Source organism: Taudactylus pleione, unplaced genomic scaffold (assembly GCF_031769625.1).
Source record: "Taudactylus pleione unplaced genomic scaffold, aTauple2 ptg000136l, whole genome shotgun sequence".
Classification (NCBI taxonomy): Eukaryota; Metazoa; Chordata; class Amphibia; order Anura; family Myobatrachidae; genus Taudactylus; species Taudactylus pleione.
Window position 1 is genome coordinate 156,820 of NW_028284538.1, and position 144,179 is coordinate 300,998.

At 45.3% G+C, this 144,179-nt stretch overlaps 1 protein-coding gene across 1 annotated transcript; it reads left to right on the forward strand.

Moving 5' to 3' along the window:
* Positions 1-14,431: 14,431 nt before the first annotated feature.
* Positions 14,432-83,254, forward strand: P2RX3 (purinergic receptor P2X 3). The gene is made up of 12 exons (XM_088473545.1): positions 14,432-15,024; positions 22,577-22,712; positions 31,944-32,015; positions 32,106-32,169; positions 32,725-32,803; positions 61,802-61,879; positions 65,935-66,058; positions 68,344-68,480; positions 68,697-68,790; positions 70,667-70,732; positions 73,207-73,284; positions 82,288-83,254. Exons 1-12 carry the CDS (start codon positions 14,906-14,908, stop codon positions 82,402-82,404), a joined length of 1,164 nt encoding a protein of 387 aa, XP_088329671.1. The 5' UTR covers positions 14,432-14,905; the 3' UTR covers positions 82,405-83,254.
* Positions 83,255-144,179: the final 60,925 nt, after the last annotated feature.

The window sequence follows — 144,179 nt, forward strand, 5'->3', positions numbered from 1 at the left end:
TGCGGTGCTGCAGGGTGGTCTCTCGCCTATTTAATATATAATTGGTGAGAGGGGTCACATACTTGGTGCCATCATGTCTGAAAGTGATTTTCCTCTCCGGCTACAGTGTACTACGTGTAAAGTACCGTTAGCGGAAGGGGAGGGTAGCGCGGAGGGCCTCTGCCGGCAGTGTTTGTCAATGACGCGGCCTATTACGGTTACAGCACCGGTACAGTAGCCGCCCTGGGCTTGTTTCGCTCAGGCGCTTACGACCTTAGTGGGCCAGTTAGCTCCGCAGCCCGCGTTTACGCAGATGGGTTTGTCCCAGCAGTCAGTGGTGTCGTCACCCATGCAGGGTTTCCCACGACAATTGGTGGTACCCCACAGTCTCCCTATTTCCCCGCTCCCGGTTTCTCAGGAGCCGGCGTGGGTTAACTCCCTGATGAGTTCTGTACAGCACTTGTCGGATGTGTTGCAAGGGGAGTCTGTGATGCGGCCACATAAACGGCCGGTGGCGTCTCTGTCAGCTCCTTATGAGGATGACGAAGGGACGTCTGATGATGGGGAGATTCTGGATCCTTACGATCAGGAACCTCTCCATACTAAGGACGCTGACGCTAAGTCCAAAGTATATATTCCTGGACTTATTCGGGCAGTCCGCACAGCCTTGGTGATTGAGGACGAAGTTCCCCCAGCGGCTAAATCCAAGTATGCCTTTTTTAAAGATGTGAAGGGCGATGCCACAGTCTTTCCTCTTTCGGGTCAGTTAGTGGACCATTTAGAGGAGGCGTGGAAACAGCCTGGCAAACGTTACCAGCCGCAAAGGCGCCTGGCGGTGGCTTACCCGTTCGCGGGTAATTATTTTGCAAAGTGGGAATCCCCTCCACAGGTGGATTCTCACGTGACCCGTCTTGTCCGTAGTGCCACATTGCCGATGTCATCCATGTCTTCCCTTAAGGATGCTACGGACCGCAAGGTGGAGATCTGCCTGAAGTCCGCTTATTCCGTTGCGGGGGGGCAGCACGGCCGGCTATGGCCATTTGCTGGGTTGCCAGAGCGATGGAGCGCTGGGCGGATTCATTAGAGGCGTCTTTTGATTCCGACTGTCCGGCCGATCAGGCGGAGTTGATTGGTAATCTCCGTGATTCGGCCACTTATATCAACGAGGCGGCCTTAGACATTAGTACCCTGGTGTCTCGAATTTCTTCAGCAGCGGTGGCTGCTCGTCGCACCTTGTGGTTGCGATCCTGGAAGGCGGACGCTGATTCCAAAAAGGGTTTGGAGGCGTTGCCATTTACCGGAGAAGTTCTCTTCGGTCCGGATCTGGACAAGATTGTGGCCACGCTGGCGGCAGCCAAATCGGCATGTCTCCCGTCGGCCGCTGCTCCTTCTGGTTCTGGACCATCGTCCTTTCGGTCTTATAGGGCCCAGGGCAGGCCCAAACCACAGTCTTTTCCTCGACAGGCTGGTCCTAAGAAATCGGCCAAGCCCCGGAAGCAGGCACGGTTACCACGACAGACACTTGGGTTCTCGAGGTGGTACGCCCTCTCTTTCCGGCACAGACCCCCGGCTCGATTCTTCACCACGGGTCTACCATCAGACCGGAACAATGCCACGGAGCTGCGGAAGGTCTTGCACACTATGCTCCAGGCTGGAGTTATAGTGCCTGTTCCATTCTCCCAGAGGGGCCAGGGTTTCTATTCAAATCTTTTTTTGGTGCAGAAACCCAATGGGTCGTATCGTCCGATTCTAAACCTCAAAGCTCTCAACAAGTCTTTGCGGGTGCCGAAGTTTCGGATGGAGACCCTACGGTCCATCATTCTGGCGCTGGAACCTGGGGACTACATGGTGTCATTGGACATACAGGACGCTTACCTGCATGTCCCTATTCTTTTGCGCCATCAACCGTTCCTCAGGTTTGCAATCCGCAGCGACCACTTCCAGTTTCGGGCGTTACCTTTTGGCCTGGCGACAGCACCATGTGTGTTCACCAAGGTGATGGCGGTCATGGCGGCTTCTCTGCGGCTGCAGGGAGTCCGTATGTTGCCGTACTTGGACGACCTTTTATTAGTGGCAGGATCTCCCGAGCTCCTTCTACGGCACTTGGACCTGACCATTGCACTAGTGCAACGGCACGGCTGGTTAATCAACTGGCAGAAGTCCACTCTAATCCCGTCTCGGCGGATTCTGCACCTCGGAGCCTTATTGGACTCAGGACAGCAAAGGATCTTTGTGACGGGGGAAAAGATCTCTGCTTTACAGTCGAGGGTGCGCAGTTGTCTGCACAGCCGCCGTGTGTCTCTACACTCGGCAATGAGGTTACTGGGCTCCATGGTGTCGGTGTTCGACATGGTGGAATATGCCCAGTTTCACTCCAGACCTCTGCAGCACCTGATCCTGTCCAAGTGGAACGGGCTGCCTCAGTCTATGAAATCCCAAACGATTGTGCTCACCCCGGAGGTTCGCCTGTCCCTTGCCTGGTGGTTACAGACGACCCATCTCAGCAAGGGACGTCCGTTCTGGGTTCCAAATTGGGTCCTGTTGACAACGGACGCCAGTCTTCGGGGCTGGGGAGCAGTTTCGGGTCCACACTTGTTCCAGGGCAGGTGGATGCCGACAGAAGCGGAGCTTCCAATCAATATCTTGGAACTCTGTGCGGTCTTCAGTGTTCTCCGGCAGGCACATCGGGTTCTCCAGGGTCGTCCGGTACAGGTCCAGTCAGACAATGCTACCACCGTGGCCTACATAAACAGGCAAGGAGGAACCCGAAGTCGGGCGGCTCTCGTGGAGGTCTCTCGGATCCTGGTTTGGTCGGAGCGCAATCTTCCGGCCATATCAGCGGTCTTCATCCCGGGAGTGCTAAATTGGGAGGCGGACTTTCTAAGTCGCCAGGACGTTCATCCGGGGGAATGGTCCCTGCACCCGGACGTTTTTCAACTGCTGGTGGACAGATGGGGTCTTCCAGAGATCGACCTCATGGCGTCCCGGCACAACAACAAGTTGCCGGTGTACGGGTCTCGCACAAGAGACGAAGGGGCGTCTGGTGGATGCTCTGTCCATCCGGTGGACGTTCCGGTTCGCATACCTGTTTCCTCCGATTTCCCTTCTTCCACGGGTAATCCGGAAATTCAAACAGGAAGGAGGGACGCTCCTGTTGATAGCTCCCGCGTGGCCCAGACGGCACTGGTTCTCAGACTTTCAAGGTCTGTCCGTGGACAGTCCTCTGCGGTTGCCGCTACGACCGGACCTTCTGTCACAGGGTCCCTGTCTTCACCCGGACCTGACTCGGCTGTCTTTGACGGCGTGGCTGTTGAGACAGCCATGCTGAGGTCCAGGGGGTTTTCCAGCTCTGTGGTGCGTACCATGTTACGAGCTCGGAAGCCGTCTTCCGCGAGGATATACCATCGCGTGTGGCATACGTTCTTCCAGTGGTGTCGACCGAGAGGTTATGCACCACGGGAATTTCGTCTGTCTCGGATACTCGCCTTCCTACAAGCGGAACTAGATCATGGGCTTCGCCTTGCTTCTTTGAAGGTACAGGTTTCGGCCCTGTCTGTCTGGTTTCACCGTAGGATTGCTACAATCCCGGATGTGCGCACCTTTATGCAAGTTGTTCTCCGCATTCAGCCGCCCTTTGTTCCACCTGTGGCGCCTTGGGATTTGGCTGTGGTCCTGAGGGCTCTCCAGGGACCGCCGTTTGAACCACTGGGCGCAGTGGATCTTAAATGGCTAACAGCTAAGACTGTTTTCCTTCTGGCCATAGCTTCGGCCAGACGTGTTTCTGATTTAGGGGCTCTCTCTTGTAGACCCCCTTTCTTGATTTTTCATGGAACAGGGCAGTGCTCCGCACTCGACCTGAATTTCTTCCCAAAGTTGTTTCCCAGTTTCATGTTAACGAGGAAATAGTTGTTCCGGCCTTTAACTCACCTGGTCTTTCAGTGGGTGAGGCCACTTTGGATGTTGTGCGGGCCTTAAGGACTTATGTTGACCGCACTTCTTCCTTTAGGAAGTCGGACGCCTTGTTTGTCCTCTATGGCTTCCATAAAAAGGGTTGGCCTGCTTCAAAGCAAACTTTGGCAGCCTGGATCCGTATGGCTATTTCTGAAGCTTATCTTCATGAAGGCCTGCCGGTTCCTCCTTCTGTGAAGGCTCATTCCACTAGGTCTGTGGCTCCTTCGTGGGCAGCTCGACGTGGTGCCTCTGCAGTCCAGATCTGCAAGGCTGCTACGTGGTCTTCTGTCCATACCTTCGTGAGGTATTACAGGTTTGACACCTTCGCCTCTCAGGATGCTTCCTTCGGGTGGCGGATTCTCCTTTCAGCACAGGAGCGTCCCCACCCTTAAAGGATACTGCTTTGGGACATCCCCAAGGTATCCTGTGGATACCCTATGGACCCTGAAGTAGAAAATATGAGATATGGTAAGAACTTACCTTTGTTATCTCTATTTCTACGAAGTCCATAGGGTTCCACAGGACTCCCGCTCTGTCGCATCTGTGCTGCAGATGGGCTTTGCTCTGGTCACCGGTTTTTCCGTCTCCCTCTGGTGAGAATGTAATTCTTGTGTGTGTCCAGATCTTTTTTCTCTCTCTTCCTTCTCCTCCTCCGGCCTATGGCTTGGTAACTAACTGAGGTGCCTTGGTTCGGGGGCGGGGTATAGGAGTGCATCCTGGGACGCTGAAAGCTTAACTCTATGGTGCCCGATGACTGACGTCACACCTATACCCCAAGGTATCCTGTGGAACCCTATGGACTTTGTAGAAATAGAGATAACAAAGGTAAGTTCTTACCATATCTCATATTTTTAAACCTAATAATAGGTGCTTCCAAGCTGAGGAGTGTAGTACAATGCTGTGGACAAAGAACACTGGTGCACACACTGAGTACTAAGAACAATGATAGTCAAAATAATCCTAATAAACTACAATTAAAATGGAGTATAAGTGAGGTTCTTAGTCCAAAATTGCTTGCCCATCCACCATGTCAAGGTGAACCCCATAATTAGTATCTCAGTCAATTTGATTACCCACCTGTACTCAACCATAGATATCTCTAAAACCTGGACTGTTGGGGAGCATTGAGGATCACGTTTGGGAACCTCTGCTATAATGTGTGAAGGGCATTACTACTGCATGGCTTAATGTGTTATTTGGGGCACTATTATGTGGCATGTGTATAAGGGGTACTACGGTGTAGTACACTACACTGATGAAAAAGGGGTGTGTCTTAAGGACATCCCTTTTGAGTGGCCATGTCCTCTCTTTCTGTCCATAAGTACAACCTTCCATACTCCCACTTCGATCACTGGCCAAAACTTTAACGTTGCAGGTAAAGTTGGAATTAGCACAAAGTGGAGCTACTCATTACGGTTTTGATTATTGATTTTTAAAGTGCTTTGAAGGTGAAACGCACTACAGCCTCCCGGAAAAAAAAAAAAGTTGTGATTCTGGATTCTAAACGCTGGCATCATGACTGACTGTATTGTGACCGCATCCCCTTCATTGGGTGTAGGTTACAGGTCCATGCTTAACATTTGTTATATGGTTTGGAGTAGCTTATAAAAAAAATAAATACTTCTGTGTAGCGGTTGTGCACATACCCTTATCGCTAACCAGTTCAGCTCTTAAGAAACGTTAACAACTTTTTGCAGTGTCACTTTGCAACTGTGGAATTTGTCAAGTTGCAAAAAGCAGATAGGGTATGAAAATCTGTCCAATGTTCCATCTGTGAGATATACAATATGTGCTATTGTGACAAACTTCTTTTGAGTAACAGTTAAAATATTTTACTGGCCTCCATTATACCCACCTCTGTGTGAGGAGCCTACATGCAAGCTGTTTTACACCTCATTTGTGTAGGAAGTAAACTACTAGGAGATGAGTTCATGGGCTGTTGGATACTGGATACCTTGTAGTAGGAATGTCCTGACATCTACTCAGAAAATGATTTAGAAGTTGCTCACTACTACCATTTTTCTGACTTTTTTAATTTCTACTTCATCCACTAGGGGAAACTGGAGCTTTATGACAGTGGGGTATAGACGTTGGGTTGAGTAGAGCCTGGCACTTTAAGAATCTAAAAGTGTGACTGGCTCCTCCCCCTCTATGCTCCATTAGCCCCAGTTTTTAGAATGTGCCCGAGAGAGCTGGTGCACATGGGGCTGTCTCCAGCCCTGTTTTTTTTATATATTTTTAGTATAATTACTTCTGATCACTTTGAGGACAGGCAGACTGGTGCTGTGACAGTCTGCCTGCACCGTGGGAGCTGCCAAGGAGGGTACTGCAGCCTGTCTCTGGTTACCCTATGGAGGGGGCTTCTACCAGAGAGAGTCCACAGACTCACCGGGGCCCGCCACATTTGAAACCAGTGTGTGTCCGGGTTCCCGGTTTCCCCCCTTCACTGCCCACCACTCTGGCCGCAGCAGCACGTAAGTAACACACCTCTCCTGTTTAGCAGGAGAAGTGTTATTCTAGCTGGGCTAGGGACAGGCAGCTTGCTGCACTGCCTCTAATGGGCAGCTCCCTGATATCATCAGCCGCTTAACAGCGCTGCTGTTAGTCGCTGGTGCTTGCGAGTAGAAGTACCGGTGCCAGTTTCCACGGAGCTCCTGACAAGCCGCTTCAGTATGCTGCACCCGTGTTTGATTATAGAAGCATTGGCGCCGGCTTATAGGGCAGCCGCCGTACGCTCTCCTAACGAGAGGCTCCGGCTAGTTCTTAGGTGGGGGGTGGAGCTTCATGGCGGTGGCCATAGTCTCTCCCAGAGAGCTATTCGCCGCCTCCCCATCTACCTAGGCGGAATTGGCACGCTTTTCACAACAGAGTGGCACCATCTTAGGCTATAGGAAACAAGCTGTCCCAGCTCTCCTAGCCCCTGGAGGTCTCAGCAAGAGCTACGTATGCCTTCATACTGCTAAGGAGGTTTGTGAGTTATTCAGTGGGGTACATTTATTTGTAGTCTCATTACCTGTGACTCTGACTAATTGATTATGCCTCAGTCATATTCAGTAGCATTATTATTGAAATTCTGCTCCTCCCCATCTGTTGCTCTGTCTGCCTCAGTTAGCTTGTCTGTGTCAGGCTATTTGCAACTGCATGTGATAGGTTTGTTGTGTGTCTGGGTTATGTTTTCCAAAGCGACAGACAAAACTGCTTCACAGAAACTGTTTGCCTGCACTAGTTGCAAAAATAAATTTACACATGCTCGCTCTGAAGTTTCACCCCTGTGCGGTGCTTGGGAAACACAGCACAGACTGTCACACCCTCATTTAAGAATAGTTTGGCAGGGGTCATGGCAGATCTTACATCTGAATTGACTGCTTCCCGTAGGGAACAGGAGGCTGCCAAGGATAGACCTAGCACCTCTCAACCTTCCTTTCTTGCTACAGAACCAGTGTGGGCTCAAGACCTAGCCCGCTTAGTCAATAGCCTTGCATAGGTCATGGGTTCTGCACCTAAGCCTCCCGAGGCTGTGGTAAGTTGGCCATCTAAGAAGAGGGCACTTCTGGCTGTTCTCCAGTCCAATGAGGAGTCTGAAGCAGATCACTCGTCTCAGGATGTGGAAGGGGAGATGCAAGACAAATCCGATATAGAGACTTCTTCACAGGAACCTAAAGCAACACGGTATTGAAGCACTTATCCTAGCTGTGAAGGATGTACTTCATGTTTCTGAGCCTGAGGCTCCAGAATTGTTAGATGACTCCTTGTTTGCTAAGAAACAGAAGTCTTCTGTTACCTTTCTGGTTACCGGCAAGTTAGATGAACAGATGGCGGCAGCCTGGCAAAATCCGGACCACAAGTTCCAGATCCCTAGGCGTCTTTTCTCCCTTTACCCCTTTCCTGTAGGAAATAGAAGTACAGCCGTGGCCAAAAGTTTTGGGAATGACACAAGTGTTGGTTTTCACAAAGTCTGCTGCTTCAGTTTTTATGATGGCAATTTGCATATACTCCAGAATGTCATGAAGAGTGAGCAAACTAATTGCAAAGTCCCTCTTTGCCATGACAATGAACTTAGGGCTCGATTCAGACTCGCTCGCTAGATGCCTATGCAAATTCGTCTAAGTGACTGCAAGGCAGGTGATCACACGACAAGGTATAAGCACGCCCACTATGTCTTGGTGTGCAATTGCTTTGTGTATGCAGACGCCCACCAGCCTGCCTTAAGACGGCCACTTGCGCACGTCATCTCCAGGAAGTGTATTCAACCATCGGAAGCTAACGCAGTGATTGTGGTTGACCAAACCATACCACAAGCACTGCGAGCACTTCAGTGTACTATCCAGCCAGGTGACGTGTACTATGACGCTGCCTCTTAATTATGCACGCCTCTGAAAAGGCATTAAGACACTCAGGCACGCCTATGTTCGCACCTCCACTCCCCTGTTTTTAATGGCCAGCCCCTGTTACCACCCACAAACGGCTTCTCCTGTCACTCACTCGACTGAACAGTCTATGCGCAGCGAGCGTACGCTTCCCGATCGCTCAGACTGGTTCGCGCACTGTGATGAGTACGCATGTACACAATTCAAATATCGGCAGCCTGTGTGCGAACGCTTCCTAGCGAGCGGGTCTGAATCGGGCCCTTAATCCCAAAAACAACATTTCCACTGCAATTCAGCCCTGCCACAAAAGGACCAGCTGACATCATGTCAGTGATTCTCTCGTTAACACAGGTGAGAGTGTTGACAAGGACAAGGCTGGAGATCAATCACTCTGTCATACTAATTGAGTTAGAATAACAGACTGGAAGCTTTAAAAGAAGGGTAGTGCTTGAAATCATTGTTCTTCCTCTGTTAACCATGGTCATCATTGCTTTGCACAAAAAGGGCTTCACAGGCAAGGATATTGCTGCTAGTAAGATTGCACATAAATCAAAGAGATTTAAAAAAAAAAAAAAAAAAAAAAACACATCAGGGACAGACTGATATTCTACCAAAGGTACAGGGATTGGACAGCTGAGGACTGGGGTTAAGTTATTTTCTCTGATAAATCCCCTTTCAGATTGTTTAGGGCATCTGGAAAAACGCTTGTCCGGAGAAGAAAAGGGGAGCGCTACCATCAGTCCTATGTCATGCCAACAGTAAAGCATCCTGAGACCATTCATGTGTGGGGTTGCTTTTCAGCCAAGGGAGTGGGCTCATTCACAATTTTGCCTAAGAACACAGTCATGAATAAGGAATGGTACCAAAACATCCTCTAAGAGCATCTTCTCCCAACCATCCAAGAACAGTTTGGTGACGAACAATGCCTTTTCCAGCATGATGGAGCACCTTGCCATAAGGCAAAAGTGCTAACTAAGTAGCTCGGCGAACAAAACATTGAAATTTTGGGTACATGGCCAGGAAACTGCCCAGACCTAATCCCATTGAGAACTTGTGGTCAATCCTCAAGAGGCAGGTGGACAAACAAAACCCCACAAATTCTGACAAACTCCAAGCATTGATTAGGCAAGAATGGGCGGCCATCAGTATGTGGCCCAGAAGTTGATTGACAACATGTCAGGTCGAATTGCAGAGGTCTTGAAAAAGAAGGGTCAACACTGCAAATATTGACTCTTTGCATAAACTTAATGTCATTGTCAATAAAAGCCTTTGCCACTTATGAAATGCTTGTAATTTTAGTATACCATAGTAATATCTGACAAAAAGTTCTAAAAACACTGAAGCAGCAAACTTTGAAAACCAATACTTGTGTCATTATCAAAACTTGTGGCCACGGCTGTAGATGGGAGACTCCGACAACTGTGGATTCTTCAGTTTCTTGTCTGTCAAAGAAAACCACGCTTCCAGCTCCAGGAGCTAATACGGAAAGCTCAGAGCGTAAATTTTAAACTATGTTAAAATCCATTTATACTGCTGCTAGCACACTTCTCAGACTGGCTTTGGTTGGCCCTTGTGTCAACAAGGCAGTGGAGAAGTGTGCGGAACAATTGAAAGGTCTAAAGTCGAACACTCCGCGGGCGGATCTGATTATCTTGGCGGAGCATATTCAGGAGACCGCAGTATACTTGGGAGATGCCTCCAAAGATATTGGCCAGATAGGCGCTAGGATCTCTGCTTCGGCTGTCACTGCTCGCCGGACACTTTGACTTTGTGCTTGTCAAGTGGATGCTGAGTCTAAAAGAGCGATTGAAGCTCTTTCTTTCATAGGTGATATTTTATTTTGTCCAGAGTTGGACAAGTGGATCTCTTTTGCCACTGAGGGTAAGAGTACTTTTCTACCTTCGTCAGCACCTACTCCACGTCGATCGTTTAAAGGACCATCCTTTCGCTCCTTTCAAACTCCAGTGAGATTTCAGGGTCAACCTCGAGGTTCGTCTTCAGTACGTCGTGGAGGCCAGTGCCTGCAGTCCGGATCCCAAGCCAGCAGACAAGCCTGTGGCATGACAGGCTCCCATCTCACCTCGGGGATCCCAAGGTGGGTGCTTGTCTCCAGCACTTCTCAGAGGCTTGGAAGCAGACTTGTCCCGACACTTGGGTTCGGAATCTGGTATCTCATGGACACAAGACTGAGTTCGCCTTCACTCCTCCAGTGCGATTTTTCACAACAGGGTTTCCTGTCAATCCTTTGAAACAACTAGTTTTGCGTCAGGTGATCGACAAACTTCTGCTGGCTGAAGTTCCGGTTCCGACTGCACAAAGAAACCAGGGGTTTTACTCAAACCTTTTTGTGGTTCCGAAGCTGGATGGGTCAGTCAGACCCATTCTAAATCTCAAGCCCTTGAACTAGTATCTCTCTTTTAATAGGTTCAAGATGGAGTCCCTTCATTCTGTGATTGCAGGATTAGAAGCAGGAGAGTTTTTGGTGTCATTAAACATCAAAGATGCCTTTCTGCATCTTCCTATTTGGGAGCCTCACAAGGCTTTCCTCAGATTTGCCATCAGGGAGCCTCATTACCAATTACAGGCCATGCTGTTCGGTCTCTCGTCAGCCTACCAGAGTATTCACCAAGGTGATGGCCCTAATGGTTCATCTTCACTCTCGAGGGGTGACTATTGTCCCGTACCCGAACGACTTACTCATCAATGCTGTCAGCAGAATTCCTTCTGCGCCAAGTGCCCCTTACACATCAGATACTCATACAACACAGCTGGACTGTCAACTTCCAGAAGTCTCAGTTGATGTTGTTGCAGAGACTTCAGTTCCTGGGTATGATTCTGGACACAATCCTGCTTCGGATCTTCTTGCCAATGGACAAGGCCATAGCCATCCAGGAGCTGGTTTGCGTGGTGCTCAGGCCCAGAAAAGTGTCTGTGCATCTTTGCATTTGTCTCCTAGGGAAGATGGTCGCCTCCTTCGAGGCCATCCAATTCAGCAGATTTCACTCCAGAACGTTTCAATTAGATCTTCTGTCTCAATGGTTGGGGTCCCATCTACAGATGCATCGGCTGCTGCGTCTGTCTTCTCAGACCTGCATACCCTTGCTCTGGTGGCTCCGGACAGACCATCTTTTAGCATGTCGACGCTTCGGAATTTGGAATTGGACCCTGGTCACTACGGACGCCAGCCTCCGCGGTTGGGGAGCGGTGGTCTTGGACAATCACTTCCAGGTGCGTTGGTCATGGCAACGTTCTCGAACTGCGGACAGTCTACAGGGCTTTGATACAGGCTTCTCCTCTGCTACAAGGCCTTCTGGTTCGGATATAAACTGACAATGCCACAGCTATGGCGTACATAAATCGGCAAGGGGTAACCCACAGTCGTCTGTCAATGAGAGAGGCCAGCCGCATTCTTCTGTGGGCAGAAAGACATGTTGAGACCATCGCCGCAGTCTTTATTTTCCGGGTGTCGACAACTGGGAAGTGGACTACTTCAGTCGTCAGGATCTCCACTCCGGGGAGTGGCCCCTTCATCTTGAGGTCTTCCTTCAACTAGTTCAACTATGGGGGAGGCCACAGATAGATATCATGGCCTCCCGGACAAATCAACAGCTAACCTCTACTGCTCCGGGACCAGGGATCCAGCAGCAGTTTACTGATTCCTTGGCCGTACAGCTTTGTATACCTGTTCCCACCTTTTCCACTTCTTCCTCGGGTTCTCAAGCAGAACAATCGTGAGTAGTCCACAGTCATCCTGTAATGGCCTCGTCGGGCTTGGTATTCTGATTTCTTACTCCTTCTAATAGACGAACCTTGGGCCCTTCCACTGTGGTTGGATCTTCTGCAGCAGGGTCCGTTCGTGTACCCGGATTTACGTTGGTTTTGTTTGATGGCGTGGCTGTTGAGACCGCCATCCTAAGAAGTCATGGTGTTCCACGGGCGGTCATTCCCACAATGCTTTGAGCTAGGAACCAGTGACATCAGCACATTATCATCGCATTTGGAAGGCTTGTATCTCCTGGTATCATCCTTTCATTTGCAACATCTTCTTTTCTTCAAAAATGGCTTGACGCGGGTCTACATTTAGGATCGTTTAAAGTGCAGATTTCTGCTCTTTTTAAATTTTTTTCTGGCGTTGCCTAGCTCTGATTTCGGAGGTACAGACCTATTTTCAAGGGGTGCTTAGAGTTCAGCCTACCTTTTTGCCACTCACAGCTCCTTGGGACTTTAACCTCGTCTTATACTTCCTTCAGTCGTCCGTGTTTGAGTCTTTGGAGGACGTGGATTGGAAATATGTAACTTGGAAGATGGTCCATTTATTGGCCCTGGCTTCGGCTAGGAGAGTGTCAGAACTTGGAACTTTGTCATGCCGTTTCCCTTATTTAATTACCCGACCTTCTTTTTTTACCTATGGTTGTCTCGGCCTTTCACCTGAATCAGAAGATTGTGGTGCCGGCCTTGTTGAACTCATCTGGGGGTTTTCAATCCCTGGATGTTGTATGGGCGCTTCGAATTTATGTGGCCCGTACTGAAGAACTATGTAAGTCGCAAGCTCTGTTCGTCCTTTATGACGCCACTCGGTGTGGCTGGCCTGCGTCTGAACAGACTTTGGCCAGGTGGATTCCTCTGACCATTAGTTAGGCATATGTTGATTCTGCTCGACCTCCACCTGTATCTATCTCCGTGCATTCTACGCGCTCCGTCGGTACTTCTTGGGTGGCACGTAGAGGTGCCTCGGCTTCGCAACTTTGTAGAGCAGCTAGGTGGTCTTCGGTATGTTTCCACAGATTTGACACTTTTGCGGCGTCGGCTTTGAGTTTTGGTCGCAGAGTATTGCAGGTTGTTCAGCACTCTCCCCCCCAGGAGGGAAGCTTTAGGAGATGTCCCCACTGGCATAAAGCTCCATTGTCCCCTAGTGGATGAAAGAGAAAACAGGATTTTGGTACTTACCGTTAAATCCATTTCTCCGATTCCACAGGGGACACTGGACGCCTGCCCAGTGCTTCTTACCTGTTTCCCAGTTCATTGTTCTGCTTCATTTCTGTTGCAGTTTGGTCTGTTCTAGTTGTGTGATGTTATATTCCTGCAGAATGTTGTGTTCCTGCAGTGAATTGGTATGTTTATACTAAGTGTTTCCTATTCTCCTTCTCTGTCGTTCAGGCTCAGTTCTTAAAACTAGGGCTGATGGGGCATAGAGGGGGATGAGCCAGTCACACTTTTAGATTCTTAAAGTGCCAGGCTCTACTCAACCCACTGTATATACCCCACTGTCATGAAGCTACAGTGTCCCCTGTGGAATTTGCTAAATAGATTTAACTAATAGATCTCAAAGGACACAAAAACATTACCCTTTTATGTCTGTTTTTGCTACACAGCAGCACTTTATCTGTGTGATCAATCTTACTAAGTACCTTCCTGCCCTAGCTGGGTCCCCAGTGGCTGCACCCTTTAGCCATTTTCCTCCTCTGGGCTCCTGTGGTTGTTCAAGCTTCGGCCAAAATCAAGGGGGCCAGGAAGAACAATCTCACATTGAAGTCCCCCCCCCCCCACACCTTAAGTAGGGTTTTAGGTGTTTATTATATGGTACACTCTATTCATTGTGGGTAATTGAACCTTTTGCACTTGATTCATATTTCCTCAAGAAATATAATGAAATATTCTGACCATTCTTGGAAGCAGCTCTGGTTTTCTATGCAAAATATGAATAGGGTGTAAAACTACATTAGACCAGTAAAGCATCAGTGAGTGAAGGGTTATTCTCACCCTAATCCTGTGAACTGATGGTGCTGCTGTAAATACCACATTCCTTAAAATACACTCTGATTCCATTAAGGAATAATCACTTTACCACCGCTCTCCACCGATCATTGTAATTAATGTATTACAAAGTTATCTTCCTTTGTGTTACTGATTCTTTTTTCTTATTGTTTAGTGTGTAATATCCTCCCAGCAGTCTCACTAGCAGGGAGAGGTCTTTTTCTTGATGTTATTATCTTCATTCTGGCTTCGTCTGCAGTAATTGAGTTTTGCAAATTGAAACATTTTAAAGGTCCATAGAGGATTTCAGCCCAAACCTTGACTGCATCAGCTTGAGCAGTGAGGAAACATCACTTAAAGATCAGATAGTAGACATGCGGAGAGGACCATAAAGGACGAGAGGACCACTTGTTACAAGCTTGCCAGGAGGACTGACATTGATGTACCTGACCACAAGGATACTATAGTGATAGAAAGAGATGCCAAGGAACCTTGACAAAGCGTAGCACTCTTGTAAATATAACAAACTACAACTATACAAAATCACAAAGGAAGAGATATTTTATTTGTGTGACGTCTGCCAGACTGGATACATCCATTACAGCATTTTAACTAAATTGGACTTGCGAGTTAAAGCTTTAATAATGTATGACTGACTACTTGGAGAGTTCTCTTATGCATTTAAAGCACCAAACCATTTTAAGACGCTTTCAAGAATAAGACACCTACAGAGGCGCTATAATAATAATTGATCTTGGCATAAAAAAAAAAAAAAAAGCTAGCTGCAGATAACCGACCTGTCTGAAACCATCTGATCTCCATAAGACGTTCGCTTGTAAGGCTATTCCAAAGTCATGGGTTGTGTCACCGACTTCTTTACCTATGAAACAACCAAGTCCGTGGTGGTTAAAAGCTGGACGATTGGAGTTATCAACAGAGCCGTGCAGCTCCTGATTATTACCTATTTTGTATGGTGAGTGCAACTTGGACTATTTTATTATTTTGACTAAGATCCTCATTGTTTTGTTAATGTGTAATTGTTGTTACTTTAGTGCATATGTTGGGATAATATATAGACTTTGGTTTTAATGTGATTGTATTTACAGTAACACATGAGGTCTGCAAGGTGCCAGGCGCATAGTCATGCATGTGCGACTTTCAAGCATAGTCTAGCTCATGACAAACTTTTTGGATTGCATTGTAATTATTTAAAATTTTCCCCATTGGCACCTGTGCAAAGAAAGCACACCCACGTTATGTTGTCCATTTTACCATAGTACATTATTTATTGATCAGGTCCAGCGTGTATTTAAACCACAGCATCATAATATAAGATCACAAGTAAAATGTACCAAACAATATATTATCATATATAAAATGTGTTTAGAAAAGGGTGTTATTCATATGCGTTGGTTTTAATTATTAAGTACAAGCAGGAAAGCTCTGGCTGTGCAGGGAATCGTGTCTGGAGGGGATTGATGTGTGCGGTGAGTGTGTATGAGTGTGAGCTGAGAAAACATAGAAGACCGGAGTACATGTTGATGGGAATTCAGATAGGGTGCAGTGTACATGATTACATTTAGGGCAGGCTTACATTCGGTATGGATAATTGTGGGACTTGCGTAATATAAGGCCAGTAAGCTGGTGGTTGCAATGTTAGTATAAACTATTAACTAGTGTACAAAATGTGACTTACAAAGCATGGATCATCATAATGTGAAAAACCTGGCCGTACGGTAAAAAAATAAAAAGATATGCTTATTACTTCTTGAGGAGTTCATAGTGTGAGGAAATACAACATGCGTTTCTTACGAGGTAGTGGAGGGGAAAATGTTCCTATTGTTATTGGAAGGCTCATGTCTCGCAGCCTTTTACCAGCATCGCAGCTTAATGCCCACCATTAATTGTCCAACGCCCCTTACATACAGGCAGGCATAACTCTAATTCATGTCACAGTCTTATGCCCACAATTATATCCCTATAAACAGCTTGAAAGTTTCAAGCCTACCATAATCTATTGGTTTTAAATACAGTTCTGTTCCCTGCATAATAACTTAATGCCCACCATTTATAGACTCATGCCCCTTTTATACAGACATATGTAATTCAGATTTTAATAATCCCTTAATGCAGAGGACCGAAAAGAAAAACCTATAGGGGTTGATGCTGGGTCGGATGTTCGTCAAACACTCATATCAATAATATATTTACGCCCATATGCTGAGTTGGATGCTGAGTTTTAAGATGCATCCAGTCCTGCACCAGTAGTCTATGCATCAGGTGTATGTCAGGCATACATCAAATAAACTTACTACCAACAATGCTATAAGCGCAAGAAAGATCTAAGGGATGCCGAACGGGGATAGCCGTGGGGGGGGGAGGGTTAGGTTAGGCACCCCCGGGGGGGACTTAGGGTTAGGCACCCCCCCGGGGCGGGTAAGGGGGGGTTAGGTTTAGGCACTTAGAGGGGGGATTAGGGTTAGGCACTGGGGGAGAAGGTTAGGGTTAGGCACCCCTAAGGGAGGGTTAGGGGGTAGAAATAGGTTAGTCAATACTTACCTTAGGTCGCTCGGGATTTCCTCCTCTGCCGGGATGCCGCTGTCGGGATTCCAACTGCTGGGCATGGGTCCGGCGGTAAATCATACCGATTCAACCCTATCAATGGTTTTCCCCATTGAATGGTATCCTTACTGTGGTTTACCAGTGAAAGAAGGAGGCGGGGGCACCAGGAGTGGATCAAAGCTCCGTTTCCCTGCGACGACAAGAAAAAAACTTTGCCTCCTTCTATGCCATCAATGCCAGAGAACCATCAGGTCCCCGCCATCAATGGCAAAATCATTGATCATTGGTTGGCAAACCATCAGTGGTCGATGGCAATCCCTACAATCTGTATTATGCAGCACTCTATTATAGCACCAGAACCCTTTTCTCATGAGTCTCTCAGAGGTCAGGAAGGAACTTGGGGATCTCCCAGGGCCATTAGGAATGGCACATCAATGTCGCTATTCATGAGAATGTTTATATTCAAGATGGTACAAGGTTGCAACTAAAGTCTATTTTATTTATATGCACACAAAAACAATGTTGCAGAATTTATGCAGTAGTAGTCACAACATCCCTCCATATTTATTGAAGCTGTCCTAATATTCCTTAAATTGGGATTAATGCCATAGATCTGATTGAACAAGTCACTGGCATTCATATTCCTTTAGACCAGTGGTTGGGGAACAGGGGTAAATTACCCCACATGGGGTAAAAATGAAATTCCTGGGGCTAATGGACGGACAGCCGGGCATGCATATGAATCATTCTATAATATAGAATGATTCATATGCATGCCCGGCTGTGCCGCAGGGAGCCTCGAAGCCGGACACCCGCTGAGATGTTATTACGAGCGGGCGCCCGACTCCTTCCCTGCAGTGCCGCGTTAGCCAGAGGCTGGTGTTCTCTTCTGAACTCCAGCTTCCGGCTCTCTCCATGCGTACTATGGGAGAGACATCATGACGTCTCTCCCATAGTTCCGAGGAGCAGCCGGGCGGACAGGACGGTGGTGGATGCAGGAGTGGGGATTAAGGTAAGTGTTTTTTTTTTGTACAAGCGGCACTACAGAGGCATTATATGGGGGCACTACTACAGCGGCATCATATGGGGGCACTACAACAGGGGCATTATATGGGGCACTACTACAGGGGCATAACTATGGGGGCATTACTACAGGGGCATTACTACAGGGGCACTACTATATGATTTCCTTCCTTTCAAATCAAGGGGGTAACGTCAGCTTATCTAAATATATTTTGGGGTGAAAGGTACAAAAGTTCCCTGACCCCTGCTTTAGACCCATTAGTAATCCTCCTAAACAGATTTATGAAATCTCTAAAGGCCCCTACACACTAGACGATATCTTGAGCGATTTGGCCGATTCCGACACATCTCGGAAGGACAAATCATTCATATGTGCGCTACTGTGGGTCGTCCATCGCAATCTCAGATCTTTTGTACATGCAGAAAGATCTGAGGATGCAGCTAGCGATGCCATGCTGCCGAATGCAGCATGGCCTCTGCTGTCACTCCATCGCTGCCCACATTGGCACGTGTCTATGCACTTGCTGATGCCAGCACCCCCACCAGGTCCGCCGTGCACGATAGATCAGCTGGGTAGACATCATCTAATGTGTACCCAGCTTAAGCAAATCAAAGCATTGGGTCATTATTCATATATGTAGGGCACCAAAATACCTAATACAGAGGTTTCCAAACGCGGTCCTCAAGGCTCCACAACAGTTCAGGTTTTAGAGATATCCATGGTTGAGCACAGGAGTTAAATTAAATTGACCGAGGTACTAATTAAGTCACCTGTGCTCAACCATGGATAGCTCTAAAACCTGAACTGATGGGAAGCCTTGAGGACCGCATTTGGGAACCTCTGACCTAATATGATGAGATGAAATTCATTGGTCATTGCATAAGAAAAAAAAATAAAACAAGTTATAGCCTAGCAATGTCTGTTATAAGACAAATGTTCCCAAACTTGGTCCTCAAGGCACCCTGTCACAGTTTTAAGGACATCCATGGTTAAGCACAGTTGGTTAAATCTAATTGACTATGGTACTAAATAAGTAAACCGTACCCAGCATAACAGCCTCATGGCTACCATTTCTTCCACGAGCCTAGATGTATACACACCAGTCCTTTGCTTATAATATGCCCAAAATTTCAGAATAATGTCCACCACATACAGCCCCCCTTGTCCCAAGAAGAACAGCCATCATCCTATACTCACAGAACACTAATCCATCTCTTTCCATACTCCATGGTTGAAAATGCTCCACTTATATAGAGAGCAGTTTCCCAAACTCCACCATTACAGTCCAGGTTTTAAGAATATCCATGCTTGAGTCCAGATGGTGAAATCAAATTGTATTAATTAAGTCACCTGTGCTCAAGCATGGAAATCCTTAAAATCTGGACTGTAATGGCAGAGTTCGGGAAACTGGAATAGGGAGAGGGATAATTCAGGCGCCCTGCACCTGTCACAACCTGTGTAGTTCCTCTTTCCTATCTGGGGTGTCACTCTCTGGTGCTTCTAGCACACTCTGGTCTGTATCTCAACAGTTTGTTGCATCAGCTACGTGTGCTAGAAGCACCAGAGCCAAGAGCGACTCCCCAGGCAGAAAAGAGGAACTGCACTAGTTGTGACAGGTGCAGGGTGCTAGAATGAACACTAGACAAACCATCAGACTTTCATTCTGTATAATCTCTGTGAATTCATATAGTGACACCACTAATGTGACAACAATAATGCTTACAACTAATGAAATGGGTTTATTGCTGTGAAAGAAGAATACAAGCTTAAAGTGGTCAGTATGCCTCTTAGTGGGCTGCAAGTTGGCAGTGCTAGTGTAAGAAAGGTAGCGCAGTGTGTAGTGATAGCACCTTGTCACTTGGGTTTAAATTGGACAGTATTTATATATGTCTCCCACTGGCTTCTGCCTGCTCATCATGGAGAGGAATCTTTGTTCTACCATAAACAGATCTCTAAAAGTCACATTCCCACATAGGTTTTATATTTTGTAATCACTTAATTTATAAAAGCAATGTGCACAATTGGACAAACAACAAATATGATGTGCATCCTATTGCTGGTAAACAGGCAACAGAAATATAAACTACACATAACAAAGAGGCATCTGGTTCCAACAAATGTAGTACATACAAAACTCCATAACAATGTCAAACAAAATGTGAGGCCGACATCATATGTACAAACTCCTGTGGAATGGGTTTTTTTTGAGTTTATATGGGCGAGTTGTTGCCGGCTCCATCGTGCGCATGCGCGAGACCCGGATAGCGACGGGCACTCCTTCGCTCCGGGTCTCGTACCAAAGGGGGCGTGCTGTCGATGTTGAGTGACAGCACACCCCCTTTGGTGGGTGGGCCGGGGGAGTGGCTGCCCAAACGGAGGCGTTCCCATGTGAACGCCTCCGTTTGGGGCCGGCCCCACTGACATCACGAGTGATGCCAGTGGGAGAGATTTCGGCTCTGTTAGAGCCGAAATCTCTCTGGGGCTTGCGGCAACGAGACCCTACCACAAGGGTCTCGTCGCAAGCCCGATGGTCGCGATGGTCTTGACCATCTCGACCATCTCCCTGGCCGCTCGCTACAGCTGTGCGTGGTCACCCACAGCTATGCGAGCGGCCAGGAGGCCGTTCTAAAAAGTAAATAGCCCGGCCCAGACCCAGAGCTCAAAGGGGCATTCCAAAACCTCTCTGCCATATGACTGCGGTTGCCATGGTAGTCAGCTGACACTGTAGAGTTAGAAATCATTAATAGCCATGGCTGTGGAATCTGTAAGCAAAAGCTTTGACTACAACTACTTTATTTTACTAATAGAGGTTTGCTTTACTGACTCCACAGCCCTGCCTATAGCAGTCAGAGGAAACAGAACAAAGAAATGATCCAGACCAGAGGTAGGCAACATGTGGCACTCCAGCTGCTGTGGAGCTACACATCCCAACATGCCCTGCAACAGTTTTGCTGATAGATCCTTCTAAAATTGTAGCAGGGCATGCTGGGATGTGTAGTTTTATAGCAGTTGGAGTGCCACAAGTTTCCTACTCCTGACCAAGATTCTACTTATAGCCTGCTACAATGATTTCTAATAATTGAAATTAAATTGTAGGCTCTTCTTGCCACACTTCCAGCATTACAGGGAGGAAAACTCCTGACTGTCAGTGAAAGTTCTTCCCATTGACATTGCTAAACTACACTTAAAGGGGTCTATTTACTAAGCAGTGTTAGGAGACAGAGTGAAAAGTGTTAAGGTACCAGCCAATCAGCTCCCACTACAAATGTGTCCTCATACCACTACAAATGTGTCCTTGCGCAGTAACCTGCCCTTCTAGTCACGCCATGCTGTGGCGTGACTCGGTAGCGCCAAGCGTCTTTTCGTTCAACTTTTTACCTTCAAATGTGTCTTATTTTCACAATGATGTGAATAGTTAGCACAAGCAGCTTCTGCTGATTAAAATTATATGTCTATATTCTGTGTGCGACTGCGGGTGTATCTGCATGAGAAATGCTATGTTACAGTGTCAGCGACTGTAACACTGTAATGTAGCGATTCGCATGCAGATACACCCACAGTCACACACAGAATATAGGCATGCTGCATAGAATTTTAATCAGCAGAAGCTGCTTGTGCTAACTATTCACATGTGTGAATAAAACACATTTGAAGCTAAAAAGTTGCATGAAAAGACGCTCAGCACTACCAAGTCATACGGAGCTCCCGCGTTATGTGTAGCGCACGGAGGATAGATGTATTTGGACACATCTGTATATGATGTGTGACCCAGCTACGGTGCAATATGATGTAACAATACATCGCGCACGCCGTACACACTGCACAATCCCGTTGTATGATGGCATGATTCATTACATTGTCCCATCTGCTGTGCAGAAGAGCAAATGGGACGATGCGATGAATGACCCTTGTGTTTGTCGGATCAGGTGTACACAGTATACAATGTGTACGATATACTGTATCGTTCCAATCCGCGCTGGAACAATCTATCGTATAGTGTGTACCCAGCTTAAGGCCTGTCTGTGTACATATTGTTTGAGAATGTTATGCCTTAACGCTGTGTCCAATCTATACTCCCTGTCTACAACCCTAAACACTGCTCATAACTAATACCAGTCCTAATCTCTAACATACAGTAATCCCCATCGCTTACACAACCTTACTCCAGTTCCTAACACTACTAAGGCCTACTCAAAAATTATTGCATCCTATATGTCAATGCCTAAATGATAGGGTAGTCAGTATGGCTACTCAATAGCTAGGATAATTAGGGGGAGATTCAATTCAGTGCAATGTTGAATAACACCGGGAAGGAGTTCATGGAGCTATTCAATTGACCGTACTGAAGACTCTCAACTAGAAGATTTCTGCTTGCACCCTCCTGAGGTGCGAGCAGAAATCCGGCTAAACTAGGACCACAATGCTGTTTTCCAGCTTAGCTCGTGCGCTAACAGCATCACGACCGGCACGTAAGTTGAAGAATGCTACTAAATAACCGACTTAAGGAGCGGTAGCCGGCATCTGCTAAGTGGAGGGTGCGATGGGGACAACTGAATAGCCCCGGGAAATCCTTCCCGGCACTATTTCGCCCCCATAGTGACCAAGCAGGCAGCAGCTGCTATGACACTGTTCAATAACACCTACCAGTGGTACCAAGTGACTTTAAACGTTACTCCTAAGCTTTATTATTGGCTGCAAAGTATAACACACATGCATTGCCCCCTTTATAAATTAGTATTACGTATCTCTAAACTGTAGGTGCCCTTTTTTTTACTCTGTCAATTAATAATTTTTTATAACCTACCACATGTACTGTAGTTTTCAGCAGCCAATGAAATGTGTTTTCAATAGTCTGTATTGCTAATCAAACCTGCTTAGTTTATGTTCCAGGTATTGTCCTTCACAGTGTTCACTAGCAATGTCCATATCTTTCCCTCAGCTGGGTTTTCCTTCATGAGAAAGCTTACCAGATTCGGGACTCTTCCATTGAATCTTCCGTTATGACAAAGGTGAAGGGTGTTGGACATTACAGCAAAAGAGTAATGGATGTTGCAGACTATGTTACCCCGCCACAGGTAACTACACTCACTATTTCTGTAAGAGAGTTTGAAACCTATTTCCATGACAAAATACAATCTGAAAAGAGGATAAATAATCTTGTTGGTTCTTTAGAGTTAAAGATTCAAATACTGGCATTAGCGTACTCACTTTGTTCCTGAGAAACCTTTATGTGACATGTTCAAACTGTAGAAAGTACCATAGGCTCGGATTATATAAAAAATTTGCCTAGGGATCGTTGGCCCACAGGACAGCCCTCTTAGACAGCTGTATTTATAGTAAGTTTAGCTGGCACACAGACTTCTACTGGGGGCAGTAATATTAATGTCCTTAAGACTTTTCAAAACTACATTAAAAATACACTTTAACATATCCTTAGTTTTCAACCAACAGGCAGAAGATAAGTTAGTAAGTAATATAAGTAAATTATTAAACTATAAAGGTAATTTTATAAGTATGCCTTTAACCTTGAGGGGGTATTTAATTAGTCAAGAGGTTTGCCCCTCGTTTAATTTCAGCGCCAATGCTATTCAATTAGCGAAGATTTCCCCGTGTCTAATTGCCACGCCGGAGCTATTCAATTAGCTAATTGAATACCCCCCCTAATTGTTTATTTAACTGAAATGTTTTTAGGTTTTTTTTCATGAAAAATGCTTGTGTTTAAATTAAATACCACATTGTTAAAATAATGGAAAGCATTTTTTTATTATGTTAATATAATGAATCCATTGCTTTGTAAAAGCAAGCTATAATATTCCCCCACTACCAAGAATAACTGGCTAAAGCTTTCTTTTTCTTGAAGCAGATCCAAGTCTATGGTGCTTATGTAATAGCCTGTGAGCAGCAGGCTCTGAAACGATAGCGGTGGGTCTGCCCAAATTTTTAAAGCTGCAATCATTTAAAAAGCAACATTAATTAACCTGGTGTTGTCTTTTGCGTTTAAATGATTACAGCTTTAAAAATTTGGGCAGACCCGCCAGAATCTTGCCAGAACTCTCAGGCTATTACATAAGTCCTCATATCTTAATTTATGTATTGACAGTAATTGAAAAGTGTCAACTAAAGTACATGTTCTTGGTCAAGATCTTAAGTTGCATTTTGTTTTTCTTTTGAAGTGGAAGTAAGCTGTATGTCAGAACAGTCCGGTTAAAATCTTTAAGAAAACCATTCAGAAGTGCTCACTGATGCTGCCATATTTCTCTGACAGTCCATCCTACATCCACAGCACAATAATGCCCCTTTTCCACAAAATTTTTAACCTGGGTCGAAGTTTGGTGTGAAAGGGCTTAGAAAAATTATCCGGGTCGAGTTACCCAACACGGACCTGGTGTTAATGGTGCGGTTTGAAAAATGCGACCTGGGTAATTTTACCCGAGTCAAGTCTAAAATTAGATGATTGGTGGCTGTGGAGTAGTCACCACCCACTTTTTATGATGTCATCTTTGTGAGCCTGAAAAACTTTAATTTTTAATGACACACACAAGTTTTGCAGGGCAGCACAGGTTCAGTGTGAAGGGCCAACCCAGGAATAACCCGGGTCCAGTGTGCAGTGTGATAGGGGTGTGACCTGGCATTTTGGTGGAAAAGGGGTATAAATCAACTGCCATATAATGGGCAGCAAATGGCTCTTTATGTTACTTTGAACGGAGAAATGCAAATTTAAAAGCGAACACTTGGAAATATACAGGGAAACTGAAAAAAGAAAAATAATATATGTAAATTTTCTTATGGTAACAAAACAATCTGAATGTTCATATATTTCTTTATTTGAAGTTGGCCTGCAGATACAGTTCTTTATAGTAAATGTCCCTGTAAACACACTGATGTTCACTGCTGTCACCCATTGTTAATGTACTTACAGGAAAGCTGATATATTTCTTATTATATGTAAATTCTGGTGCTCAATGCTGTAAGGATTCCTCCTAATCCAGAAGATTCTAGTACCATCAAGGTCAGCGCAGTAACTCCATGATGTGTGGGTTACATAATGATGGAAGGACGTCAATCTTACATAACATATCTGAAAAGCGAGCTGGCACAGTGTGTGGAATATATATACATATGCCCTTAGATTTAAAAGAATGATTGATTTTTAACATGTTACTGAGGGTTTTCAAATATATGGCGAAGTGCACTGCTCCAAATGTAAATGGTGGTGCAAGTGGGGATTTAGAAGTGGCATCATGGTAAATACTACTGATTGGCTGAGGGTTGCCTATCCCTCTCAGCTGCGAGGTATTTGATTGGTTTACATTTATTTTAGTCCAATTTTAGAAGCTTTTTAGCACTATTTAATAAAATACAAATACAAGATGATGGCACTTAATGAGGCATATTCAATTCAGTGTAAGATTTATTTATTTTTTTCCGCGGTGTGAGAAATTTCTGACAGGCGCAAGGTTTTTTTGTATTCAATTAGGCAAAATAATTTTTAGCTATGGTAATTTCCATAGGAATGAATGCAGCTTTTTTCTCACAGCTTCAGAGCAGGTGCAAACTTGGGGAAAATCATTTAGGGAAAAAATGTCAGAACTCCTGGGACATAATGATCAATTAGTCAATTAGATGTTTTCAATAAGATTAATTGGGCCAAAAATTACATGTCATTATTGGGGTGAAATTCTACAAAGTGCAGAATAGTTAGTTAAAAGCTGTGAGACAGATATATTGGGGTGTTGTATTTATGGGACAGGGGTTTTTTTACCGTATAGGTGGGAGTTACAGGTGTTTTTTTAATTATTATTTTAAAGTGGTTCAGATTACTCAAATATCATCATACTGGCATTTTTATGCACCCCAGATTTAACTACAGCATTTATATTAATGAATAAAAAATAACTTTCTGTAATTTTAAAAATGCTCAAATCAGCCATTTGAAACATTTTAAAAGCTCAAATTATTTTTCTTTGGGACAGTACTAGACATCTATACTGTTTTGCAATATTTATTTAATATTTTTTTAGGGTAAAACTTATTTCTCAATTTATTTATTTTTTTAAATATGTGAGGGAAAAAAATTATCATGGCCAGTTTCAGTTTGATAACCCGAAAATCGTGAACATGCATTACATAGCCACATCAATAAAACATTGGTTGCAGTAGCCAAGTTCGGCTGCAAAAATCTCGTGCCCTATTGAATACGCTTCAAAGAATTTTTGTATTTATTTAAATAGTTTTAAAAAGCATCTATAGTGATGTCTCTGTGTTCTCAACCTCTTCCAATTCAATAACACAAAGGAGATACACACACACACACACATAATTCCAACCAGTATGCAGAAAGCTGTCTCAATGTAAAGAAACTGCCAGTGGCATATTAATAGAACGCAAGCTTTGTTCATTCTGCTAAGGGGTGGTTGCTAAATAATATTTTGACACAACATTTATTTAGTTTCCACCTTAAAGTGGTAAGTTAGGGCTCTATTCAGCAATTCATTTTTTACTTAATTTTTTTTTTAAAGTATTTTCACTATTCAGCAATGGGTTAATGAGGCAATTATCTTCTCTGTTAATTCCCATCTTGCAGAGTGTCGCACTGTAGGGAGCAAACCATTGCACTCTATGGTGCTGTAATATTTTTTTGCTATTCAGCAAGCAATAAAATGTTAAAATACTCGATAAATCTTCACTTTGTGTAACGCCATCTCATAATAGCATTATATGAAGCAAATCCTTAAATATCCCGAAAACTGCAGGGAGAGAAGGAAATTTGCTAAAGATATGTTAAAGCGAAGAACACCATTGTTTTTCTCATGAAATTCTGCATCTGTTTGATATGTCACATGACTACCTTCCCATTTAAAAATTATAGTTGCATCCTAGATGGCCAACTTAAAAGGGCAGACTGGAGGACCAAGTGGTTATTATCTGTTGTCAAATTCTATGTTTTCTGGATTAATATTTCCTTATGGAGCACCCTGTACATGTATGTATATATAGGTGTGTGTGTGTGTGTGTATATATATATTATATATATATATATATATATATATATATATACAGTCAGGTGCATAAATATTGGGACATTGACAGAATTTTCATATTTTGGCCTCTATTCACCACCACAATGGCTTTGAAATGAAACAAACAAGATGTGCTTTAACTCAGGGCCGTAGCTAGGGTAGTGTGGATGGTGCCATCACACAGGGCACCAGAGGTCAGGGGGCACTGTTTGGGCCTGTCAAATTTCTATTTATTATCATTCTCACTTGCAGTTTCCTCTAATTTCATCCCCAGCATCTCCTGGCCTCCCCTTTCTCTTCACTGGCCCTTCCCTATGAGTCCATTTCCCTTTTTTGGGTGCATTATGTCCCTTTGAAAAATAAGGGGGCGCCAATGCTTTTTCTGGCACAGGGCACCAAAAAGTCTAGTTACGGCTCAGCTTTAACTGCAGACTTTCAGATTTAATTTGAGGGTAATTACATCCAAATCAGGTGAACGGTGTAGGAATTACAACGGTTTCTATATGCTGCTTACATATACACAGCGCAGCATACTATTATCTACCTCAGAACTATTATAAGCTTAATATTAAACACGGGGAACAGCAGTGAATATTGATTGGCACTCACACATCGTCATTATGGCAGCTCCCTACAAAGACTATTACCAAACTGATATGACTGGCACCAATTTATCACTTGTTAATATAGAAAAATAAACTGTGTACGGCAGGGCCGAAACTAGGATTTTTGTCACCAGGGGCAAGACAGTAATTTGGCGCCCCCCATGTAATTCCCCCTGCAGTAGTGCCCATATTGTAATGCCCCCATAGTAATGCCCATATGTTAATACCCCCATAGTAATGCCCCTGTAGTGCCCACCATACAGTAATGCCCCTGTAGTGCCCATGCTCCCATATTAATGCCCCTGTAGTGCCCATGCTTTCATAGTAATGCCCCTGTAGTGCCCATGCTCTCATAGTAATGCCCCTGTATTACCCATGCCCCCATAGTAATATCCCTGTAGTGCCCTTACAGTAATGCCCCTGTAGTGCTCATGCCCCCACAGTGATGCCCCTGTGGTAATGCCCCTGTAGTGCCCATGCCCCAATAGTAATGCCCCTGTAGTGCTCATGCCCCATTAGTAATGCCCCTTATTGCCTATGCCCCCATAGTAATGCCCCTGTGGTAATGCCCCTGCCCCCATAATAATGCCCCTGTAGTGCAGCTTATTAAAAAAAAAATACTTACCTTGAACCCCGCTCCTGCATCCAGCGTCGCGGCTGCTCCTTGGAACTATGGGGGAGATGTCATGACGTCTCCCCCATAGTGCCCGTGGGGAGAGCCGGAAGCTGGAGTTCGGGAGAGAACTCCAGCCTCCGGCTCCGGCTACACCGCGTCGCTGCAGAGAAGGAGCCGGGCGCCCGCTGGTAATAAATATTACCAGCGGACGTCCGGCTTGGAGCCTCTCTGCAGCGCCGGGCTGGAGGTCACTGGCACCAGGTACAGCGGCTCACCCGGTGCACGTGCACCTCCAGCCCCCCCCTAGTTGCGGCCCTGGTGTATGGTGAGCTTTATATTTATCTCTTTATTGGCAGTAACAAGGAGCAATAATAGTGCATGATAAAGTAATAAGAGGTACAACAGCAATCACTGTAAAACAAATATTGTACTTACATTTAATGTTTCAGCAATGTTCAATCTATTTTTAATCGATTTGTTTTCTATATCTCTTTGTGCCTTAGTATTGTTATTTCCAATTGTCCACTTGCAGTGGGTCAGTAATTGCAGTGGGTCATTTACTAGTCATACCATTTACACAGTGCAAGTCTCTGTGAATTGTGCCTAGAATAAGCCAGCACGTATAGGTATTCAACATGTGCCCCCCCAGCTGCTGTGGAACTATACATCCTTGCATGTCCTGCCACAGTTTTGCAATTAGGGCATGCTGGGATATGTAGTTCACCAGCAGCTGCATAGCTGCGTGTTCAGTACACCTGCTTGACATTTGCTGTGTTTTTCTACCAAAATAGAAAGGAGGATACAATATATTCTAATCTGTATTAGACCAAAAAGATAAATAATCAGATTCCCAACCACTCACCTTAATTAGTTTATTTTCAAGCCTTTCAAACATCTATTTGTTATTTACTTCAACTACCTCACAGATCCACCAAAGCACTCAAATCAGCTGGTAGCTTGGTACAGCGATTTAAAATCCCTTTAGAGTCTTCATTTAGTTTAATTGCCTTTAGTTGATCTAAACAGAAGTACTTAAAATAGTTTGACATTGCAACAGTTAAAATACAATTATAAAAAGCCAAAGGGTGCACTCACAAGATAGAATGGAATATCAAGCTTTTCATGTTAAAGTCTTTATCTGATCTGCAGTATCAGAGGTAGCAGGAAGACAGTACTGCCATTAAATCCTGAGGTCTTCTCTTACAAGTAAAGCCACTTGTAACGCGTTTCGCAAAAGATGTTCACTTTGTCAGACAAGTGGCAAACTCAGTCTCAACAGGGGATTTTATAAGGGCTGTTGTTGTTTGATTAATTCTACTTTCAGGGTCAAATGTATCTGTTAAATGTAGACAAAAAGATACATATATACAGTATAGTCTCATCAGGGCAACATTTGGAATACGGGGTTGTATCATTTTCTGTAAATCTGAAAAAGACATGGGAGTCAATATATCATAGCCACCATGACTGCTGTTGTACCCCTGCAATTTATTAAAATAGATACCCCCCCCCCCCACACATTGTGTTGCGAAATTGGAGGCTATATGCAAAGCCATTTATTTATCTCCGCTGGTAGCATAATGCTGCTTTGTATACATACGTTGAGTACAGTAGTACACATGCAGGGATCAGAGAGCCTCCATATGCCCATTAACATTCACCCTTATCTCCATGCTGGTCCAATAAAGTGCAGTACTTCTTCCAAGGCTCGCACACACCGACAGGTACATAAGGAAGGGTAATGCCATTCTGTGATGCCATTATCTTTTTATCTCAAGCTGCAAAAAGATTCACTTTTACTCAGTTTGATAAATTACAGTGCTGGTGGAAATTGACAAATTTAGAGGCACTGCTGAAAAAATTGGTATTGCCATGATATGGCTCTTAAACCAGGAGAAACAGTGATATCCCCTTTTTCCGCTGAAAAATACAAAAAAAGTAGTTATCACTGCTTGATAACATGGTCTGTTATGGTCATGCAGTGCTTTTTATGTAACATATGTCATGAAGACAAACTTATCGTACGCATCCCCGCTATTCGCCGTACAAACCACGTGAAAAGGGCAAGCGGCAAATTCAGAACTGGGGGAAAGTGCTGTCAGAATGGAGGAAATCAGCCTGAATCCCCCAAAAAGATGCACTAACATTGGGGATCAATGTAGATGTGTCCACATAGCCCTAATAAAACTCTTTGGGGTACTTAAGTTGTTTCAGTACCTTTTTATTAGCGTCTTTGCGCAAGTGGTGAAGAATGGCATTAAGCAGTATTTTTTGTGTGAAAATAAGTAGTCCTGGCAAATTTGGGGTACTTGAAAATGGGTGCTAGTATATTTTTATGTCTCAAAAGTGCACTTTTAAAATTTTTTAAAAACCACTCTCATACATTCACCTACAATCCCGAAAACACCTGGCCCCTCCTTACAGCACCTCAAGAACCCTATTTCTCTAGTTTTTCTTCTTGTCCCCCCACTTTGTACTTTTTCGCCCCCAGAGTGATAGTATTTCTTGGGGTGTTGTTATGTATTTTTCCCCAGGGATTTTTTGACACAGTTGTACTTTGGGGGCTGTCCCAAGGGTTCTGAGTGGTTTCCCCACATTTGCACCCTAAATGAAAAATGTTGCACTTCTTTTCTCCTGCTATCCTTAGGTGAATCTTTTTCACCTATTACATTGCATTGACTTTCCGCGTAGGCGAAAATCAGCTTTAATTGAATTTGGAGATAAGTTTCGACCACGAGAAAAACCCCGATCCGTGATATTTTTCTGCGGAAAACAGCTTTTCGCTTCTAACTGAATACGGCCCTTAATATCTAACTCCATAAAATAAAATCGGTACTTCTGTATCTTTGCGGCCCCTGGTTACGCTACTTGCATATCTTCGCTATTCAGTGAAGAAACGTAAGTAGCGTAAACTTCAGGAAATACTATTCTGACCCTTGCGGGCTCGCTGCGCTCGCCACGCTGCAGGCACGGTGGCTCGCTTTGCTCGCCACATGGATTTATTCCCCCTCCATGCCCACTTGGATGGTAGGGAATGACGTTGGATGGTAGGGAATGACGTTGGACACTGGCTTATAAGCTTGTATCAAACGTCATTCCCTACCATCCAACATCATTCCCTACCATCCGAGCGAAGCGAGCCACCGTGCCCGCAGCGTGGCGAGCGCAGCGAGCACGCAAGGGTCTAAATAGTATTTCCTGAAGTTCACGCTACTTTCGTATCTTCAACACACATCCAGCAGGGGGCCGCAAAGATACGGAAGTACCATAAAATCATATTCTTACAGATATATCTTAAGGAATGTCTGTTGCTGATCCTGCAAATTTCTGCCCATCAACTAGTGCTAGATCGGGATGCAGTCAGGAAGCTGACGGTCGAAATGCCGACCGCCGGCTTCCCGACTGTCTAATCCCAGCAAGGTACTAATGACAGGCTTTGGAATCCTGATGCCTGTCATTAGACCTACACTGGGAGCCTGACGCCCGGCATACCGAACGAAGGTAAGCCGGGCACCGGGCGCGGACAGCCGTGGGGGCGGAGGTTTAGGTTTTAGGGCTCCTGGGGGGACTTTGGGTTACGCACCCCCCAGGAGACTTAGGTTTAGGCTGCGGAAAAGGGGGGGTTAGGTTTAGGCACTTAAAGGGGGGGTTAGATTTAGGCACTTGGGAGGAAAGTTACAGTTAGGCACCCCTAAAGGAGGGTTAGGGTAGGGAGTAGGGTTAGCGATACTACAAATTAACGATCAGGATCTTCACCCCTGCTGGGCTTCTACTGTTGGGATTAGAACTGCGGTATTACATACTGATTCCGCTAGATCTGCCAGTTCCGTAACATCAGCCATATTAAAGTGCAAAAACCTGCAGGGCTCCTTTACATATATGTACTGTATGTGTGTGTAAATATGTATAGAGATGCCAGGTTGTCATATTACTTTGCCATTTGCCACTTGGATGTCCATCATGTCTGCTGCATTAATTACCTTCTCGGTTTCTGTTTTAGCAATAATTATTCAAATGCATAGTTCTTACCTCTAATCACTTGTATTTATGTTTTTAACCTCTCAGGGGTCCTCTGTGTTTGTGATCCTCACAAAACTTATAACAACTCCAAATCAAGTGCAGGACCATTGCCCAGAGGTGAGCTGCACCCCAGTATTGTGTGGAAGTGCTATGCAAATTTTTGCTTTTATTTGACAATGTTTCTTATCTATCGGTTTCCATTTTCAGAGCGATGAGAAGCATAAATGCATCGCTGACAGCAATTGTACAAGAAACAAGCCCACGGCAAATGGTAAGAATATATTCATCTAATATTTGTCTATTAAATATAATCCATAAATTATTAAACAAGAAAAGTATATATTAAGTTATTGTTTTGCAATAATCAGATTTCGGTTACTAGTGTGCTCAGGGCTGGCAGAAGTAGTATGGGTGTCCACTTTCCACCAGATGTGCCGCCTTCACATACCTGGCAGGAGGCAAGTGGCTGCCTTTCCACCATTATCTCAAATACATGCCATTGCATATGCAACAGCGATATCTGCGTACATTCAGTGGTACATGTGCGCCATAGGGACTTTCTGCGCATGCACAGTAGCAAATAATCACTCAATTGCGCAAATATTTACACTTCTGAATCAGGGTCTATATTCGGTTAGATATATAACTTGTCCTTAATATTTATGGAGAGGAAGTGATTTCACTTTTAAACTGCTAATACTATGCAGAGAGAGAGCTACATCCCTGAAATATGTAATAGCATATTGAGCTGAACAGATGTTAGACTGGGAAGAGAAACAATATATCTATTGTAAACTTTTGTGACTTCTCTGTTTTTGTATTACAGGTTTTCTCACTGGTCGGTGTGTTAGTTCATTTTGTCAGATTCAAGGTTGGTGCCCGACAGAGAATGACTCAGTTCGTATGTAAGTAACTAGAACAAGGCTTTCGGAGTGAGACGATGAAACGGCAAATGGCCCATTTACATTTCTATTGGGGTCTGTAATGTCACTTATCCCCCTTATACCCCCCTATTGAATGTGAACGCGCAGCAACCCGGGTTACTGTGCAGTGTGAAAGGGCCTGGTTGAAATAAGCCGAGTAACAGCATTTCAGCCATGGTCACGAGAAGGGTTGAACATGTGTTCAACACGGCTCGTGATGCAGTGTGAACGGGTAACCTGGGTTGATGCGACCCGGGTCCTGTTCACTGCAAAGGAAGAGCCAGCGCTTGGAGATGAGATCATCTCCAAGTGCCGGCTCATCACGTGATGCCGATGACAGTGTTGGGTTGGGCCGACAGTCTTAAAGGGGTCTCAGCCGGGTCACACCCAGGATGGGCATGTGAACATAATCCTGGGTGCGAGCCGGCATTCAGATGTAAAAGAGGTATTAGTTAAGTATTAGTGAATGTGTAGTATGTGTTTAGTTCAAAGATTCCCAAACGTGGTCCTCAAGGCTCCCCAACAGTTCAGGTTTTAGAGATTTCCATGCTTGAGCACAGGTGACTTAATTAGTACCTCAGTCAATTTGATTTAACCACCTGTGCTCAACCATGGATCTCTAAAACCTGAACTGTTGGGGAGCCTTGATGACCGCGTTTGAGAACCTCTAGTTTAGTTTATTAAAACAATTATCAGAGACATGACTAACAACTGGTATAATTTACCTTCAGTGTCATTGCTCACAAATACTGAATTTTAAAATACATTTTCCAATGATATGCGAAATCACAATCTTATATCTTGTTTTTATTTTTATCTTCTAAATCAGTGATTCCCAAACTGGACGCCCTGGCACCCTGTGGGTGGCGTGGGGCATTTGCAGGGGTGCCATGGGTTGGTGGTCGAGTACCATTTTGGTCAATGAGATCGGCAAAACCAGTGGTTGCTAATCATAAAATATGTGGACAAAGGGAAGCGTAACCATGTCCACCACCACATAACAGAACCAAAGGATGACATATAAACACCATTTACAGTACTTAATTTTTGATGGGTTTGTAAATAAGAAACTTTTGGCTTAGTGGTGCCGTGGAAAATAATTCTGATACTCTAGGGCGCTGTGATTCAAAAAAGTTTAGGAACCCATTTCCTCAATGATTAATTTTTATTCATCTCATTTCTTGCTTATATTTACAGTCATAATAATTAGATTACAGGTTACCTCCCCTCATGTGGAAGACCTCACACAAGGACTGATGGTCATTGGCCAACCTTAAATAGTCATTTTTAGACACAATTCAATTAGCCGCGACTAATTACTGGCAAAAATCCACGCGGCGCGGGGAAAGGCTATTCAATTAAATAGCCTTTTTTTCCCATGCAGAAAAAAAAAATCAGGATTCAGGCACGTAAACTGCGGAATCAATGGGTATTTCCCCACGCGCGAACCCGAATTTGTGGTTTTTCTGCTTACTTTACCTCGCTCCTTCTTGAGCTGTGAGATTTAGTCCGACTGCCGGGGCTCGAGCGCCGGATAATCCCTGCTAATTAAAATTGTTCTGGCGTGGGAATTAGCCGCACTAATTGAATACCCCCCATGTAGAGAAAAATGTATCTGCCAATTTTCCTTTATCAATGGACATAGCGGTCCAAGCCATGGTGACAGAGCCGGCCCTAGGCATAGGCATTACAAGCAAATGCCTTGGGGCGACTGGAATGCCCTAGGGGCATTCCAGGGCTCTGCCTCTAATGCCGCTGCCCCCACCTACCGCACTGTCAGTGAACCCGTCCCCGCCCCGCCGACGCTGTTTCCCTCCCTCTCTCCCAGCACGCTGCCACAATCGGAGCTCTCCGATCGGGCAGCTCAGAGGATGGCCAGGCCAGTTATGTGACTTTTGGCCGTGATCCGCATCCGCCCGGCCCTTAGACAGAATGAGCTTCTGCACAGAAGCTCATTCTGTCTATAGAAGGAGTCAAGACGGCCGCGGGAGGGCAAACTGCGCATGCCCTGCTGCTGCCACACCTCCCGTGGGCCTTTGCGGAGCAGAACCGTGAGTGACCTCACGGCTCTGTATCCAGATAAGTCACCGCCCGCCACTGCCCAGTGCCCAGCCCTGGACCAGGCATCAAGAGCAGCAGCATTAGCTGCATCGAAAAGTAAGTTTAATCTGGTACTGTAGGCAGAGAGGGGGGGGCTGAGCTGTGTCATGTATATATATTTATATATATATATATATATATATATATAATAGATATATATCTATATATATATATATCTGTAGATATATATCCCCAGAAATACAACTTTATCATAAATATATATATAAAATGTACAAGAATGGCAGCATTCCGTGGACTTCAAGGAAATAACCACAGCACAAAGCTTAATATTGGTAAAATTGTGCATTGTGCTGTGGTCATTTCCGTGAGTCCATGGAGTGCTGCGCTTCTGCGTTTGTTTAAAGGATGTGCACCCTATCATTTATATTTTGTGTCGCCTGCCTCTGTCCGTATTAGATATGCGTGTGTGTGTGTGTATATATGTGTGTGTGTATATATATGTGTACATATGTGTGTGTGTGTGTGTATATATATATATATATATATATATTCGAGTATAAATCGACCCGAATATAAGCCGAGGTGCCTAATTTTACCACAAAAAACTGGAAAAACTTATTGACTCGAGCATAAGCCTAGGGTGGGAAATGCAGCAGCTACTGGTAGTAATCCCCCCCCCCACTGGTACTGCCCCCAGTAGTAATCCCCCCTGGTAGTGCCCCCAGTAGTAATATCCCCCCCTGGTAGTGCCCTCAGTAGTAATCCCCCCCAGGTAGTGCCCCCAGTAGTAATCCCCCACCCCTGGTACTGCCCCCAGTAGTAGCCCCCCCAGTAGAGAGAGACGTACCAGTAATAATAAAAAAACAAAAACGCTTACCTGAAACCCCGCTCCTGGTCCCGACGCTGCTACCGGCTCCTCCGGCCGCTTTGCATTATGGGAGAGACATTATGACATCATGACGTCTCTCCCATTACCCACTGCGGGAGCCGGAAGATGGCTCCCGCAGTGGGAGCAGCAGCAGCCGATGAGTTTGACAGACTCTCATCGGCTGCTGATTACAACAAACACATGGCGCCGGCGGCTGTGTGTTTGGCACTGTGTAGTGCTGACCGAACTCCGTCCGGTCAGCGCTACACACGCGGTGCAGCTGTGTCACAGAGACACAGTCTGCACCGCGGCCCGCATGGTACGCAGCTGAGGCGCCCTCCAATATGTGGCGCCCTACTCAGCTGCGTAACGGGAGAACCGGCCCTGGTCCTGGAGCATCACTCAAGTATAAGCCGATGGGGGACTTTTTCAGCACAAAAAATGTTTTGTAATTTTGGCTTCCACGTATATAAACACTTAGGCCCCCATTTATCAACGATGGTAAACACCAGCGCAATTTTTCATTTAGTATCACTGTGATACAAACTAAAAATTTACTGGTATTTACTAATACTTAAACCTCCGGTGAGGTCCTCCACCTGGGCTGCTGGCTGCCTAACGCTGCCAGCGACAGGGCTCTGGTGTTATACGCATGCGCAATGGTCCATCTGCGCACGTGCATAACACGGGGAGCCGGCAGTGCCTGGAAGGCTTTGCTGAAGCCGGAAAGGCACTGCTGGTTTTCCATTGCCGGCAATGGGGACCGCATCGCACTCGCCATCTAAAAGATATTGAGAGCGATGCTTGAGAAACAGCTGTTTGTTGAATCCAGAAAAGATGGCATAACCCCTTTAGCGAGCGCTAAAGGAGTTATGCTTCGTTGATAAATGGGGGCCTTTGATTGGTGGTGGGATTATCTGCTAGGGGGCACCAGTCAAAATTTTGCCTAGGGCACCAAATTGGCTAGGGCCGGCTCTGCATGGTGATTAAATAAAGAAGCCTAGGCAACAGTAAAGTGAGCGCTGGGGTGCTAGGTTTGATCCACGTAGAGAGGATCGTCTTTTTAGCAGCAGCAATTTTATCAGATGTAGCTTTTCTGGTTCGGTTAGGGTGTGTGCAGGGGAGGAAGTATATTTACTCCAGAATGCCCCTTAAATAGTATTTTAATAGTTTAGGGTGAGGATCACTAATTGTGTTCAGTGGGCCTGATTCATTACGGATTGCAACTGCGATAGTATGCTAATCCATTGTGATCGCTATACAGTCGCAGCACTACATAAGGATGCTCACTATGACTTACAAACATCTGTAATGTTTAGCAAGACTGCAAAACCATCGGTACTATCGAGTACCATCGCAGCCTCACGCACACTTGCACAAGGTCAGACCTTACTCAGGAATTGCTAACTTCATCGCACGCTATAAGTGCTCATGCTGCATACGGCATCGCAGTGGTTATTTTATGCAAGCCCCTGCAACAGTGTTCAAACGCCCTGGCACGCAGTATGCAACAATCGGCTGATTGCTTGCGTAATCGCAGTTGCGATCCTTGCTGAATCGGGCCCAATATTTGCTTAAAAAAAAACAACATTATGTGGCTTATTCTGAGTTGGACAATTTTCTGTACAGCTGACACCAGGTCGTTTACCATCTTATTCCAATGCGAGTTTTTGACCATCTAAGATGATTATCTATCCATCTTCATGCGGAAGGCAACAGTTTTTTCATCTGCACCCAGTGCTGGATGCAGAATATGCATCTAAAATAAGTGTCCCATCTTCGTCTGTGCTCTATGATCAAGCACGGAAGCCGGCTTACGCCCACCACACTCCCGTGAGATGGATCTCTTCCATTGTCTGCACAGTAACCACACTGTTGCAGCCTTCACACGTCCATTTCAGGCAGAGAGAGATCCATCCACAGACGAATCAATCCATCTGCACTTTCCATTTTCGTCCATGGATGCGTGGTAAGGGACCCGCACAGTTTGCAATTGCTTTCTGTGGCACGTGCGCAAATAGCAGATATTCGCTGGATTCGCCAGCATTTGGGCTTACTATTTGTCATACCAGCATTATGTTTACAGATAGCCAAGATTTTAATTGGTACAAAAAGTGCAGAACGTGCCCATTCGGGAGTATATTTTTGATAAATGTGGCATGGTCTTGGCAGTTTGGTGATGTGGTCATTTTTTTACAGATTTCTTTTCACTTAATATATAGCAAAACAATAGAGACAACTTGTCTTAGCTTAGTTTTTCCAATTGTGAAAATGGAACCCCCATACATCAGCAATCGATTGTGGCAATTCTGCAATTTGCAGATGATTGTGTATAAAAATCTGCAATGTATGGGCTTCACAGATCGCAGATTGCAACCAAAAAATTATCGGAATTGTTAAATCAGATTGTCCAACATGTTGGATGTCACAGATGGATCGGGACTGTAGATTTCTAGTGTATGGACATGATCAGCAGATATGCAGTAAAAGGATGGGCCTTTCAAGATTGGCAGATCTGTGTTTGCTGCAATCGATCTGTAAATCACTGAAAAGATCTGTAATGTATGGGTGCAGATTTCTAGATTGGGAAATCCTAAAATCGGGCAATAAATCTTCAAATTGTTCAATTGTGGTTTTCAGATTGCTGATGTATGGGGACCTTTAGTTAGAATCTGTTACAAACTAAACAGTTTTTAACAGATTTTTTGACAACTGATCTGCATCTCCTATAAATTTAATTTCCGCCAGCTAAGTGGAAACAATTAGCATCTGCTGTAAGCCATTGAAGGAACAAAGTGGCTCCTTGCATTTTTTTTCAGTATATTACAGGAAGTCTGTACAGCTTAGGACTTCCATGAAACCACAGGCATGTGTGTAATGTTATATAATTTATATACCGATCCTTTTATATAAATTATATGAATAGAATGTTTAGTCCTAGGATAAAATAGAATAGATAGATGGATTGGACATATTCCAATGTTTTTGCATAAATTATTAAACTACCATGCAACTTACAATGATGCTTCTGATAATCATGTCAGCTGGGGAACACTGCTTGCACATTAGAAAACGTATTTGTTCCTGAAATAAAAATCTTCTGATTTTGCATACAATTCTATGTATGGAAATCTGTGTAAAGCATACTTGCCCAACTCTCCTGGAATGTGTGGGAGACTTCCACATTTCGGACAGCTGAGAAAGTAGAAAAGCCGCCCAGATGCCATCTGCTTCCCAGGGAAGTGGTCGGTCCAGGAGCTGGTGATGAGATTTGTGGGAAATCGTGTCGTCATGGCCTCACAACCCCCCTACTGCCAGATGCCGCAAATCATGGAAATCTGCCATCCACATTGCTGCCTGTAAGATAGCAAATCTATTTCAAGAGTGGCTTACTGATTTTTAACGCGCTATATAACCAGGATCCAAGGTACCTGAAGGAGCTTCTGATTCCTTACTGTGCCACTCGCTGGCATCCTGCAGATGAAGAACTATTAGCAGTACCTAGAATCTCCCTTAATTCATTTAGGGGTTGAGCTTTTAACTTTGCAATCCCGACTCTATGAACTTGCTTCCTTGCACAGTTCTTGAGGTCTCCACTCTAGAATCCTTCAAAAATAGGCTCAAGACATACCTGTTTACTCACGCGTTTCATTAATGTCACATTAGTTCTTAAGAAATACTCACCTTGGCTTTTGACCGACACTCTGCGCATGTGACGGTCAGAAAACCCCCTAGCAGCACCCGCTGGGGGAATTTCTGCAGGGTTTAATGCACAATCCCTGGCTGTCGGAACTGACAGCCATTGACAGCTGCAGCTGTCGGAATGGTCAGTTACCACCCAGCCCCACATTTATACATGGGGGAGAAGCAGTATCCGTGTACATAATATCTTGTTAATAAATAGGCCATTATGGCTAGGATTTATAGTCCTAAGCAGCAGCACAGGCTGCCAGTCTCTGAATTATATGTATTTATTGCCTTGTCAGACTGTGTATTGTGAATCATTAGAGCTGTACACCTTCTGCAGCAGTGTATTATGTTAATATTTAGTAGAATATATGTAATTCAATAATTTTTTATTGATTTTATAATAACATAAACAAAACGAGTACACATATATAGACTCCATTACAAATTATGCCTGATACAGACTCGGTAGAGAGCAAAATCACGAACATATGAAGCCTACTTTTGTTCAGGTGTAGGACAAATTGCATAGACATTGACTTAAAGAATAATATTCGGTATCACCTTCTTAAATGGCATAATTCCCAATAGAGAACTTAGAGTAAAACACCCAACAAATAATAAATGACAGACAGAGTAACACATACAATATACAAAAATAAATATAATCAGGCAATAAGCATAAGTAGAGACAAATAACCAATATATCAGGATATAAAGAGCACCACATATTATATCAATAAACAGTAAGAGCCCATGGGCGCCATATGGGCTCATTTACCAAATATAAAACATAGATAGCCAGTGCTAGAGGCATACACAAGTACAAAAGTACCTTACATCTTAAGCCTGATACATAATAATTGCAAAATATTACTAAGTAAAATTAACAAATACTAATAATCTGCCATAAATTAAAACCCTCCAAAACAACCCATCCTATAACCCCCCACCCTGTATGGCCTAACCCCAACCCAGGCATACTTGGATCCCAATTCCCCTTAACCAACCTACAATATCCTAACCTATAAACCCCCTCCCCCCACCCACACAGACAAAGGATAATAAAACACATCTATGACAAGGGCAATATATTGTAGACCTTAGCTAGGCTAGAATATACTAAACCCAGCTCTCCCGCATAGTAAGGATAAAACATTTTCCACAGACATACTATAGAGATAAAACGTTCTTCACATACTTAAAGCTTGGCAACATACTAATTTATATACTAGAATATTATAACCAACGAGACAGAGAAATATTGGAACATGAAAGCATAATGAGGGGCACCAAATTATTAATCATTAATCCGGCCAGGCCTCAGGAGGCAGTGAAAATAGAGGCATAGTTCATCCCCATTCGCCCAAAGACATACAGAAAAGTACTTGGAATGCTTTAATGATGTATCCTGAAGACATCCATCCTTCCAAATGCACACAGAAAATAATATGAAAAACTTGAATGGCAAAGCCCGGTGCCTCGATCCCTCCACTAGAAATGTAGCACTCTTTGTAGCACAGTAGACCCCGACCGCCTAGGGTTTGAAAGGGTATCCAGCATGGGAATAGACACTTCCCTAGGTGAGGATTAGGTCCAGACTTGTTCTTTCTTAATTTAGTAGTATATATGTAGCATATTAAGGGCCTGATTCAGACCCACTCGCGAGCGGCTGTCCGCTCGCAAGTGGGTCGATGTTCTGGACTGAGCATGCGCACGACGGAGGGAGCTCCGTCGTGCGCATGCGCCAGACGCGACGAGCGAAGGAAAGTCCTTCGCTCGTTGTGTCTGATCAAAGGGGGCGTGCTGTCGATGTTGATTGACAGCACGCCCCCTTTGGTAGGCGTGCCAGGGGCGTGCCTCCCTGACGGGGGCGTTCCCACGGGAACGCCTCCCGTCAGAAGCCGGCCCACTGACATCACTAGTGATGTCAGTGGGAGTGATTTTGGCTCTGATAGAGCCAAAATCACTCCGGAGCTTGTGGTTGAAAACCTCAACCGCAGGCTCCGGCTCGCAGTTTCGATGGTCGCGATGGTCACGACCATCGCGGCCATCAAACTGCACGCTCGTATAGCCTGTGGGTGGTGACCCACAGCTATACGAGCGTCCAGGAGGACGCTCCATTCTCATGGAGGCCAGCCCTCATTCAGAGCGTGCGCTCTGCTCAGAGCGTACGGCTCTGAATGAGGGCCTAAGGTCCATCCAGGCTGCAATAAATCTGGCAACAGATTCAGCTCCCTGGACAAAAAATTGTAAATGTATGGAGTTTACCAATTGCCGATTCCAACCAAAAAGTGATTAGAATTGGTGAATCAGGTTATCCAACATGTTGGATATCGCTGACCAATCAGGGCTGTAGATTGCTAGTGTATGGTAACGATCAGCCATTTTGCAGACCATTACTAGTAAAAACATGATGAGCATTTCATGATTGGCAGATACCTTCTTTAGGGAAAATGATCTACAAATCGTTGGTACATATCTGCAATGAATGATTAATTTGAGTATCATTAAATCGGGGGGGTGGGGGAGAAACGCAGATTATGGGCCATACTCAATTGCCGGAGAAAAGGCGTTATCGGCGATACTTTTTCGCCGATGACTTAATTTTCGCCAATCTGGACTTATCCCTATATTAAATTTTTCCGACTTTTCGCCAATGCGGAAAGTCAAGAAATAGAACCGTGCAAAAAAGTATCGCCTATGAATAGGTGGCGAGCAAAAGTGCACAATTGGGGTTTTGGGGTACAAACTTCCACTAACCACCCTGCACCCCTTGGAGAGTCCCCCAAAGGTATTCTGTGTCAAACATTGTTTAAAAAGTATCACAGGTCACCCCAAAAAGGTACTTTTATTTTGGGGGTGGAAAAAAAAGTTGGGGGACAAACTTCTAAACTAGCGAAATAGACTCAGGGGGGGTCCCCAATTATGCGTCAGGTGTTTTTTTGATTGCAGGTGGATTTTTCACGTTATAGAAAAATTCACATTAGCCACTTTAAAATATGCTTGCACCCATTTACAAGTACCCCAAATTTGGTGGGACTAGTCATTTTTTAAAAAAAAGTTGCTAAATGCTATTCTTCATCACTTTTTCAAAGACGCTAAACAGCACCTATTGAGACCATTTAAAGACCCAAAATACCTTCAGCAGGGCTATTCGGGGGTACCCATAGTGAACCCCCATGTTACAGCATCTTTAGGGGGGTGTCAGGCTGATTTCTCCAAAAATGACAGCACTGTTCGCTCACATTTTCGCCGGGTCCCATTTTCGGCGATTTGGAATTGAATACGGGGATACGCGGGGACGAGCGTGATACTTTTTCGCACCCAAAAGCGGCAATGACGGCTCCTAATTGAATATGGGCCTTAGTGATTGTTTTTTTGTGATTGCTGATGTATGGGCCTCATTACTTAACTGGGGGAAATCCTTGATGACAACATCACATTGTTTCATCACTGGATTTCCATTTACCCGCATGGAAGCATTGATTGGTGTGTATGGAGATCATATGGTTAATTATAAGGGGCCTCCTGCTGCAGCACATGACTGCCATAGCCAGCATTAGTGTTCTCTTTAAGTAAAGTCGTCCTCCACTGTGGTAAATCGATAGACGATTGGGAACCAAATGAAGTCCACTGAGTTTGCACCAGTTGTGTCACTGACATAAAATCATTATACTGCACAGTGAGATTGATGTTTCTGTCTCTCACCAGTATATTAATGTGATGGATAAAGCAACCTCTGCCCTCTCCAAGTCATGAGAGGGATGTAAGATGGGTAATCAATCCTCCCATAATGAGATGATTTGTCGTAACTGGTGATAACTTGACATTTATTAAGATAGATTGTAATGTGCATCAATAATGTTATACATTACTATCATTACATGCACGTTAAATTAATAAACATCAATCCATATGTATGTAATGTACATTGCAATAGAAAGTCCATCAATGACATGAGGTTGAGTTTGTTCATCTATGACTTGTATAACTTAGTAGTTCTCAAGCTCGGTCTCCAGGACCCCACACAGGTCACATTTCCCAGGTCACCCAGCAGGTGCACAGGTGTGCTCATTATACGCTGACATATTTTAAAAGATCCAGAGGTGGAGCTAATTATTTCACTTGCGATTCTGTGAGGAGACCTAGAAAACATGCACTGTTTGGGGTCCTGAAAACCTAGGGCCTGATTCATTACGGATGGCTATTGCGATTGCAAATTACGCACACAGACCCACTGCGAAAATATGGGAATTTTTGCAATCGCCATGCCGTCGCAGCACAACATAAGGACGCCCACTTCCCATTACTCACACCTGTAATACTTTGCAAGTCTTCGAAACCATCGGTAACATCGAATACCATCGGAGTCTCAGGCATAATTACAACAGGTCTGACCTTACTTAGAATTAGCTAACTTCATCGCACGCAGTGACAGCTGCAGCTGCGTATGCCATCGCAGTGGCTAATTTATGCACGCCCCTGTAACAGCGTTCAAATGCACTGATGCGCTTGTGTTTTGCCGCCCACCCCCCAGTTAACACCCCCAAACGCTCACTTACAGAATACAGCAATCGGCCGTCTGCGTGTGTAATCGCAGTTGCGATCCTAAATGAATCATGACCCAAGTTTGAGAACCTGTGCCCTATAAATAGTTGTCCCAATCTATATATATTTTTTTTCTTAATTGTTTAAAACCTGGTGAAAGTAGCATCTGTTAACTGGTAAATGAGCTATAAAATAAAATGAAAGTGAAATAAAATAAACACACGAAATAAAAATATTTGAAATTCAGAAAATATTCTAAAACTTGTTCTCCGTTCCTTCATAATACCTAATGTGTGTAATATATGTCACTATATTTTACATTCCACTACATTAATCTTCCTAGTTTCTCTCATAAAATACTACATGGTAGCCTTGTGTGTGGCTTTCACTAATCATGAGAATGAGAGGACATTGGGACTGCCTACAGTATATTACATATATCACTATAAACATTTTTAGGAGTTAGCAAAGTAGAAAGATTTAAAAAAACCCACAAAGTTTTATTATCCACTTTGAAGGGTTAGTGAATCCTATTTCACTACAGCTGGGTACACCCTGGAGCAATGTGTACCCAGACGATATGGTGGCCGATGGGCCAACAAAATGTATCCGCGGTACACATCAGAACGATGTAATGAAGGATGGAACGATCTCTCACTCCGTCCTTCATTACCTTGCACGGCGCTGCATGCGATATTGTCCGGTTGGCCTGCAGCACAGCCGACCGGAAGATATCGCTAACAACAGTGGGAGTCCGCGCAGTGTGGCCGTACACAATACATGCCGACTTTCTGGCAGCCCCTTTCGGGAGGGAGCTGCCGGGTCAGTCCAGCAGGGAGGGTACGGCGGCTGTAATGGGCGGAGTGGGGGTGTGTCTGCACATTTGCATCATCGCGGCCCCGACCCCCGCTTTATAATGCAGATATAACTGGCATTACAAAGCAGGGGGCGAGGTTATGATGACGCGATTAACGCGAATCGCGTCATCGTCATCCGAACCGTCCACTGTTACATGCGGGTGGCGGTGGGCAGCGGACAATGTAGGAGACTTGCCTCCTCTTGCGGGGTGTCGGGAGCGGCACCCAATTTCGGGAGGCTCCCGACAGTCCCGGACGATGTGACATTCCGATTCGGCTGTAAACTACATATATGACCGATATCGCTCCAGTGTTTACCCAGCTTTAGTTTATTAAATAGGCCAAATATTAATTAACTAGGCAAGCAAACGATTAACTGGATTTTATATCAAATTCTTATTTAAAAAATCGGAACAAGGAATTCTGTAACATTCGAAATAGAATTTGCTCTAAGCTAAAAAAGTAAAAATTTTGATAAATTACAAAAAACTGCTTATATTTGATACATTCATATGTTATATCGGTGGTTCTTAAATTGGATACCATGGCACCCTGGGGTGCCTCGGGACACTTGTAGGGGTGCGCCAGGTTGGTGGTCCAGCAACAAATCAAATTATTTATGGTCAATGTAAGAGGCAAAAACATAACATATGTGGTCAAACAGAAGTGCAGCCCTGTCCACCACCACATACTTGAACCTAAGGATGTCATGTAAGTACAAATTATTGTTCTAAATTCTCACTAACAAATTTTTGGCTGAGGGGTGCCGTGAAAAGAATGCTGATACTCTAGAGTGCCATGATTAAAAAAAATTTGGGAACCACTGCATTAGATAATATCAACACATAAAAACAACATACATAACAACATGCATATCAGTAAAACACAAACATAGAAACAGACAAATCTCAGGTGCACAACTACAAATTATTGATAATATAAAAATGCAATAAAATTTTGCAATCAATAGAGGTTTTTTAGCATAATCATGGCCAAGGTTATGGGTTACCCACCATACCCAGGTAACCTCTATAGGGTAGGTCCCTAACATACTAGGATTCAAATCCAGAGCGCAGGACCCCCCCAAACTAGCCCAGCTAAGCTCCCCCGAGGGCACCGCCATGGTAAGAAAAGTGCAGTGTGAAAGAGATAGTTAGGAGCAGCTGCAGCTGCATATAAAGAATGACAATAAAAAAGTGTAGTACATATATATTAAACACACAGTGAAGGGTTAAAATGTGTTATAAAAGAAAAATGTGTTATAATCCAGTGCCCTGAAAAAGATCAACCAAAGCTATCCAGGGGGACCCACGCCCCAAAAATGAACCAAAGTTGCACTACAGTATATAACTTGTAGGACTTACCTAGAATTGTGCCTAATACAGTGTGCATATACATTACCATACTCCATGTTTTTAAACCAATAAGGAAGGGTGCTAATGCAGAATGAGGGCGTCTCCTTTCCCTCAGGTGTGCAATAAAGCACATTAAATGGAGTATATGGGAAAGATTCCTGGACTGCACAACCTGAATATATATATAATGGGAGGTGCTACCCGATGAGACTAATTGCAGGCACAAAAACAGACAAATCTCAGGTGCACAATTCAAAATTATTGATAATATATAAATAAATATTGCAATGAATAGAGTTTTTTTAGCATAATCATTGCCAAGATTATGGGCCTACCCACCATATCCAGGTAACCTCTATAGGGCAGGTCCCTAACATACTAGGGTTCAAATCCAGAGTGCAGGACCCCCAAAACCGGCCCAGCTAAGCCGCCCCAGGGCACCGCCATAGTAAGAAAAGTGCAGTGTAAAGAGATAGTTAAGAGCAGCCACAGCTGCATATAAAGCTGCATATTATGGGTAGGCCCATAACCTTGGCCATGATTATGCTAAAAACCTCTATTGATTGCAAAATTTGAATGCATTTATATATTATCAATAATTATCAATAATTTGGAGTTGTGCACCTGAGATTTGTCTGTTTCTGTGCCTGCAATTAGTCGCATCAGGTAGCACCTCCCATTATATATATATTCAGGTTGTGCAGTCCAGGAATCTTTCCCATATACTCGTCTCTCAGCACACCATCACAGTTACACACACACACTGACAGACACACACACACTGATATAGACACACACTGACACAGAAACACACACAATTATACAGACACACACTGACAGACAGGCACACACACACACCTTTCACACAAATGCAGCCAACCAAGCAAGAACATCGCTGACATCAATTGAAAGTCATGCCGCCCCCTCCCCGCGGCAGTCCGACCTCTCCTACCCTCTGAGGCAGTCTAACCGCCCTCCCCCCTGCGGCCAGGGGTGCCGAGAGGGGGGGGGGCGGGTACAGATTACCAAGGCCTGGGCTTCCTGAGGGGCCCGGCGCCACTCCCCCCCCTCACAGCAGCCCAGCACACAGCGTGTGCTGAGCTGCAGTTGGAGACTGCTCGTAGCCACAGCAGTCTCCTATGCCTGTGTGGGGGAGCGATCACACTGATCACGCCCCCCCTGGCTTTGCGCCGGGCTGAGAGCGCCCCCCCTCCCCAGCGCGCAGCGCCGCTGAAATTTTTTATTTTATTCTTGGCAAGGGGGCGTGGCTAAGCCTCCCACGATTAGGCCACGCCCCCTATTACCGGGGCCCGCCACGGCTCTTGGCGGGCCTGCCTGCGGTAGTCCGATCCTCCCGTGCGGCAGTCCGACCCCCACCCCCAGCAAATAAAAATAATACTTACCTGGCTGGTCTGGAGCAGAGAGAGTGCCGGAGAAGGAGAATCACCCTGTCACAGTTACACCATCGCCTTCGGCGGCAGCAATTTTTTATTTTTTTCTAGACATGATTTAAGTATCCCTGCAATTTACCAAAAGTTGAATGGGATATCAAAGATATCTGCTGTGTAATCCGGGATACTGCAGCCACCATTATTTGAAACAAAGGCTGTACCAGTAAGGAGCCATTGACCAAGGGCCTGATTCGGACCCGCTCGCGAGCGGGTCGATGGTGCCGAATTGCGCATGCGCACGACGGAGGGAGCTCCGTCGCGCGCATGCGCGAGACCCCAATAACAACGGCCAAGCCGTCATTATGGGTCTCGCACCAAAGGGGGCGTGCTGTCGATGGTGAGTGACAGCACGCCCTCTTTGGTGGGCGTGCCGGGGGCGTGGCTGCCAGACGGAGGCGTTCCCATGGGAACGCCTACCGTCTGAGTCCGGCCCCACTGACATCAGTAGTGATGTCAGTGGGAGTGATTTTGGCTCTGATAGAGCCAAAATCACTCCTGGGCTTGTGGCAGCGAGACCCTACCGCAGGGTCTCGTCGCAAGCCCGATGGTCGCGATGGTCTTGACCATCGCGACCATCATGGACGCTCGCATAAGCTGCGGGTGGTAACCCACAGCTATGCAAGCGTCCATGAGGACGCTCCAAAATGAGGCTGGAGGGCCCTGATTCAGAGCGAGCGCTCTGGTCAGAGCGCTCGGCTCTGAATCAGGCCCCAAGTTCCATATAGCTTAGCTTTTCGGCATTTGGCACCGTTGGCCTTTGTAACCTATAGGCTATATATTTTTTTTCTCTTGCTTCTATGCTGGGGGACACTGGACCATGGGGTTGTAGATGGGACTGCAGGAGCTGGCACTAAGCTCCTTCCCTCTGCAACCCCATCATGCCAGTGTAGATTAAGTGCTTGTGAAGTTAGGCACGCTTTAGGAGGGCTGCTCTGCAGCCCTTTTGTAGCTAGGGTTTATTTTGTTTTTATTTGCAATATTACCTTTCTGTTTTAGTGAGGTTCTGTTGCCACAGTTAGAGTGCAGCGGCTGCGGGAGCCACAGCGGTGGAGGGGTGCGCTAACTGGTGGCACCCCCATTGCACGCCTGTCTCATCAGAGACTGTCTGGGCCAAGGACAGTCCGCACTCGCACCCTGGTAGAGGGTGCAGAGCATCAGTGCTGTCCTGGATGATGGCGCCATCTTACCGGGCTGTCTAAGGGGCGACTCCAGTAGGGAGAGCACCGGACACAGGCTGCCGTCTACAGGGTATACCAAGTATTTTCTCCAGAGGGTGGAGTAATACTTGGTAAATGGAGGCTGTACTGTCGGCACAGAGCGGGGGGCAGAGCCTATCAGCGCTGGTCTCTTTCTGCTGCACAGCAGCCGATGGCATCACATCTGCCTCTGCGGGAGAAGGGTGAAATCACATACGGCCACCAGCTCCTCTCCTCTGCTGCAGTTTGCCTCTCCAAGTAAGGTTAAGGTTAAGTATTTGTATATTACTATTCCCTGTTTGAGAGTTGTGCAGTTTTCAGTGACCTGTGTTTTTTTTTTTTTTACTGGCTACCTGTGTCCACGATTTTGCTGGACCATGGGGTAACTATGACAGGCAAATTAAAGTCCGTCAAGGTAAAGAACACTATTATGGCGGTATTTTTTTACGTGTACCCAGTGTCATGTGAAATTGCCATGTGGACAGTTGGACTTTGGGGTGCTGTCAGGTGGAGCCTGGTTGCGTGCAGGCGTCGGGATGCACCATGTCCGACCCAGACGAACTGGCATGGGCACAGGCTGAGGGTCGGTCGCTCTCCAACTTGGAGAAGCTTATGGGGCTTCAGCGGGAGGAACAGGCTCGCGCGGCTGTGCGCCTGTCTCTGCCATACAGGGGGCTGGGTCGCCAGCTGCGGCCGATGCGGTCCCCCAGCCTGGGCCCAACCCACCTTGGCTCTGTACTATGAAACGCACAGCGGCGGGATTTGATAAAGTTTCCTCTTATATGGAATGGTTCTTTCAGGATCCTAAGCTGCGCAAGGCGTTTAAGCGTCTTCCTACTTCCAGGGGGCCATTCGATGTTTCGCATAACGAGGAGGAGGGTGAACTTCCAGAGGAGGAGGTCCCCCCGTGAGTGGGAGAGTCTGGAGCCCTCTTTGGGTCAAGGTGTGGAGGACCTCATTACTGAGGTACGGCAGTCTTTGGACTGCCTGGACTTGGATACACAAGCACAAGTGGTGGGATCATTCAAGCGTAGGCGCAAGAGGATTGTTACTTTCTCTGCCTCCTCGGACATTGTTGAGGAGGCATGGAAGGCCCCGGATAAGAAGTTCTCCGTCCCTCACAAGTTTGCGTCCCTTTACCCTCTTCCACCAGACCATATCCCCAAGTGGGAGCAACCTCCCAAGGTGATGCGGCAGTAGCACATTTGGCTAAACACACTGCTCTCCTGGTTCAGGGTTCGGCATACTTTAAGGATCCGATAAGAAATTGGAAGCTTGCCTTAAGTCAGTTTTTATCAGTTCCTGGGTCGTTATTCGCCCTTTGCTGGCCTCAGCGTGGGTGGGCCAGGCCATTGAGATATGGACCGACAAACTCATTGCTGGGCTTCAGGGTGACTTGTCCAGAGATGTTTTACTAGACTTTGTAAAACAGCTTTGCAGGGCGGCTGAATATGTGTGTGTGGCCATCCAGGATGGTGCTCAGGTGGCCTCCAGGGTTTTTGTCACAAGTGCCTCGACTCAGAGAGCACTGGCTCTGTGCCTGGGACGCAGACGCCATATCCAAACATCCTTTGGAATCTCTTCCCTTTGGCGGGAAAGTGCTGTTTGGCACCGAGTTGGATACCATTATTGCCCAGGAAACCGGTGGGAAAAGCACTTTCCTGCCTGTGGCTGCCTCAAAACACTGGGGACCGCATTTTCATGCCTTTCTCTCCTCTACCTGGGGAAGCATTTACTAGAGGTCAGTCTGTCCGAGGCCGTCTTTTCCCAGCAGGTGTGCTGCTTGTCGGGCCAGGGTAGCTGGTGCCTACCGGCACTCGGAGGCCAAGGCTTCGGAGAAGCCTAGTGCCTGGCGGGATCTAAGCCCACCAAGTTCGTTTGGGAGTAGTCAGCCACCTGCTCCAGTTCAGGGACCAGTGGGTGGAGTCGACGACCGACGCCTGGGTGCGGGGCATTGTTTCCCGGGGTTATATAATCGACTTCAGGGGTCCACCACTGGATGTTTTTTCGCAACTGCCCTTAAGGACACGAAGAAGAGGGTGGCCCTGGACCAGACAATTGGGTCTCTACTTTCAGAAGGGGTTATTGTTCCAGTTCCGGCATCAGAACACAGTCGGCTCGGGTCACTATCAGTTCCAGGCTCTGCTATTTGGCTTGGCTACAGCCCCATGCATCTTCACAAAGATTATGGCAGCAATGGCAAGCCTGCTGTACCAGGACGGGATAATGGTCGTTCCCTTTTTGGATGATCTGCTCATGAAAGAAGATTTGATCTCTCAGTTTGATGGTCTTCCTAGACCGCATGGTCCAGGTGCTTCAGGATCACGGTTGGACCCTGAACTTTGACAAATGTCATCTGACACTTTGCCAGCACCTCCTGTTCCCAGGGGTTGTTCATCGACACCTCCCTCCAGTAGTCTTCCTGCCTGAGTCTAAATCCCGGGGCCTCCAGGATTTGGTCATGATGTTACTGCCTCGCCTGTCCATCTGGCGGTGAATGAAGCTGTTGGGTATGACGGTCTCCACCTTCAAGACCATCCAGTATGCCCGCTTCCACTTGCAGGAATTCCAGTGGCAAATTCTCCGAAATTGGTTGGGACACATGGAGGACCTCTCCAGCTTCTGGTTCTGTCAGACAGTACTCGGCAATCCCTTCATTGGTGGCTGGTTTCCAATCACCTGCTCCTCGGTCACTCCAACCTGGGTCATTGTGACCACAGACGCAAGTCTCTTTGTTCGGGGTGCTGTGATGTCGAGTCTTTGTCTTCAGGGTCTTTGGTTATTATCATAGGCTGCCCTACCGATCAATGTGCTGGAGCTCCACGCCATCTATCTGGCTGTGTTGGGAGCCCAGTCCGCCCTGGCCAGGCAGTGTGGATTAAATCAGACAATGCCACGGCAGTGGCATACGTGAATAATCAGGGCAGCACCAAGAGTGCAGGGGCAATGGCGGAGGCATCCCGCATTCTATCCTGGGCAGAAGCCTTTGTTTTGGCGCTCTCGGTGGTGTTCATTCCAGCAATGGAAAATTGGGAGGTGGACTTCCTCAGCAGGACCACCTTCCCGTCTGGATAGTGGTCTGTCCATCTGAAGGTCTTCCAGCAGTTTGTTCGTAAGTGGGGCCTTCCAGAAGTGGACCTGATGGCGTCTCGTCACAACTGCAAGGTTCCTTGATTATCAGCGAGGTCCAGAGACACACTGGCCTACACAGTGGATGCCATGACCGTTCTGTGGACTTTTCGACTGGCATAGCCCTTCCCCCCCGATTCCCATGTTACCTCGGGTACTTCGGCGGATCAAATATCAACGGGTACCGGTGATCCTAGTGGCTCCGAACTGGCCACGCAGGTCGTGGTACACCGCCATCCTCAAACTGGCAGTAGGTCCCGACTGGTGCATTTCAGCACGAGGACCTTCCTTGTTTGTCTTTAATGGCCTGGCTTTTGAGGCCGGACTCTTGAAGGCTAACCAAACCGGTTTCTTTGCGTAACTACCACAGGGTCTGGAAGATCTACATCTTGCGGTGTGAACGTCATGACGTACACACATCCCAGTTTCGCTTGCCTCGGTTTTTAGGTTTTCTTCATGGAGGTTTGGAGGCCAGTTTGTGGCTTCGCTCCTTGAAGTGCAAATTTCGTCTATTTATTTTCAGTGACATCTGGTCTTTCTGCCAGAGGTTCGGACCTTTTTGCAGGTGGTGTTGCGGGTTCAACCTCCTTTTCAGTCACTGGTGGCACCATGGAATCTCAACTTAGTCCTCTCAGCTCTTAAGCAGGCTCCCTTTGTGCCTTTGGATTCTGTGGACCTTAAATTCGTCACCTGGATACTGGTTTTCCTTATGGCAGTTGCCTCACCTCAGCAGGTTTCCGAATTGGGGGCCTTGTCCTGCATGCCGGCGTTCCTCATTTTCCATGGCGACCGGGCAGTTCACCGAACAGTTCATTAATTCCAAACGAAAGTGGTTTCGCTTTCCACCTAAACCAGGAAATTGTCTTTCCTGTGTTTCCACTTTCAGCGACGTCCCGGGACCGGGATGATTTTGCTCTGTTGGATGTCGTTCGGGCCCTGTGGCTCTACTTGGACAGGACTTCTTCCGTTCATCGTACAGATTCCTTACTGGTTCTGTATGAAGCTCAGAAACGTGGCTGGCTTTCTACGAAGCAGACCATTGCATGTTGGATCCGCTCAATCATCTCTCGGGCCTATTCTGACGCGGGGAGACCAGCACATGACAAAGTGTTGGCTCTTTCGACACGAGCGGTGGCAACCTCCTGGGTGGTGCGCCATGGGTTCCTTTTCTGAACAGGTCTGCCGCGCAGCTACCTGGTCCTCTGTCCACACGTTTGCTCAATTTTACAGCTTTGGCGCCAAATGTAATAGGGTAAGAGTTTAGAAAATGTTAGAGTTTAGCAGGAAGCTCTCACACTTTTTAAACTCGGCCAATGTAATAGAGTCTGAGAACATGCAAACTCTCATATTTTAAGACTAAAAAAAAACTGTTACAGTTTAAACTCTCATCCAGATGTTTTCCCATTTTGAAGATAAAACTCGACCAATGTGAGAGTTTACTGCTAAACTGTTACATTTTCTAAACTCTCACCCTATTGAATTTGGCCTTCGTGTTTTTGCCTCTGGCAACACCCACTTTGGGTGTACAGTTCTCCAGTCAGGCAGCCTGAGCGTTCCCTCCCCTGGGTGCGGCTGGGTGCGGCTGTCCCATGGTCCAGTGTCCCCCAGCATAGAAGAAAGAGAAAAGTGGATTTTTGGATACTTACCTTTTCTCTGATTCATGCTGGGGTACACTGTGTTCCCTCCCTCATGCTCAGTCGTGTTGCATTGTGTTTTTTGACCGTTTGGTCCCTGTGGTTCTTTTTTTTTTCTTGATATAACAGTTTCACTGGGTTACTGCTTCTCCATACCGGGCACTTTTAAAGTTGTACTGGCATGATGGGGTAGCTGAGGGGAGGAGCTTAGGAATAAAGCTATAGGTTTCATTAGTTAAGTGCCAGCTCCTACAGTCCCATCTACAACCCCATGGTCCAGTATCCTCCAGCATGAATCAGAGAAAAGGATTCAACGGTAAGTACCCAAAAATCCAGTTATTTTTATAAATACAACCTTCACTACTGCAATAAACTAGTGGGTCACTCTTATTTGATTGCGTTATCCCGATGTGACTTCAGTGATAAACAGCCACAATAATGAATCATTTCTCAATGCGAATAGCGCTGATAGCAGATGTAAATGTAGCAGAAATGCAGACATTAATAAAAACCTCCTTGGGTACTAAAGCACTGGCCTAAATGTCGTCGATGTCGAGTCACTGAGAACATAAAGGTTTATTTTTACTTTTGCAGCAGAGAGATGGTCAATGTAAGATCTGATACTATAATTAATTTCTACACAGTGTGGTGGTAAAGTACTGTTAAATCCTTTTAACTGTAACTGCTGTAGAGATCCTGTTTCATCCAGTATAAATGAAAGTTTCCCTTGTAATGCAGATGATTGACGATGGCTGTCAGCTCAGATGTTGTAATTCATCCGCATACAGCTTGATGGTGAAAAGATATTTAAACAGTTACAGCTGTAAAAGCTGCATAAATCCAGTTTTTCTTGGCGACAGTAGCAATAAAATATATCTTCAATAAGTCTCAACCTAATGCTGCAATTCGTATGTTTAATGATTGTAATGTTTAATGATTTTCCTCGCCACGTCCCGTGCATCCCTCGGAAGCAAGTGTTTGGCATAGAGTACCTAGGAATATGCTTTTCAAAGCACAGAAGGTGCAAAATGCATTCCATTTCAAAGTATAGGATAAGACAGTCTCCTTCAGCTGGGAACCATACTAAACTCAAGCAGAGAAAGAAATGCACCGTTATCTAATTTCAATAATCTTACGCCGTGAATGAAGTCTATCTCTAGCTGTACTCCATTGCATCACTGCGTGTACTCTTTATTTTTTAAAAATTGCCCTTACTTTACCCAGCTCATCCAGCGCTTAAAACTGCTTCTTTCAAATCTGGCTAAGGAAACCCATGCAGGGAACTTCTGTGCTTGCTCAAATGACTGGTACCTCATTCAGAGTCGGTCGTTGCGGCCGCTCGGTCGTAAGTTAAAAGGGGCCGGATATGCAAATGAAGCGCTCACAAGTTGCGTCGTTAAGATGGGATCGTTAGCTGGACGAGCGAGGGGAGGATGCGGCCGTAAGACTAAAATCACGCCCCCTTCTCGTTCGCAATACACGTCATCTCCGGGCATATAAGGATTAATCGAGACCATCGGAGCTGGACGTAGAGCTTAAGGTTGAACCTACCCTCTCTTAAGCAGTACGATCAAGTCAGTGTAAAAACCTCCCATGTCACATGTGCCATGACACTACTCAGTTAATTATGCACTCCCATAAAATGCAGTTTGAATAGTCAGGCACGCCTGCGTGTGGATCTCCACTCCCCCATTCACAAGCATCACTGTTACCACCCACAAACGCTTCATCCTGTCACTCAAGCTAACGACCTGGCCAAGTTGAAGGAGAGAGAAATTTTTGATCGTAATAGCTAGTTTGCGCACGCGCATTGCGAATTTTACGCATGCGCAGTTTAGCGAACATCAGTTGCGTACGACCGAATGGCCGCAACGACCGACTCTGAATGAGGTCCAGAATGCTTCCATCCATTGATTTTTTTCGTGGCAAAGTTTGTATTTTTTAGAATAAATGAAGGTACGTAAAACATGGCCTATATCCAAATTGATACCAACAAGAAGAGACTAAGGGGCCCATATATGTATATATGCGACTATATCCCCGAAAACGGGGTTTTCGGGGGTTAACCACAAATATTAAGCTTTCCCTAAATGTATGAAGGGGGGACTGCAGCAGATATCTCTGATACCTGCTGTGATCCCTCCATTCCCTCAGGTAGTCGCATTCCTCATAGGTTCTGGATATTGGCCCCACAGCTAACGCCATCTAAAGATGGTGTTAGCCGCTGTAACCTACTATGAGCTACACACCACATACTTAGCGAGGAAAGAGTTCTTCCAGAACCCTCCCCGGCAATGGCGGCCATGCATGTGCAGTCAAGTATATTTATACTTAGCACCTCCCTTCTCCCATTGTCATTTGGTTGTGTGGGGATTTCTGCGACGATTATAATGTCCAGAAATAAGACTCCCAAGGAGGCGGGCTTCAGTGATACGCACCTGTAAAAAATGTGTTAAGATCATCTCTCCTCAGGACCCAGAGCGCAATGGCCTTTGCTTCAGTTTCTTTATGGCCCTGCAACAGGCGACCTCTGCTGGTGAATCTGCTCAGGAGCCAGCTTGGGCATACAGATTAACACAGGTAATGTCGCAGTTTGTAGAACGGTTGGCAGCTCCAGTGCCCCCTGTCCCCACCGCTGTGCCTCAGCTTCCTATGGCGGAGCCACCTTGGATACAGACTTTTTCTCAGTCAGTCCAGGGGCTAGCCCAGGTGTCCGCATCTTTTCAACAAATGCTATATAAAGATAGGGCTCTCAGATGCAGGCCTGCTGCACGCAAGAGTTATACACCTCTCTCTTGAGGATGTTCGGACTTCTTCTAGCTTCTATTACCTCGGACGTTGAAACGTCTTCCGTCCCAGAGGAGGCTATGTTTCCAATAGATGTAGAAGCTCTTATTAGAACAGTAAAGGCTGTTCTCATGGTTAAGGTCTCAGAACAGCCTTCTAGATCCAAGACACCCTCTCCCAGCAGCGGATAGGGCTAAGTAGGAGTCTCCTCCCCCTATGGACTCCCATATTACTCATCATATTAGGTTGTCCCTCCTTCCTATTCCAAACACTGCATCTTGTAAGGATCCAATGGATAGGAAGCTAGAAAGTCCATTTATGGTAATGTGGGTGCTCTGGCTTGTCCAGCCCTTGCATTAGCTTGGGTGGCTACATCTGTCAGCCACTGGACGGATGCTTTAGAGGATGGGCTCACCTCGGGCATTCACAGAGGAGACCTAGGGGTATATTTACTAAGTGCTGGTTTTTAGAAGTGGAGATGTTTCCCATAGCAACCAATCAGATTCTACTTAACATTTATCTAGCACCTTCTAGAAGATAATAGCTAGAATATGATTGGTTGCTATGGACAACATCTCCACTTCTAAAAACTCGCACTTTAGTAAATATACCCCCTAGCGTCTTTGGTTGGGCATGTTAGGGAGGCAGCTTCCTACTGTATCTCTCCGAAGCGGCCATAGATTCAGGAATTTTTAACATCAACTTCAGCTATTGCAGTTAGAGGAGTGCTCTGCTTGCACACCTGAAGGGCTGGCACAGAATCCAAGAAGTCTCTGGAAGCCCTACCTTATACGGGACATATTCTGTTCAGTCTGGAATTGGACAAGATAGTGGCCACTCTGGCAGTGTCTAAGTCTGCTTTCTTACTGTCAGTTACCACTCCCAGACCTAGGACTTCAGTCTCTCATTCCTTACATCCGCAGAGCAAAGCCGACGGTCAACCATTTCCAGAAGCCAAGGTTTGGACCTCAAGAGTTCCAATCCATGAGCTAAGCAACCCTGGTCCACTAGACATCTAGCTGACAAGCCAGCGGACAAGCTTGCCGCATGATAGGGTGGGCCTCGGGGTGGGAGGTCGGCTTCTTCGTTTTTCATCAGTGTGGATGCAAACCACAACAGATGCCTGGGTCAGAGGCATCGTGTCTCTAGGCTACGCTCTAACATTTCTGAAGCATGCGCTGTCCTGGTTCTTTTCCACCGGACTTCCCACATAGACAGAAAAGGCAGAAGCCCTAGAGGAGTCTCCTGGCCTCAAGGGTCACTATTCCTATTCCCGTCTCAGCCAGGGTTAGGTTTTACGCCAATCTGTATCTAGTACAGACAACTAATTTCGACCCATTCTCAATTTAAAGCACCTGAACAGGTACCTCTGGATTTCCAAATTCTGCATGGATTTCCTTCAGTCCATCATCCTTACTCTGGAGCCGGGGGACATTATGGTATCATTGGATATCCAGGATGACTATTTGCATATCTCCATATGTGCCAGTTACCAGCACATTCTTAGGTTTGCAGTACGAGCCAGCCAGTAGTGTCCATAAGGGGACAGCTTTGGGACGTCTCACTGTCATCCCTGTGCCCTATAGTGGAGGAAGAAGAAAAGGAGACTTATGTTACTTACCTGTTAAGTCTCTGTCTTCTTTTCCATAGGGGGCACAGGGCGCGTACCCTGACGCACCTGATTGACGAGGAGTGTTTCCTTGGTGACCTGTCCGGCAGTACTCTTACCTGTATGTGTACCAGACCTCTTTCTCCTTCTCCTCTGCGTCGTTCCTGTCGTGGGCTTGCAAACTAAACTGCTGGCCAGGGGCTGGGGGCGAGGTATAGAGTAGAGGGATCCTGGGCTTGTAGGTATTTTCAATTAACTATTTGGTGCCTAGACTCTCCTCTCCAGGCTATACCCAGTGTCATCCCTGTGCCCCCTATGGAGACTTGACAGGTAAGAAACATAAGTCTCCTTTTTGGAGAACTACAAAAATCCCTACGCATACCACCTGACATATATATGTATACAACCATCCCAAGATGTGCCCAAAATCTGAGAATATTTTCTCTCTGGATCAAAAATACCAACAATTGTCCCATTTTTTTTTTTTTTAATAAGCACCATCCTCCCCTCTCATGACATTTACATGCACAAGAGAAGGGACTTGATGTGGTACTGTATACATGCAAGAAAATTGGTCTAGCTGTTCTAAATTGATTTTACCATGCCCACAGATATACTGTAAATCAGTCAAAATTTTATTAGAGTTGAGTATTGCAAGTCTGCATATTGCCATGGTGTTTGGAACTGTATATTTTCGAGTTGAATACTTTGTTTGGTGGAGATGTTCAGTACCAAGAAGTTGCCATTAGCAACCTATCAGCTACTGTTATTTAGTACTACAGTAGCTGCATGATAACTATAAGCTGATTGGTTGCTGTGGGTAACTTGTATATCTTGGGAAGGTTTGATGCATCTCCTTTATATTTAAGTGTCTAGACCAGTGGTTCTCAAACTCGGTCCTCAGGACCCCACACAGTGCACGTTTTCCAGGTCACCCAGCAAGTGCACAGGTGTAGTCATTACTCACTGACATTTTAAAAGATCCACAAGTGGAACTCATTATTTCACTTGTGTTTCTGTGAGGAGAACTGGAAAACATGCACTGTTTGGGGTCCTGAGGACCAAGTTTGAGAACCTGTGGTCTAGACCAGTGTTGGCTAACCTTGACACTCCAGCTGTTGTGGAACTATATATCTCAGCATGCCCTGCCACAGTTTTAGCATGCCCTAATAGCAAAACTGTAGCAGTGCATGCTGGGTTATGTAGTTCCATAACAGCTGGAGTGTCAAGGTTAGCCAACACTGGTCTAGACAGTCCATCTAAATCAACAATTAAATCAAAGACATGTATCTATCAAGTGCTTCATTGTAATTCATGATATTCTGTCCTGGTGTAAGTGTCCCTGATTAATCAGTGTACCCTAAATTGTAACATATTTCTTATTCTTGCATATGTATAAATTTACAATAAATGTTATGATGTGAGAGACCAATTAAAACTAGGGATGTGCAGGCTCGGATAGGTTCGAGTTTGCACGTGGAGTTCGGATTTTTCCCTCCAAAAAAACGGAACTCAGAACGAGGCAAAACGTCATCTTACATGGACGAACATCATCATTCCTGGTCTTTTGTCCAGGAATGATGATGTTCGTCCATGTAAGATGACGTTTTGCCTCGTTCTGAGTTCCGTTTTTTTGGAGGGAAAAATCCGAACTCCACGTGCAAACTCGAACCTATCCGAGCCTGCACATCCCTAATTAAAACAGATGAAATATTTTGTTTTGGTTTTTTTACCACTTTTGAAACCAAAGTAACAAAAGTGAAAGGATTGACTGCATATAAAGCAATCCTAAAACTTACCTAGACGGCTGACTGCCACAGTATTTGGGTATAAAGCTGTAAAATATTTTCTGTCTCACTCTCTGCCCCACCTATTGTATACAATAAGTTCTTGTCATGTATTGTACATAAGTGTATTGTCAATGTCTGTGTCTTCAGTGCTTGTTTTTTGACATTGAAACCATAGCGTAAAAGCACCTTCAGGCCATTTGGCCGCAGTTTAAAGAAAAGGGCAAAACACACACATTCTATCATCCTGGGCCCCACCTAGGTTTGTTTTCTTTATAGTTACAGTAGCAACTTGCTTTCTTACATAGTGCCGGACATTTGTCAATATACCAACACCGCACACACACACCCACATACATATATATTCGGAGCCATTAAGAGGAATATGGGGCTTTCACAATGGCAGTCAAGTCTGGGCAAAGAATTCAAGCCTGTCAGCCTCAGCCTGTAAACTGAATGTCACCTAGATGGGCAGCTACCTTAGGAATACAGTTAGGTGAACATACCTACATACATACTTACCTATACATCTGCTAATCTAATAGACATAATCAGTAATACAGATTATTTCCTTCAGGTGAAAAGTTCCTTGCTCTTCCTACAGGTACACACAGCTGTGATTAGAGGGCAGGGGCGCCGAGATGGGGGGGAGCAGGTACAAATTACCCGGGCTTGCTGGAGGGGCTAGGCTGTTGCCCGGTCTGGCACCTCCCCCCCTCCCTTCTACATCACAGCAGCCCAGCACATGCTGCTGTATGCTGGGCTGCAGTGGGAGACTAACCCTGAATAACGCTGATCGTGCCCGCCATTGGCTGTGCGCAGGGCTGAGGGGCTCACAGCGCTGCTAAAATGTTTTTTTTCCCCTTAGGAGGCATGGCCATGCCTCCCGCGATTAGGCCATGCCCCCTGTCACCCAGGCCCGGGATGGCTCTTGGCGGCCCTTTTAGAGGGAACTGACAATCAAGAGATATATTGGGTGACACAATATAAAGAGGGTGGTGGGAGGTTACTTAATAGTGAACCATTCCTAATAGGATATATAGGGGTGTGGTTTTACTTGTCGGAATGTTGACAGGTTCTGAATGTTGACAATGTCAGCATGGCCATAAGGTCAACAATCAATATGTAGACATGTATTAAGGCTGACATGGTTAAAATGTTGACACATTCAGAATGTCGACATTTAACACATTAACATCAAAATGTCACCATATTTATTTTTTTTAAGCCTAAATCTAACTCTAATGGTGCGTACACACTGGGCGATATTACTGAGTGTTTGCACAATTATGTCATCGTAATCGTGCAATCGCTCAGTAATCGTGCACAAATCGTACACTATAATGACGGAAACGACCAGCGATGCGCGCTCCTTCTGGTTGTTTCCGACATTGTCCATCGCCCGAACATGCAGGCCAATCTGCCGATAACGACAGATTGTGCATGTTCAGTGATGAGGGAGGGAGCCTACACTGAATGTCTGATCGTTTTGTAGGCACTGCAGGGGACCAGTGTGTACGCACCTTAACCCTAAAATTCAACAAGTTGACCGGATACTGGATATAGCAGGGAATTGCCAGGCAAGCCAGATTTATTTGTTTGGAAGTTTAGGCGCGTGCAGGACCATAACTAGGGTAGTGAGACAAGTGCCATGGCACAGGGCACTGCAGGACAGGGTGCGCTGTTTAGGCCTGTCAATTTTCTGTTTATTATCATTCTCACTGGTAGCTTCTTCTTTTATCCCCAGCATCTCCTGGCCTCCCCTATATCTTCCCTGGCCCTTCCCCATGAGGCCATGGCCCTTTTTTGGGTGCGTGTCATATGTCTCTATTTGAAAAATAGGGAGCGGGGGGCGCCAATGCTCTTTCTGTCACAGGGCACAAAAAAAAAAAAGTCTAGTTACGGCTCTAGGCACGTGTTACATTATGTGTGCTAAAGTATAATGAGTAATGATTTGTCAGGTGTGATTTCCTATGTTGCTGTTCATGAAGTCTCTTCTATTCTTAAGGCCTCTGTTAATGGAAGCTGAAAACTTTACAATCTTTGTCAAGAACAGTGTGCGATTCCCAGTTTTCGACTTTGAGAGGTAAGTGAGCAAAAGACAGACACAATTGAGTAACACATTTTACACTCACTGTTGCCTATCATTTCACCCTCCTATGTGTCACTGAACATGGTTGGTTATATTTGATACAATAAGAAGTTGGTAGCAATGAACTCTTACCTAGTCTCAAAGTAATATCACCAGTTGGAACCGGCGGCGCTGGGATAATTTCACAAGATCTCAATATTCCAACTCCTTCAAAAGGAAATCTATAACTTGAGTTTAAAAAAAAAAGAACACAATAGTGTAACCCAATAACAGATATTATAATATCATGCGTTCGCAATGGTTCTGCCTACCAGATGGTGTGGTCTACTACATAAATGAGTAGACAATCATGCATATACAAAAAGGGACAACGATTTCATTCCATCGATGTTTTTTCACTTCTTTCTATTTCTCCCTTTCTTTCCATCCAATGTATATAGAAAAAATTCAAACATAGGGAAATCCCATAGCGTAATACTGCATTTATTTCACAAACAAAAAAGTTACTCAAAAATCATAAAAAGTAAATATGGGGAGTAATGGCCTCTCACTAGATGGTATGGTCTACCAGATTACTCCAGTAGACAAATGAGCGCTGTGGGATTTCCCTATGTTTGAATTTTAGGACGTCCCCAAGGTATATCCTGGTATACTCTTTTTCTTCAAGGTCCATAGGGTCCACAGGGCACCCTCCCTGACGCACCTGGCCTCAGTTGGGATCTGTTCCTTTCTTTTTGTATCACTGAATCTCTCTTAATTTTTTTAGAGTGTTTCTTGTGTACATTGTACTTCCTTCTCCACTTTCCGTCTCTTGCCGTTAGGCTTGTTTACAAACTGAATGCCAGTGGCTGGGGGCGGGGTATATAGGGAGGAGGACCTATGCATGCTGGGAGCTTCAAAGCTGTAAACTGTTTGGGTAAATGGATCATTCCAACTACATACCCCAAGGTAGATCCTGTGTACCCTATGGACCTCGAAGAAAAGGAGTTAACTGAGGTATGTTATACCATAACTTTTTGCATAAGACAGTGAGACACCCAGATCAAAGAAAGTGAAGACTGAACGCTGTCAGTCTGGCTCCAGAGGCAAGGGCTAAAGTGTATTGCATGTCACCACCTTTTATTCTCTGAAAGGGGCAGTTATTAGGGGTGGTGTAGTAGGTGGTGACTTCTCCAGTTAATGTATACAAGCTATAGAATACATTGGTTCTGTACTCTATATCCCTATAGGGGCAGTCGCTCCCAAATTATGAATATAATGCATTAATTATCTTATTTATCTACGTACCCTAAATGCCAAAGCTGCAATTTATTTTTTTAAAAAGACTTCTCTACGCATTCAGCATGTTTAACTCAATAACACATCCATGCTTGATCAGCATGTTTGATAAGTAACTTTTGTTCTTACGGATTGATACAAAATGCCCTGTATTACAGCCTGTAGCCTGAGTAATGCAAAGACATACACAAGTTTATAGATGGTCAGTATGTGACAAGAGTCACGTACCACTGTCATTAACCCCTACTGGTATACCCTCCATAAGTGGATAGTGGCATGGTGAAGTGTTGGAAGCGATAGTGAGAGATGGTTACCATATACAAGGTGAGGTAGGGCTAACATGGGGAGCGGAACGATATTATGAGTTCTGAGATATGTGAAGGGGTGGGATTATTGATGGCTTTGTAGGGTTAGAAATTATACTGTATTCTAGAGGTCACATAGGGCCAGTGTAGGGACTGTAGGCAGATGTGGAATGGTGACAGGAAGATTAATGTAGGTGAGGGAAATGCCAGATAGGAGGTAGTTGCATTAGTCAAGATTAGAGATGCATCATGTCAATTTGTATGAGGATGGTATGTTTCTACTTCCTCTCTCCGCCGGTACTCCAACCCCTTTCCCTTACCTTGACTGCTCTCAGTTAGAGTAGTGGAGCCTGATGTACAGAGGGGTTGGGTACAGGATTCCAATGGTCAGAATCCAGACGGTGACAGTGCTGGCTCCGGAATCATGACGGTCAACATCCCGACGCATGTTAGTGAGTATTGTTGTAACCAGAACCCACCCTTCCTACAGCCTAACGTTAACCATCCCTTCCCACAGCCTAACTGTAACTCTCCCCTTCTGCAGCCTAATCTTAACCCTCCCCCCCCAGTGCCAAAACCTAAGCCTAACGCTTACTGTCTGGATTCCGGAGCCAGTATTTTGACCGTCGGGATCCTGAGCTCCAGAATGCTTACTACATCCCGTACAGAGACCTCTTAATCTGTCATCCTAGCTATGTGGTGATTGTAAGGGCCCCCACTGAAATGAGTCTCTGTTAATAGAAACTTGTATTCTTTGGAGCACCTCTCATCATAGAGACGCTCACAGCACTATAAGCATCTTGGATCAGAGAGATGCACTGCTTAAAAAGTTAGTGAGGATTGGTAGGGGTGGGGGGTTTGTTTTCTGCTCCAGGAAGGGGTGGGAAGTAGTGCTTCCCTGTGAGAGTCCCTGGAGAGCAAGAGAGTGGTTCCTCTGTAAAAGGGAGAAAAGTGTTTGCTATACAGAGTACACATATATACAAATACATTTGATTTGGCCCCTCTATTCTTCCACTTAAGGTTAGTTTTACTTTCATTGGTTAATGGCAAAAATCACCCTCATTTGTCCAATTCATTTTTAGCAATTTTATTTCTCCATGAGTTATGAAAGCTGTAATGAGCTATTAATTCCAGTGGTGACCAGTACTATACAAATGATCATTCATCTTTCCTATTGTACATTCCTACGTACATATTGTATCCTGGAATAGAGATGCGGATCAACTGCAAGTCATTATATTAAAAACTGAACATAAACCTGAAAAAGATAATAGAAATAAACTACTTCTTACTGTGTAAAGGGAATGGACTTCTGGACATTTCTATTTAAATAGCAGTCTTTGGAGTCCATTCTTCAGCTATTGGGTTCTTACAGTATTACACAGGCTTCTTCTGACACAGAGGGGTAAATTTACTTAAAATTGTGTCTGGTCCGAGTTGAAACACTCCCAGCATTGTGTTCTTCGATGGTGTATGTGTTCCTGTTTCTCCCCGAGTTCAGTCAAACAAACCCGAACATGCAACCTGTACAGATCAGTGAGATACGTGCAGGCTGCATGTGTTTTGTGTTAAAAAAAAAATTAAATGCTATTAAATGACGTGGGTTTCCCCCCAAAAGCATACACATTTTATCCCACATATTTGTAGAACCAGGACTGGCTCCCAGAACCCGGGGCTGGTAATGCTTTTGGGGGGTAACCCCACATAATTTCTTTTTTTTAATTTAACCCTTTTTTTTTGTTTATTTACAGGCAGAAACATACATGGATCACACTGATCTGTGTATGTTTCTGCTAAACAAGCAACACGGGAGGTAGTCTATTTACAACTTCTATTTTGGACCAAGTTTGCTAAAATTACACCCGTGATTATAATCATGATTCTTGGTGAATTCCCATGTTGTATTCCTGTCTATGGAAAGTACCTGCGAGTTTGGCCGATGGTGTATTTATGTCTATTTGTGTTTTCACCTGTTTTACAAAGAGTTTCATGATTTCTCCCGAGTTTGCCTTCAGTAAGTTTGCAAGTGGTAAAAAATGGCCGAACACACCCGTGATTGACATCTCGACCAAACACGATTCTTAGTAAATTTACCCCAGAGTATCCACATACAGACACATGGCTAGTACTGTCTTGTGGCTTGTATAGCTAAGCATCCCCAGCTTAATAAGAAAAGGCAATGTTTTAATTATACTCCCATTTTACAGCATTTTAATATTTCATTCCCAACATTTACATTTTAATGTAAATAAATATATGTCATACCATAATGCGTAGAATGAACCTGATATTGGATGATAGGGTAACTAACTATTAAGATTTACATGCCAGGTTTTCTGCTAATAACTATTTCCTTTGCTGCATGATATGTTATGAGTTTACTGACTTACAGTTGATTAGGCTTGGCATATTACTGGTCTTTATAGAACTATTCTTCAGAATATGACATTAAATATTATCTTTTAGGGGGAACTTGCCGTCCAGTCTGAACTGTCGCTATGATCCAGTCGTGTCCCCCTTCTGTCCAATCTTCAGACTTGGAGACATTGCCAGACATGCTGGTCAAAACTTCACTACGCTGGCTGACAAGGTTTGTTTTCAACATATCATGCGAATGTCAAACCGGGCGACAGTGTACAACATGGTGTGTGTACAAAAAAACTACAGTGTTTATCAATATTCATTTTTATACTGTTTTAAAGTAAATATAAATTAAATGTATTTAGATGTTTTAATTTTTTCTTATGGTATAATTTTATTTTTATCTCTGTCAATCAGATTTTATATATTATTTTCCGGGGAGATAAGGATTTCATTTACTGTTATACTGGGACAAAATCTTTATTGTACTTGGAAAAGGAATTGCCATGCATCCAATATTGGGCTTGATTCAATTCAGCGCAATGCTGAATAGCCCCGGGAGGGAGCTCCCTGAGCTATTTAATTCACTGCGCAATTTGCACCGATAGTTGCCAACAGGGCTGGCTCCAGGGGTCAGAGCACCCTGTGCCAGCCCTTTAAAGTGCGCCCCAACCAAAAATGGGGGCGTGGTCTAATTACCATAGATCACGCCCCCATTTGACATTATTTGGAGGCGTGTCTGCACGCCTCCAATAATGTCAGGCTGGGGGGAGCCTCACTAGGTGGTCTACCCCCAGCCCCTCTTCCATCACTGAATGGATGCCGCTCGCATTTGCGCAGCATCCATTCAGACTCCGGGGTCCGGCACCGCTGCGGAACAGCAGGACAGTAGTGTCCCACTGAAATCGGGATGTTGGGGAGGGGTGCGCCCTCTATGTGTGATGCCCCTGTTTGACCGCACTGGTCGAACACCCCTAGAGCCGGCCCTGGTTGCCAATTAAGTCGGAGAATACCAGTTCTCGCGACTTAACATAGGTGTTTAGTGGTGAGAACTGGCATTCTCCGACTAAAGTGCTGGCCGCATCCGGCACTTTTCTTGGTTTTCTCCTCACACCCTCAGGGAACCCACTAAGGAAACCAATAGGTAGGAATGCATGTAAATAGCATGCTAAACGATGGCTCACTGAAGGCCGAATTGGTCAGCTTGTGGATGAGGAACAACCGGGCTATGCCGTGCGAGGCAAATGCCGAACAGGTAATGGAGCTATATATATATTACAGACAGTTATAGATATAACAGCTGATTCCAAGTTGGGAACTAAGCAAAAAAAAATAGTAAGTAACTTTGCACCTCGGTAAAACCATGCTGCACTGCAGGTGGGGCAGATTTAAAATGTACAGAGAGAATTAGATGTGAGAGGGGCGTGTCCAAACTGAAATGTAAATTGTAGTGTAAAAATAAAGCTATCCAGTACTTGTGGGCTACATACAAAAGCAGGTAGTATTTACCATGCATGTATTTGCTACATCGTTTATCCAGGTGCAGAGTTACATTGTTAGCTTTGCTCCCAAATCAGAATCATGTCCAAATTGTTGAAATAATAATTTTCCCGTTGATTTATGTATAATAGATAAAGAATTATTGTGCACTGTGAGTGCATGGTTCTGCAACAGTTAATCTATGTCCAGTATATTTAAATCAGTTAAAAAAGAGGTTGTTCTACGTGGAAATGTAATGCAGTTGTATCATTCCCTGCATAGGCCGGTCTCACATTATCGACAGTTACCATGTCGGCATTCATAATGTTGACACTACAGTGTCAACACTAGAATGTTAACATGGTCCAACATGTCGACAGGCACCATGTAGGCATGCTCAGAATGTTGACATGTGAAATGTCCCCATGTGAAATGTCAACATTCTCAAAATACTGACAGGGTTAGATACCGCTGGGAAGGTTAGGCGTTAGGGAGAGACAGAAAACTCTCACCCATACCGCCGATCCATCAGATGTCTGTACCGGAAGTGACAGTCACATGACCACCAGGACCAGGAAGCTGCGCTGTAGCTGCTGCAGCCATTGGGACCAGGTAAGTAACCGCTGGGCCAACAGGGATGTTAGTTCGCTGTTCTATCATGTCGACATCATGTCCTCCATGTAGATATGATGAATATTGACATGGTCACTGTCGACATCTTGCTTGCCAACTTTTTGACTATGTGGACATGATAAATGTCGTTCTAACATACCACACCCGGTCTCCTAATTAGAATAGCTCCCCTCTGTTTGCATTCATTTGTGTTTCACTTGCTAAAGTACAGAAATATTAAGATAGATCATTGTTTTAAAATTAACATCTACTATATACAACCTGGCCACAAAGAAGCTGATCCCCTCCCCCCCACAAAGTGAATATCTATATTAAATAAAATAAAAAAGCTGTTCTTAAACTGCCTTTATAAATAAATGGCCCCAGTTTTGCATAGTAATATGTCAGTGTGTCTTATTGCAGGGTGGTGTGCTGAGTATTAAAATTGGTTGGCTCTGTGACCTTGACAAATCCTGGGATCTCTGCGTTCCTCGATACAGCTTTACCAGACTGGACAGCGTTTCAGAAAAGAACAATGTTTCTCCAGGATACAACTTTAGGTATTACGCATTTCATGTTCTGAGGATGCTGAATCACTTTGGAAATGTCTTTTTTTTTTTTTTTCAATTGTGGGCAAGTTAAAATCTTTGAAGAATTTAAACTTTCAGATTTCCTACTGTTGCTGGACTACCGGGTATTTACTATGGGTTTTAATAGTGAACCCCATACATTAGTAATTGTGTTTTTATTTAATGCATTGTTGGTTTGTGTTTCAGGTTTGCTCGATATTACATGAATTTAGATGGCTCAGAGTTCCGGACTCTGATCAAGGCTTTTGGCATTAGAATTGATGTTCTCGTTTATGGAAACGTAAGTTCAGAGAAATAATCCCTTGTGATATACAGAAGGGGACTAGCGTGTGAGATATATTTTGTCTGATATTATCTTACTTGTATTTTGGACTTCGCTGAGTGGCTAATATTGTGCCCGGCATTGCAAGGTCTTTTTCCATTTTTATTCCCCCTACCCATCTCTCTCCCCCTGTCTTTCCATCTTCCCCCATCTCACTGTCCCCCCTTCCTGTCATCTGTCTCTTTCATCATTTCTCTCTCTTCCTCCCATCTCCCCTGCTTCCTCCCATCTCCTCCACTTTCTCCCATCTTTCTCTCCCTCCCATATGTCTTTCTCTCTCCCTCTTCCTTCCATCTCTCTCCCTCTATTCTTCCCATATGTCTCTATCCTTCTTCCAATCTCTCATTCACTCCCTTTTCCTTCTGTCTCTCTCTGTCTCCCTTACTTCCTTCATTCCTCTTGGACCCCAGACTCAACTCTCAGGACCTCGAACTCAGGGGATCTTTTCATGTAGCACATGAAGTAGCTAGTGAAAGATATCACTATATATTGCATTACATCAATGCGATATACAGTGATGTTTAGTAGCCATTCATGTACACTTACCTGTTTGGCGTCTTTGGCTGGTGTTCGGCCCCTCCGCAATCCTGTAAAATAGTATTAAGACAGACATATCGGGAGTACAATATGCCTGCTTCTCACTGCGCATGCGCCGGCATCCGAGAGCGGCAAGTCAGGTCAGGCCTGCTGCAAAGGATGCTGGGAAAAGGGGGTGTCGGGCAGACAGCAGGGAAGTATACAGCTTCTGTTCGGCTTGTGGTACAGACTACTCAATCCTTAGATGGCAAATCTGTACGCACTCACCATACAAAAGTATGGTGATGCGATTCATACACGGATCGGGGAGTGCCGCTGGAACAGGAAGAACCTTCTCCACGGTAACCCCCTCTATGAATCGCCGAAAGCAGTGAAAACCCTGTTTTCAGTTAACCGGATGTCTTACTGCTTTATGAATATACCCCCTAAACCTTTAGGACCTTACTGGTCTTGTGGCTATGAAGAGGTGGCGTGGGATTTGGTAAATAACAACTGGCTCTTACTGAATGGTCGAACATCACAAAAGCTCTTCCAAGTGCATTGAGCTCCCTGGCACCCCCTGCGTTCAGTTCAGCCACTATTCTACCTCTCTGTGCCCACACAGTCCATCTGTTAGGATAACACCCGCAGTCCAACACACTTACTTTGCCATGGTCCCCTTTCCGCCCTGGGGCTGCATAATAACATAAACGCCTGTTCCGTTGTCACCTGCTGCTTGCACTATAATGGCCTATAACGGTGCTGGGGGTGGAGTATCAGGCAGCCAGTGAGAGCGGTGAGAGGAGGGTTGAAGCTTTTACAGCGCTTGCGCTATATGGACACAGGAATAAAAGGATTGTTATCTATTCTCTTACCATCAGTGTATTTAAACAAATGTTTATACTTTTATCAAGTGCAGGTTCTCTTGGGGCTGTGTGACTGCAAAGTCTAGTGTTGAGTCTTGGGGGTTTTTAGAGAGAGTTTTTAGAAATGGAGATGTTGCCCATAGCAACCAATCATATTATAGCTATTATCTTCTAGAAGGTGCTAGTTAAACGTTAAGTAGAATCTGATTGGTTTGCATGGGCAACATCCCCACTTCTAAAAACTCAAATTTAAGTAAATTTACCCCTTATCAAAGCAAATGTTTTTTCTTCCCAATTGTACAAGAGAACATGTAATTGCTATTTGTCTAATTATATTTCCCCAGACAGAATCTTTTTCTGATTGTTTATCATAAACTCATATTTTAGCTCTGACTTTTCTGTTACTTTTTTCTGATCTTTCATTTTCATTTATATCAATGTATTTTATACAGGCTGGGAAGTTCAACATCATTCCAACTCTTATCAATATTGTGGCAGCATTTACGTCAGTGGGTGTGGTGAGTTATTTACATATTTTAAATACATGTCATAAGAGAATTATCAGGATAATAGATATGTATTTCCTATAAGGGTCACACACTTAATGTAATATGAGAGACTGCAGCTAAAGGTGCGTACACACGTAACGAATTGTGTAGTTAACGATTTTCGTGAACGATTTCCCTTCAGATTTTCCCTTGAAAAATAGAACAAATTTATGTAATGTAAAAAAACGATTTTCACAACGATTTCATCAACGATGATGGTTGTGCTTACCTGAAATCGTCTTGTAGGACAGTCAGAATGGGCGATGAACGATAACTACCAACTACAAACGGGAGTGCGCATTGGTAGTTATCGTTCATCGTTTTGCCCCTGAAACTGGACGATTTTGTGAATGACTTAACGTTAACGACGTCGTTAACGACAAATCATTAAAAAAATCATTACGATTGTACGCACCTTTAGGCTCTCTAAAGCTGGGTACACACTGACAGATATATCTGTCCAATCTGTCTGGTGGAAAGGAAAATCTGGTCTGTCTTCCAGGGTTTTGGAGCAAATTGCTAGTGGTATTTGCTCCCACACATTACCAGATTTTCCTTCCCACCAGACAGATTGGACAGATATATCTGTCAGCAGGGGTTTTACAGCATTTTCCGTTTCGTGCATCCCGGCACTAGGGGTAAATTTACTGAGAATCGAGTCAGGGAGAATTTACTTTTTTTTTAAACTCAATTAGCTACGCCGAAACTCGGGAGATTTGAGTTTCCTGAAACTTTCACATTTACCAAGAAGTGAGTTTAGCTGAGAGTGAGATATCCGATGGTGAAGCAGAACGAGATATCTCCCCCGAGTAGCAGGTTTTGCAGGAGATGACTCATCCGAGATTGCAGTGTCTTCTCTCTGTAAAACTCTCCCGAGCAAGCAGCCTGCAGATATTAGTGAGATATGTGTAAGCTGTTTGTGTTCTAGCCTGTCAAAAAACAGGTTAAAAGTTTTTTGTAAAAATGACATAGGGCCCCCCCTAAAGCCTAACCAGCCCCCGTACTTGCCAGCCAGTCCTGGTTTATAAAATTACGGGGAACAAAATATGTAGGGTTCCACCGTAATTTAGAAACCAACACCAGGCTGCAGGGCCAGTCCTGGTTTTAGATATAAGGGGGAAAAATGCGTAGGGTACCGATTATATTTAAAACCAGCACCGGACCCAAAACGGCCGGGCTGTAATGCCACAGCCCGGAGACACTTTCACCAGGGCTCCGGGGCCAAAGCATTATCAGCCCAAACCGGTGAGGCCGAGCCGGGGATCTCAGTGGAGGTGGGGACCCCCGAAAAAAGGGGCCCCCCCTCTCCCTTAACCCCAGGCTAAGTCTGAAGCCCAGGGCTCTTCCCGCACCCCTGGAGTGTTGGATACGGGGGTAATAAAGTGGGAAATATAAGTAAACTTTTGTATTTTAAAGTGGGACTACAGGTGCCAGCAATCCTGCCCTTTGGCACTTGTGGAACTACAAGTGCCAGCAGACGGGCGGCACTTGTACTCCCACTGTAAATTAAATAGTTAAATCAGGGCTCGACAAATCCCGGGCGCCAGGTCGCCATGGCGACTAAGACTTTAGACCTAGCGACCGGGATTTCTAAGCCACCTCTAAGCTCACTCCTGAGCTCCGGCGTCGGGCTTCCCCACGGGCACTATGGGAGAGACGTCATGATGTCTCTCCCATAGTAATGAGGAGCGGCGGCAGCCCATGGGCACTATGGGAGAGACGTCATGACGTCTCTCCCATAGTTCCGAAGAGCGGCAGACGGCAGCGGTCGCAGGATCCTGGCCTAAGGTAAGTATTGTTTTTTGTTTTTTTTATGTGTGTGCGCGGCACACTTAGAGGGGGCTTAGTACTGGGGGCACTATTACTGGGGGTACTATTAGAGGGGGCTTACTACTGGGAGCACTATTACAAGGGGCTTACTACTGGGGGGCACTATTACAGGGGGCTTACTACTGGGGGCATTATTAGAGGGGGCTTACTACTGGGTGCATTATTAGAGGGGGCTTACTACTGGGAGCACTATTACAGGGGGCTTACTACTAGGTTGAGGGGCACTGAAAGGGCATGTGTGGTGGTCTATACAAGCTTTCAGAATTCTGGTAATGGACGATGGTCTGCCTCCTAAACTTTTAAGATGGCTACTAGATTTTACAAAAATTTGTCGAGCCCTGAGTTAAATAAAGACAAAACACACACACCTTGTCTAGTAAAACTTTATTACATACACCTACCCACTCACACATACTTACCTATACCAGATGTTTCTGTTCTCTTCTCCAGTAGAATCCTTAATGACTGACCCTGCAAAAAAGATTGCATACTCACCTATATCCTGGCACTCTATTCCCTTCATTTTTATTTTACTTTTCTTGGCATCTTTTCTTTTAAATGTCTAAAGTTTTCTTTAATTTTGTATCTATCTGTGTTATTATTTCTTGTTACAGGGCACTGTTCTCTGTGATATCATTTTACTCAACTTCCTGAAAGGAGCAGATCAATATAAAGCAAAGAAGTTTGAGGAGGTATGAGACTGCTGAAAAGGCTGAGCTGCGTGAATATGTATATAGAGGGTCAAGATAAGTTCAGTCCTGGGACAATTCACAGTATTATACCATTGGTTTTAGTTTCAGATTGTTAATTCATAAATCTTTTATAATGGTACATGGGGATACAAGGAGGAGGGGGCAGCATTATGTCTGAGCTCAAGAGGAAGCACTTGTTATCGCCTAAAGTACCCTAGAACCAACCCAAACATTCTTCTGCTTAAGTAGAAGTGGTGTGTCCCACATCAAGAATGAATCTGGAGCAATTCTTCCAGCTACAGAACACACAGTCCAAGGGAGACTCACTCTCCCTCTTTAGCCTGTTCAGATCAGCAAATTCCAACATTCAGGTGATCCAATCACAGTCAACGCTATGCAAATACTCTTCTCCTCACACAAAGAAGACATCTGTGCTGGGTCTTCCATATAAAAACTCTGCTCTAAAACGGAAGATATTAGCGGCAGAACTGACCAGCTACAGACACAATTTGCAGAAGTGGTACAGTCTGTGACAACCTCCTCAAGGCAAGATCCATGTATAAACTTCAGGTCAAGATTACGGACCTGGAAGACAGATTCTGATGAAAGGATATTAAAACATTGGGCCTACCAAAATCCATCCTACCTGGGGTACTGCAGTTACTAAGATGTTTTTCTTCCCTTGAAAATTCAGCCTCCGAGTTTGATCTGATTGATCAGATTCATTAACTCCCCAAATCTCCCCCTAAGGAGGCACCTGGAGATGCCCTGCTGAGTAAGGGAAAGCAATGTATCCTCAAGGAAGTTAGAAATCCTTCTGCTGATGAAGGCCCCTTGTACGGAATGTAACTATATGCAGCCTTACCTAAAATCAATGGAAGTTTGCCCCAGTAACCTATGCCATATGAAGATCCCACACTATTTAGGTTTCTAGACCAATTTGTTACAATAGTCACACTCGCACAATATCCAAAGACTTCAGTTACTAAAGAAATGGAACATCTCTAGAGTTCCTTAACTCATCTGGCTTCTGGATTCCAATTTCCTGGATCTCCCTTTAATGATAGATCATATGGCCCACTTCTTCCTCCCAACTGATAGGTCAGATAAGTACTGTACTCTCATTACCTTTATTCTCTTCAGGTCTTATTGAAGGGTCCACTCTCCTTCTTACCTGCGGTTCACCTCTGTTTTCTCATAGTGACCACAAACCTGGAACCTAGGAGGAATTGAATTAATATTTATGTTCGTTCTTAATCCTATTGTGATGGACCTTTACTAATGTGTATATGTTTTCTATAATCATTTCCTATAACTTTCTCAATGTTTACATGGGATGAGTGGTTTGGGGTATATTTACTAAGCGGTTTGGGATTTTTGGTGGTTTTCTGTCTAACAGATGTGGAAGCAGGCAAACCGTCAGGGCTCTACTACTTCAAAAACCAGTGGGTATCAATGGTGTTTTATAAATGCCCGTCAAAACCAATGCTTACTAAATCCTGTATTTTTTAACACTAAACAGTTGTTGATGCCCAATGGGTTGGGTACGGGATCCCGGCAGTCGGGATGCTGACAGTCAGAATACAGACAGCGGCATCCCAACAGTCAGAATCCTGACATATGAAGGTCAGTACCTCTACACGAACCCCTAACCCTCCCTCCCTGCAACCTAACCATTACCCTCCCTTCCCGCAGCCTAACCCTCCCCTTACTGCCTAACCCTAACCCTCATACTTACCCACCGGAATCGAAGGCACCGGGATGCTGGTGCTGGCATTCTCACCCCTGTCAGGATACTGAATTGTGTGATGTCCTTTCACATATCGCCCTGGATAGAAGTTGGCACTCACAAGTAATCTCACTGAAATTCTTAGAACTAATGCATTCATCTTATCTTCCCAAAGAATACACAATACTCTTTCTAGTTTCTCCAATCATGTAGAGACCCAACATAACACTTTATAGAGATGGAATCTTGACCAAATGAAACTACACAGGTCCCCTTCACCCTCTCCCTCATTGGATGGAGAAACTGTGGATGTACAGCTGGGCTTGCCCATATTTTTTGGTAGTGCTCAAATATCGCCCCACTTTGATCCATGATATTCCAGCTGATCTCTAACTTAATGGGACCCTGGATCTTCCTGCATCCTTCTCTAGCGCTCACTTTGAATACTGTCATAACCCAACCCTGGAAATTTTCCAGTCCCCTTCACTTGAAAACATTATTTACATTTTAAAGGGATCCACTCCTCTCTCTCTACAATGCCTGTTTCCAGGGCCTGTTGATTGTATATTTCATAGACTTTCATTACTGTATAAATGCAGCATACCTTGACATTCAGTTTTCTCTGTTCTGTATTTTGTAGCCTAACTTTGTACTTGGCATCCCCCACTTTAATTGTACCACTACCCCTTCCCTTCAACTCCCTCTCCAATTTCTCTTCTGTACCCTACCATTGGATATCAATGAAAATAAAGACCATTGAAACACATCATAATGGTTTAAAAAGTTGTTTAGTAGTCTTTTAAGGGCATACAAAGTCATGGATTATGTACATATAATCAGTTTGTTATTTATATTGTTGTTATATATATTTCACTATGGACTCAGTACCTATTTTATTCTGGTATCTCCTATTGCTAGTGTCTCCAGCCACCTCACCTATGTGCATGCAAGTTTGAACTGGGACAAGGTCTATATGTAGTCAGGACAAACATTTAAACATTAACAACCTCACAGAGTAGTGATGTGTCAAACTGAACCTCTGTATTAAAACTAAGGGCCTGATTCAGAGCTGGACGCAATTAGCGCTCGCTCGTCCAGAAAATAGGAGTGGCTATTCAAATGAACCGTTCGCTCTTTGCGGTCTGTTCACGCCTCTAGGTCTGAACGAGCGAACAAAACTTGCGGTCGTTTTTTGGATAAATACGCCCCCTGGCCGCTCGCATCCTACGTCATGTCCGCTATTTATTAGATTAATCGAGTACATCGACCAGCGTATGAACTGCTCGCTATTCTTATGGTTGGTTTTTGCTACCACAATCTTGCGAGCAGTTCTGGCTATAAAATAACCCAGTGACGTGGTCAATGACGCTGCTGTTTTAATTATGCACACCCATAAAACGCCCATTTTGACCTTTAAGCACGCCTGCGTTCGGATCTCCACTCCCCGTTTTCAAGCACCTTCCCCTGTTACCACCCACATACGCCTCTTTCTGTCACTCAAATTATCAGGCATTCGCTATTTTGCGAGCACATGAATTTCGACCGCACTGACTGGTTCGTGCATGCGTATAACGATCCGTACGCATGCGCAGTTGGGCAAACATCGCTCAGAGCGAACGAGCGGCCGCTTACGAGCGGCTCTGAATCAGGCCCTAAATTCATACAGATACTTAAATCATTTTTGTTAAACTACTTTCTTTTTCTAATTTTATACAACTTCTCAGTCAGTCACCTACTGCCATCTATTGCATTATGGGCCTGATTCAGACCCGGTCGCTAAGCTGCCCTCGCTCTTTACCAAAAGGGGCCGGGTATGCAAATCCCGCGATCGCATTGTCTGGTTTAAGGACGCCCTCTATATTTTAGAGAGCGACGGCAATGAGCACACGCTGGTGACGCCCACTTTTTATACTTAACCCACGTCATCTCCAGGAAGTGTATGAATCATCGGTAACATCGAGAGCCATCGGAGCCGCTCGCAGCCCTTGAGGTAGACCCTACAACCATCGCAAGCACTGCGAACAGTTCAGGCAAAAAAATAACCAACTGACGTGTTCAATGACGCTACTTTGCTAATTATGCACACCCATTAAACTCCGTTTTGAAGCTCAGACGCCTGCATTCGCACCACCTCTGCCTTGTTCACAAGCACCTTCCCCTGTTACCACCCGAAAATGGCGCTATCTGTCACTCAAAGTAGCGCTCAGTCTGTGTACAACGAGAGCACGATTCCCGATCACATTGACTGGCTTGCGCACGCGCACTGTGACGCATACACATGCGCAAATGTGCGATTATCTCCCCGAGCGAGCATAGCTTAGCGATAGGGTCTGAATCAGGCCCTATGTTGGAATTGCAACATGATCATGAGTTGTCCACACTAATGTACTGTAAATGTATGCATTATAAGTTTGGGTCAGCAAAGCTCACCATCAACTACAAAAATCACATAACATAAAACTATACAATGCAAAACTGGATTATTATTATTAGAACATAACATTATTGACATAGAAGACAGACAAATAAGTTATTGTCTGTCCTATGTGTATATAGTTAGGTTATCTATGTTTTGCGATACAACCTACACACCATGGGCCCGATTTAGAGCCGCTCGCAAGCGGCCCGATGGTTGCCCACTGCACATGCATCGCGTCCGGCGTGCGCGAGCCCCGCTAAGCGACTGAAATTCAGTCGCTACAGGGCTCGCAACAAGACGGGGTGGCTGTCAATGTTGATTGACAGCTCGCCCCGTTTTGTGGGCGGGTAGGAGGAGTGGCCGGACAAACGCAGGCGTTCCCTTAGGAACGCCTGGCGTTTGTAGGAAGGCTGACTGACATCACTACTGATGTCAATAGTGGATTTCCTAGAGCAGGAAGTCCACTCGGCCTTGCGGCAGCCTAGATCATACCGTAGGGTCCTGTCGCAAGGCCGATGGTCTCCAGGCCGCTCACAGCTTTGCAAGCGGCCTGAGACCTAATAAAAAAAAACATGCCCACAAGCCCTGCGAGCGGCCGCCAGCAGCGAGCGGCTATGAATCTGCCATAAATTGACCTTTACATTTACACAAATTTTAGTTCTAGTGAATGGCGCTAATTAGTACCTGGATGAATATTTAAATGAACTTAAAAACACATCTATTTCAAAGTGCATTCGTTCAAGGTAAACAAATATTTATTCCACTAATTAAAACACACAAGTTGGTGAACATAAAACATATAAAAATAGAATTGTGCACATATAAAGTGCATATAAAATGGAGGATACCATCAAAGGCAAGATTTTTAAGGAGAGACCATATAGTCCGTGTTTTTCTCACCAAATAAAGGTATTGCGATGGGCTAACTTAATTCATCTCAATGAGGTCCCGGGCCTTCCAGCTCGGCACCACCGCAAAAAGTTTTGTCTGACCATATAGAAAGTCCTCCTGCAGCTTATCCTCTGTGGTCCCAGCATCAGGTTGTCCGTGCAACACGTTTCGGTAATTAAACCTTCTTCAGGAACGGATAACCTGCTTTACCTGGAGGGGGTTTATATACCCCTGTATACAATTACCTCCTCCCTCTTTCTTCGATAAAACCGGAAGTGACGCGTGTGTGTCACCACTCACTTCCGGTTTGTTCACTTCCGATTTTTCATTCTATATTCCAAAACTGGAAGTGACGCATGCAGGTCATCCTCTACTTCCGGTTTGCGTTCCAAATGGCGGCCATCTTTGAAGAAATACATTGGTAACCATTTTGCAATAGGGCATCATTTCCAATCCCATTCCAGGGTTCAAAGGAGCCAAATCCAATGTACAATTTCTGATATGACTTGTTTCTTTAGATCTGGATCCATTCTTTCATTGATTTTATGGTAATCAACCCTCCTCCATACCAAAATCTACTGCTGTACTTGGTATTCCAGCAGAGTCCTCCCCTATACCAGAGGAGGGGTCAAACGATGACCCATGTGACATGTAAAAATAAGAAGATATAACAATGAGAAATACAAATAAAGATAAAAAATTATATAAAATGACTATACATATATATATATATATATATATATATATAATTTAATCTAAAAACCACTTCAACTCGAAATCTACATTATGCCCCTTAGGTTTAAGTGTGTCTAAATTGAAGATCCACCTCATTTCACTATGAGCTAGGTTGGTTTCCACACTTTTATTTTTCCAGTTATTTTTTACTTGTTGCATCCCTAGAAAACGCCTAATCTGATTCTCACATTTTTCATGTTTATGAATAAAATGTTCTGATAAAGGATAGGTTGTCAAACCCTTCCTGATGTTTATATGTGCTCGGCCGCTCTTGTCTTCAAACTTCTTGAAGTCTTACCTATGTAAATGAGGCCGCACATACATTCTAAAAGATAAATAATTTTTTTTTTTTTCATGACAACTAATGAAGTCTTGGATCTTATACTTTTTCCCTTTTACTTCAAATTCTGTGATTTTCCTTTCTAGATTCTTTCTCGTAGTAGTCTTACACATTAGGCATGATCCACATCTGTGGAATCCCTTATTTCTCAAACTAAGTTTATTTTTTTCTGTTAGGCTACTCCATACTAGTTTGCTCTTCACGGATTGGGCTTTTTTGTAGATAAAGATCGGCTTCTCTGGTATATGATCTCCTATTACTGGATCATCGTGTAGTATTTTCCAATAGGCCCTAATAATTTGTAAAATTTGTTTATAATGGGCACCGTATTGGGACAGAAAAGCCCAATCATATGCGGAATTTCCATCTTTTATTTTTTCCTTTTCTTTTAACAGTTCTTTCCTTTCTATTCCATCCAGATTGTACCTAGCTTTGGTGAGGTTTTCACATTTATACCCCTCGTCCGTACAATTTCTTTTCAGACGTTTAAATTCTCCCAGGGGTATTCTTTCAAGCCATCTAAAGTGATGCTCACTGCTAACATTGATGTATGAATTAGAATCTGTGGGCTTCCTGTGTGTTTTTAAGTTCATTTAAGTATTCATCTAGGCAATAATTAGCGCCGTTCACTATACAGAATTTTGATCTATGCTATGTTTAGGTGGAGCTGGTGTTTACCCCCTTTGTATAAGTGAGGCAGCTGTTTATTACCTCTTGTTGCGCAGCCAGGTGGAATATTGATTTTCTTTGTTATGAATTTTAGTTCTGCGAAAAAAAAACTTTTTTTGTTTTTTACTAGATGACTCTGATTACTAGATCTACATGGACATCATATATATTTTACCTAGTTGGGGCTTACATATGATAACAAGCAAAAACAAGCATGACAAGGTTAAAAGTTAAAGCTAAACGTAAATCATTTTGCCTATTTAAAATCACTCATTTGGATACTAAAACTTGCCTAAAATGGTTTTGCTTACAGTAAAACCCAGAAACAGAATGCTGCTCTAACAGATAGGTTGGCAATAAATGGCCTTCCTGGCGAATAACCACAACAGTGCAACAGGTTTGGGCAGCTTATGTCAGGTAGAAGTTATACTTCAAGTATCAGTAATGTTTCTAGTAAGTAGCACTACAGAGCTAAAAGATTTTAATTAGGCGAAATAGTTTTTGAGCAGGGTCAGATTATAATGACATAGAGATGTCATTGCACTAATTACTTGTCTGACCGGACGGGTGTGGTATATTTTGTTGACAATCAAGATGTCAATCACATGATGTTGAGATGTCCTGAATGTCTGCATTCAGAATATCAACATTGACATCAGAAAATCAGTACTATTCAGAGAGGTGCTAAGAATGTGTATGATTATACAATAATATATATATATATATATATATATATATATATATATATATATATATATATAAAGGTAACAAAAGAAGCGCCTACTAGTGTCTAGAAAAATTAAATCACAAGTGAGACCAAAGAGGATGATTTATAAACAACTTATCTGGTGAGAGGTTCTTCGGTCGTATGACCATGGAAAACGATATGTGGAACAAAACAAAAAGAAAACCAACATAGTGTGTACTGTACCACACTGTATATTATTTTATAGAGCAAGCTCTAATAGACCTTTTTTCCTATAGGGAACATTCCTTTCCCCAAATATTGGCAGAGGTCATAATAGATTTTTTCAAAACAGACTTTTTTAATGATAACACAGTGACATCAAATGGTAAAAAGACACACGTACAAAAAACATAAATATTATCAGCTTATCTGTCCATTCAAGGGGGGGTCCAGGTACAACAAGCCCAAGTTACAGCAAACCCGACGCGTTTCGTCTCTAGGACTTCATCAAGGGGATATATAACTGTGTTATCATTAAAAAAGTCTGTTTTGAAAAGTCGCATATGGCAACACACAAGGGGCATATCTTAAATTGCCTGTATGTACCCTAATAGTCCATTTAAAGATGGTACGAATTGTGCCCATCAAGAGGAAAAGTGTACATACAATTTATGGTTCTAATTGTATTTGAGCCTTTATTATAGACTATAAAATGTAAAAAAGTGCTTATTAAGGTGTGCTCAATAAGAAGCTTGTTAGAACCATAAATTGTATGTACACTTTTCCTCTTGATGGGCACAATTTGTGCCACCTTTAAATGGACTATTAGGGTACATACAGGCAATTTAACATATGCCCCTTGTGTGTTGCCATATGCGACATGCCATGATCACCGGCGGGTAAAGACAGCCTGAGGCTTGAGCACCTGTCAAATTAATGATCAATAGATTATTATGACTTGGTGTAATATTCATGGTAAGTTTACCAGACGCTAACGCTATACGGTTAATGTATGTAACTTAAGGTAAAAACAGAGAATGGCGACACTTCATGGACACGTGTTAATCAGTTCTTGAGTTGAGTGCAGTGGCGCCAAGAAGGGAAAGGGGCACTGATTACCCGGGCCTAGGCTTGTTGGAGGGGCCTGACGGGGCAGGGGTCAGCTGCTGAGGGGGACAATGTCCCTATTTGCAGAGCTGCTAAGAGGGTGCACATAGTATTTTTGTCATTGTGTTTTGGAAAGGGACGTATTCCAGATTTTTTTTTGTATAGCTTGTTGCATTAATTTGCCTTTTCGTTCAGCTTTGGCTGGTTGTGGTGTAAAGAGAAGAAAACTATTATTTGGTGCTTTCTGTTGTCTTTGTGTTTAGTTTGAAAGATGCACACAGAGGGAAATGTGCGGCTAATATTACATTTAATAGAGGCTACTTAATATGTTTGGAATCACTGGGCCATGCATGCATTTGCATGAGTTTTGCTGTATAATGTAACTGCTTTAACTTACTTTCTATTCACTTATATTTGTCTCCTAGATTTCCGATGTTAGCGCTCCTTTTGGCAGCCACGTGTTTAAAAGTGACCAGACCCTAGCTGGCCGTGGAGATGAGAAAAGGTCTACAGACTCTGGGGCTTTCTCAATAGGTTTATAGGCCTCAACTGATCATCTACTCTCCTCAACTGCTTCCCCAAGGTTATTGTAGCCATTTTATACATAGATCATCTGGCTCTTGTGTCCTATTCATCTTCTCTATTGTATGTTATCTTCCATGTAATACTTGCCAAACCCCCCAATAACCCTCCACATCTTCATTGTCTGACTTACCTACCACCTCCTACGTCACGTTGACTATTGTTCAACTTTTATGGGAAAAATGTACAGCTGGACTTTCTTAGTTTATTTTTTAACAGATCTAGGTTTGATCAATCTCCCAAAAAATTTAATTTTGTGAAATTTCTGAAATATTTAAAAAGAGGTCTGGTGACATCTAGTGGCTGCTGAGAAGAAGACCATGTCAACTTGAATCTTGTTTGTCTTATGCATGTGAGCCTAAACCTGCTATACTTAAGTGATTGCTAGATTATTCTTTTAGAAGAATATATTATTTTGGAACTTTGTGACCTGTACTAAAAAATCTGATTTTTTTTTTTATTTTGTCTTAAATTTTACGATCAATCATATTTTGAGAACAATGTATATATGACCTTGGTGTGACTAAAACAAAGGTTTTTCCTGTGCTTGAAAATTATTTTGTTCAAATGTTGTTTAATTAGGAAATTCCATCTGAAATATACTAGCAGCATGAAAATTAAATTGGTTAGGTGCATGAAGGTGGCTTTAGTGTTGGTCTGTAGGGCTACAGACAGGAAGTCTGCAGTGCATAGAATAAGGCTTCCCCCAATGTTCACAACTCTACCTCTAATATCACCAGGCTTGCAACCTCCAGGAAACGGGTGTGGTAAAAAAAAGTCAACAGAATAAAAGTCAACATCACAATGTCGACTGGTTCTGAATGTCAACAGTAAAAAGGTTGACATGGTCATTAGGTTGACTATCATTCTGTAGACATGTATTTAAGTAAACAGGATTAAATGGTCAACACAGTGAGAAGGTTGTCATTTAACATGTTGACACTAAAATGTTGACACTTTTTTTGTTATTTTAGTCTAACCCTAGCCCCGAAACCCCTCAACATTTTAAATGAGGACATGTCAAATGTTGACCTTTTGATGATGTCAACCATTTAACCCTGTCAACCTAAATACAGAATTGATGGTTCACCTAATGACCATTTCAACCTTTTTTACTGTCGACATTCAGAATGTGTTGACATTCTGAAAGCTGACATTTTTATTATTAACCAGTGAGCAGTATCTCCAGGAAACATATTAATATGTATTTGTGAATACTAAACGTAGCTAATTTCTTTAAGCCAAATTGTATTTTAGGCTTAGCAAGCCTTTAACATGTGGCAACTAGTACGTTATACAAACCTGTATGGACATCACACAGTAAAGGGAATACAATGTATAACTTCTTTGATTTTTTACAAAGATTGACTTCACCTCTTCAGCATGTTAAATGCAGTCAGTACGTTATTTCTTTTCCGCTATTGCTATCTAGTTACATAAATAATCTGTCTGTAGATAGCAAAGCACAGAGGACCACCTGCAGACTGTGTAATATTCTACATGGAAATGTAATGCTATTTTAAAGTTTATCTCGTTTTCATAACTTTTGAGCGATACACCTCAAAGTAAGGAGCGTTTACTGGTTTTAATCAGCAACAAAGAAAATCATACAGTATAAACATTTAAAGTAAGTAATGATTGTGAGTTAAATAAATCTGATATCTTTTGATTTGTAAATAATAATAGACTGCAGTATTTGGTTATGTTCATCTGATTAATGATATTAAAATATCTGCAAATAACTATATTAGTTGTGTATATATTTGCAAGAGAAAATATTTGTGTATATAAATGTGCGGGATGTATTAAATAAAACAGGAGATCACTTTTTTCCCTCACAGTTAACAGACATTTGGGACAAATTCTGTGCTATGTGCCGCCCTGATGCCTGGCTGTGCACGGTACCGCTTATTACAGTAGGCAATCTGAGCTCTTTTTACCCTGATCACCTCTGTGGGGATGCAATGAAAAATGATCAAAGAGTCATCAAGCCAGAGTGACTTCACATCTCCAGAGAACTGAATTGCCCCCTATATAATAACACCAGATACAGGGGCGTATCTATCATGGGTGTGGGGAACACGGGCCCCTGGGTCCAGGGGGGCCCCGCACCGCACACCGTGCATCCATAATATTACTTACCTCTCTGGAGTCCCACTTCGGTGGGGGGGTCCGGCGCTGTAAAACTACTGGAAAATGGCTGCAGCGGCCTTTTTCCCATCGTTTGTGCATGCTCAGTACAGGGAAAATGGCCGCCGCGGCCATTTTCCCGGTGACCTGTGCATACACTATAGACTCTGGGCACACTCTAGTGCCCAGAGTCTATAACTCCGGAGCTGGCCACGCACAGCTCAGTGCACTGCCGGCCTTCGGGCGGAGAGGAGGGGGCCCTTGTCGGAGACTGCACACGGGCCCCCTCCTCTCTAGAAACACCCCTGGCCAGATATCTTTTTACCTGAGATAGATAAAGTAGGTTTATATCTTAGTGTTACACATTCTAGATCACTTTATTGTACAGAAACCCTTAACTTAACTGGAAATTTTGTATGAGACTATTAAATGAAGGCATCCTGTCCAGGGATAGAGCTTATACTAGAGATCAGTTTTTATGTTTTACCAATAATCTGATTATTTCCCTTTACCCTGATTTATTGGTACCATTCATATTCGCCTGTGTCACAAGTTGTCCAATCTTTTTTATATAGTTCTACAGTGACAGCCAATACCAGTTATTATTAGAGATGAGCGATTTGGATTCGGAGAGATCTGACAGAACCGAATTTGGGGTTTCTGAGTAGGACTGAGTCCCAGGTCGGGTTAATATAAAATGTGAGATCTTGTGAGAGTTGAGTATCTATCTCTGTTTACAAAATGTAGAATTGCACACAAGTCAGCTGTAATTGCTCACGCACTGCGTTCACAGAGCTCAATGTGTATATTTGTATGCGCAGGACCGCCATCAGGGGGTACAGCCAGTGCCGACGTACTGGGCTGTGAGAGGGGCCTACAGACTGCCAATGATCTCACCAGTGTAAGAAGCAGTTTGCTGTCAGAATGATCGGCATACTGCTGGGCCCCCGTCAGTGTCCAAAGCTGCTGTGTGGGAGGCAGGAAGGCTCCTGTACGCACAGGAGCATATATATATATATATGTGCACCTAACACACACATTTCTCAATCATGTAGCTGCTTGTAAATGTCAGTATAAACCAGCAGCAGAGCAGATCTATGTAGTGTGTTGCTGCAGTGGATTGAATGTGTGGCTGCACACTACAAAGATCTGCCAAGCTGCAATGGTTTTAAACTGACAATTTCACCTAGCATTATATATTTAGAATTAACAGGCTTCCTACGCAGAAGCAAATAGCTCCTTGTGTAAGGTGTCTGAATGCAGAGTCAGAGGTGCTGGGTTCAAATCCTGGTTATGACTTTTGAGAAATAGGGGATAATGCAACTGAGGGCCTGATCAAAGGTCGGTGCTATGAATTTATGCAGAAACCGTCTCGTGTTAACAGATGCCCCTGCTGGCTTCTCAAATCGACTGTCAGCATCCAAAGACACAACACTGGACAAACATTGCACAGATCATCAGATCTCTGAGCAACCCTAAGCTTGCTCTGAATGCCCGCTGCAATTAACGCCAGTAAATCTGCATGCGAGGATGCAGTTGCTGGCTTTGGCACGCTCTAGTACCGGAGCTGAACCACCATTTTCTAAAGTGCACCCCTCCCTGCCACCAAATGCCTGCAGGCTGTCAAAGTCACAGTATCAGCACAGTACGACCAGGGCCACAACAACATTGGTCATTTGTGACCAAATCGGGACAGTGTCCATCTCTGAATCAGACCTGAAAGGCGCTCACAAAAAGCTCTCAAGTTAAATGCATGAATATGGTATAAGAGAATTGGTGTCCACATCCTTTTGCTTGGAGTGTTCTAACAGTCAGTGTACAGTAGGTGTTCTATAAATGTATACAGTTTATGCACTGAAGTGCCAAAAGTCATGGGATAGCAGTATGTAAATGTAATGGTAGGTGGTGTCACCATACTGTGATGTCTTGGAAATGCCCAGACCTGCATACATTTTAATTTGACATCTCGTGAGTCAGTCTGAATTCCGGGTAGACTGCTCATGGTAAGGCGACGTTAATTATCAGAGTTCAATAGTGGGCGCCCGACAGATGGCACATTCCATTTCCGAAGTTGTGCAGACAGTCGTCAATCTACGGTGTCACGTGTGTAATAGGGATACCTCATGAAAGGCATTACCACCCACCATGGACAGCGTAATGGCAGACCAGTTCTTAATGATCGTGACCAGTGGCATCTGGCCAGAATTGTCTATGGTAACAGTTAAGTGACACATTCAATGCAGGAGGTACCAGAAGCATATGCAGCGGGTTAGTGCAGCGTTCTTTAGTTTCCGTGGGATATGGGAGCAGGAGACCCACCAAAGTGTCCCTGTTAACACTATGACACTGGACACAGCACCTCACCTGGGCTCATGATGTTGCTAATTGGACCCTGGAAGACTGGCAACATGTGCCCTGGTCCAATGAGTCACGGTTCCCGCTGTTTTGGGCTGATGGTAGGGTTTGGGTGTGGCGCAAACCCCATGAGGCCATGGACCCAGTTGTCAACAAGGCATCGTGCGGTAGTGGTTCCATAATGGTGTTGTCATGATCATGACTTGCTCAGTAATGTTTATGTGACATACCTTGCCACCTGCTTGTCTTGGTTGGAGAATAGATGCACTAATGTCTCCATGTTGGAGCATGTCAGCTGATTGCATTCCCTCCAGTCAGTGTGTTCCTGGCCTCAGCTGACACCAGCAACCAATCAAGACTCCGGCTGTCCTGCCAGTGCCTTCAGTAGGCAGCAGCCACATCTTGCTTACCAGTCAAAAATAAGTGCATCTCATACACTTCACATTCCTTTCCAAGTACAAAAGACAATCTAGCTTACGTCAATAAACTCAGACTCTGGGCCTGATTCAGAGCCGGACGCTCTTTCAGAGCGCTCGCTCTGAATCAGTGCCCGCCTATTGTATTTTTAGAGCGGCCTCCTGGCCGCTCGCATAGCTGTGGGTGACCACCCACAGCTAGTGCGAGCAGCCAGGATGATGGTCGCGATGGTCAAGACCATCGCGACCATTGGACTTGCGATGAGACCCTTGTGGTAGGGTCTCGTTGCCGCAAGTCCCAGTGGACTTCTTGCTCTTACAGTGCAAGTGGACTTACAGTCCCAGTGGACTTCTTGCTCTTACAGAGCAAGAAGTCTACCCACTGACATCACTTGTCAGTGGGGCCGGCCCTAGACGGTAGAACGCCTCTGTCTGGGCAGCCACGCCCCTGGCACGCCCACCAAAGGGGGCGTGCTGTCACTCAACATCGACAGCACGCCCCCTTTGTAGCGAGACCCAAAGCGACGGCTTGCCTGTCACTATCCGGGTCTCGCACATGCGCACGACGGAGCCTCCTCTGTCCTGCGCATGCGCACTGGGCCAACATCAACCCGCTTGCGAGCGCTCAGCGCTCGCGAGCGGGTCTGAATCAGGCCCTCTATTCCAGTCCAAGACTCAAATCCTGTTCCACAAACAGACAGACACCATAGGCAAACACAGGGGGATTTCCGGTTGCCTGGAAACCCCCTCCCAAGCCCACACCATAACCACAATAGAAATAATAATTTAATAGAATTTTACTGCTATATGTTCTTTTCAGTATCCAGAGCCGGATTTAGACCTCTTGGAGCCCTAGGCAAGATACTAGTTTGGGGCCCCCCTCCCTCAAACAATCCATAGCACTATAGTTTTGTTCCTTATTCATGCCCCTTATATTATCCTCCATATATGCAACTTTTTAAATCTTTAAACAGTGCAAACATTAAAAAGGCACATAAACACAGTGCAAATATAAAACAAAATATTTTAAACTTTTCACGCCTGATATCATAGACAGTGCAATCAATGTATGTAAAAATATCCACCTTTAAAGAGCCCTGACCCATAGCTATCCTATTCAGTTTGCTCTCTCCAAAATAGTAGTAATAAAATTCCAAGGATTCACATTTATATTTCTCATAGATATAGGCCAGGCTACACTATAAGATTCACAACTCATCAGAGCCAGGCTTCATGCGAATTGATCATTTACTGTACTTAGTTAGGGTTCGCAGTCCGCCTACATTAGGTTATGTACCTTAGGTTACTCTTAAGGTGCATACACATGGTCAGATTTGTCAGATGACCATTTGAACGATTGAACAATTTGAACGATTTGAACTACGAACGATTTCTGACTGCATTAAAATGAATGGAATCATCCAAATCTGACTGCAAACACATCAGATGTCAGATATCGTTATCTGGCAAGCGGGAACGCGCATCGTTCATCTCACAAACATGTCAGATATGCAAACAAAAAGTATGGTGGTTGCTCATATCAGCTTAATGACATAGCACAGGTGCTTGTAAAGGGTGGGGTTTACACTGAACACAGAAAAAATAAAAAAAAGGGATTTGCCCTCCAGCACACTGTAGCAAAATCAACAAAAAATACTTAAATCCTACATGATAATAGAGATTCAGAGGTATTAGTTACATACATTTGCAAATATATGAATAAGCGCCAGGCCATCGTCAAGGCTCCTCTATACTGGTGTCCCTTACATTAAGGGGTTCACGTCCGAGAAGCAAGGTACCCCAAAAAATTCCAGCCAAGGGCCATTCCCAGGGCATCACCACTTAATTCACATAGATATTTTTCATCACTTTTCTAATTGTTTTAACACATTGATTTATCCTTACACATCTATCCTTTACACTTCACCTTTTTTCTCTTTTTCATGTGATGCCCTGGGGATGGTCCTTGGCTGGAATTTTTTGGTGTACCTTGCTTCTCGGACGTGAACCCCTTAATGTTAGGGACGCCAGTATAGAGGAGCCTTGACGATGGCCTGGTGCTTATTCATATATTTGCAAATGTATGTATATTACACCCATGAATGACCGCTTTATATATCAGTCTACCCCTCCCCCACTGATTTTAGTAGACACCCATCCCTTGGGTGTAATACTACTTATTACACCCAATAGTAACCTCTTTATATATAAGTGTCACCCCCCCCCACCACTGATTGTAGCAGGCAGTGGCACCCATCCCTTAATACTTATTGTTACACTATGGCCATTAGTGACTGCTCTATATATCAGTGACCCCCTTAATGATTGTCAGGGCTTTTCCCAAGTCTACTTGCACCTTGTTCGAGAAATTTTGGGGCACCCCTCCCATCCACCTAAATCCAGCTATTTTCCTAATGAACACTTTCATTAACCAAAAAAGATATTCCCTAGTTTTTAATTTAACACATTATTCCACAGAAGACAAGTAAAGAAATACAGAGAAGTCAAGACACATTGTCTGCCACAGAGAAAGAAATACACACATTGTCCGGCGTAGGAAAAAAAAACACACATAGTCCGCCACTGGAAAAAAAAAAACCCATACATTTTCCGCAACAGGAAAAAAAAAACACACACATTGTCCGCCACAGGAAAAAAAAACCACATACATTTTCTGCCACCGGAAAAAAAAAAGAAATACATTGTCCGCCACCGGAAAAAAAAACACTTACATTGTCTGCCACATGAAAAAATACCACACATTGTCCACCAAAGTAAAAAAAACAAACACACAATGTCTGCCAAAGGAAAACTTCACAGTCCCCACAGGAAAAAAAAGAAAAAATACATTAATTCACTGCCCCCACAGAAAAAAATAAAACATACATAAATTCACTGCACCACAGGAAAAAATAAAATAAAACATACATTAAGTAATTGCCCCAACAAGTAAAAAAAAAACTAAACATACATTAATTTATTGTCCCCACAGGGGAAAAAAAACAACACATTAATTCTTGGCCCCCCCCCCACCGCTCCCTGAAAACTGAGTGACCTCACCTTACCTGCAGGAAAAGTTGCAGGAGGAGCTCCATAGCGATCAATAGAATCAGTGACTAGCCATCCTGACCCTCACTTGCTGCTTGTGGATATATCCTCTTCCGTAGATGTACCCTGACGTCATCAGTTACTGTCCACCATCTACGTGGGCATAGAGAAAGAATATAATCCTGTGGCGAGCGAAGCCCTCAAATGCCTTCAGCCCACCGTGCACATGCACACAGCAGCAGACTCAGTTATTAGTCACTGGCTGCATTTGCACTGCGTGCGCGGGCTGGACAGCGTGCGGCAGTGTGACCTATGACAGAAGAGCCCAGCGCTGCAGATGCCAGGAATTCGTATAATGGCAGGCTCAGTCATGATGTGGTCGCTGATTCTGGAGGACATGGGGCATTGGTGTATTTCCCAGCAGCCACACTGCTACAGGGATAGTTGACAGGCAATGGGTGAAAGGGAGAAAGGATAGGCAGTGGGTGACAGGGAGAGGTGACAGGCAGTAGTGACAGGGGAAAGCAGTGGGTGAGAGGGAGAGGGTGACGGGGAGAGGTGACGGGCAGTGGGTTACAGGCAGTGTGTGACAGGGAGATGCAGTGGGTGCCTGACACATTATACCACACTGTAGTACCCTCCACATTATGTCACACTGTGGTGCCCCACACATTATGCTACACTGTAGTAACCCCACATTATGCCACCTGTTTTGCCCACACAATCTACACTGTAGTCCCCACACATAATGCCACCTGTAGTCCCCACACAATATGCCACCTGTAGTCCCCACACATTATGCTGCACTGTAGTCCCCACACATTATGCCACCTGTAGTCCACACACATTATGCCACCTGTAGTCCACACACATTATGCCACCTGTAGTGTTCACACATTATGCCACCTGTAGTCCCCACACATTATGTCACCTGTAGTGCCCACACATTATGCCATCTGTAGTGTTCACACATTATGCTACACTGTAGTCCCCACACATTAGGCCACCTATAGTGCCCACACAGTGTAATCACCAGCAGCATCCTCAGGCAGCCGGCAGAGCAGCAGTCACAGCCTCATAATGAGTCACACCCATGAGGCAGCGCTTCTGCTGGGTCAGAGGAGCATGTGATGGGCTCCTCCAATCAGAGCTCAGCACATGTTCATCTGACCCCACTGCTGAGACTACTGGGATTTATTACCCAGTAGTGCACTGCAGTGCTGAGCCTGACTGCACTGTGCTCTGGTCCCCTGCGTGTAGCTGCTGGCTGGGTCAATCACAGCCCTGATGACTGCCCGGCAAGCAGCTGCACTGCACCTGCCAAACAGGCAGTGTGGACCTCTATATTGCGATGGGCCTTGGTGCAGTGCACTGGCTGCACCGCCGGTAGTTCCGCCCCTGGTGTGTGCTAACCCTGATTTCAGAAGCTGCCTTACCCAGGCCAGTAGAGAAAGTGCCAGGGTTAGTGGAGGTACTTTGTGTACATGGGTCCATGGAAAGGTTTGCCCTTGTGCGAGTGAGTCTCACCCTAAAGGGGCGCACTTATGAGGTAGTAGCCGTGGTCAGGCCAAGCTCACAAAGTTAATAGGAGTGTGTTAAGATGACCAGTCCTCTTTGGAGAGGGAACCTCTAAGCAATTCATATTAGAGGAGGATACTCTTACTCAGGACTAGGGTACTTTACCAAATGACAGAGATTTGCAAAGCTTTGCCCAGGTATAGCAAAATAAAATTACCCCCCTATACAGATGATGCCAAGGGCGTGCTGGAAACCACCTTCCCTCAGGTACCTGGGCACCTTTTTAGTTTGCCTGGACCCTCGAAAAGAAGCAGAGGTCTTGGTCCGCAACAATCAGGATGTGTTTTCTTCCCTGCCGGGGTGCACTGCCTTGGTAGAAAATGACATAAATACACGTCTCTCCCATAGTGCACTGCGGTAGACGGAAGCCGAAGCTCAGGTGTGAGCTCCAGCTGGCGCTGCGGGACTGGAGGCAGGCGCCTGGTGGTAACAACATCTCAGCGGGCACCCGGCAAATGGAGCCTCCTTGCAGCGCTGGGCTAAGGTGGGCTGGAGGAGACGAAACTGGTTCTGTCTCCAAATAGAAGTGACAGAACGCAGTCTGCCCGGTTCCGACCAACTTTAATCCCTGACCACGAGAAATAAAATACGCCATAGTTGACTTAGAATGTATGGCGATACAGTGTGCAGAAGCCCTGAAGTATCTCCTGGGAAGGGAATTTGTCTTGATCACAGATCACGCACCTCTGCATCCACATGCTCCTCAATAAAAAAGTCAACCCCAGGGTTATGCGCTGGTTTCTGACCATTCAATAGTATAAGTATGTCATACAACATTGGCCTGGAACGCAACATAGAAATGCGGACACGCTGTCTCGGAAATTTAATAAAGCTGAATGGTGTCGGCCGTCACGAAGGAGAAGCTTGAAAAAGCGAAAGGGGGGATGTGGGGTGAGAGGGGTTGTCGCTCACCTGAATTACCCACATTCTGGTGGGAGATGAAAGCAAAGCCTGTGCAGTTTGCAGCAGCAAGGGAGATTTTGAACTTAAGGTTTTCACGGTTGCACAGGCCCAGCTGCAAGTCATTACTAAAGACAAGAAGGGTTTAAAACATTCATTCATCCAGTGCTCTGGGCACTGATGCTGAATAGTGGCCAGAGAGTAGGCCGAGTGTGATTAGTGCCAGGGACCAACTGAATAGCACAGCATGGCAGCAGATAGCGGCATTCCATGGCAGCAGACTGAACCCTAGAGACTTTGGTGCTGGGTTATTGAGCTGGAACCCTTTTCCAGCTTTGTCAAAAAGTCCAAAAAAGCTGTTAACAACAAACATTTTCCTGGGGCTTTTAAAACATACAGGTTAGGAATCTATGGGGAAATATAGTGACCTTCCAGCACTATACTATATATATATATATATATACAGTATATATATACAGTCAGGTGCATAAATATTGGGACATTGACAGAATTTTCATATTTTGGCCTCTATTCACCACCACAATGGCTTTGAAATGAAACAAACAAGATGTGCTTTAACTGCAGACTTTCAGATTTAATTTGAGGGTAATTACATCCAATTCAGGTGAACGGTGTAGGAATTACAACGGTTTCTATATGTGCCTCCCACTTTTTAAGGGGCCAAAAGTAATGGGACAAACTAAACAATCCTAAATCTAACTTTCACTTTTTAATACTTTGTTGCAAATCCTTTGCAGGCATTTACAGCCTGAAGTCTGGAATGCATAGACATCACCAGACGCTGGGTTTCATCCCTGGTGATGCTCTGCCAGGCCTCTACTGCAAATGTCTTCAGTTCCTGCTTGTTCTTGGGGCATTTTCCCTTCAGTTTTGTCTTCATCAAGTGAAATGCATGCTCAATCGGATTCAGGTCAGGGGATTGACTTGGCAATTGCATAACATTCCACTTTTTAGCCTTGAAAATCTCTTTGGTTGCTTATGCAGTATGCTTCGGGTCATTGTCCATCTGCACTGTGAAGTGCCGTCCAATGAGTTCTGAAGCATTTGACTGAATATGAGCATATAATATTGCCTGAAACACTTCAGAATTCATTCTGCTGCTTTTGTCAGCAGTCACATCATCAATAAATACAAGGGAACCAGTTCCATTGGCAGCCATACATGCCCACGCCTTGACACTACCACCACCATGCTTCACTGATGAGGTGGTATGTTTTGGATCATGAGCAGTTTCTTTCCTTCTCCATACTCTTCTCTTCCCATTACTCTGGTACAAGTTGATCTTTGTCTCATCTGTCCATAGGATGTTGTTCCAGAACTGTAATGGCTTTTTTAGATGTTGTTTGGCAAACTCTAATCTGGTCTTCCTGTTTTTGAGGCTCACCAATGGTTTACATCTTGTGGTGAACCCTCTATATTCACTCTTGTGAAGTCTTCTCTTGATTGTTGACTTTGACACATATACACCTATCTCCTGGAGAGTGTTCTTGATTTGGCCAACTGTTGTGAAGGGGTTTTTCTTTACCAGGGAAATAATTCTTCTGTCATCCTCCACAGTTGTTTTCCGTGGTCTTCCGGGTCTTTTGTTGTTGCTGAGCTCTCCGGTGCGTTCTTTCTTTTTAAGAATGTTCCAAACAGTTGATTTGGCCACACCTAATGTCTTTGCTATCTCTCTGATGGGTTTGTTTTGATTTTTCAGCCTAATGATGGCTTGCTTCACTGATAGTGACAGCTCTTTGGATCTCATATTGAGAGTCGACAGCAACTGATTCCAAATGCAAATGTCACACCTAGAATCAACTCCAGACCTTTTACCTGCTTAATTGATAATGAAATAACGAGGGAATAGCCCACACCTGTCCATGAAATAGCTTTTGAGCTGATAGTCCCATTGTAATTCCTAGACCGTTCACCTGATTTGGATGTAATTACCCTCAAATTAAATCTGAAAGTCTGCAGTTAAAGCACATCTTTTTTGTTTCATTTCAAAGCCATTGTGGTGGTGAATAGAGTTTAAAATATGAAAATTCTGTCAATGTCCCAATATTTATGCACCTGACTGTATATAAATATATATATATGTATATATATATATATTATTATTATCGTTTATTTATATGGCGCCGCAAGTGTTCCACAGCGCCTTACAAGGTAGATAACCAAAAAGTGACTTACAGTAAAATACAATACAATGAAGGACAAGGACATGGAAAATATACATTGATACATAGGTGGTAGGTGGCCATAACACCCACATAAGCAACAAAGCATAGGCACCAAGTGTTAGGTACCCTAGTGGTGAGTAAGAAGTAGATTAACATAAAGTAAGGAGAAGCACAAGAGGGTAGAGGGCCCTGCTCGCAAGAGCTTACATTCTGAAGGGGAGGGGCAGACAGATGGGCATGATACAGATGGGGAAGACAGGGAGGAGGGAGCATGTAGTAGCAAGTTAGGATGAGAGATGGAAAGCATTGATGAAGTAGTGGGTCTTGAGAGCCCGTTTGAAGGATTGAAGAGAGGTGGAGAGTCTGATGGGGAGAGGGAGAGAGTTCCAGAGGTGGGGAGCAGCACGGGCAAAGTCTTGGAGGCGGGAGTGGGAGGAAGTAATCAGTTGGCATGAGAGGCGGTGTGCATTTGTTGAACGAAGAGGGCGGACAGGAAAGTGAAGGGAGATGAGGTCAGAGATGTAAATGGGAGAGGAGTGTGTGAGGGCTTTGTAAGCGAGTGTGAGAACCTTGAATTGGGTTCTGAAGGGGAAGGGGAGCCAGTGGAGGGCTTGTAGGAGAGGGGAGGCAGATGTAGAGCATTTGGAGAGGAAGATAAGCCGTGCAGCAGCATTAAGGATAGACTGGAGAGGAGAGAGATGGGATTTGGGGAGGCCAGATAGGAGGAGGTTACAGTAATCCAATCTTGAGATGACCAGTGAGTGTATTAGGGTCTTAGTAGCATCCTGGGTGAGAAAGGGTCTGATCCTGGAAATATTTTTAAGATGGAAATGACAGGACTGTGAGAGGTTCTGGATATGTGGTTTAAAGGAGAGGGAGGAGTCCAGGATAACTCCAAGACAGCACACTTTGGGGCTAGAGGAGATAGTTGTGCCATTAATTGATAAAGAAATAGTGGGAGGTGAGGTTATGTGGGAGGGTGGGAAGATGATCATCTCAGTCTTAGACATAGTAAGTTTAAGAAATCGCTGGGACATCCAGGAAGATATGGCAGAGAGACAGTTGGAGATACGAGTGAGGAGAGAGGGAGAGAGGTCAGGGGAGGAAAGGTAGATCTGAGTGTCATCAGCATAGAGATGATAATGGAGGTCAAAAGAGCTGATGAGTTCACCTAGAGAGGATGTATAGAGGGAGAAAAGGAGTGGACCAAGAACAGAACCTTGGGGAACACCTACTGTGAGAGGATGTGGGGGGGAAGATATGCCATGAGAGGAGACAGAGAAGGATCGATCAGAGAGGTAGGAGGATAGCCAGGAGAGGGCAGTGTCACGTAGACCAAGGGAGTGAAGGATTTGCAGCAGGAGAGGGTGGTCCACAGTGTCAAAAGCAGCAGAAAGGTCAAGGAGTATGAGTAGAGAGTAGTGGCCTTTGGATTTGGCAGCAAGGAGGTCATTGCTGACTTTAGTGAGGGCAGTTTCTGTGGAGTGGAGAGAATGGAAGCCAGACTGAAAAGGGTCAAGGAGGGAGTGGGAGGAAAGAAAGCTGGTAAGGCGGTTGTAAACAATACGCTCAAGGAGTTTGGATGCAAAAGGGAGGAGAGAGATGGGTCGGTAGTTGGCGAGAGTGTTACGATCAAGAGTAGGTTTTTTAAGAATGGGGGAGACAAGGGCATGTTTGAATGCAGAAGGGACAGTGCCAGATGAGAGGGAGAGATTGAGGAGGTGGGCAAGATGGGAACAGGCACAGGGAGAGAGGTAGCGGAGGAGACGTGAAGGGATAGGGTCAAAGGGGGAGGTGGAAGGGGGGTAGGACTGGATAAGGGCCATGACTTCCTCTCCAGATACAGGGGAGAAGGATGTTAGTGTAGGTAAAATGGAAGGGGAGGGATGACCCGGGAAAGGAGGAGGTGTAGTGATGGGGGTCTGGTGGGATATGATATCCTGACGTATGGAGTAAATTTTAGATGTGAAGTAGGAATCAAAGTCAAGGGCAGAGAGCAGGGAGGGAAGGCGAGGAGGGGGTGGGCAGAGGAGGGAGTTCAGGGTGGTGAAGAGACGCTGCGGATTTGAGGACTGGGAGGAGATGAGGTGCTTGAAGTATGACTGTTTAGAGAGGGAAAGGGCAGCACTGTAGGATGAGAGCATAAATTTGAAATGGAGAAAATCTGCCTTAGAGCGTGATCTTCTCCACTGTCACTCGGCGTTTCGGGAACACTTTTGCAGATATCTGGTGCATTTGGAATGCCAGGGTTGAAGTGTGGATCTGCGAGGGTGAGTAGTGATCGCCGGAGCAACAGAGTCCAGAGCAGAAGTAAGGGAGGTATTGTATAGGGAAGCAGCTTGTTCAGGGCATGAGAGAGAGAGCAAAGGAGACAGAAGCGAGTCAAGTAGGGAAGAAAAGGATACGGTGTCGATAGTCTCAATGTTACGCCTAGTGATAGTGGCCTTGGGAGGTAGAAGGGGGGGAAGGGGAGAGGGATAAGTTAAAAGAGAGAAGGTGATGGTCAGAGAGGGGGAATGGGGAATTGGAATAATCAGAAATATCACAACGGTGAGTAAAGACCAGATCAAGTGAATGCCCACTCACATGGGAGGGTGAGGAGGTCCATTGGGAGAGACCAGATGAGGATGTGAGGGTAAGGAGTTTGGAAGCAGAGAGTTCAGTGGGGACATCAATTGGAATATTGAAGTCACCTAAGATAATGGAGGGAAGGTCTGAGGGGAGAAAGTGAGGGAGCCAGGAAGCAAAGTTGTCAAGGAATTTGGATGGAGGGCCAGGGGGACGGTAAATGACAGTATATACAGTGTGTGTTTGTGTGTGTGTGTACAATACATGTCTTTACAATGATACCAATTAAAGATTGGCTACATTATTTATTAAAATCAATAAATCCTTTTACGTTCCTGTACATTTTGTAGTAAATCTCTATTCACAATTTCAACTTGGAGTAACCTCTACAAGGAGAGTTGGTGATATATTGTGTTCTCTCTACTCTGAGTTCCTGTGACCTGATCAGAGATCTGTAATTGAGATGAAAGGTCATCCTGCTGTGTGATAACAGAATACGGGCTACACTCTGTCAGGAGTTGTAAATGCTCAAATCATACTTCAATATCAATGATACCAAATCAGACCAATCAAATTTCTTCTGTGTCAAGGATATCTTAGGAAATCCAAGGAGCAACAGTTAGGCTACAGCTGAAAAAACAACCAACCAAGACACAGGAAGATGACCTATTTTCTCAAATACTATATTTACCAGTCATATTTGGTCTATAAAAAAACAACAACATAAGGGCCAATGACCTGCTATGTGCATGTAATATTTTATCCGTATGGCAATCTGAGGAAAATATATACCCTCATTAAAGCTGGGTACACACTCACAGAGATATTGGCCGATCAATTGATTGACCAATATATCTGCTTCATGTCGGCCAGTGTGTACCAGTGATATGTCTGTGAACGTCATCGTTCACATACATATCTCGTCAGCTGTGCAGCACAGCCGATGGACAGATATATCTGCAGATATATCTGCCCATCGGCAAGTGTGTATGGGTGATCAGCCCGTACACTTGCAGCGGCAGCCGCAGGGAGGAGGGTGGACCCGCCCCCTGGCCAGTGGGACCTGTGGCTGCCTGGAAGATGATGGTCATTCAGTGTATATGAACGATCATTATATATCTGCAGATCACTCGATCTGCAGATATATCTGCTAGGTGTAAACCCACCTTTAGATTTAGGAGGTGATTTGAAATGGTATGCAGTTGGGATGCCGACGGTCTAAATGCCGACCGTCGGCATCCCAACTGTCTAATCCTGGCAAGGGTCTAATGACAGGCATTGAAATCCCAACGCCTATCATTTTATCTGCGCCGGGAGCCCGAGGCCCGGCAACCTGATCGAAGGTAAGCCGGGTGCCGGGCACAGACAGCTGTGGGGGGGAGATTAGGGTTAGGATAGGGGAAGGGGGGTTAGGTTTAGGTACCCCCGGGGAGAGGTTAGGGTTAGGCACACCCCTGGGAGGCTGCGGGGAAGGGGGAGGTTAGGGTTAGGCACTTGGGGGAGGTTCGGGTTAGGCACACCTAAGGGAGGATTAGGGTTAGGGTAGGGAATTAGGTTAGCGGTACTTACCTAAATTAGCAGTCGGGATCTTCACCCCTACCGGGCCCATGCGGTCGGCTGTAAATCATACTGATTCCATTTGAAAGAAGGTCAGAAAACCTTCAATTGCATTTACACAGCCCTGTATGAAGTGACATAGAGCCTGATTCAAAGTTGTACACAAACCTGATGGTTACATAGAATCTCCAATGTTTGCCAATCTGCACATGTGAAGTGATCTGTATTGCGCATGTGCAGATCTGTGTCTGCAGCAATGGTCAAAGTACCCCCGAAGCCGCAGCATGCCCATTTGGGGGCACGGCAGCTACGGCCAGTGTTAAAGAAAATGGGTGCGTCGGCTCAGTTTTCTGGGTGTGCTGAAACCAGTAGCTGCATCCATTGATGCAGCGTCACTGGCCCCTGGAAGCGAGAAATACACTTTTTACTATAGACAGTTAGACACCTTCTATTGCTTTTACAGATTTTCGCACAGCAGCTGCTTCCAAAGACGCAGCTTCTGTGTGAACTGCGTCCATCTCTGAATCAGGCCCATAGCTAGTAAGAGGAGTTTAGACAGGACGACTGCTGCAGCATATGAAGAATACTTTTGGTGTCACGACACAACTATAAGCAATTATGTAAGTTGTTCTTTTCTTTTTTTTTTCATTCGATAGAAACTAAGTTTGCATAATATTGCTATGTCATATTGTTATCTTATTTTGTATATCTATTAAGCATTGTCTTTTCTAATATTATACACCAGGTAAATAAGGCTCTGTCTCTATGTTCTTATCAAATTTATGTGCCAGGCAATCCGACTAGTATAAGCCCTAGCTCCGAGGACAGTGTCAGTTGGGGAGTTTGACTGGGGGCGGTACACCTCTCAAACCGTAACGCAGGTGTCATAAGGCGAGCTCAGGGAGGACAGAAACCTCATGTGGAGCAGGAGTTATTACATAACTGTAATATGGGTTTATATTTGGCTAGTGGCAACGGGGCTTGACCTAAAGTTTACATGTAGCTATGTCAGGCAGAGATTAACTAAAGCTCCCTGTTAGAATTCATCCTAAACTGGTAGCATCATAAATTGGGAATAGTGAGGAAAATAACGGGATTAATTATTTTTAGATAGACAAGGTGGTTGTTTTTGTTTAACCATTTGTCACGTTACAAGGACCGTAGAGAGGGGGTCCGGTTAAAGTAGGGTATGCGGCCTAATCCAGGAGGCGTGGCCATGCCCCCTATATAAAATATGACAAAATAGTATGTGCTGCAGAGCTGGGCAGAGATGCTGCTGCCACTGACAGGTAAGAAGTGTGTGGTGGAGTAAACACAAGCCCAGGGCCCGGTTAATTAGTAACTGCTCCCTCCCCTTAGTGCATGTTACACAGGGTTCATATGTGACAATCCCCAAACTGTATTTTATACTTTCAGTATACTGTTATTTGATAACCTCTTAGTTGTAGTATAACACCTTCTTTAAAAAAAACAATTGATCCAAGTTATGTGCAAATATTAACAGGAAAAGCAGCCTATGAGAACCAGGAGAGCTTACACCAATCTCCCCAGAGTTATACAGACAAATAAATAAATGGTTTCAAAAATGACGCTAATCCAGTTTTACATATATAAAAATCACCAGTGTTCAAAATGTACGAAATGTGGAACCCAGCAGAAAAGTCACTCGCCTGGTAATGTTTGCTTACCCTGTAGTTTTCATACAGCACAGTTTTTCATCTTGTTCATCAAATAAAAATAGTGGCAACTACTCCATTTTGCTTCCAAACTGATTTTTGGTCACTCTATAAGGTCAATCCAATTATCCACGATGATCTCGCGGGTGCGAGTCATCGAGGCAACAGCCTCACTTTATGGCAGCCCGAAGTCGCAAACACAAAAGTGTTTGCAGCCCCATAGAGCTGCGAGCAAAATTGTGGAAATACGGGCTCAGAGTGGGCCATGAGGGCTGCAAGTTTAGGTGCCTTTGCCGACGCACCCTTCGCGGACAATTGGATTAATTTCTATGTGTCTCGACTTCTAAGTTATATACTGTAGTGCAACTTTGGTTCATTTTTGGGGCGTAGGTCCCCCTGGATTGCTTTGGTTGATCTTTTTCAGGGCACCGGATTATAACACAGTTTTCTTTTATAACACATTTTAACCCTTCACTGAGTGTTTAACATACATGTACTTCACTTTTTTATTGTCATTCTTTATATGCAGCTGTGGCTGCTCTTAACTATCTCTTTACACTGCACTTTTCTTACTATGGTGGTGCCCTGGGTTGGCTTGGCTGGGCCAGTTTTTGGGGGGTCCTGCGTTCTGGATTTGAACCGTAGTATTTTAGAGACCTACCCGAAAGAGGTTACCTGGATATGGTGGGTAGGCCCATAACCTTGGCCATGATTATGCTAAAAACCTCTATTGATTGCAAAATTGTATTGCATTTATATATATTATTAATAATTTGGAGTTGTGCACCTGAGATTTGTCTGTTTCTGTGCCTGCAATTAATCTCATCAGGTAGCACCTCCCATTATATATATAGTCAGGTTGTGCAGTCCAGAAATCTTTCCCATATACTCCATTTAATGTGCTTTATTGCACTTTTGAGGGAAAGGAGATGCCCCCATTCTGGACTAGCACCCTTCCTTATTGGTTTCAAAGCATGGAGTATGGTAATGTATATGCACACTGTATTAGGCACAATTCTAGGTAAGTCCTACAAGTTATATACTGTAGTGCAACTTTGGTTCATTTTTGGGGCGTGGGTCCCCCTGGATTGCATTGGTTAGTCTGTCTCAGGGCACTGCATTATAACACATTTTCCTTTATAACACATTTTAACCCTTCACTGTGTGTGTTTAATATATATGTACTTCACTTTTTTATTTTCATTCTTTATATGCAGCTGCAGCTGCTCCTAACTATCTCTTTACACTGCACTTTTCTTACTATGGTGGTGCCCTGGGGCGGCTTGGCTGGGCCAGTTTTTGGGGGGGTCCTGCGCTCTGGATTTGAACCCTAGTATGTTAGGGACCTACCCGAAAGAGGTTACCTGGATATGGTGGGTAGGCCCATAACCTTGGCCATGATTATGCTAAAAACCTCTATTGATTGCAAAATTTTATTGCATTTATATATATTATTAATAATTTGGAGTTGTGCACCTGAGATTTGTCTGTTTCTATGTGTTTACCATTGTAATATGAATTTTGCCTCTAGTTGTTATTTTTATAACAAATGATTTCATTCAGAGAGACTGCAAACCATTAAAGTAATGATGATAAGTAAAGTGACCCTGATGATAGATTTCATCATCATCCCTGTTTTGTTTGCATGCTTGTATATGCATTCATAAGGACAGTGATGCATGGGTTTCAACTGCTATGCTCTTTATTCAGCCATTTGCAAACTATATACATACTGTACACAAGACTACATCCACTTCCCAGCATTCCCCATGGTCCTAGGGACCATCACTGAAGATCCAGGCTTTCACATACAGTTAGGGAGTGTCTACAAACATTAGGCATAGCTAATGCAATAACATCAGATCCTCTTCTTTAAAGATAAGCCCTGTATCCTTCAGTGCAACAATTCAATAATGTAATATGTTAAGAATATCATCTAACATGTTTCAATAAGTCTCTCAGGGCTGCAAATTTCTCTTTTGGATCTTTCATACATAGTCTGTGTTTCATCAACCATGTTGGACCTTTCTTGAATCATGGTTTGTTCACCGTTATCCAGATTATCATACATGTCAGATGAAGGTTATTCTTCACTCATGTTGTCTTCATGTTGGTTAGGTTGAGATCTTAAATCCACCCGATTTCTTCTTACTTCTGTTCCATGCTCTGTGCGTATAGTATAAGATCTTGGTGCTACTTGTGCTTGCACAGTACCTTTCTGCATCCAAATGCCTTTCTCCTAGTCTCTGAGACGGATTTGGTCACCTGACCTAAGATCAGAAAGGCTTTTTGCTCGTCTATCATGGAACAGTTTTTGTTTCGCCTGTTGTCGTTCCTTACTCAGTCTGACTAATGTTGAACTATGCGTATTAAGCAGTTCATCATGTATTGGAAGATTTGCTCTAATTCTCCTTCCCATCAACATTTGTGCTGGAGAGAATCCATTCTGCAGAGGTGTACTGCGGTAGATTAAGAGACTTTTGTAGAAATCTTCTTTACCTTCCTGTGCTTTTTTCATGACTCTTTACAGTTTTTACTGAACTTTCCACCAATCCATTTGACCGTGGGTAGTGGGGACTTGACATAGTATGGACAAATTCCCAATCATCAGCAAATTGTTTAAATTCAGCACAGGAAAACTGAGGACCATTGTCAGTGAACACCTCCATAGGAACACCATGCCTTGCAAAGATTGACTTCATGCAATTGATTACAGCTTTACTAGTAGTTGTATGTAGTGTCTTCATCTCAGGATAATTAGAATAATAATCAGTCACGACAATGTACGTCTTCCGACTACAATCAAAAAAATCTGCACCTACCTTCTGGTATGGTCTCTCTGGCACTGCATTAGGACTCAGCAGGTCGACTTGTTGCTTTGGTCTATACATAAGACATAACTCACATGTAGCTGTTGTCTGTGCTATGTCTTGGTTCATTCTTAGCCAATACATCACTTCACGTGCCCTCCGCTTACATTTTTCTTCTCCTAAGTGGCCTTCATGTATCTTGCACAGCATAGTTTTCTTAGTCGTGCAGGTATGACAATAAATAAATGATGTCATTGACAACAGTAAGGTCACTGCGGTACATCCAATAATCATGAATTGACAGCGGAAAAGCATTTTTTTCTGCTGGCCATCCTTTCAGAATGATGTCTTTTAACACTTTCATTGTGTCATCTGTCTCTGTTTCTTTTCTAATCTGTTCTTGTCTTGCAAGAGACACTGGGAGAGAAGCTTCAATCAAATCCACATATGCTTCTATCTCTTTGTCCATCAGACTTCCAGAACCTTCACTTTTGTCCACAGCACGAGAAAGTTTGTCAGCAATGTACATGTATTTACTGGGACAGTACAGCAATTGTACATCATACTTCTGTAGTCTTATAAGCATTCATTGAATTCTCATGGGACAGTCATGCAACGATTTAGTCATGATAGCTACCAATGGCTTGTGGTCAGATTCTACTGTAAACGCTTGACCATACACAAATTGATGAAATCTCTCACATTCATAAGTGATTGCTAGAAGTTATTTTTCTATCTGAGCATACCTTTTTTCAGCACTTGTCAACGCCCTAGATGCATAGATTACAGGTTGCCATGTATCTTCATGTTCTTGCAACAATACAGATCCTAGGCCAAATTGAGAAGCATCTGCTGAAATTCTTATTCTTTTTGCAGGATCAAAGAATCTTAGTACCGGTTGCTCTGTAATGGTCTGTTTCAGTTTTTGCCAACTTTCTTCTTGTTCATGTGACCACATCCACTCATTATCTTTGTCCAATAACCATCTAAGAGGAGCTGATTGTTCTGAAAGTTGAGAAATACATTTTCCTAAGTAAGTAATCATTCCTAGGAATCTCCTGACATCATCTTTGTTGTTAGGACGTTCCATATTCACTATGGCTGACATTTTCCTTGGGTCAGGCTTCACACCTTGATCTGAGACTACGTCACCCATAAAGGTAAGTGTTTTCATGCCAAATTCACATTTGTCCTTGTTTAGCTTTAGATTCACTTTTCTGGTAAGTTCCATCACTTGTCTCAATCTAGAATCATGTTCTTCCTTTGTAGAACCCCAGATAATAATGTCATCCATCAATTGTTTCAACACCTAGAATATGTAAAAAAATCATGTGTATTCTTTTTAGGGGTGTGCATCGGCCACTTTTCGTGTTTTGGTTTTGGATCTGGATCTTTTTTCGTATTTTGGATCTGGATTGCTTTTGCCAAAACCACCCCCCTTCCGTGTTTTGGGTTCTTGGTTTTGTGTTTTGGATCTGTATTTTTGTGAAGAAAAAGCATAAAAACAGCTAAAATCACAGAATTTGTGTTTTTTTCTGCTCCTATGCTATTATTAACCTCAATAACCTTAATTTCCACTCATTTCCAGTCTATTCTGAACACCTCACAATAGTGTTTTTATTTCCAAAAGGTTGCACCGAGGTAGCTGGATGACTATGCTAAGAGATACGAGTGGGCGGCACAAACACGTGGCCCATCTAGGAGTAACTCTGCAGTGGCAGACAGGATGGCAGTTTGAAAAACTAGGCCCCAAACAGTACATAATGCAAAGAAAAAAAAGAGGTGCTAGATAGAATTGTCCTTGGGCCCTCCCACCCACCCTTATTTTGTATAAACAGGACATGCAGACTTTAGCAAACCAACCATTTTAGCGCCAGGGTCTGCCACACGACTGTGGCTGAAATGATTGGTTCGTTTGGGCCCCCACAAAACAAGCTGGCAATTAATCTGTCCCTGCACAAACTGGCTCTACGGAGGCAAGATGTCGTCCTCATCCTCCTCATCCACCGATTCCTCACCCTCTTCAGTGTTGTGTACATCCTCATCCTCACAGAGTATTAACTCGTCCCCGCTGAAATCCACCACAGGTCCCTCTGTACGTTCTGGAGGCTGGTCTCCCTGGAAGAGTTGATAATTAATTTTTATGAACATCATCTTCTCCACATTTTGTGGAAGCAACCTCCTACGCCTTTCGCTGACAAGGTTCCCGGCTGCACTAAACACTCTTTCGGAGTACACACTGGAGAGGGGGCAACTCAGGTAAAATAGAGCCAGTTTGTACAGGGGCCTCCAAATTGCCTCTTTTTCCTGCCAGTACAGGTACGGACTGTCTGACATGCCTACTTGGATGCTGTCACCGATGTAATCCTCCACCATTCTGTCAATGGTGACAGTATCATATGCAGTGACAGTAGACATATCAGAAATTGTTGCCAGGTCCTTCAGTCCGGACCAGATGTCCAAACTTGGTCCTGTCTGCCCTGCATCACCGCCAGTGGGTTGCTTAGGATACCTAAGTTTTTTCCTGGCAGCCCCAGTTGCGGGAGAAAATGAAGAAGGAGCTGTTGACGTGTCATGTTCCGCTTCAGCTGACAGTGTTTTCACCAGCAGGTCTTTGCACCTCTGCAGGCTTGTGTCGGCCGGAAAGAGAGACACCACATAGGCTTTAAACCTAGGATCGAGCACGGTGGCCAAAATGTAGTGGTCTGATTTCAACAGATTGACCACCCTGGAATCCTAGCAAAGCGAATGAAGGGCTTCATCCACAAGTCCCACATGCCAAGCAGAATCGCTCCGTCTTAGCTCCTCCTTCACTTTCTCCAGCTGCTTCTGCAAAAGCCTGATGAGGGGAATGACCTGACTCAAGCTGGCAGTGTCGGAACTGACTTCACGTGTGGCAAGTTCGAAGGGCTGGAGAACCTTGCACAACACGGAAATCATTCTCCACTGCTCTTGAGTCAGGTGCATACCCCCTCCTTTGCCTATGTCATAGGTTAATGTATAGGCTTGAATGGCCTTTTGCTGCTCCTCCATCCTCTGAAGCATATAGACGGTTGAGTTCCACCGCGTCACAACCTCTTGCTTCAGGTGATGGCAGGGCAGGTTCAAGAGTGTTTGCTGGCGCTCCAGTCTTCGGCACGCAGTCGCTGAATGGCAAAAGTGGGCAGAAATTTTTGGGCCACCCAAAGCGTCTCCTGCACGCCCCTGTTGCTTTTCAGAAAATTCTGCACCACCAAGTTTATTGTGTGAGCAAAACATGGAACATGCTGGAATTTGCCCAGATGTAATGCCCGCACAATATTGGTGGCGTTGTCAGATATCACAAATCCCCAGGAGAGTCTAATTGGGGTAAGCCACTGGGCGATGATTTCCCTCAGTTTCTCTAAGAGGTTGTCGGTGGTGTGCCTCTTACTGAAACCGGTGATACACAGCGTAGCCTGCCTTGGAACGAGCTGGCGTTTCTGAGATGCTGCTACTGGTGACGCTGCTGTTGTTGCTGCGTAAGGTGATACATCTACCCAGTGGGCTGTCACAGTCATATAGTCCTTAGTCTGCCCTGTTCCACTTGTCCACATGTCCGTGTTTAAGTGGACATTGGGTACAACCGCATTTTTCATCACACTGAGGACACTTTTTCTCTGACGTTTCTGTACAGTCTCGGTATCGCCTGCCTAGTGAAGTGGAATCTAGACGGGATTTGGAACCGGGGACACACTACCTCCATCAATTGTCTAAATCCCACTGCACTAATGGCGGATACCAGATGCACGTCTAACACCAACATAGCAGTCAAGGCCTCAGTTATACGTTTTGCTTCAGGATGACTGCTGTCGTACTTCATCCTCCTCGCTAAGGACAATTGGAGAGTCAATTGTTTACTAAAAGTAGTGGTGTTCCTACTTCCTCTCTGGGATGATGAACGACTCCCAGCAGCAGCAACAGCAGCAGCGGCAGCATGAGGCGTAGCAAATCAGGATCCTCCGGAGGAATCCCGGATAGGAGAGTCAGTCATGCCAGTGACATGGCCTGCAGGACTACTTCCAATCCTGACTAAGGAGGAAATTGACGAGGGAGTTGATGGTGTGGTTTGCAGGCGCTTGGATACAACAGGATTAAGGTGTCCCTGGACTGCTTACGGTCTTAGCCAAAGTTTCTGAACTTGACAGTAACTTTTTATGAATGCGCTGCAGGTGCTGTATAAGGGAGGATGTTCCTAGGTGGTTAACCTCCCTACCCCTACTTATTTCACCTTTACGTATGGTACATATGGCAAGACAGTTGTTGTCCGGATTTGGATAGAAATATTGCCAGACCAAAGAGGTGGAATGTTTGGTCTTCTGCCCAGGCATGACCGTGATGGGCTTTTTCATCCCACGGACAACAACTGTCTCCCTGGAGCCTGATTTAAACAAACCACATCATCATCAGAATCCTCCTCGCCAACTTCCTCCTCAGCACCAGCTACACCAGTATCCTCATCCTGTTGTACTTCAACAGTGACATCTTCAATTTGCATATCAGCAAGTGGACTGTGGGTGCTCCTTTCAGCACTTACAGGGGGCGTGCAAATGGTGGAAAGAGCCACCTCTTCCCGTCCAGTGCTGGGAAGGTCAGGCATCGCAACCACCACCACACTTGGACTCTCCTTGGGGATTTGTGATATCTTCTTAGAATGCACAGTTCTTCGCTGTGCTTTTGCCAGCTTAACTCGTTTCATTTTTTTAGCGGGAGGAGGGCTTCCATCGTCATGTGAAGCTGAACCACTAGTCATGAACATAGGGAAAGACCTTAGCCGTTCCTTGCCACTTCGTGTCGTAAATGGCATATTAGGAAGTTTACGTTTCTTTTCAGATGATTTAAATGTTTTTTTCAAGGTCATTTTCCTGAACTTTGTCATTTGGGATTGTATGTGCCCTCTACTGTGACATTGGGCATCGGCCTTGGCAGACGACGTTGATGGCATGTTATCGTCTATGTCATGACTAGTGGCAGCAGCTTCAGCACTAGGAGGAAGTGGTTCTTGATCTTTCCCTATTTTATTTTTATCGGAGAAAGTTTGGTCCTCCATTTACGTTATATTGATATATACATGCGGCTAAGGCGCACACAAACACAGAAAATAATTTTTTATTTTTGTTGGAGACTAGTGCACTTTGTGGGTTACACCACCCTTTAAGAAATGATCCAGCCGGCTCTTTACTTATGGGACACAGGCGCACGCTTGGCACTGCTCCTTTGTTGATGCACGTGCAGCTACAGCCCACACAATTCACAAAGACAGAAAAAAAAGAAGAATTTTTATTCTTTGTGGAGCGCACTTTGGGGGTTACACCACCTTTTAACAGACAGACGCACGCTTGGCACTGCTGCTTTGAGGATGTACGTACAGTGCAGACAATTCACAAACACAGAAGAAAATGTTTTATTTTTGGTGGAGTTGTGAGGGGCGGGTGCGGTGCAATGCCTGCTGCCGTGCAGGTGTACGTCTGTTACTTACCTTGCGTCGCACCCTCTCACCTTCAGGCCGTGTGTTGAGCAGACGGTCCTGGAACCTTCGAATAGAACAAGGACACGATGACCTAGGGGGAAGGAGACGAGGTGAGTACCGTCCTTCCTCACGTCGACCGACGCGCCCTACTGAACCGGGGGATAAATTCAGGTTTTAAGTGAAGATCATCATTGGCACTTTTGGCCTCAGATCCTGAATTTTCACGTATCGGTACTCACGCACCAGGTGAAGATCCGTCCTTGCACCGGGTTGCAAGGTTCACCGTCCGCCCAGAAGGAAGGAGATAGATAGTGACAAACAGGGAGAGACAGTACACACAGATATTCCTCACCGTGTCCACTCTTGCTCTTCGTCCGCTCACTCGCCTACAGGTCCCTGTAAGGAGATACACAACACAGCCGTGCAGGGCCTAAACCTATGTCAAGCAACTACACATACTAAAACGGCATCACCCTCAACCTACAGTGTGTGTAGTGCGACAGATATAAACAACAACTAAACTTTTGCCCTGCACGGAACACCAATCACAGACCAAATATACAGGAGCAAAACACGGTACTGTCTCTTTAAATGTCTGCTACCTACCCAGAGCTGGCCAGCTCCTCTTCTCGGTGACTGGGGAAACCACTACCTCATGGGTGGAAGCCGTACAGCTCTCCACCACTGCTCACACCTCTAATCATCTATGCGGGGGCTACCTAATGGGCTCAGGGCCCTGGACCTAACGCCCAGGATCTTACCAGCGGCTCAGGGCTTATGCCTGCCTACTGCGGGGTACTCAAGGGACTTGGGCCTACTGCCCAGAGTCCCGCTCTATTTTGCAGCTCAGGCCTAGTGGCCTGCCTAACAGTGGGCTCTGGTAGTGGCCTGGGCCTAATGTCCAGACCACTTTTATTGGGGCTCAGATATAGGGCATAGTGCCCTCCTGTATGGGTACAGGCCTACGCCTGATTTATGGCCACGGGCCTAGTGCCCGCCTACTCGATCATTTAGTGGCCTGGGCCTAGTACCCAGGCCACTCACACCTTATTACGGGCCAATCCTTTTATAGGGCCTAATGCCCACTACTGTCCCCCGGGCCTTGTGCCCGACTAATTGCCCACGGGCCTAGTGCCCGACAATACTCCACGGGCCTAGCGCCCGACAATCCTGGCGGTCTAGGGAGGGGGGTATATGGTGGGCCTCACGGAGGGCCTATCTGCTACGTTGGAAGAGGCTGCGGGGGGGAACTTCGTGACGCTCTTTTACTTTCCTCCCCCGCAGTCCTCTCCGGTCCTCAGCCGCATTCTTCGGCCGCTGGCCCGTCCTGGCCAGCGGCGCCGCCTCTTCTTCCTTTCTTCCAGCCGGCGCCGCCTGTCTTCTTCTTCTTTCTTGACAGCGGCGTCTTCTGGCCTCTTCCGCGGCCACCGCCCCTGTTGACGCGCCGAACTGCTGCTCTTCGGGAGGTCTTCTCTCCTCCCTCTCCGCCGCCGAACTGCCCTTTCCCGCTCGGCGCCGTCTAATACAAGATGGCGCGAATGGGCGGGGCTATGACGCGGCGAGCCGCGATTGGCTCGTCGCGTCCGCCTCTGATTGGCTGCTGGCCCGCGAGCCAGGTTTGGCTCGCGGCCGGAGCCAAACGCCCGCCGTGCCCAACGCCTGACCGGCGCTGGGAGCAAGTACTCTCTCCCAGCGCCGGCTACCCGCCGCTTCTTGGCTGCCGGGCACCAAGCTCCGCTGAGCTTGCGCCCGGAGCCAAGCTTCTCCCGGCGCCACAGTACCGCCGGCACTGGTGAAAGGGACCAGGCGGTCCCTTCACCAGGTGCCCGCGGTATCTGCACCGACGCTAGGGACATTACTGTCCCAGCGCCGGCAACGGATGTGTCCCGCAGAGGACACATCCCTTCTGCCTGCCCCTGCACGTCGGCTGATGCTGGGATCAAACTCGTGATCCCAGCACAGCCTTCCACATTTCCCCCCCCTTTTTCCTTTGTAGTCCCTACAAAGTCTTCCTCCATCTCCAACGTCCGCGGGTCAGGGTATTCTATGGTCCCTCCAGCGAGGATCTGTTCAAGGGCCCAGCCGGGACCGACTATGACCCCACATTCCTTCTCCACTGGCTCCGGGCTCTCCATCTTCGTACCTCCTGACTTCACGATCCTCTGTGGGAGTGGCAACTCGGAAGTGTCACTCACGATGGGCCACCATGGGGAATTTTCTTCTAAGGGTGCCGCAGCCACCCACTCTTCTTCCAACTTGTCTGGGGCATCTTCACTGAATTCAGGGTGTGGCACTAACCACCACCCAATAGTCGATTCCTCCGGGGCATCCTCTTCCTCCCGGGTCTCCGCCGACATTTTCCATGAGTCTGGACTCTTCTCCACAGACTCCTGCAGCAAGCGACACTTTCCTCCTTCAGCGTACTCCACCTCTTCCGCTGACATCTCCGGGTATCCAGGTCTCGGACTCTTCCAGCATGGGGAGATCCTAGACTTCTTTGCCACTGGGTCTTCACGCTCTTCCTTATAGCGTGGCATCTTCACCTCCCAGTCATCCACATCCGTCCTCTGCGGGCAAGGATCCTTCTTCACTGGGACCTCTTCGGGGCATAACAGTGCCACTGCATCTTCCCAGGGACACTCATGGGCCAAGTGTCCCTGCCGCCGACACTTCCAGCACGGGGGTGCTGTTGCCATCTTCATCACAAAGGGGTCTCTACCCTTCGGCTCCTGCTCAGGAACAATGGGCACCTGCGAACGTACTTCCAGCAGGATCTTCTGCTCCACTTCCCTGGCTTCTTTTATCCACTTCTGGGCTCGGCCATCCAAGATCATCCGGTTTTCGTCCCACGGACAATCTCAAAGCTCATGCTCTGGATCTCCACATCCTTCACACCGGAATTCTTCATCCTCCTGGTGCCACTCTTCATCACGTGGACAGCTATTATGCTCATGCCCGTAGGTTCCGCAGAGCATACACCAGAGTCTCTTCTTCACAGAGTTCTTCTGACCACATCTCTGGACCGCTTGCTGGGCCATCTGTGTGATCTCCAATGGGGACATTTCTTCCTCTTCTGTCGCCCTAAATTCACGCCAGGGACATTCGCTGGCATCATGTCCCAGCCGCTGACACGTCTTGCAGGGGGTCACAGCTGATTTCTTGCGCCCCTTCTCCCGGCGCTCTTCCTTGCCGCGCTGTACCGACCGCTGCACCATCTTCATGATGTCTTCTCCCGACACCGTAATCCAGTCACTCTTGTCCTCATACGCCCGGGGATGGTTCCACTCCGGAGCCACTCCGTAGGGGGGTCCTCTTGCCGGTGGTCCACATCGTGTCCGTGATCCTGCCGACTACGCCAATGTGAGGGGCGGGTGCGGTGCAATGCCTGCTGCCGTGCAGGTGTACGTCTGTTACTTACCTTGCGTCGTACCCTCTCACCTTCAGGCCGTGTGTTGAGCAGACGGTCCTGGAACCTCCGCATAGAACACGGACACGATGACCTAAGGGGAAGGAGACGAGGTGAGTACCGTCCTTCCTCACGTCGACCGACGCGCCCTACTGAACCGGTGGATAAATTCAGGTTTTAAGTGAAGATCATCATTGGCACTTTTGGCCTCAGATCCCGAATTTTCACGTATCGGTACTCACGCACCAGGTGAAGATCCGTCCTTGCACCGGGTTGCAAGGTTCACCGTCCGCCCAGAAGGAAGGAGATAGATAGTGACAAACAGGGAGAGACAGTACACACAGATATTCCTCACTGTGTCCACTCTTGCTCTTCGTCCGCTCACTCGCCTACAGGTCCCTGTAAGGAGATACACAACACAGCCGTGCAGGGCCTAAACCTATGTCAAGCAACTACACATACTAAAACGGCATCACCCTCAACCTACAGTGTGTGTAGTGCGACAGATATAAACAACAACTAAACTTTTGCCCTGCACGGAACACCAATCACAGACCAAATATACAGGAGCAAAACACGGTACTGTCTCTTTAAATGTCTGCTACCTACCCAGAGCTGGCCAGCTCCTCTTCTCGTTGACTGGGGAAACCACTATCTCATGGGTGGAAGCCGTACAGCTCTCCACCACTGCTCACACCTCTAATCATCTATGCGGGAGCTACCTAATGGGCTCAGGGCCCTGGACCTAACGCCCAGGATCTTACCAGCGGCTCAGGGCTTATGCCTGCCTACTGCGGGGTACTCAAGGGACTTGGGCCTACTGCCCAGAGTCCCGCTCTATTTTGCAGCTCAGGCCTAGTGGCCTGCCTAACGGTGGGCTCTGGTAGTGGCCTGGGCCTAATGTCCAGACCACTTTTATTGGGGCTCAGATATAGGGCCTAGTGCCCTCCTGTATGGGTACAGGCCTACGCCTGATTTATGGCCACGGGCCTAGTGCCCGCCTACTCGATCATTTAGTGGCCTGGGCCTAGTAGCCAGGCCACTCACACCTTATTACGGGCCAATCCTTTTATAGGGCCTAATGCCCACTACAGTCCCCCGGGCCTTGTGCCCGACTAATTGCCCACGGGCCTAGTGTCCGACAATACTCCACGGGCCTAGCGCCCGACAATCCTGGCGGTCTAGGGAGGGGGGTATATGGTGGGCCTCACGGAGGGCCTACCTGCTACGTTGGAAGAGGCTGCGGGGGGGAACTTCGTGACGCTTTTACTTTCCTCCCCCGCAGTCCTCTCCGGTCCTCAGCCGCATTCTACGGCCGCTGGCCCGTCCTGGCCAGCGGCGCCGCCTCTTCTTCCTTTCTTCCAGCCGGCGCCGCCTGTCTTCTTCTTCTTTCTTGACAGCGGCGTCTTCTGGCCTCTTCCGCGGCCGCCGCCCCTGTTGACGCGCTGAACTGCTGCTCTTCGGGAGGTCTTCTCTCCTCCCTCTCCGCCGCCGAACTGCCCTTTCCCGCTCGGCGCCGTCTAATACAAGACGGTGCGAGTGGGCGGGGCTATGATGCGGCAAGTCGCGATTGGCTCGTCGCATCCGCCTCTGATTGGCTGCTGGCCCGCGACCCAGGTTTGGCTCGCGGCCAGAGCCAAACGCCCGCCGCGCCCAACCGGCGCTGGGAGCAAGTACTCTCTCCCAGCGCCGGCTACCCGCCGCTTCTTGACTGTCGGGCGCCAAGCTCCGCTGAGCTTGCGCCCGGAGCCAAGCTTCTCCCGGCGCCACAGTACCGCCGGCACTGGTGAAAGGGACCAGGCGGTCCCTTCACCAGGTGCCCGCGGTATCTGCACCGACGCTAGGGACATTACTGTCCCAGCGCCGGCAACGGATGTGTCCCGCAGAGGACACATCCCTTCTGCCTGCCCCTGCACGTCGGCTGATGCTGGGATCAAACTCGTGATCCCAGCACAGCCTTCCACAGAGTGCACTTTGGGGGTTACACCACCCTTTAACAGACAGACGCACGCTTGGCGCTGCTCCTTTGTTGATGCACGTGCAGCCACAGTGCACACAATTCACAAACACAGAAAATATTTTTTTATTTTGTTTGGAGTGCACTTTGGGGGTTACAGCACCCTTTAACGGTCAAGCCAGCCAGCCCTTTACTTATGACACAGGCGCACGCTTGGCACTACTTTGTTGATGCACATGCGGCTACTGCACACACAATTCACAAACACAAAAAAATATTTTTTTTTATTTTGTTTGGAGTGCACTTTGGGGGTTACAGCACCCTTTAACGGTCAAGCCAGCCGTCATTATGGGTCTCGCACCAAAGGGGGCGTGCTGTCGATGGTGATTGACAGCATGCCCCCTTTGGTGGGCATGCTGGGGGCGTGGCTGGCCAGACGGAGGCGTTCCCATGGGAATGCCTACCATCTGGGGTCGACCCCACTGACATCACAAGTGATGTCAGTGGGAGTGCTTTCGGCTCTGATAGAGCCAAAAGCACTCCAGGGCTTGCGGCAATGAGACCCTACCACAAGGGTCTCGTCGCAAGCCCGATGGTCGCGATGGTCTTGACCATCACGACCATCTTCCTGGCCGCTCGCTATAGCTGTGGGTGGTCACCCACAGCTATATGAGCAGCCAGGAGGCCGCTCTAAAATTACAATAGGCGGCACTGATTCAGAGCGAGCGCTCTGAAAGAGCGTCCGGCTCTGAATCAGGCCCAGTGTGCACTGTGTTTGCTTCACTTTTGGTTTTACAGCATATGGCAAAGTGGTTCAGTCTACCACATTTCATGCAGGTTTTACCATATGCTGGGCACATTTTAGGATTTTGATTATTTCCACGTCTATTACACATTTCTCTGTTAGTCTGTGACTTATACTGCTTCATTTTAGACAATGGTGTTCTGTTTGGCTCTGTTTTCTTCACAACATGTACAGCACCATCAGTTACCTTGTGTAGGATTTTAGCTTGAAGCTTTGTCATTTCTGCAGATCTACCCATAGTCACTGCCTTATCTAGTGTTAAATCTTGCTCTCTCAGCAATCTCTCTCTGAGTCCATTATCAGGTATTCCACATACAATACGATCTCTATTCAGTGAATCCTTTAAATCACCAAACTCACAGGTTTTGCTGAGTAATTGCAGCTCTGTATTATTACTGATCAAATTTAGTGTTCACTCTAGCACCGGCGGCAGGCAGGGCGCCGGAGCTAGAGAGGGCAACTTTGTGCGCGCGCCCGAAAAGGGGGCATGCCCATGAAAAGGGGGCATGTCTACAAGACACGTCCCCTTTTCGTCATACTTGGGGGCGTGCCCGGCACTTACGGACACGCCGGGCAGCCCCCAAGCGCTGCAGACAGTGAGAATAGATGCCGGACGCGTGCGCCCGGCGTCTATTCTCCGGCGGTGACCGGGTCACCACACATTTCTCCACCCGCGGGACACTGCGACCCACGGGTAAAGATGGCCCCCCCAGGCTGTGAGGGCAGGGCGCTTTTTGCCCTCCTTCTGGAGGGCAGGGTGCTTTTTGCCCTCCAGAAGGAGGGCAGGGTGCCGCGCCCCGCTAAAACAGCCTAGCGGGAACGCTAAAATTTATCTCCATTCTTCTGATCACAAGTGAAAAACATATCTTTCATATATCACATTTTTTCTTGGTACAAAATAGTCTTCAAACTTTGCATTATAGAGTTTAAAACCATATTCTGCCCTTCAGCAAACTCAAAACTACTATAAAAATACTCGAATGCTTGTATAAGGTTGAGAAGATATAAGCACCCTGTTTTTTATTGAAGCAAAACTGGTTAAGGCTGGTTTGATGTTGATAGTTTGGAATTGGTGTTTATTGGCTGTCAATCAAAATGGCTATCCTATTAGGCCTTCTTTTTAGGCGGGGTTTAGTATTTCTATATAAAGGCTGGAGGAGGAGTCTAGCTTCCTCTTTCCAGATTCTTATCCAGTCGGATAAGTAAACTGTATCTGCTGATACTGTAGTTGCAGCCATTTTGTGTGGTTTTTCTGTCCCTATTTTCTTTCTTAAATTCTTTTTCTGTACTACTTATATCTTTCCCTTCATTATTTACTCTATTTTCTCTTTTGCTTGTATCCCTTTTACCCATTTTCAATCCTCCCTAACCCCCTCACCTTCTTTACCTCACTCTCTTTAACACCCCCCACCCTTTATTTTATTTGCGTTTGTCTCCGTTTTTTGGTTTGACATTCATAATGCCCCGTCCACGTCGCTTAGTTGAGGCAGCGAGACCATTAACGGTCGCGGCTGCCTCTTCAGCCACCCGCGGCGCGCGCCTGTCTGTAGCGCGCGCCGGATCCCGCCCTCTGCCAGCCGCCGCGTGGCTGGCGAGGGGAGTGGCGGGTGTTACAGGCACTCCCCGGTCGCAGGCAAGCATTGCCAGCGACGGGGGAGACTCACTCGGCTCCGCCGATAAGCTCCGCCCACCAGGGCGCGGGCGCCATTTTGATGAGTGGGGAGGTTTTAACCTCTTCATGTCCCCCCCCACGGCTCTAAGGGCTGGGGGGCTGAGTGCACTTTCTAGTAGTAGTGGGCATTCCTCTCCCAGGGGCCAGTTAGGGGATCAGATAGGTAGTGGTCAGGCTTCACCGGCTGCAGGCTCACTCCGCAGGCTGGTTAACCCTTTTGGTGGGACACAGATCCCTAACATTGTCTCACCTATAATGCCTTCTCCACTAGCTTCAGTGGGTAATCAAGGTGGGATGCAGGCATTAACTTCAGCCCAAGGGGGGATGCCTGTGCAGGGTTTCTACTGGCCCCCTTATTTTTATCCAGGTTTGGGGCATCAGACAATACAGCCTCAATTTACAGGGCCCATGCAACAGTTGTGCCCCCCTCAATTTGTTCAAGGAGTCGGTCAATTTCATCAAAATTATGTTGCGGCTCCTTTGCAATTTAATTCATATGCACAGCAGGTGCATTACATGCATGGGCAACAGGGTAGTCAGCAGCAGAGGTTGCAACCTCCCCTTCTGCTTGCTCCCCCGCCAGCTTTACCCCCCCATTCCTAGGCAGGCACCACCAGCGCAGCCCCCCGTTTCTGCATCACCTCGGATTATGTCAGTACCATTAGTTGATACAAATGTTTTAGATGTTATAGACTCTAATACTGCTGTCTTGAGTTCGCAGGCTGCTTCTGTTCATTCAGCACTATCGGTTTCGGCATCGACCTCTACGGGCGCTGAGGATCAGTTATCGGCATGTCAAAGTGCGGTGGGCGAGTCGTGCAACAAGGATCAGGCCTCTTCATCTGCGGTCGAGTCGCTGGCCCCTTCCACATCGGGAGCAGGTGAGAAAAATATTATGCCCAATGTTAGCGCTTTGTTGTCGCGATCGGAGGAATCTTCTGATTCATCCAGCTCCGCAGAAAAACCACGCAAGCTGATGAAGTATTTCGTGCAGCAGTTGAAGGGAAAAGGCAAGACCCCTAAAAGGGCAGGTAGCGTAGCCAGTTCTGCTCCGGATGCGTCGGGTGATGCGGTCCATTGCTCAAATACAGCGATATTAAGGGGGGTTAGGTCTAAAGTTAGAGAGAGGATTAGAAAGGGTCGTTATGTGGATATGTTTTCAATAACCCACGATGCTAAAAAAGCTTTAGACTTAGCTAAGGCTGGGGGTCCAGCAGCGGAGGAGGCTAGAAGGAGTTACCAGAATTGGCTTTCTGGTGTTTATGTTTTTGCGGCCTGTTACATAGAAACTCGACCAGCGGAGTGCTTAAATATATTAAAATATCTGCATTTAGTACAGGGCATGTATGTTTCCGCCAGGGTCAATGTATGGAGGCAGTATGACGAGCTCTTTAGGAAGAAGATGGCCAGAAAATTTGTAATTTTGGTTTTAAGGATGTTGAAGTGTGGTTAGAGGTCACGCAGCATACGCGACCTACTAACGAGGCTCCAGTGGGGCGTAAACAGCCCTTTGTGTCACGACCAGGTTTGAACACTGCGGGTAGAGGGAAGTGCTATGCATTTAACAACTCGCAGTGCACTAGGGGGACAAGCTGTCGTTACAGGCATGTCTGCATCCTCTGCGGGGGTAATCACCCGTCAAAGGAATGCAGTCGCCCAGGTGCAGGGGGGAAGGGAGAACAGCGTCCTAACCCTAAGTAAAGCTGTGTCGCCAATTAATGTCAGAGTTTTAGAGCGTTGGGCGAATCGTTATCCTCTTAAGGAGGAAGCAAAATTTGTAATCCAAGGTTTTAAGGAGGGTTTTAGGCTGCCGTTAGTTCGTCCAGTTTTAGTAGTGGCTAAAAGGAACTTGAAATCAGCTAGGGACTTTCCAGACGTGTTAGCAGAAAAGATTAACTTAGATGTTAGTTTGGGTAGGATGTGTGGCCCTTTCACCCTACCTCCAATAGATAATCTTTGTATCTCACCTCTTGGAATCGTGCCAAAAAAGGAACCTGGGAAATTCAGGTTAATTCAACACCTGTCTTACCCGGAAGGTGGTTCGGTGAATGACGCTTTAGATCCAGCGGATTGCAGCGTCACTTACCAGTCATTTGAGGATGCCCTTAGTATAGTGCAGGGTTTTGGGAAGGGGGCTTTGTTAGCCAAAATAGATATTGAGTCTGCATTTAGGTTGCTTCCCCTTCATCCTGATTCCTTTCGTTATATGGGTTTTAAAGTGTGCGGTTTATTCTATGTAGACAAATGTTTACCTATGGGCTGCTCGATTTATGTTCCTTTTTTGAATGTTTTAGTTCCTTTTTACAGTGGTGTATTCAGGCTGGTACAAATCGGGCAGGTGTCACGCATTACTTGGATGATTTTTTGTTAGTAGGTCCGGGTTATAGTGATGTGTGCGCTGAACTTCTCTTTTCGGTGCAAGCTTTTTTCTCGGTCTTGGGAGTACCCATAGCTGAGAAAAAGACGGAAGGGCCGATTACCAGATTGTCTTATCTGAGTATTGAGGTCGATACTGATTTGGGCCTCTGCAGATTACCAGCTGATTAGGTGAAAAAACTTAATGATTTGTTGTTCGGTTTAGTTTCAGTTAAAAAAGTTTCTTTGAAGCAATTGCAATCTTTGCTAGGTTTACTTAACTTCGCGTGTAGAGTCATCCCAATGGGCAAGGTTTTTTGCAGGAGATTAGAGCGGGCTTCAGCAGGTGTTAAAAAGGCCCATTACATGATTCGCTTGTCTGAAGAAATGAAAGATGACTTTAAGGTTTGGTTAAAATTTTTACGCAAATTTAATGGGATAACAATTTGGTTGCTGCCGCCAGTATCTAATAATGATTTGCAGCTTTATACGGATGCGTCAGGTTCTATAGGTTTTGGAGCTTTCCTTGAGGCAGAATGGTGCACGGAAGCTTGGCCAGAATCGTGGCACGCTGAGGGCTTGACAGGTAATTTACTCCTGCTGGAACTTTTTCCCATTGTAGTGGCGGTGGAGATTTGGGCTTTAAAGCTTAGTAATCGTAGAATCATATTTTGGTGTGATAACCTAGAAGTAGTGCAGGCCATCAATAATCAGAGGTCAGTTTGCCAGCAAGTAATAAGGCTTCTTAGGCATTTGATTTTTGTTTGTCTGTCTATGAATATTGAATTTACAGCTAAGCATGTTCCTGGAGTTGAAAATGAGATTGCGGATGCATTATCTCATTTTCAATCGGAGAGATTTAGAGCGCTTGCGCCTTCTGCAGCGGTTCATGGTTTATCTTGTCCTGATTGTGTTTGGCAGATCATAAAGCCGGCATTATAGGACTTGCTTTAAAAGCACTGGCTCCTGGTACTTTGAGATCCTATTCGGCGGCCTGGAGCGAGTGGCAGGTGTTCATTTCTGGCGCAGAAGAGTGTAAGAGTGTACAGGATTTGATGTTAGAGTTTGTCTGGCGCTGGCATGAGAGTGGCCGTTCAAAGTCATCCATGTCGAGCGCATTAGCAGGAATTTCATATTTTGCTCGCTTAAATGGTTTGGTGGACCCCACCAAGTCTTTTGTAATCTCTAAAGCATTAAAGGGATGGGCAAAGGAAAAATTGAAGACGAGTGATTCTCGTAGGCCTATTGACATGGGGATGCTAAAGGACTTGGTGGTGGCTGTATCGGGTATAGCAAAAGATGATTTTGAGGCTTGTTTGTTTAGTTTAGCTTTTGCATTAGCATTTTTTGGGGCGTTAAGGGTTGGGGAGTTAACAGCTGTTAATAAGAAATCCGTTACTTCAGGTATTATGTTAGTTAATGTGATAATTAAACCAGAATTGCTTCTTATTAAAATACAGAGGTCAAAGACAGATCAATTAGGAAGGGGGCGATGGATCTCTGTCCCGTCGCATCCGGAGCCGAGCATATGCCCGGTAGTGTTGGCTAATAGTTACAACCAGCGCAGGCCTAAGGGAGGGGTACAATGGTTAGCGCATGCGGATCTTTCCCCGCTTTCAAAGTTTCAGTTTACGAGTGTTTTTAGTGATTGCCTTGTGGCTCTGGGTTTGCCAGTTGAGCTGTATACTCATTCATTCAGAATAGGGGCAGCAACCTGCGCGGCAGAGTCAGGCTGCTCTGCTGAGTCGATAAAGCGCTTGGGAAGGTGGAAGTCTTCTGCATTTAAAAGCTATATAAGCGATAAGCTGCAAAAGTAATTGCGCTCACTGCGAGTTTGTTATTTGGGAAACCCAGGACCTTATGTCACCCGCCGCTAGGGGGGATTTGGAGTTCTTTTCACCTTTGCCCTCAAAAGTAAAAAGAGGTTTGGTGTTGTTCACCTCCATCTGGGTCACCCAATTTAACTCAGTTGTCCCCTGCCTTGGTTTATCATATTAATGAATTTCAGTTACTAATGCTTTGTTATATACTTCACACTTACAGGTTTTTTGGGAAGAGATTGTCGGGTGTGGATTGTAGGACACTCTTTTGTTTTCTGGGCAAGTAGACACCCTTGTGCCAGGTCAGGTCCTTGCGGAATCCGCTGGATCGGCTTGAGAGGTTTTAAGTGGAATGGTCTGTTGGACCTTCTTTGGCAATCAGAGAATAAGTGGGGTGTTCCAGGTTTGTTTAGTGGTGCACCTAGGCGGTAATGATCTTGGTACAGGTAAAGGAGTGGAATTGATCATTGCCATTAAGAGGGATATGAAGGTGATTGCAGAACGTTGGCCTCAAGTTAAGCTCTGTTGGTCAGAGGTCATTCCGCGGAGGTTTTGGCGTGGTACGCACACTGGGCCTGCTATAGACCGGATTAGGAGGAAGTTGAATGCTGCAGTATCCAGGTATATAGTTGGTTTAAATGGGATTGTAGTGAGGCATCCACGCATACGTTACGAGGAGGAGCATTTGTATAGCCCAGATGGGGTTCACCTGACAGATGAGGGTTTAGAGTTATTTGTCGTAGCCATTTTGTCATGTTTGGCATAGTTTAGAGGCGTCCTATAGGTTAGTGGTGGCGTGACGTGGTCAGGGTCCACGTTGTGTGGCGGAAAGCAGTGCTCATCGGCGGCTCAATTTAGCGCAACAGATCTTGGCTAGCATTTCCCCTTTGAGAAAGGCGAGTCGGTCATTACTTTATGAGAGGACCAGGTCATCATCCTAAGGAGGGACCAGCACTGTGCTAGTTAAGGGGAGGTGGTACTACCCAGGATGGTTTGCGCATGGGGTGGAAACTCCACCCCAATTTTGGTAAATAATACTTATATGGGCTGTAGACCGATTGAGCACTGCTTTTTTCGCCACCAGGCTTAATTCTGATTCTAATTCGTATTAATAAATTTGGCTGTGCCCTCTTTTTTGCAATTTATACAGTTGTCGCGTCTTTATTTATTATTTAGTTATAGTTTAAGAGTGGTGTGAAAATAATAAAACTATGGGTGACTTAATGTCCAGCACATCCTCTCCTATTACATGAAGAATAATGGATGCCTTGGTGTTATCTTCCTCATTATCTGCTCCACATGCAGTAAGGTAAATATTAAACCTTTGTTTAAATCTTTTCCAGTTTTCAGACAAGGTACCAGACATTTGCATGCCTGTTGGAGGAGACAGCTTATCCATTGCTACTCAGAGTCTGATGTGACAAGAGCACAAGGCAGAGTTTTCTCACACTGGGTATCACAGCTTTGCAGACTGTTGCAGGATCATCTCACACTCTAAGCACCAGCAGAGTCCATTTTACACTTCTTCTGACACCATGTTTTGTTTGCATGCTTGTATATGCATTCATATGGACACTGATGCATGGGTTTCAACTGCTATGCTCTTTATTCAGCCATTTGCAAACTTTATACATACTGTACACCAGACTACACCCACTTCCCAGCATTCCCCATGGTCCTATGGGCCGTCACTGAAGATCCAGGCTTTCACATACAGTTAGGGAGTGTCTACAAACATTAGGCATATCTAATGCAATAACATCACAATCCCCATCTTCTTTTAGTAAACTCAGATGGCCTCTCATCTTATATATAACATTCATTGGTCTGTTTGTTTTGTTTGTGCGTTTGTCTGTCTGTATGTACAGTTATGCATCCGGACACCCCTGCACCAATTTTGATGAAATCAATGCGAGGTAGTCCAATTGGATCCTGGCCAGTTTTTAGGGGGATTAGGGTCCCGGACAGACCTCCTGTTGGTGTATACTGGACAGAACTTTGATCCGTGGAGTCTACTCTGAGCCTTCCACTGGATAGATTTGGACGAAAACTTGTATTTTGTAATATTTGATATTGGATCCCAGAACACATACTAGGGGGTTTAGGTCCCAGTTGGAACTCCCGTTAGTGTACGCTAGGCAGAACTTTGACCCAGGGACACTGGGCAGTACTTTGACCCGGGGAGCCTATTATGGGCCTTCCATTGGATGGATTTGGACGACATCACATAATTTGAATGAAAACTTCAAAGAGTGGTACCATTGAATCCCAGAAGACATACTATGGGATTGAGGATCCGGTCGGACCTCCCGTTGGTGTATGCTGGGCAGAACTTTGACCTGGGGAGCCTGTTCTGAGCCTTCCACTGAATGGATTTTGACAAAAACATCACAGAGTGGTAACATTGGATCCCAGAATATATATTAGGGAGTTGAGGTCCTGGTCGGTCCATCTGTTGGTGTATGCCGGGCAGAACTTTGACACAGGGATCCTGTTCTGGGCCTTTCACTGAATGGATTTGGATGATATCACATAATAAATCTTAATAACTCAAAGATTTAAACCCAGGCAACGCCAGGTACTTCAGCTAGTTTCCACTAAATTGAAAGGGGAAAAAAATCAAATTACTAAAACAATAAAATCCCAATATTAATAAAAGGCTTTATAATATATATATTTTAATCAGAATAGGTATTGTGGCAGTGCAAGTACCAGCATAATACTTGTGCAGTTTCCATGGGGAAGCCTTCACTGATGAAAGCCAATGAATATTACTGCCATTGGTAACACTTGACGGCTCTATAGGGCAAAAATAATTAAAATTAGAACATTGCACTTATCTGCTGTCCTCAGTTTCATCCATGTCGCTCCTGATCGGCAGCTGACTGGAATCCGGAGACTGCAGCAAAAGGGAAGACAGTTAAAGGTGAAGAGATGAGGAGTGGCAGAAGGGGGTGGCAGGAGAAGCGTAGGGCAAGAAGATTGGGTGATGGTGGGGAAAATGGGTTTTGGGGTGCATATGAAAAAAAGTATGTGGGGTAGATAAGAGGAGAAAAGAAGACAGGCAAATAAAGCGGAGTCATGCAAAAGGAGAAGTCATACTCATGTCTGACTCGATCATTGGTGATAATTGTGGTGAAAATCCGAAAATAAGTGTCCGAACCATAGAGAAAGAAAATGACCCTCTGGAGGAAGTAACCTTTTACCCTGGAGCTGTGTGTTTTATATTCTGAATAATTGAAAGACTGTATAATATACTGAAGATATATTATATTATCAGTACACCTTGGTAATTATATTACTGTACAGTTCTGCCCATCTCTTCCCTTTAGAATGTAAGCTCTTGCAGGCAGGGCCCTCTTCCCTTTGTTTTATATATCACAGATTGTAATTATATGTAGTCTATATGTCACATATTGAACTTGTGTATAATAGGTTGTACATTTTAATGTTGTGTGCTCTTGTCCTGTGTATGGCGCTACAGGACCCTTGCGGCCCCATATAAATAAAAGATAATAATGAATGTGAGGCTGATTGGACCCAGAGGTCAGCATGGCCCCATACTGTATGTTGAGCTCCCATTGATAGTGCTTTTTATTATGTACATAGCTATTTAGTATCTTCACAACCTATATAAAAACAGATTTTGTAACTGAATTTGGGTCTGATTCAGCAAGGATCGCTATTCTGCTTATACGCACACAGCGCAGTTGCTAATATCAGCGGTGATATGTAAATGTATGCATTGGCATTGCGATCGCAGCCTAACATAAAGACGCCCACTTCCCCTTACTCACATCCGTATACTTGGCCAACATAGCGAAACAATCAGTAACATCGAGTAAAATCGGAACCATACGCACAGTTAAGGCAGGTCAGACTCACAAATTGCTTACTTCTGAACATGCTATGAGTCCTCAGGCAGCGTCTGGTATCGCAGTGGTTAATTTATGTACGCCCCTGCAATGCCGTCCCAATGCACTGGCGCACCTGCATTCGCCCGAGCACCCCTTCGTCACCACCCACAAACGGCCCTACCTGTCAAACACTCTGCTTTGGGTCTGCGAATCCCGATAGCACCAATGCACAGCCCGCACTACCCCCCCCTTCCCATGGGCCGATTCCCCTGACCCCCTCTTCAGCTCCGGAATGCAATGGGGCGGAGCCAATGCAGCAAGCTCCACCCCCATACACCCGCTAATCGTGTCTTTGCAGTGGGGAGGGGCCTAATTATACGAGGTGCCCATCCTCATTAGTCATAAGTATGTATGTATGCATGTGTTAGTGTGTATGTATGTGTCTGTATGTGTTAGTGTGTATGTATATGCCTGTATGTGTTAGTGCAGGGGTCAGAGAAATTTTTTACCTTTTACCCCAAAATACATTTAGATACGCCGACGTTACCTCCTTGATTTGAAGGGAAGAAAATCATATAGTAGTGCCCCCATATAATGCCCCTGTAGTAGTGCCCCCATATAATGCCCCCGTAGTTATGCCCCTGTAGTAGTGCCCCCATAGTTATGCCCCTGTAGTAGTGCCCCCATATAAGGCCCCTGTAGTAGTGTCCCCATATAGGGCCCCTGTAGTAGTGCCCCCATGTAGGGCCCCTGTAGTAGTGCCCTCATGTAGGGCCCCTGTAGTAGAGCCCCCATATAATGCCCCTTTAGCAGTGCCCCCATATAATGCCCCTGTAGTGCTGCTTGTACAAAGAAAAAAAAAACACTTACCTTAATCCCCGCTCCTGCATCCGCCGCCATCCTGTCCGCCCGGCTGCTCCTCGAAACTATGGGAGAAACATCATGACGTCTCTCCCATAGTGCGCATGGGGAGAGCCGGAAGCTGGAGTTCAGAAGAGAACTCCAGCCTCCGGCTAACGCGACGCTGCATGGAAGGCGCCGGGTGCCAGCTGGTAATAACATCTTAGTGGGCATCCAGCTTAGAGTCTCCCTGCGGTGCCGGGCTGGAGGACACTGGCGCTGCACCCGATGCCAGTGACCTCCATTCCTGGGGTTAATGGACGGACAGCCAGGCGTGCAATGATTAATATGCATGCCTGGCTGTCCGTCCATTACCCCCAAGAATTTAATTTTTACCCCATTTGGGGTAATTTACCCGTTCCCCGACCAGTGTGTTAGTGTGTATGTATGTGTCTGTATGTTTTAGTGTGTATGTACGTGCATGTATGTTAGTGTGTATATATGTGTTAGTGTGTGCATACTGTATATGTGTTAATGTGTATATATGTGTTATATATAATATATACATGTTTGCTATATACTGTATATATTATATATGTGTATTATATATATATATATGTGTGTGTGTGTGTGTGTGTGTGTGTGTGTGTGTGTGTGTGTGTTTTTATCCTGCATTTGCCCCTGCCCTTGTTCAATTAAAAAAAAAATACCCTTTGGAGTTGGCGCGTGTGATGTCATGACACGCCACTGGAAGGAAGAGGAAGCCAGAAGGAAGGAGCATTCTTCAAGATGATAAGGTAAGTCATGACTCATGAGTCTTAGCGAGGGAAGGGGGAGGGGGGTCCCAAGGGCCCTGCCTACTTCTCACTCCCGGGTCCCACAATTTCTAATGGTAGCCCTGCACATACGCAGAATGCAACAATCGCCTGATTGCGTCTATATAAGCAGTTGACCAGTGTACTTTATATAGATAGTAGACATTTCCATTTGTGCTCCCAAATCTGTTTTCAGATACTCAGACAGAAAATCAGATTTCCCACTGGCTGACTTGGTTGTTATCACATGACAGTAACTGTGAATACATGGCTGGGAATGGCATTATGACCAAAGGTTCCAGCCCTGTTGTTGCTGGCTTGGCACCAAGGCTGGCAACATGTACCAGGAAACAGTGTTTAATGTAGATTTGTGTTATCAGCCAGAAGAGCGGGCTTATATTACTTGGTCGGTGAGGCATAATACTTGAAATTGAAAAGTGACGTTCCCTGTATTTCTTCCTGATAAAATACTTTATAAGTAGATAATGTTAATCGGTGGTCTTGTGTATCACCTGCTTATAGCCGTAGGCTGGCTCCCTTACACAATAGACAAATTAAATGTTATTGCTGCTAGGCTTCATCTTCTCTACTGTCTTCTCTGGTCTGTGGTGTCAGACAATGGCACTAGTGTTATACTCACCATGAGAATTGTGGGATTTCACAGGCTTTTATGTAGTGTAACTCTTATGTCTAATAGTCATATGAATATATAAGTCATATGTGATTACATTTGTGTTAATTATGGACAATTTGTGTGGTTCAGTCTTTAAAGGATCACAGAAAGTAAAATACAAGTTGCGAGTGCGACACGTAACGGGTGCAAATACATTGTAAGTTACATGAAAAGATGTTCCACCTTGTGATCCATGAAATACTATTTGCTTCATATGGTATATCAAACGAGTTTGAGGAAAGATTAAAGTAGTTAATTAAGTGTGAGACTATATAAGCGCACAGATTTTCTATGTAAGGGGTTTTAGTTCTGGTTCTAGAAGTGGGTAGAGGGTAGTTTTAAAGGATTGTGTTATTGACAGTGCAGCCAGTCTAAAGGGTTAAGGGGTGTGTTTAACTGTCATGATATAGAATGGGAGGAAGAGCAGCCATCTTTCTCTTGGCCAGTTGAGATACCCATCTACCCACCCAAATTATTATATCCTAGCTGGAGTACCCTGCGTTGCCTGGGTTGAAGACTGACCCTGAAGTACACCTGCAGCCTTCATTTTATTACATTGTCCTCACCTATAACCTGGATAACTATGCAAATCAGGAGTAAATGACAGTGCAGGCAGCAGTATGGGCCAGATGCCAGTGCAAATTCCCAATAATCGGGAATCTGTGTGATCCCTATTACTGCATCCGCAGCTGAATCACCCCCGGAAATCACTCTACAGACCAACATAAAAGACCAAGTCTAGCAAGGCTGCCATCAGGGGGGAAATGCTGGGACTGGAGTCCCATTCCCAGACAGAATGGGGTGCGCCCGCAGTGGCACTGTGTGGCTGCGCTCAATCTCTCCTGCTGTTTGTAATCTCCGTATGCTAAGTTTTATCAGGATGAAAGATTGTGGATTGAATATACTGTCTGCCATAGTCTAAATGTATCAAGTTCTGAGCTGCTCATGAGCCTGAAAACATATCTTTAGAGCCCGCACAGGAAAGAACAGAAGGGAAATAATATTGCGAACATCCTGGGTGTATATAGAATACAAACGTAGGATGGGGTGGTATATACCTCTTCAAACCAACTTATATGTAAATCATAGTATCCAATGATGGAAAGAGATTTAATTTTTGAGTTGGCGGTGCTCCCCTGAGTCAGAGAGATACAAAGTATGTAAATATGTAGAAAAAAGAAAAGAAGACTCTTGGTTGGGGGCACTAATTAATCGAGTGCCCCCAACCAAGAGTCTTCTTTTCTTTTTTCTACATATTTACATACTGCTCATGAGCCTGCCAGGCACTCTGCTAAGACCCCCGAGACTGTTGCTGTAAGATGAGACAAATTCTAATAATACACACGGTTTAATGTCAAAGTTTATCATACAAATATGAGGGTTGACTAACTTTGTATTTCATCTGTGCAGCTGTTGGAAAAGTGATATTACATAGCACTTTAGAAGAGATGAGAGTGTGACTCTGTATGAAGCCAGCCCCTCAGCCACAGAACCTGTGTAATTTAAGAGTGTCCTAGTTTTATAGGATTGTGTGACAGCGTGTGGCCCTGACAACGTTCAAACCTAATCCTGGTCAAAATACACCACCATGCCAAATTTGGTGGAGCTAGGCACAAAACTCTGGCCATGCATAAATCAGTGCTCTTCAGTAGCCTTTAATAGAGCAATAGTGGTTGGGTGGCATTTTCCCTTTGAGAACGGTGAGATTGCCTCTACCTCAGGGTAGGACATGGTCTCCATTACAAGGAAGGGCCAGTGCTAGGACAATCAAGGGGGAGTGGTACTGCTAAATTTTGTTTGCATCAGGGTGGGTTTTCCCACCCAATTTATTTAATATCAATATCGGGCTGTTGCTGAGGTTAGAGCTGCTTTTTTCGCCACCCTTATTTACCAGTTCTAACTTGATCAGTAAATTTGGCTGTGATCTCTTTAAATACAGTAAAGTTGTCTGTGTCTTTATTTATAGTTAGTTATATTGAAGTCATAAAACCACTGGGTGACTTAAACCACACTGAAAGATGCACGTTCCGTAACCATGAACTTAGGATTGTATTAAACAAGATCTTCTGACATTTTCTTCTTTGTCATATTTAAGTATGGCCCGTCATCAATAACAGTAGCCCGACTCCGATTCATCCAGCTATAATGATGTTTGCTGTTTATTGTACTTGGCCAATGTGACCTGCTTTATCCTGCCATGGGCAATACTTTATATCTAATACCTTACATAGATGGAGGAGGTGGGTGGTTCCAGGTTGTTCTGATGGAATTCTGAAATAAGACCTCCACCTTTGTGACTGGGATGGGAGAGATGAACAGGAGGTACTTTCCGTTCCTAAATGGAGAAACCGGAGAAGGGTGAGAAACCTTTTCTTTTTCCGGATACTAACCCTTTGGAGACACTCCAGTGTCCACACTGTGGGTCCTGCAGGTAAATAAGCCATGGATGTTCCTTTGTCATAGGAGGAGCAGCACTTTACTGCTAAATCATAGAGGCAGGAAAGACCCTGGGGCAGTGCGCTGTATGTAGCTCTGTTAGAACTGCTTGCCCCGAACCTGCTAGAACTGTATGATGAGATGGTTGCGGAGGGTAGAATGGCTGGGGGAAGGGATTATAACAAACTTATTCAGACCCACTGATTCAGACCCACTCGCGAGCGGCTGTCCGCTCGCAAGTGGGTCGATGGTCTGCACTGAGCATGCGCACGACGGAGGGAGCTCCGTCGTGCGCATGCGCCAGACACGACGAGCGAAGGGCTTTCCTTCGCTCGTTGTGTCCGATCAAAGGGGGCGTGCTGTCAATGTTGATTGACAGCACGCCCCCTTTGGTGGGCGTGCCGGGGGCGTGCCTCCCTGACGGGGGCGTTCCCACGGGAACGCCTCCCGTCAGAAGCCGGCCCACTGACATCACTAGTGATGTCAGTGGGAGTGATTTTGGCTCTGATAGAGCCAAAATCACTCCAGAGCTTGCGGTTGAAAACCTCAACCGCAGGCTCCGGCTCGCAATTTCGATGGTCGCGATGGTCACGACCATCGCGGCCATCAAAATGCACGCTCGTATAGCCTGTGGGTGGTGACCCACAGCTATACGAGCGTCCAGGAGGACGCTCCATGAAAATGGAGCCCGGCCCTCATTCAGAGCGTGCGCTCTGCTCAGAGCGTACGGCTCTGAATGAGGGCCTTAATCAGTTATGAATCAATATATCTCGTATTAAAATAATCACACCCCAACTGCCACAAAAATGAAAAAAAAGAGTGATTGCATGCCCTGATTGGGAAATGATTGTATAAAGTGAATCCAGTGGTTAGGGTGATGAGTAAATAAATAATTGTATATTTGTTACATCCTTCATATAATATAAACAGTTACACTTACAAAAATATAAATACAAAAAAAATCAATAATACGAAAGTATAGAAGTAAAATAAAATGAAAATAATAGTAAAATTAAGAAGAAAATATGAAATATAAAATAGAAATGACTAAGAAATGTATATATTACTAAGGTGCTCTGGAAGACCAAAACATTGTTCTTTTAAAATCATATAAATATGAATGTCCACAATGAGGGATATTAAATCCCATTGGCATTGTCTGATATGATCCTATATTTCCATATTGGTGTTGAGTCCCAGTTGGAATTTGAACAAAAGACGTATCCACCCGTATTTGAATCGGCACAATAATAAATCCTGTGTATCAATCGTCCTATATCAGGTCTACAGTAGCAGCCATAATCTTGCAACCAACTGTCACATGTATTTAATCAACAATGGTATAACACAACACATGCTCCAATAATTTCAGTGGGTGGGATGCATTAAGCATCGCATTTTGGATGCGATACTTCCTGCCAATAATCGTATGCATGCTGGCGTTTAGTAACGCCGTATGCATGGTTATTTAAGCAAAGGACAGCTCTTCCAATAAGATGTGAGGTGATTGGCCAGTCCATAAGCGAGCCGTAGGGATTAGATCCTTTTGGAGGTTTAGATAATTTAAATGGCGAAACCAGCTTGAAACCTCAGACTCTATTATATATCTTGTGTGCTAAAGGGGAGGGGGCTTGCATTGCACATCCTAATTTTAAACATAAAAAGAGGTGCTACCATGCTGAGGCTTGTAGTACAATACAGGGAACAAAGAATACAGGTGCACACTCAGGGCCTGATTCAGACCCGTTCACAAGCGCTATGCACTCGCAAGCGGGTCGATGGTGGCCCAGTGACGCGCATGCGCGAGCCCCGGAGCGAGCGCAAAAAGCACCCTCTCCGGGACTCACTACAAAAGGGGCGGCTGTCGATGTTGATCGATAGCTCGCCCCATTTTGTAGGCGTGGCAGGGGGGGGGGCTGAGCATAAGGAGATGTTCCTGCAGGAACGCCTGCCGTTTGTGGGCGGCCCTACTGACATCACTAGTGATGTCAGTATGTGGACTTCCTGCTCTAATAGTGCAGGAAGTCCACTGGGGCTTGCGGCAACGAGACCCTACCACAAGGGTCTCGTCGCAAGCCCGATGGTCGCGATGGTCTTGACTATCGCGACCATCATCATGGCCGCTCGCATAAGCTGTGGGTGGTAAGTAACCCACAGCTATGTGAGCGGCCAAGAGGCTGCAACAAAAAAAAAGCACACTCCCTGATTCAGAGCGAGCGCACGCTTTTTGCGAGCGGCTCTGAATCAGGCCCTCAGTACTAAGAACAATGATTGTCAAAATAATCCTGATACACTCTACAATTGACATGGAGTATATGTGAGGTTCTTAGTACATGTTTGGGCAAAGATGTTTGCCCTTTCACTGCGTCAAGGTGAACCCCTTCAGATGGGTCCCTAACATACCTAATACTAACACATTATGTCAATTTATCTTGTGTATTATAGCTTAAACAACCATTCAACAGATATCTATGGTAATCAAACATCAGCATAGGAGTTAGTATTTTCTTGTTAACATTCTTTGAGAGTTAAAACTCTCTATCCTGGCACTGCACTTCACTATTTAGCTGTGACATGCAGACAAAGAAATCACAAATAGCTTATTGGACTTTATCGTGGAGAGTGTATAGCAGCAGATAAGCAATGAAGGTTCCATTCTTATCAGATAGCAGTGGGAACTTTACGACCAAGGAAGGACAATTGCTTGTCATGAGCTGGGTACGCAGTGTACAATTTTTACTTAAAATGGAACAAACTCACAATTTGATCTTCCATGTAAAACCTTTGATAATCGCGCATACACACTATGCAATAGTTTCTTCCTATCCTCCTATTTATCTGTTCTACTGGCTGGATGGAAAGATCTTGTCCCTGTATACATTGCACAGATATCGGTCTTCAAGGAGTACTCACTGTACAATGTTTACAATACTGTGACCAGATTTATTGCATCTAAAGAGGCCTATCCATTAGGCGACCTGAAAAACTGAACGTCTAGCGTTCAGTCCTTCAGGCTGCCGGGTGCGGTGCCCGCACTGAACGGCGTTCCCTGAACGTCATTCACTGCAGGAGATCGACCTATCTGATAACATGCCGAACCTGACGATCGTCGTCAGGTTGATGGGCATGTTCCACAGAAAGTCGGCAAGGACCCAGGGTGCACGCGCATCACTGGTCCTTGCCAGCTATCCATTAGACGACTTTCTGAACGTTCTGACCAAAACCTCGTTCAGAAAGTCGTCTAATGTATAGGCCCCTTTATGAGCATCCTAGAAGATGCAATCATGAGATCAGACCAATTTATCTGAGATAAATAGATTGTACATGCATACACTAGCGCCGTAACTGGGTGTTACGGCACCCTGTGCTGGCCACACCCCCAAGCACATGATAACATGCAGATTGGGCAGAGCTCCCAGTGCCCCGAAGAACAGCAGTGCCCAGAGCATCCTCAGGATGCTCCAGGGGCTGTATTCAGTATGCTGCGGTGTCCATGTTTAGAGCGTCCAGAGGACGCTCCGGGCTGAACGGCAGCAGCAATTATAGATGCAGGGTACCGTTCCAGGCACCCTGGTAACCAGATGCAGGGACCCTGGGGCAGTGATGGTGCTGCTCACAGGGCTCTGCGCTCTGTGCAGCGGCACCACTCCCCCACCCCTAGTTACAGCCCTGGCGCACACATTATATGATCCTCTGTCAGATTATAAAATCTCAGATGATCTGACAGATAACTGTAAAGTGTGCACCCAGCTATTGGCTGGTAGTTCTGTAAGTGGGGCGCTCGAAGGCAAACATGGTTGGAGTTTCAGTGAGCTCAAACTATTCTGTTGGTTAAGGCGGAAATAAAAAATTTGTGTCAGTAATGTTTCTTTAAGGTCACTTTCAAAAACCATAAATAATAAGTCAGTAAAATAAACAATTTAAAGCTATAAAAATGGTAAATATGCAATTGAACATATTTTTTTGTATATGTGCTGTTAAATTTAACTCTGTTGTTTTATAGAATTAAACATCATTGCCCCAAACATCCCACAGAATCTAAGTATAGTTCTGCTAAGCTCTCCGTCTATGACATGTGCAGTAAGAGCCGACAAATGACGGATAAAAAATACAAGTTCAAAATTATAGTTACTTTTCTTTACACTCTTTTACTGCAACTTTTTTTTTTGAATAAAAATTGCTCAACAACTAATGTTCGGCCACAATTGCACACCAAATCACAGATGTAAGAGTTAAAAAGCTGCAATTCCGGGCATTTGTACAGAGGCAGCTATTGCAAAATGTGTGCAGGTTGGCACCAGTAGCATGTTTTTTTGCTTACAAAATATGCATTCACTATTAGGTTTCAATAAAACATAAAAAAAACTCTAATACATCGGCTACCAAAAAAATTGTTAAAACACACAAAATGGATAATATAAGCAAAAACAAAGGAGAAAGCTCAAGAGGGGAATTGCAACAGGTTGGCCGTTAGCCAATGCTAGTGACCAACATAGTCAGTGTGAATTTGGACCTGTCCAAGCACCAGTAAGTAATATGTCTTGGCTGTTTGCAGTTATGTGGACACGTTGTGACAGCCTATGTTAGTGCACCTATCCTTGGTGCAAAAGATAGGTCTGAAAACAGAACTATTTAGGCTTCCAGACAATTCTGCATATCCTGCTTTTCTGTTGACATGTTCTCACTGAACTGTGCCACATGAGAACCCCCAGTTACAAACCAATTACACCTCATCATCCGCAATAATGCAATCATACGCCTACATATTATACTGACTCTTTCATTACAGGATTCATGTAAAACAATAGCAGTACATGTAATAAGGTTTATCCAAAGTTTCCCGAACCCCACCATTACAGTCCATGTTTTAAGCATATCCATGCTTGAGCACAGGTGGCTTAGTTAGTACCTCAGTCAATTTGATTTGGACTCAAGCATGGATATCCTTAAAACTTGGACTGCAAAGGCATATTCATAATGGGTGCAGTGTGTGAGGTGCACACGGGCCCCTGAGTCCAGGGGGGCCCGCACCACAAACCCTGCAATTATATATATTTATATTTACCTCTCCGCAGTCTCTAGAGTGCTGCTCTGCAACACCGGGCTAGCGCTGCAGAGCAGCAAAAATCACAGGGAAAATGGCGGCGGACATTTTCCTGGTGACTTGCACAGTAGAGATGTCCCCGGGAATAAGACGCGGGTGCCATTTTCCCAGAGACTCGGCATGCGCAGTAGATTCTGGCACCAAGCCAGTATCTACTGCGCTGCCACAGAGAAGGGGGCCCGCACTGAGGGCCTGATTCAGGTTGATTCGTTCGCAAGGCCGCATTCGCACGCACCCGCCTGGTGCGAAAACATGCTAATGAATGCAATCCCACGACAACTGTAGCTCTATACCAAGACGCCCACCACTGTATAAAGCCGCCCACTTCCCATGACATGCATCTGCATGTCAGCAAAACATCGGTAACATCGAGTAACCTCGGAACCATTCGCACAGTTGAGATTGACCTGACAATTCTGCACAAACTGCTAAACTTCTGGTCGCCATCTAGACCTCTGCCAGCGTATACAATCACAGGGGCTTAATTATGCACGCCTCTGTAACAGTATTTAAACACCCAGGCACACGTGTTTCTCTGACCACCCCCCGTCACCACCCTCAAACGGTCACTTCCTATTAATCACTGTGTGAAGACTCTGCATGCTCACTGTGATCGCTTCCTGATCGCAGTGCCCGTTTTGCTAACGCACACTGCATCTTATACGCACGCGCGGAATGCAAACATCGGCTGACTGCGTGAGAACTCAGCCTTGCGATCCAACCTGAATCAGGCCCTGAGTCTGCACAAGGCCCCTCTCCACATGACGGAGTTTGGGAAATTCTAGGTTAATCCATATCCCATATTGTTTACTCTACCATCTATATCAGTTTGTAGTCTATAATAAAATATATAAAATATAATATAAGGAGGGGTGTTTGTATTTTTTTGTATGACCTGTATTTATGGATTTTTTATATCAATTTTATTTCACTACAGAAGCAACATTTTTATATTTCTATAAATAACTGTTAATAATAATACATAAATGTACTAAAAGGTCAACATACACGACAGCTATGAAACATTATAACAAACCTATATGGCCATACATTTTCAGGGTCCCAATTGGCACAAAATATGTTTAAGAAGACAACAAAATATGGTGTTTGGATTTGAAACCTTGGGGATGGGGAGGGAATAATGAAAAGACAAGGGAGGAAAATAAAGTACAATATGACTTTCATACTGTATTAACATCAGGAAAGGGAGGTAAACTCTCACCAAGGATATTCATAAAATAGACTTGATGCCAGATTGGCACAGCAGGGGGCAGGGTGTGACTGCGCAAACTCGTCATCATGCCGCGCCCCTGTTACACAATGTCAAGATTACCAGCATTGTGCAGCTGGGGGTGGGGCCACGAAGACGCAATTCAGAGTGAACCGTGTCATCGATTCCCCCTGGACTGCCCACTTACAAGGAGGAACAGACGTCAGCGCATGTGGGGGGGGGACGAGGGGGGCGGAAACCGGTGGGAGGGGGTCTGCCAACTCTTCCGGGGGGCAGGGAGCGCCACCTGATTTTCGGTAAGTATGTCCTGTGGTATACTATGATTTAAGACCAGGTCAATACCTTTTAATGAATTGCAGAACAGTGAACATGGCTCCAATAGTTCAATTAGACTAGAGGCACTTTGGTTGGTTATCGGTTTCTATGGAGGGTCCATAACTGCTGTGTTCTCTATGTGAAGGTGAAGTGAAGGTACAGTAGAATGTAACTTTGGGCCCAATTTAAATATTTATGTAAACCGATGGTTTACATACATATCCGATGGTTCAGTGTCTGCGTATGTGCAGAACGTGTCCCGCGTGCTCGCTTGCAGTACCTCCTAAGCCACATTACAATTAACATACATGCTGTGGCGTTTGGGGGGCTGGAGCGGGAGTGGTGGCCAGAACCGTTTTGCAGGCGTGCCAAGTCCAGGGTCTGCGTCATCAAACGCAGACTTCCTGGACCTGACAGAGGGGTTAGGATAGCCAGGCTGATGGTTGCGATGGTGATCCGAAGCAGCATCTAAGGATATTGTGCTCGGATCGCAGATACATTCAGGCATGTCTATTTCGTACAGACACCTCCTGCTGCATTTGCATTTTAGTTGGTTGGTCTCTGTCCATCTCTGAATCAGGCTCTTTGTCCATGGAATTAATATTCCAAAATAAGGTACTGAAGGATTACATAGAGGTAGTGGGAGGTAGTTTATTTTCTCCTTATATTTAGGAATGAGGCATTTAACAGCTGCTGGAACATGTGGCATGAGTTTCTAGTAATATATTAAGCTGCACCATTTGAAGCATCATCAGAGATTGCACCCACATTATAGCAGATGCAATTTCTCTGTCTGAACATGGCTGCCGGGGTCAGTACTTCTGTCTATTTGAACGCAGTCGCTGGCTGAGACACGTTCATTTCCAGCTAATTACCCCGTTACCTCCCAGAAACAACCACCAAAATTGTATGGATCTGCGTGCAATTTTGGTCTAAGGGCCTGATTCAGCAGCATTTGGAAATGCAGCTACATACGTAAATTGAGCGGCCGTTAGCCATTCTGCATGTGTATATGCCGCACTGCACACGCGCTGCGATCGCACTGCAATTACGTATGCACGGAGGATCCATTGCAGAGTGAGTGACAGGCTGTGAGTGTTTGGGGATGGTGACGGGGGAGTGGTAGGAAAAACGCTGGTGCGCCTGTCTGTTTTGAACGCCGTTGCTTGGGCGTGCATAAATTAGGCACTGTGATTGCATACGCAGCTTGAGAGCCCACTGTGTGCACAAAGACTTGCAGTGTCTGCGGCAGGTCAGATCTGGTGTAAATGCAGCGTGAGTGGTCAATATGGGTCGATGATACCGATGTTTACAGAAGAGCAACATTGGACGGATGTGAGAAAGCAGCAGTGGGCGTCTTTATGTCGGCATTGCTTTTGCAAGCATTAGCATATTTTTGCAGCTATGTTCCATGCGAATTCGCAGCTGCAAACGTAATAGTTACCCTTACTGAATCAGGCCCTGAGTCTTGTTCGGTAACTATCAGGGATGCATGCGCAGACTGAAAATATCGGCTGCTTGCGTGTAGCATGGACATTACGTGCACCTATGAATCAGGCCCAATGTCTGCCGGTTTGGAAAGTCTCAAACCAGAAGCCTTTTTTTTTTTTTTTTAAGACGTGGATCTGACATTCAAACAGCATGCAGTCTGAGCCTGGGGTTTCTAATTGTGTACATATTTTTTATTTATAGTTGCTATGTATGTAAACATACACACACCAAGCAAACACATGATTTATAAGCATACTTACACATAGCATACACACAGACACACCCACACACATACTTACATACACACAAGCATGCTTGCACACGGCATGCATTCTGTACATATATACATACAAACACAAGAAAACTTACACACAGCTACTGTACATACTTTAGTTTACATACACACAGCAAGGAGACCGCTGTACAGCTATACCCTTTCCATAACATGATTTTGCTGTGTAAAAATGAAAAACAAAGTACATTTTGTAAACCATCCATGTGTCCCAGTTTTGTTACATAACTTTTTTGTTTTCCTATGCAGTCACAACAGCACTCTGCTGCCCCTTTTCAGCCCATTACCAAACCCCTTGCTCTCAGCTCACACTGCAGACATCAAAGTATCCTACTCAACCCCAGGCCAGTGACTAGCTTCCACAGCTCTCTGATGTTCTGCCCGTCCTATACTGCAGCCTCCACACTGTCAGTGTCCCCTGCAAAACACTTACCACAGCTCCCCACTGCTGAGGCAGTGATTCTGCGTCTCCGAGCTCGAGCACTACCACTGCCGGCGGTCACCAATGAGTGCAGGTGGTGGGGAAGAAGGGTGTCAGCTTCGCAAAAATGAAAGCACTGCCGCTGGCGGGCCTGCAGGCAGCCTGAGCCGGCCTGGCAGAGGAGACGATGGGGCTGACCCAGCTGGAACTTTTCCCGGTGGCCCAACCCCCCGTATCGTATGCAGAGAGCTCTGCCAATCAGAGCTCTCTGTCTGTGGTGCTCCATTGCACCCGCGGCTAGTGCAGAGATGGAGACAAGACTGTCTCCATCTCTGAAAAATAAATTTGGCTATCAGGGGCTTTCTGGGTACTCGGAAACCCCCCCTGCGTGCGCTACTGGCTTGTAAGGACAGGCAGAAAATGTAGCCAAGCGGGCAATAGGAATTTATTGTTGACGGATGCAACCAAATTATTTCATGATGGGGGTACCATTTACAGGTTGTCTACTCACTCCCGAAAGCTTATACAATATGGCGTGAGCTTGTGTCGCCGCAGAAATTCATGCGAGTGTTCCTCATATTTTTAAAACGGCATTCATTTTAAAGGAAAAACCAGCTTGGTTTTTCCTTTAAAATGATTGCCATTTTAAAAAAACGGGAACACTCGCATGAATTTCTTCAGCGGCACAAGCTTGTACCCTATTAGCCCCTCAGTGTCCTCTCACTCCATGGGCCAAATGTAATAGGCCGCAATCTTGTTTTTTTTGCGAGTTTGACAGTAAATTCGCATGTTTTGGCTAATCGCAAATGTCAAGTTACTATTACTTTACACTACATTTGGATTTGCTGTACACATAGTATGTGTATGTGGTAGCATGGGTTTTTGATTCCAAAAAAGGTGGTAATGAAATTAGTACTGTGTTTACCTTTACATGTATTCAAAGTGTTTGTCTTGTTTCAATGTTATTTTTTAATGTTGAAATTAAGTAATTTTACTCCCTCTTTCATCATTTAGGTGACTCAGGATATGGGTCATGACACCTCTGTTGCGACCACGATGCCCTTCACAGCACTGGTACAACAACGCACACATTGCTACAAGGTCAGTAATAGAGCGTACCTTTTGTGGAGGGGCCGGACCCTTTCCCATGAGAGGACATAAGATCTGCATTGGTTTACTGCTTCACCATACCTTAACACCTGATTAGCTTACTTAACTTAAGTTACAAATAAATAAAGACACGGACACCAGAGCTTGGCTAAAAAAGGTCACAGCTTTTTATTTATAAATTAAATTCAATCAACCTAACCAGGGTGGCCAAGAGACGCTGCAACTCAGTTCTAGCTTTCACCTTGATCAATACTCGGAGGACGACTAAACGACCCCCCTTCAAGACGTACTAACGATGCGAGAGTCTCACTTCCCTCCTGGGCCAATCCGAGGTGCTTTCGCACTAAAACAGCACCTGGGTCCCCCCGCAAAGAGAAGGACAAATTCGCCAGGGGCAATGAGGGACAGTGCCCCCACAAAGTTGTCTTACGCCACCTAAAGCCACTGAGTTGCAGCGAACTCCCGCCAAAGCCAGGCCCTAAGGAAAGACTGGCCCGCCACCCAAAAAACTACACCAAAATTGAGAATAAATCCTTCACAAACAAACTGGTCCCCAAAGCATTCAAATGCACACCATCATGACGAAGGAACTTCCCAATATCACCAACCAAAAAGCCATGACTCACCAAAATTCCTCCAATTTTTTCCACATGCTTGGCAATCGCAACATTGGCTTTCTTACGCGCTCTCTCCAAAGCACCATACTTGCGCACTCCCCTCCATGTCAAACGAGGCATCATTTCAGACCATACAATCCGAATAGTGGGCCACTGCAAACGTATCTCGTCCATCACTTCACGAATCCTGACAATCAACTCCACACCTTTCAACTGGCCCACATCATTGCCACCAACATGTAAAACCAATATTTTTGGAACTCCCCACTTAGCCACCGATGAAACTATCAGTGCCAAAACAGATGCCACACGCAAGCCCCTTACACCAATCCAACGCACTCTAAACCTGCGAGGCCACAAAACCTGTTTTTGGGACAACACATATTTTTCCGCCCAAAAAATATATGAGTGACCAAGAAGCCACACCTGCCCCTCTTCTTCCGCCAATGCTGTGGAAAAAGAGAGAACCTAATCGTGAGAACCGCACCAAACCCAATTCCAACGAACACAACTTTAGTAACACATAGCAACTGACTAGCAGGGATGCAGAACTGGGGAAAACAGGAACCCGAGTGAAGAAGAAAAACCAAAAAACCTGCCCGTGAACCAAATGGGTCAAATCATGGCTAACGGGAGGAAAAATTAAAAATCCCTTCACACCCCCAATTGCTCAACGCTAACCGTTGACCAATTGGCGGGTAAGCAACGTTTTCGGGTTAACGCAGGGTGCGTCCCTATACCTTATCGCAACGCACGTACTTTTTATATGCAGCTGACTTCCAACGCCCCACCTTCTGAATGTCCTGCACAGATGCCCCTGAGAGGGCCGCACAAGTAGCAGCGCCAATACGAAAAGAATGCGTGCCATACTCTGAAGGATTCAAACCCAACTCTAACAAACCTTTCTTAAAAACCGCTGCAAATTGAAACTTGGTCAGAGGAGTGCCATCCGCATGAATTAGCCACTTCGCACCCCCACTAGGATGTAACTCCATAAACCCTGCAGCTAACTGAACTGGACAGATGTCTAAATCCCTATTCTTATGCAGAGTAACCCATTTCCCCCTGCCTGTTTGATCTGTTTTGGAGAAACGCAGCTTGCAAAGTATCGCTGAGTCACGAAAAACAATGTCTTTTAACAAAAGACCAGAAACTGTGGAAGTTTTATTGCTAGACACTACCTCGCTAACACGAAACGCCCCAAAAAATGCTACCGCAAAAGCAAGCCTAAAAAGAAAAGTTTCATAAGAATCAACCGCTATCTTTCCCATTGAAGTCAACAAGCCAGACAAAAGCTGCAAATCAATTGGCCGGCGAGAGTCTGAACGTGCTGGCGACCCCTTAGCCCAACCCCTCAAAGCCTTCACTAACACGAAAGCCTTGGTGGGATCATGTAAACCTTTTAATTTGCAGAAAAAGGAGATACCAGCAAGCGCGGAACCTATAAACGCTCTAGATCTGCCCTGTTGATATCTAAACCAAACAAACGATGAAATCAACTGTTCCGGAGACTTACCCTCCACGTCTGGGAGAGCACAATGCGTGCACCAATCCCGCCAAGCGGCTGAGTAAGCCCGGAAAGTCGATGGAGCAAGCGACTTTAACGCCAAACCTTCTAAGCCGGCCTGATAATCTGCCACACAAACGAGGGGCATACCAAACCAACGTTAGAAGCCGACGGCACAAGCGCCCGGAAGCGATCAAATTGTAAACGGGACAGCGCGTCTGCAATGTCATTACACACCCCTGGCACATGCTTTGCCCTGAATCTAATATTAAACTCCAAGCAGCGCAAAACTAAATGCCGGAGCAAACGCAAAACAAAATGTGAAGACGAACGCTGGTTGTTGATGGCATGAACCACACCCAAATTGTCGCACCAAAATACTACATGACAGTTGCTCAGTCGCACGGACCAAAGTTCAACTGATACGACAATTGGAAAAAGTTCCAGCAGCAACAAGTTCTCCGTTAAACCCTCCTCGCGCCAAGCTATCGGCCACGGAGCCGCGCACCATTCCCCATTGAAAAAGGCCCCAAAACCGGACGATCCGGCCGCATCCGTAAAAAGTTGCAACGAACTGTTCGCTAACGGAGGCGAAGGCCAAATGCGTTCGCCATTAAAGTGTATCAAAAACCTATTCCACATACGAAGATCCTCCTGTATCTCCGCAGATAGGCGAATGTAGTGATGCGGCCGAACCACGCCAGCTGTTGCCCTCTCCAATATTCTACAAAAAACCCTACCCACTGGAATAATACGGCAAGCAAAATTGAAGGATCCAAGGAGAGACTGAACTCTACGTAACCTAACCGAATCCTCTGCTAAGCAGACCTCAATAAGACCCCTCAGTTTCTCAACCTTATCCATGGGAAGTCTACAACAGCCCTCCAACGTATCTATCTCAATTCCCAAATAAGATAAACAAACAGACGGACCCTCTGTCTTCTCATTAGCAACGGGCATACCTAAAACTTTAAATAAGGACTGCGCAGAAAAAAGGAGGTCAGAACAAACGTCACTTCTTCCTGGACCAATAAAGAGAAAATCATCTAAATAGTGTGCTATGCCCGTTTGTCCGGTCCCGGCATGTAGACACCACTGAAGAAAGGAGCTGAATTTCTCAAAATAGGCACAGGAAACCGCGCAGCCCATAGGTAAACACTTATCTACAAAATAACCCGAATCTAACCTAAAACCCAGAAATCTCATTGCCTCAGGATGCATTGGTAATAAACGAAACGCTGATTCTATATCTAATTTTGCCAACAAAGCGCCATGTCCAAAACTACGAACTATCTCCAAGGTATCGTCAAATGATTGGTAAACGACCCTACGACAATTCTCTGGAATGGCATCATTAACAGAACCTCCCTGCGGATATGAGAGATGTTGAATCAAACGAAACTTGCCCGGCACTTTTTTCGGAACTACGCCCACTGGAGAAATACAGAGATTATGCAAGGGAGGACAAGGAAAAGGACCCTCCATCCTCCCCAGCAAAACCTCCGCATGCACCTTAAACCTCAATTCCCCGGGAAAATCCCTGGCGGAGCGCAAATTCTGCGACACCTTAACTATCAACTGCTTGTCTATGGGCAAACGAAAACCTACTGAAAAACCCTCGTAAAGAAAAAGTGCATCCTCCCTACATGGGTATAAATGTAACCATCTCATAAGAGAATCTAAACGAACTGGAGAACAAGCCTTAACTAGCACTCCTGGGTCCCTCGGCACGGTCCTGGGAAATACCTCCTGCCCCACGTCGACAATCCTTGGCCGGATGCTCACCTCCGCAGAGACGACAGGAGTGCCGAAAGCGACACCCCGACCCCCTAGTACATTTGGAGTCGTTATAGGCGAAGCATTTCCCTCTCCCCACTCCTGTCGACCCCTGCCTGTTGGCAGCATAGCTTTTCCGAGGAGGCGCACCGTCCAAGGGAGGCCGACGCTGTTGAGAGACCTCTAACCATACTTCAACATCCTTAACCCCGAAAGGAATAACTGAAGAACCGTCATGTTTTTTTCTAAATTGTGAATCATATTCACGCCATGCCAAGTTACGAGACCTGACGAACATGTCGAGCACTAAAAATAGATACCTGAGAATGTTAACGTGCTCCTGTGCCCTGGTCTCCAAATAGAATGTCGCAAATATGAGCATGCCTTTCAACCAAGTATTAAAGCTACAGAAAGCATCTTCCCCTATGCCTCCCGCTTTTTTAGTCTGCGCCAAGCCTTTCTTCATGTCATCTGTGAGCGTAAAAAGGTCTACAAATTTCCCTTTACGAATTTTGCCTTTTAC

What these genes read in the sequence shown, in the direction of transcription:
- P2RX3 (XM_088473545.1), top strand. Translation starts at nt 14,906, where the DNA reads ATGGGTTGTGTCACCGACTTCTTTACCTATGAAACAACCAAGTCCGTG. An exon ending in ATTATTACCTATTTTGTATG is followed by an intron (nt 15,025 to 22,576) that starts GTGAGTGCAACT and finishes TCTTTCCCTCAG; the next exon opens with CTGGGTTTTCCTTCATGAGA. An exon ending in AAACAAGCCCACGGCAAATG is followed by an intron (nt 32,170 to 32,724) that starts GTAAGAATATAT and finishes TTTGTATTACAG; the next exon opens with GTTTTCTCACTGGTCGGTGT.